The sequence below is a fragment of the Centroberyx gerrardi genome, chromosome 12, assembly GCF_048128805.1.
Source record: "Centroberyx gerrardi isolate f3 chromosome 12, fCenGer3.hap1.cur.20231027, whole genome shotgun sequence".
In the NCBI taxonomy this organism is placed as follows: domain Eukaryota; kingdom Metazoa; phylum Chordata; class Actinopteri; order Beryciformes; family Berycidae; genus Centroberyx; species Centroberyx gerrardi.
This window is the reverse complement of record NC_136008.1, coordinates 24,973,039-25,074,527: the sequence shown is the minus strand read 5'-3', so window position 1 is coordinate 25,074,527 and position 101,489 is coordinate 24,973,039. Positions and strand designations below refer to the sequence as shown.

The following is a 101,489-nucleotide window of genomic DNA, read 5'->3' as shown; positions in this document are numbered from 1 at the left end:
ATGTTGCATAGTAGTGAAGTAAAAATGACAAAACAATAACTAGCTAACAGTAACACAGTAACAGCCTGTGGGTTTTGGTCTCCTTTGTGCAGCCAATTTAGAAAATTGCTGTATGCCTGTCTGCACTAAATATACACAAAACTCTCCAAAAACAGCCTGGGAAATTAACCTATACATTTAGGCTACATCATATACAACAAGCTTTAGTGAGCTTTTTAGTGAGTATTTTAGTGGTTTAAGACAAGTGAATTTCAATGCCCATGCATTTGTTTCTCAAAACTAACAGCAAAGTATGTGACAGAGGACAAGACAAAGGCATTATTGTTGACAGCAGAAGTTATGACGGCTTCAATAGGAAAAGATACAAAATATGAATTCACACTTTGGCATTAATGGGGAGTCTGCCTTCCCCTTCTTTCCGGTTGTCTTTCCCCTCCATTAGTATATCTGTAGATGGCAAAATGTTGATATTTACCCTACCTGGTTGAAAACACAAAGAGGCAGAGTTGTTCTTTAACCTCACTTTTTAGACTCTCTGGTCCCACCTGTAGCCTGCAGTTTAGGTTAAAGTACATCGTTTTGGTAATTCAATATTTATGGGACATTTCATGTCTGTGATATCTTGCATATATTTTTATTAAAGCTTTCTTAATTTTTTTTTTCTCTAATTAGCCAAAAACTAAAAATAAAATGAGCTTATTTATAAATTATTTTCATAATTTAAACACAAGTAAATCATGACCGACAGGTATTCATTACCAATACATGTGAAATATATATGTCAAACAAATCAATCAAGTTACACATTCAAAAACTTCCTCTCTTTGTCCCAAAAGCATTTACATAGGCTTTTTGTAATAAAGTAGTGTCTGAGTCAAGAGTGGATTTATTGAAGGTCAACAGTGTTCATTCAATATCATTATGAAATGACATTTTAACCAATTATTTGTGTAATACATTAAATTTATTTTTGAAAAATGAAATGTGGTGTTTGATTCTAGGCCCCTATGTGGAGTCCAGGCCCAAAACAGCAAAAAAAAATATCACCAATGATCCCCTAATATAGTTGACAAATGAATCAGTTAGCATTTCTGTTTTCAAATAAATATCTGAAATCAAATTGCTTGTAATAGCTCGAGCTTGGCAAGTATAGTAGTAAATATATTACATTTCAGGGATGCTTTGGAAGTATATATATATTGTGACAAATATTTTTTCCACTCCTTTAAAAATGCAAAATGTCCTGCAATAGAATTTGGACCAACTGAGGTGAGTGAAAGAAAGCCATTAGATCGGCCAAAGAATACACTACCAAAACAAAGCAATTTGTGTGAAAAATCAAATTTGCTTGGGTACAGTGAGATCCAATCACAGTGTATTTGAGCCTGTACCACAGACTGCATGCCGAGCACACAGTGAGGCTGACCACAGTCAGCTGTGTGGTGGACTGGCTGTCTAGATCCCATGCAAAGAGGCAGCACCTGTTCAGTCACAGCGACAGGTACACACACACACACACACACACACACACACACAACAAAAGCTCCACACATATGCACTTCAGTCAGAAACAGGCATATGCTACCCTTCTCCACACCCGGCCCGCCTTCACAACTCACACTCAAACACACTCTCACACACACACACACACACACTGCTGCCTGCGGGCATGAAGTCAATCTAGCGCCTGTCTGGCTTTGGTTCTCACAGCTCTCTGACCTTAAAATGGTAAAGCTGCCAGCTTCCTCTGTGGAGCAGCACATCTTTTTCATCTACCAAACAAAGGCCAGGAAGACGACAAACAGTGACTCGTTACAACAAGCAAAACAGCAAACACAGACCACAGTCTATCACCTGTATGCACTGCACATGATGTGTTTTGTATCCTACACTCTCGTGCATACCCCTAACTCAGACAGACACACACACACACACACACACACACACACACACCTCCCAGCCCAACCAAACACCTCCCAGACGGCGCGCTCTTCTGTTTCCATCCCTCGCTGGGTATCTGGGGGAGACTTTAATATCGTCAGATCTCTCCAAACTGCAGCACTCGCCAATTTTCCAAAACAGGGCCAAGTGCAGCCTAAATCACAAGTGAAAGCACCACTGTTGAAACTGATCTGTACAAAGTCATATTTTAATATGTTTTGAATACAAACATGAGCTTTGCTTGATGCGTTCTATCTTGCAAGTGATACATCCACTGCAAAGAGAAGTGTCCACTGGCTGAAATATTTGAAACCATATTCGCATATATTTGTGCTCAGGTTTAATTTAAAGGGGCATTAAGTAATTTATGAATTTTATCGACCTCTGGCACTGCTTACACAGCCTGAATAAAAGTTAAATTTTCATGATAGAATGAGTAAGTTAGCAAATTAGAGCAGAGATCCAACAGAAACATTCAGTGAAGACCTATTACGTTGTAAAATAATACTGCTTTGTCATTTGCTTTTTTGGCTTGCAAACTAAATGTGTTGCAACTAGAGGTGCAACGATTCATTGATTCAAATCAATGTGCCGGGCTTAAGCTGCATCTATTTAAACAGCTTGAATCAGGCAAGAGTTGGGAGGGAATCACAGCGAAATGTATGCAGCCGTCTCTATTGGAAAAGCCCAATATAGCAGCCATATATTTTTTTATTTTAGCACCTAACAATGTCATTTACTGCTTGTGTGTTTCTCTCCCTCCCTGTCCACATGCTTGCTGGTGTTGTCAGCCTAGTGAAGGCCCTCTCCCTTCTGTGCTCCTCTGACTATTGGTTTGTTAAGAACGTTGACCGATGGAGAGCAAATGTACAACACACCAAACGTGTGAGCCCACTTTTAGCTTATAATAAAGATGGAAAACTTGATAAAAGATGGAAAACTTGATAAAAGTGTGGCAATATGCAAAATCTTCCGAGCAGCCGTGACATATACAGGTAGCATACAGGTAGACGCCATGGACTCGCTGTGGGAGCACAAGCTACAAAAAAGGTATCTAAATGTTCTTCCATGCTCCACTGTCCAACAGCTCTGTAGTCAAAATCGATTACTGGAGCCATCACATATTGTTCCATTGTTCCAAAATAGAGTAAAGGCCGGAAAGTGAGTTTTGAAAGCCAGAAATCTCATCATCTGGTGAAGTAATCGTTGAGTCATTGGTATTGATCAACAAACCCCTGCAAATATATTATGGTCATTATGTGATATGGGACAGTAAAAATCTTACTTCATGCACCTTTAAAACTGCCTAGTGACTCTTACGGATGCTCATTTATTACAAAAGCAGGTTAGCATGCTGGCTGATATGGCAGGGGCACGGGCTCCCAGCACCGATCCAATATTACCCAAGCAGCAGGGCCCCATGAACCTGGCAGAAGGGAGGTTAGCAAAGTTAAACCCTCTTACGGCACGCCTCAGTGCCCAGGGCCAACCACCAGCCAGTCCAACTGTCCACCGACGGGCACCAAACAAGGCCCCTGTCAGAGAATGTTAAAGGGTCATTGACACTGACACCTCCTGCTCCTGCCTGTCTCCAGAAAACCAATTATTGATGTACGACCTGTGTGTGTTATCTATGTAAACAGGTTAATCTTTGTGTGTGAAAAGACCTTCATTCATGAGTGCAGAAGAGGAAAAAAATAGAGGAAAAGCTGCTGCAACAAGGAAGGAAAAGTGTTTAATTGCAAACAAGCACAAGGAGAGACTTTGTCTAATATCACAGAAGTGTAACAGTTAAACTGAAGCTGATGCCGGCAGTGATTTTGAGGAGCAAGACGTCAAAGCTGCTCCCATCCTCTCCTCGCTCTCGTCTGCTCTACCGTCTCAGTCCCCCTCTCCTCCTCTCCTCCGTATTCCGTGACTTCCAAGACGTGGCTCGGCCAGCAGATGGGGCGTGGAGATGAGATTTTAGAGAGTGTTTAAGCCGGAGCCGCGGGGAGCCTCTTCAGGGTCGATGGAGAGCAGATAATCCAACGGCTCGGGTGAGGGGATTACAAACCTAGCGGCAGACCTCTGCTGTTGAGCCCCGCTGTGGGCCGCCGTCCATAGGTCGCCCCCCGCGAAGGTTGGCACGGGCAATTATACTGTCAATGTCAACTAAGTGTATTTTGATATGAGGAGGAGCGCGCAGCTTGGTGGCTCCGGCCCTTCGTTCTCGCTGGTTTGTGGTTTATATGGAACGGGACAGCAAGTATTTCAGCTGAGAGTGTGATGGTGATAGAGTCTGCTAGACTCTTGATTGATGCTCGGCAAAAGGAAAACACACTTATGGTATAATTTTAGGGCAGGTCAAGGCTAGAAGCATGACCCCTCTGCCTTATTGCCACACATTTTTACTGTATTATTGATCTCTCTGCCCTATTGTTCTCTAGCTCAGCTCTTTAATTAGACCTCATATGTGTCACAAAGATATTGACATTTCATTTAAGTTTACCCCAGGTTATCTGATAGCATTAGTATGTACCAAAACTACAGTATTTCACATCCTTTACACATCACTAGACACCAAGTGTAGGCAATTTATGGTGAAAATCAAACACACCAAATTTCTCAACAACATCGAGAAATAACCCAAATCACATCTTCTCTCATTCTTCACAGAATAAATACGATACGGTGATATTAAAACGGTGCCGGAAAGCCTTTTTTTTTTTCGCTTTATCTTGGCTCCGGCCGTGTTGGCGCCACCCGAGCGATGTCAGGATGCATTTCCTCTCAAGCAAGTGAAGGGGTCTGCCACTGTGCCGCAATCTGCACCCGCTTCTCAGGCAGGCTAAACCCTTTGACACCACCGTTTTTAATTAAAATTACATTACGAGTAATCAGCCGGAAGAGTTGGGGATGGAGGTCAGAGGGATCGGGGGGAGGGGGCGGGAGGACGGGTGGGGAGTAGGGGGGAGACTTTGATTGGGAACCAGTGATGTCTGCTGCCGGGCCGGTGAAGATGTGGCTGGTGTCATGACCGGCTCTCTCTTTATTCTATGGGGGCTCTCTAACACTTAGAAAGCGAAATAGAGTAATAATAGAGTAACACCATTCAATGGCAAATTTCTCTCAATCTCTAGTCTGGCTATTCCAGTGCTGCACATAACTCCTTACAGCATCTCACACACAAAGATCATGATGGAAAAAATAGTTTCATCCACTAACATAGGGAAAAAAGTGAATTTAGGATCAAATTTGAATATGGGATAAAATTTTGTTCAGCTCTGTTCTGTTATAAGACCACTCTTGAGGTGAAACTGCACACTTCATCATACTCTTTGAAGACCTACATGACTCCTTGTATCAATCAAAAACCACAGTGGTTGGAAAAAAAAAGCTGTAGGTGGCTAAATTGCATTGGCTGTTTGACAAGGACATTAACATTTGTTCCCTCCAATTACTGCCTCGTCCCTCTGTCCTGCTCTCTCACGCTCAGCCAGGACAGAGAAAATACATTTTTAAAAATAAAGTTGTTGAAAGGGGTTTTGGAGAGGAGACGAGTCTGGCATCGGTAAAGGGGGGGGGAGACCAAATGTTAATACGCCTTCCCTCTTGCCAGAAACAGGAGAGGGTTGAAGAGAGAAGGGTACAAAGGCCCCATTCGTTCTCATTTGAGGGGCTCTCGCCAAAGATAATTATGAGCTTTATGAAAGTACACGGGGAAAAAGTGGAAGGAACCCACCGAAAGAATGGATAGACAGGGAGAGAAAATTACTTCTCCCCTCTGCCTTTGCTTTATGCCCCCTCTAACAAGAGATGAGACGGCGGCGGATGGATGGGGCCTTCTTCAGGAGGCATCCCGGGGCTTTTTGCACGAGGCAAAGCGGGAACGAGGGAGACCATTCAGACCCTTCCTGTGCTTCCTCCATTCATTAAGGCGGCGAACCTTTGACCGGTCTACAATGACCGGAGTTTTCCCTCATTACGCGGTCCACCGTGATAAAAAAAAAAAAGACGAAGAGGAGGATGAGGAGGAGCACCGAAATGAAGACGACGCCATTTGAATAGGAGTTTGGTATAGAATCCACAAGCACTAAACAACACCAAAGGGAACATCTTGTCTTTTGATCAAGTTTTTTCTCCATCTCTCTCTCTCTCTCCCCCCCCCTTCTCTTGCCTTCTCCCTTTTCTAGTATATGATCCTCTTTGGGCTTCTGTACCTTCATTGCCTGCACCGCACCGAGTGTCTGAATGCAGTTAATTATCTAAAAGGAAAAGTTTGTACCTGTTGAAAAGCTATCCTTGGTTGCTTGGCTTGTTAATGCCAACAAAGAGCAGCCATAGTGGATGGTCAGAGGACACCACATGCTGCGGAGAGCCTTTCAGAGACGTCCCTAATAAGAATGCAGCGGTGAGAGCTCCTCTGAATGCACACAGGAGGACAGGAAGATAGGTAGAGAGGAGAAAAGAAAAGAGAGAAAAAAAAAAAACATCTTTTACCTCTCCATCTATAATTACTCCAAATGAAGAATAGGCTGGAGAAATGGCCGGGGAGACTTTCCATTATGACGGGGGAAAAAACCCATCAAGTAGAGAAGGCAAAGCACAAGATCGATAGTTTTTTAATGGATAAAAGGAGAAGTTTTTCTAACCTCTCAGAAGTAACGACGTATGCGCATCAGTGCGTGTGTGTGTGTGTGTGTGTGTGTGTGTGTGCTCAGGTAAATTCACATTTGTGACTTCTGTATGTACAAATGTACTGTATGCACTCTAAAGTGCGCACCATTATGCCTTGACTCTATTAGTCCTACAGTCATGCTACAGGTATATAGCCTCAAAATTTCTACTTTTTGCATGCTTGCTTGCTTTTTACTTGCTTGCACTGTTGTCACAGCCCCAAGAAAAAGCATTTTGAAAACACTGCCACTCTAATGCTGGACACTATAGATGCACAGTTGCTTGCATTCTTCTTTCCAACCCTCTTCCGTGTTTCTCTTCAGTGTATCTAATTAATTGAATCTCAGAGGTGGGTGGCCTGCCTGCTCCTTTTCTTCTCTTGTCAGCGTCAGAGAGAGATGTTGCAGGTTGAGCAGGCTGACAGCGGTCTGTGTGTGACTCGATGACCTGGGCGGATGTGTCGTCTGGTGCTTTAACAGCCTGTAAACGTTTTCACATGTTCACGGGGTGAGAAGAGTGTGTGCGGCGAGGCTTTGGGAGAGGTCAAACTTGGCCTGCAGTGCTCTCTTGTCATCAGGCCCTTCTCACCTTGCAATAATAGGCTACACAGTACATACACACACCCGCACAGATATGTTAAACCTTCAACATACAGACACACACACACACGCACTCTCCCCTCCAGTCACCTAATTTGCTCAGCTTCCACGGCACCAGCAGAATGTGAATGGGGCTATTTTCGGTGTTTTATTTGCCGAAGATCCTCTCTGAAAAGGTGAATAGCGCTGGAGGTTTGTGACCAATTGACAGTGCTTTTATAGGATCAGTAGGTGTGTGTATGTCTATAATGAATTACACTAAAAAAGGTGAAAAACACACCTCAAAGGATGATGCAAATCAGCATATTACTTAACAGCGTCCTATCGACAGGCAGCATGTTTATTCAATATAGTCTTGTTGATTCACTGCTCTGTGCATTCGTAAGTGCGTGTGTGTGTGTGTGTGTGGTGTGTGTGTGTGTGTGCAACGGGGGCGGGGGTACGGAAGAACACAAGCCTCACGCAGGGGATAGGTGCTAAAATATACAGCGAGAAAAACTCAGTGAGAATGTGACAGCAGAGCAGTAGAGAGGCAGGAGGTTGGTTTGGAAGAGTTGTGTGTGTTAGACAATACCAATCTCTCTTTACTTTGGGTAGAAGTACATTTTCATCAGGATACAAATGTATGGTTTGAAACAAAGAATATGTTTTGAGATGATGACATTGATTTGGGTCTGCAAGCAGTTTAGAGGGCATATAGATATATTTCTTATTTTATCTTTTTGCATTTTTACCAGAATCCAGAATCACAAGGCTGACAATGTGAAGTAAAATATGAAAAATAAATGTTCCTGTCCATACTTACACTGTATGGATTTTAAATCACAAACATCACCAACTTTTTGAAACACTTTTTTTGCCTACTTCTCCATATTCTAATGCCAGCCTCTCCCTAGTCACAGCACTCCTCAAGTACATACACACACACACACACACACACACACAGCACAGGGAGCAAGGAGGCAGCCTCTCAATTATCAAGCTCTCCTCACTGCTCTCAACACCTCATGTTTCTCTGTTAATGACTGGATTAAAGCTCTGATTAAGATGCATTTAACCCACAAACACCAGTCCCCATTCAAATACTATTGAAAAGCCAATTAAAGCAAGCAGGGGCTTCAATTAGGACTGACAAAGGCCAGAGTATGTTAGGGGTGTGGGGGTGAGGGGAATGAAGGGGAGAAGGAGGAGGGGAGAGTTTGTCACTTTAGCTTCTGCCAAAAGCAGAGATTTGAGGCAGAACATAAAAGTAGCCGGCATATCATCTGATGGTGTAGGCGATACTTTGCTAGAATGGAGAGGGGCCATACATTTCTTTCATCTTGGGTGAAAAGTGTCAAATGGGACCAAATCTACGTGGCTGACATAGGAATAAAAGTGCAATATAAAAATGGTACTATTAATAAAAGTACAGTGTAAAAAAAAACCTTACAAAAAAGTCACATGTGAAAACTCATATGTGAATTCAAAGCACATGTGCTTTCTTGGTTTTCACATGTGAGCAAATTTTCTTACGTTGTAGCGTGACAATTTTACTGTTACTATTTCTTTTGTTCACGTGAACTTTTTCACATTTTCACCTGCCATTATATAACCGATATGCCAATATTTGTTTCACATGTGAAAATTTCATTTCACACGCAAAGAGACAGTTCACAGGTGAAAATGTCAATGGGAAATTTCACATGTTCACATAGGAAAACCAGCATGTGTCCAAAAAGCACATGTGCTTTGAATTCACATGTGGGTTTTTTGTAAGGGATATAATGCTCTTAGTCATAATTATTGGGAAAAAATCTGGAAATCTTGTCTTTACACATCTTTTTTGCTTTTACAGTGTTTGAGTGTTTGATGTTGCAGTAAGCGTTGTATTTTAAGTGAATGATAACTTCCAGTGCTTCATTTGTAACCAACCACTCTGCCTCTTGTGAAACTTTCAAAAATCCCCCTTTTGGCCTTAACGCTGAGAAAATCCAACAGAGCAAAAGTGAATCAAGGTAAATGCAAAGGATCAAATCGGAATTTCAGCACTGTTAAAGCTGTTTACCTGCTTAGTATTGATCTTTTGTCATGGTAAACAAGGGATTCTAACTCAAAGAGGCTCAGATTGCTGTCTTCCTAGCCGCCGCCGATTCAGAGGGGCATTTCTACTCCCAAACTTCTAAACAAAGCCGATTAATTAACTCTCTGGCTTATACCTCTGAACCATAAAGAGCTTACAAATTACCTTGGGGGAAGTGATTACAGCCATGGAAAACAATAAATCAATCAATGAATCTAATGAAGCCTGTGTGCCGTCGCTGGCGTTTCGCTCTTACTCTCAGTCATCTGTGGAATAACAATGGGAAGGAAGGGGATCATAGTTAAATTGTTAATCATAATGTGATACCACAGTCAGCAGATTCCCCATATGAGAAAAACATGCTCAGGGTCCTGCCTGCCTGCCTGCCTGGAGAGGGGATATAATGCAGAAAATATTCCTTCCAGCCCACTGGATAAAGGAACATTTTACTAAACAATACAGAGAAGGTTTTTGCTCCTTTGCTATTGCTGTGTTATTTGAAATCATAGACATATTGGATGTGTATGTCTGATGCTGTGCTTTGTGCAAGGGAAGGCTTGTCCACCACATACTAAAGGCAGAGTGTGCTGACAGAGCTATTGGATATTTGGAGTTTCATGATTAAAATGAAGTCACATTCTTAATCTCTCATCAAGTATTCTCTTACTGGATGCAATAGAAAAGATGACAAGGATTCGATAAGGTTCTGGCAGGAATTAATCCCGGATCTACAATATCTATATACAATATACATATATAATGTCTGTATACAATAATAAGAGAGATGACATTCTGCCTCATCTTGACTCCCTATCCCTGAAGGCCAAGGATCATGTCAGAAATCTTGGTGTAATTTTTAACAGTGATCTTTGTTTTAAGAACCATATCAGTAACGTGTGCAAAACGGCCTTTTATCATTTACATAATATTTCTAAGGTCCGTGACATGCTTTCCACTGCTGACTGTGAAAAACTTGTGTATGCTTTTGTGAAACCAGGCTAGACTACTGTAATTCCCTCCTATCTGGATTACCCAAGAACTCAATTACTACTCTTCAAAGAGTTCAGAATGCCGCTGCCAGAATAATAGCACGCACTAGACTGAGAGACCACATTACACCCGTTCTTAAATCTCTTCATTGGCTACCTGCATCTTCCAAAATTGATTTTAAGATCATCTTATTAGTTTTTAAATGTCTTCATGGTCTCGCCCCACCCTACCTTAGCGATATGATAGTGAGATATGTACCATGTAGATCACTTAGATCATCCAATAGCAGTATGCTGACCATCCCTAAAATTAGGCTTAAGAGTGGTGAGTCAGCATTTAGCTACCTTGGACCTAAACTGTGGAACTCCCTCCCAGATAAGTTAAGAGCCACTGATACACTCAGCACTTTCAAGAAGCATCTTAAAACACATCTTTTTACCATTGCTTTTAATTAGGTGGTGGTAAATTGGTTTACATGCATTTAGCGTTTTTTTCTTTTACTTCTGTGTATTTAAATTTTATCCTTTGTTGTCCTTTTTACTATTGTTTTTATTGTTTTACTCCTTTTATTTCTTTGTTTTTATGCCTTTTTATTCTGTGAAGCACTTTGTAAACTGTCTTGTTAAAAGGTGCTATACAAATAAAGTTATTATTATTATTATTATTATTGTTATTATTATTATTATTATATAATGTGATCCTTGATTGATCCCCATAGGGAAGTTCTCTTTTTGCTCCTTCCTCCACAGGGAGGTCAAAGGTCAGGGTCAGATACAGAGCAGCACAACTGGAGCTGGTAGGGGTTCAGAGTCTTGGTCAAGGACACTTCAGCAGGGAGGATGTTTGCCAACATGGGGTTTGAACCTGGGTTGCCTGGTTGAAAGGTGGAAGAAGTTGTAGTTCCATAGATGGGAGCATTAGAAGCAGTGTATGACACTCTCCATTCTATCCTGTTTTTATCATTATACTTAGGCACCTGTTAAAAGGTTCTTAAGGGGATGTGCATATCACTTGTCTCTTGTTGCATGGTCTTCAACACTACACCATCTCTGAGGATCCATTTGATCCCAATAAGCCCATAGCTCACAACTGTTGACCTGAGACCGAAGTGTGACTGTTGCTGGGGGGCGGCTGACATTGGCAGATTGGCGGGCAGGAACTCTTAACAGTACAGATTGGGTGATAACGAGGAAGTGCTCTGAGCGGGCCTCGATTGGCATTGGCTGGAGACTTCTATAACTTGATTTTGGGAGTCATCATGGGTCTTGGCTGCAGAACGCATTTGAGAAGATGAGCCTCCTGTGTGAAGTTGTGATCGGGGGGGGGGAAACTGTCAAGGGCAAAGTCACAGACACTTGATCATCACTGGCATGGCATAGGAGCTCTTACAGGCAGAAAAAAATCATTCTGAGATGTCTTTTACCTTCTTTTTACAGCACATTTGTAAGATTGCAGTGTACATATCCAGGTTAAGGCTGGACTCTAAACCACATGATCAACTGAAGCTGTCTTTCAACTTGTGTTGAGTGTCAACATTTGATTCTCATTTTATTTGTGGACATTCTGCTGTTTGTCTGCAACAATTACGCTGCCATAATGTTGCTTTGTTGGCTACATCTCAACTGAAAAAAGATCCTTAATCTTAATGGGACTAATTGGTAAATAAAGGTTAAATAAATAGGACTTAATCAGCCCCCTGTATTTGCACAGCGATATCCAGACAGATAGCGTCTTCCCGTATAAAGTCATGCAAACAGGATCTCATTAGCGAATGCAAATGAGAAAACACCAAATCTTCGCGGAGAGGCAGAAGTGTATCTCCGTGGGATAGCTGGAACATGACAGCTCACCAACCGCCCCCACGCTGGGCACCAAATGTGATGGTCCGCTCCTGCTGCTACTCTTAACAGGACATAGGACCCAACCATAAATGTAAGTGCAGGGGGGCAGCAGGGGAAGTGGGTCACCAGAGGCCTGCACCTTCTGCCGTTTGCAGCCGCCGCGATAAAAACTGTCTCACTGGTGCCTTTGCCTGTCTGTGGAATAAGAATGCCTGTACCATTGCAGAATCAGTTTGAAGGCCTACAACTACTAATAATGGGCGTTCCAATAACACAAGTATTGCTGTTTCCTATGTTTGTTTTGTCTTAAAAATGAATTCCACAGTCAGTTACTACATTCTTAACTGTTACCAAAGTTTCTATTGTTTAACTAACAAGATACTTGACCAGTCGAGACTACATGGGCACTATGAAACTTTGTTATGGTGTGGTAGAAAAATCATCTTGTACAAATTAAGCCTGTTCTTTAAGGAACATTAATAAAAGGATGTAAGAGTTGCATTGTGAAAATTTTACTTTAACTATAAACTTTCACATTTTAGCTGTGATTTTTCACAAAACTCCCCTAATCCTCTTTGCATGTAATGACATCACATGAAGGGAGAACTAATTTCTGGGTTTTTCAACTAACTTAACATTTCCGCATGATGTGAAGAAGGGATGAAGGCAGCTGATCAACTAATTAACCAGAAAGCTGAGATTGCATTCAAATAAAGCGACAATCAATTAGTTCTATATGTCTTTGGTGCAGATCATCTGAGAGGGCGTGTTCCCAGGAAGGGAGGAAGACGAGGACCAATCAGATCCGTCCACCGCGGTGACATCACAAGCCGTGGCGGGCAGAGTTCCTGGCACGCTTTCGGAGCCAATAGACCTTCTGCTGCCGGCGGGGCGGCAGTGGCCTAGGGCAGCGAGGCGATGGCCAGGTCACCAGCTTTCTCCTCCTGCCTGGCACGGCGCGGCAGGAGGGGCGGCAGGCAGGATGGCAGCGTGTCAGGAACAGCCCTTTAGACGTGTCAAAAAGCAGGCACAGCTAGGGGAAGCTGCTCATCGAGCGTGACGGAGAGAGGAGCGAGACTGGCTGTCCAGCAATACACAGCAAACAGCACTATAGGGGCGTAGTATGGAGGTGAAACAGATACATTGGTTATCTGGTGAGGGGATAAACTGATAGAAGATAGAAATATTAGTCAGTTCAGTTGAGGCTGAGAGGAAGGTGAATGAATTAGGATGAATTTGGAGTTTGGGTGTGTGTGTGTGTGTGCGTGTCTGAAAATGATTTCAGAAAGGAGAAAAACAATTTTTGATTTATGACTGCACTTAAGGGGAAGTGTTTCATGAGTGCAATGCTGTGCAAGCCCCTACCACCGTGGAAAAAAAATAAAAGTGTCAAAACTCCACTTTCTCACTTCTGACTCACTGGTTTTGCTGTCACATCACGAGACTCTGTGTGTGTGTGTGTGTGTGTGTGTGTGTGTGTGTGCATAGTTGCGTAGTTTGAGAGAAAGAAAGAGAAAGCTAGAGAGAGAGAGAAAGAGAGAGTGAGAGCTTCGGATTTCAAATTGATGTTTGAGGATGCACTTCATCAGAGTGGAATGTGAATTTAGAGGCCGTTCACAATGTAGCTGAATATTCATGTGATATTCTAGCCCGCCATATCAATATAAAACAACCCAACTGTAAGAATAGCAGCAGAAGAAACCCCTTTCATGTGGCTGACAAAGGGGAACAGGCACACATCTAAGCTTGCACTTTTCAGCAGGTTTTTAGTTGCAAGCCAATTGAGAAGCGCTGCAGTCTTATAGACACACCAGGATCTATCAAGTCTATTCACGACCTCCTGAAGTAATCAAACAACTTCATCAACTGATCAATGCAATCAGCAGAAGCGTATTACCCTTAGACTGCTTACTGCTCCAACAGTTTACCCAAATAGTTTATTTGCCTAACAGGGTCAATTATTTGATGTGCGGTGTGTTTATTTGAGAGGTGGCGACCTGCGACTCTCTGCTGCCGTGTCTCTTTCACATGCAAACGCTTCCCCAGTAAGCAGCGACAGCTCTGCATCGTTTGGCCTTTACACCGGAGCAGGAGATAGGACGCCTTGAGTGGGTCTTTGCCGTTCAAAGGCGTCCCATTAGCACGCTAATGCGGGACAGTTTAAAGTCTGGATCTGGTTTCCTTTGAACTGAAGGAGGGGAAGGTATCAAGAGGAGAAACAGTCAAAAGATTTGAGGGATTTCTGTAAGAGTCCCCGGCCGTGAAATAGACACCATGGTATTCTCAAAATGATCTGTGAGTTCTTATACTCTGGTAGCTAACCTTAGTGTGTATTGGGAAAATGGGGCACTCATCATACACTCATCATACAATATTGTGCCTTCTAATGTGTGAACCACACAAGGCAGTCAAGAGATAGTGTGTGTGTGTGTGTGTGTGGAAGTTCCAGGGTTAACTTGTCAAGCTTCTCATACAAAGATGCAAAAGGCTGTGCAGAGTATTCACACCTTTTTTTCTGCATAGTGTGTACTCACCCATCAGCCTAATTACCAATGTAATATAAAGGCGGGCAGGATCACAGAACATCAGTGTTTCCCTCAGGCAGGGTGAAAAGGTCATTGAAATATTTAGACCATGTTACACTAGACTCTTAATGGAAACCAATATTAATACAATTCTTTTTGGTGCTTTGGCTGCTCCCCTAGGCAAGGTGTCCCACCCTCACTATTCATTGGTGTACTCGCCTTTTCTCTGGGCATTTGTACATACTATACTAACCTATAAGGCTCATTACCATTAATATATACTGTATGTGATTGGGTAAATGATACTGATCTACCATATATCCCTCTACCCACCATCTTGGTCATCACTACACCAGCCCCGAAACCCATCAAAGACCACAACATGGCAAATTGTGTAAAACAGGCTAGTTCCATTCAGTGTAATGTTCATTATAACAACATTGACATGACAACTGAGGAACCTATCTCTCTGTGTGTCAGCCCCCAAATCTCCATTTTAATTTATAATACTGCTGTTGGAGATATTTTGCTTGATTTTGTGCGTTTTTTAAACGGCTAATCAGACAAAAAGCAATAAAATAACATCTTAACAAGCTTTAAGGCCTACTTCAAATCAACAGGCCACCTTTCAGAGATCCAAACTCATTCATTATACATCTTTATTTCTCTACTTTCTGTTGTAATGGAATAGTTTCAATTTACAGAGCGCATATTCTACTAAGCCTATATACAGGAAAGAAAAATGAAAAAGAACTGGTAATCCAATAATACATTTGACATTTTATACAAATGCCACAGCAAAACTATAAATCCCTATAGGAGGCCCCATAGGAATGTAATAGGGATATTCTAGTGGATGAATCAGATGGAAACATGTCAAGATCAGCTGAACTGGGAGGTACTACACCTCGGTGGCTGTGATGCCGGGTTGGGTTAGCCAAGGATCCCCTGCCCCCCCCCCCCCACCAAGCCCACCCCTCCCTCCCCTCCCCTGGAGACCAGAGGAGAATCTGATAATAGGCTGCTATCTGTGCGTCATGGCCACAAGAAGAGGCACTGGTGAAACCGGGACTCTACTCACTCCGCCTCCACATGCGCTCAGGCTTTATTATAGTCTCTCCTCAGCCACTATAAGACAACATGATGCCAATTACTTGCACGGGCTTTGGCTCGCAGGTTCTGTCGTTTTCTCGCGCGTTGACGCTGTTTTAAATCCGTTTTCATTTATTTTAAAGAAAGTGTCTGTAGCTTCATATTTGCAAACGGGAGCATCGCTTGGTAAGTTTATTTATTTTACTAATTCTATTGCAGAAAATATTGTTTCATTTAACAGTAACCCCGTGTAATAAATGTGAAATTATATAACAGAATTTGCCCTTATTTAAAAAAAAAAAAAAATTAACTGACTGAATTTAGCCTATGGAATTATTTTTAAGAGATAAAGCAAATTGACATCATTCTGTTTGTCTACATCCAAGCACTTTGGCTTTTTTCTGCGACGGGCGTTTACATTTGTTTGTTGTCGCCTCTCGCATCGGACTGTCTGATCTGAGAAACATCACAGGTTTCTTCAAACGGAAAAATAATTGGCCGTTTTCCTTTTTCACATCGGGCATCCCGGTGGGACGCAGAAGCGCATCAAAATTGAAATGAATGCAAATTCATTAACTCTGAATAATTCTATAGGATTAATAGCAACCCGGGTCTATAGGCTACAGAGGAAGTAAGGACACGTGCAGTAGCCTAATATTTAAAAAACAAATAAGTGCACAATAGGCTAAATGTGCTGTTAAATTAGTAACGTTTTGCTGTGTTTGAAAACATAGCCTACCAGGTCAGACTATTTTCAAAAATATTTTTTAAGCACAACAAAAATAATATTTTATCTGTTTTCATCGAAATTCGATTAACACCAGATTGTTTCGAAATGTGTCACCAGTTTACAAGGGCCGGGGGCGAGCTTTCACTTTGGTTTTCATCGTAATAACAGACAAATCTGTGCTTTGCTTCAAATTTGTCATATGATTTACAAGAAATAGGCATATATGCCTGTGTTACTGCGAGGCTATATTTCCCATTCAATATCAGCCTAAAAATCACCAATTTTATCTAACAAATAAGTAGGCCTATTGTTTTTGTTGTTGAGCAAGGGTAACTACCAATGACTATCCACAATATTCAGGTTTGTTCTGTTAAATTACTTAAGTTGTTCTTGTTAAGTTACGATACCAATGTATTTTTCATGTCTATCAAAGATACTGAATTAAAAATAAACACCAAAGTAAAATCTACTGCCACTTGTCAGTGAATTTGAATTAAAAAAAATATAGCATGGTGCATTATGTTTTGTGGAAAATATAGAGGAATAGTAGACTAGTTCTTCTAAATATGACAACATAAAGAACCCAATTGGTAAAAAGAGAAATGTAGAAGAACATCTATGACTCATGTTTTTAATTTGCTACTATGTATACCTATATGCCGTTTTGGTATGAGTGTGCCACGCAAAAAGCTCAAGAAAAAAAATCTGTTGATAAAAGAAAACGATGACTCAAATTAAACGTGTATCATAGATTTCACAGCCACACCCTAAAGACGCCCTCGAAGATCTAAATGAAGATCACTTTAGACTAACAACTTATTCATTTATGCGCAAGTTGCCAACTTGGCACATGATTTAGGCCTTTTAAATGTCGGGTAGCTATATGAAAAATGACTGCAGGCCTGTAGGCTTAATAATAAGGACCTGTTTCTGTCTGGCCTACAGATTTATAGGATGCAGGCAGAAGAAGTCTCAATCAGAAGAAACCTGGCCTAAAAAGACTTTCCACTGAGTCCTGAGGTGGGGAAATAGTCCCGACTGGGATCAAAGAAAGCAACCGCCGCTTGTGACAAGAAGACAGATTAGAGGGCCATGCTCGGCGGCGAGGGAGAGAGCAGCACCTTCCCTTCACCGAAAAACGCAGCGGAGGAGAGGCGCAAGTCTCCGGCTGTGGAGGCGGACGATCCGACCGGTGGCAGCCGATACGCAGAGCACGGGATGGGTACAGACCGGTACTACATCGCATCCGCGGTGACTAAACAAAGCCCAGAAGCGGCGAGCCCCTGCTCTTTTATCCCCTACAGCCCCACCGGAACGGTTTACACCCCGTCCGGCGCCGGCAGGTACCCCGCTTCTCTGCACTTGGGCTCCGTGTTGCCACCCGCGGGGTTCTCCTCCTCCGCCGCCGGCCGCAGTCACTTCGGCCCGGCTTACCAGCTCGGCCAGAGCCCCGGCTGCATCTATCCGTCCTACGCCGGCTCGGGGTCCGCTATCGGCGCCATGCCTTTGCCCGCCGCCGGCCCGGGGATGAGGGCCCAGGTGTACCTGTGCAACCGGCCGCTGTGGCTCAAGTTCCACCGGCACCAGACCGAGATGATCATCACCAAGCAGGGCAGGTGAGGTCATGGGACGAGAGGGACTTCTGGGAAAGAGGGTGGGTGGGGGACTGATGGGGAAACGTGGTCAAGGGAAAGTGAATCAGGCTACCACATGCCCTCCCTCCCTTCCTTTAGTAACTGCCGTCTAGATATGAGCAAGGCACTTGCTAATAATAATAACAACCACTCTAATTCATTACAAGTCTCAAATCAGTCTTGACTTCATTTTTCTTATGACAGTTATTTCCAGTGTGTTGAGACGATTCCATTTGACGGTTCCACTTGTTTCCAGTGCAGAATCACTTCAGGATTTGCTCTAGAAATAGGCGTCAATACAGACAGAATTAGGCAGATAAGACAAGACATTTAGTGAAGAAAATTCTTCAAACAAGTTGATTTTGCATTGGAAAAAAGTGAAACTGGCTCACTCAGATTGGCTGTTTTCTTCACTTGGTTTAGAAAGATTTTAAAACACAAAAACACAATAAAAAAAAAACAACACAATATAAATTATTAGGTTATATTATATAGGTTATTTTTGCAGTGTGGCATCGTATGTCCAAGTCAATGTTTCTGCCTATTGCCATATTTGAAAACAGTCCCCCCTCTCTTTCTTCCTCACACACATAAGATGTATATTACTTTATATTATCTTTTTGTCTGCAGGCGGATGTTCCCGTTCCTCAGCTTTAACATGGCTGGTCTCAGCCTGACGGCGCATTACAACGTGTTTGTGGAAGTGGTGCTGGCGGATCCAAACCACTGGAGGTTTCAAGGTGGCAAGTGGGTCACCTGCGGGAAGGCGGACAACAACATGCAAGGTACGGACACACTGATTCCTCATGCCCACCAAGGCATTCAGTTTGCACAACTCCATCCCTATTTCTAATGAAGATTCATGTTTCCCTGCCTTCCAAGACAATGTCTCTTATTTTTTGTGTGTTGTCCGGTTCACATCCCTAATAGGTTCAAAGCACGTCATTTACGATGCTTGTTGAATTACACGGCAACATGTCCATCTTAACAAGGCATTTAGTTTGAGCTTTAAAATCAAATCAAATGTTTTCTGAATGCAAGTGGGAAACAATTAAATAAATTAATTAAACATGAAACTGCTTTGGGAAAAAGTAAAATTAGGCCTATTTCACCTCACTGGCAGATTTTCTATTTTTTAAGATTCGATACAAGTTTACATTAATTAAGATGGATATTTCTACAGTGCATTGCTGCATTCTAAACCCTTTTCACTTCAGCCGAAAGATCAGTGCTTATACTGAATATACAGGCTAATGGAGCTGCATTTGATTTAGGTGAAACATTTCTTTTCTAGGGAACAAAGTGTACATCCATCCAGAGTCTCCAAACACCGGGGCCCACTGGATGAGACAGGAAATCTCCTTCGGCAAACTGAAACTCACCAACAACAAAGGGACCAGTAACAATACTTCACAGGTAAAAAAAAATGAAATGTAAATTTTAAATACGTTAAAATGTTCTAAATAATTTATATCTCCATTGGACTGTTTTCAAAATCAATTATTTCAAACAAATTTGTAGATTTTCGTTTATCTATCAGCCTGTTTAATTTTTATAGTATCCAATAGTTAAGATTCAAGCACCCCCTCAAATGTTTTGGTCAAATCTCTACGCAGTTGAGTGTAATTCTATTCTTTTGGCATTCAGGTTTTGAAGAAAATACATTTTCAGGCAAAATTATGAAAATAGTTGACATTTTTGAACTGTCAAACTCTCAACAAATCTTATGCAACAGAATGCCTTAAATAATTAGATAATTAGATTTCAATAAATCATATACTAACTTCAAGGTCGTTAAGGCAGAATAATCGTTTTTCCACTTGCAGAGAAACGGCTTTTACGCACAAATTAGCATGGAAAATTAGAAAATCAATCAGTGCTTCATTTTCGTTCAAATTAACTAATGAAGTTATTTTTTTTATATATATATATATGTATATGTGTAGATGATTGTCCTACAGTCACTGCATAAGTACCAGCCCAGGCTGCACATCGTGGAGGTGACTGAGGACGGGGTGGAGGACATGAGCAGTGACGCCAAGACTCAGACCTTCACCTTTCCAGAGACTCAGTTTATAGCTGTCACTGCCTACCAGAACACTGATGTAAGCTTGCGTTCCCCTGCACTCCTTTACTATGCCTTATAGCTCTGTATATAAGCTGCAATATACTATCCATATGTTTCATAAGTGTGTATTCTGCAATAATGATAGGGGTTAAATCCTATGTGTGTCCTACGTGTAGTTAAGAAACTTACTCATGCATTTAAATTTCATAGAAGCTCTATTCACACTATTAAATGGATATGAATAACCATGCTTCCCTTTTTGTAATGTTTATCAGCTATAATTTGCTGATAAACTCCTTATTATAGCCTATGGTAATAATGATATTTCAATAGTTTTTGAACAGCATGCTCCTCTTTTGCTCTTGTTCTCTCTAACCCTGTGGTAAATCTTTACATATTATTACATATTATTTTTTTCTTTCATTTTGTTTTCTTCAAGATTACACAGCTGAAGATTGATCATAACCCCTTTGCCAAAGGATTCAGGGACAACTACGATTCGTGAGTACCTTGCTTCTTCATGCTTTATCATGCATTGCTCATCACTAAAACAGTGACTATAAATATCACATTTTCAAAACACATATTTACATCAAATGCCATGTTTCAGCTGCAACATAAATTTCACTCTAGTATTTTTATTCTAGTATCTACTGCCTTAACTTTTATTTCATATGTGTGTGCTATCTTTTTGTAGAGACTTTCTTAGTCTATGTCACCTGTTTTTCAGCTATACAATGCCTTTGCTCTATGCAGGGGCGGACTTAGTGATTTGGGGGCCCTAGGCAAAGGCAAGCATGGGGCCCCCTGAATCCCATCCCATTCCCTTTTTAATCCATTCTTTCTACCAATTACCTAGAAGTCGAGGCTGAGCAAAGTATGCATGCAAGGGCACTTTTTGTTTGTTTTTCCTCCCTACATAGGTAGCTTTGCCTAATGGTAATATCACATTCCTTTGTGCGTGTGTTTTCCAGGATGTACACCACCCCAGAGAATGACCGCCTCACTCCGTCCCCGACCGACTCTCCCCGCTCCCACCAGATCGTCCCGGGCGCCCGCTACGCCATGCAGCCCCTCTTCCAGGACCAGTTCGTCAACAACCTCCCCCAGAGCCGCTTCTACAACAGCGAGAGGGCCGTGCCGCAGACCAACAGCCTCCTCTCGCCGCAGACGGAAGACGCGGCCGCAGCCTCGCAGAGGTGGTTCGTTGCCTCCATGCAGCAAGGCGGAAGCGGAGGCGGCGCCGCCAACAAGCTAGACCTGACGCCGTACGAGGGGGAGTACTCCAGCACCCTGATCCCTTACGGCATCAAATCCTTGTCCATGCAGACGTCCCACGCTCTCAGCTACTACCCGGACTCTCCTTTCGGCACCATGTCGGCGGGGTGGGGGTCCAGAGCGGCGTACCAGAGGAAGGTCACTCCCGGCCTGCCTTGGTCGCCCAGGCCCAGTCCCACCACCGGGTTCCCAGAGGACTCGGACAAGGACAAGCCGCAGCTGGAGGAGGAGATCGGCGGCGGCGGAGGCCTCGTCTCGGCCTGGACAGAGGTGCAGCCGCAGGCCCTCGCCCTCGACAAGGCCGAGTCGTATTCGGCAGCCTGCAAGCGGAGGCGTTTGTCTCTGAGCGGGCCGAGCGCGGAGAACTCACCCGTTGACATCAAGTGCGAGGACTTGGCCTCCACCGCCGCCAACGGTAGCTCCTACAGCAAGGAAAGCTCCTCGTCCAAAGGCATGGCGGGGTACTATTCCTTCTACACAAACCCTTGACTGTGCTGTCTCTTGAAAGATTTGGCCTCAGTTTGTCTTTGTTAGAGTTTGGGAGAGTTTTCTCCCCCGTATCCCCAAGCCACCACCAACAAGAAACAGATTCATGCTGTCATTTTGTTTACCATAAAGAACTGTGCTCACCCAGAATTTGCATTGGTTGTGGTCAGTGTTCTTTTTTCTTTTGTGATGATACTGAAAATATTTAAGGTCATTGTCAAGGAAACAAGAAATAATTAAATGAAAAGTCATAAGGTATGTGAGTGGGACACAATATGTAGGCATCACCCTCCTGTCATTTATCCTTAGTCCATCTCTGTCAAGTCTCCAGGACATTCAGTTCCTGATAAACAGCCCGTCAATGTGACTGTATTTAACATTTTGGAAAGTGCCAAAGCATTTGTTTGAGTTGCTCAATTTATTTAACAGTGTTATGTACTGTATGTTTCATCGTTATGCACATTACTGTATCTGCCTTTACACTGAAGTATTGCGTTTACAGATTAACTTGTAATTTAGTGAAGGCTTGTTGATATGACATTTGCGCACTCTTTAATGTGAGGTTAATATGCTGTATATAGCTGCGTTGCAATGTTGAGAAATTTGATAATAAAAGGCCTATGTGTTCTACAGGGTGTCTGAGTGGTTATTTTAATTCAAGACATTTTTGTCCTCCTGTAAATAGATACAGCTTCATACACTGTATATATAATGAGCATATGGTTAGTGTGTAGCCTATATTTAACATGGCCATTTGTTTGGAATATAATGGTTTATGCATTGATCATGCCTATAATTACTCACAATTAACACTCAGTGCTTTACACTCAGTTTACTCCACCTTTTTTTTTTTGCAGAATAGAGTATATCCACCTTGTTAGGCTGACTTAAATCTTTATGATGTACAGTAAATTCATAGTAAACATCCTAGGAAATAGTATCAAAGTGATGCAAGGTATATGAAGACATTGGGAGGGATAAAAGACTAAATGAATTATCTTGTGAAAACATGATTGATTACTGTTTATATTCATGGTTGTTTGCCTCTTGATGATCACTGTCTGCCTGTCATAGTTATCAACTCATAAAGAATGTACTGTAGCTAAGGCAGTTTGTTTTTGTGGACTCTGTCGCACTCTAGTGGTCAGCTATTGCACCTACATCTATTACAAACTACACAGTACCGTGTGCAATTTGTGATGAGCTTGTTTAAAGGAATAATTTAATACTTTCATGTTCTGCTCCCCCATTGGTGTGCATCTGTCATGACAGTAAGTTAAATCTGCATTTCATCCCCTGGTTCGACATTAACATGACCGATAACAGTGGAGAGTGTGAACGTTTTATATTTATTTTATATGTATGTAGGCTCTATATGGGTGCAGAATAGGCTATGTATCATATTATTTCACGTTCTCTGTTGTGCTTATGCGCGAAAATAAGTTCATTTAGTGTAGTACTATAGTAAAACAAAACAAAAAAAGTTTAAAAAGTAAAAGTAGTAGGCCTACCCCTTTGATACTAATTAACACTTGCGTATTTTAATTCCCAACGTAGAGTAAAATGTTACAATTCTGTCAGGACATCTTTATACTGGAGTAAAAGATTTGGATACTTTAGCTACTAAAGAAGAGCCTCCCAAATCCATCGGCTCAAGAGGATTGATACAAGAAGACATACAAAACAACAGAACTCCATATAACATGCACTTTATCAATCCAATACATTACAAGGTTGCCATGTTTGGCGCAACCTATATAGTAATCTTTGTCAAATCCAGCGTCATTGGAGTTAGTACTTGTTTTCACAGCATGGTTAATCATCCAACGTCTTTCATCAGCGGACACACGCAAAATGTCATTAATTACTCTGTGAAGAGGGATGTGCCATCCTTCTGTTTGGACGCCTGCATGGGGGATATTACTGAAACCTGGCAACCCGGACAGCAGCCAGTAGCGAGACAACGGAGAGTTGACAGGAACAACATCACAGCTCTGAACACACATTATTTATGGGGAAGCATTGCCTCGCTTAACGAGAAAACCCTCCTTATTGTGTCAGCGACAGGCAGCTTGTTTACAAGAGCAGGTCAGCAACAGCGAAATGTACGATCTGTGTGAGTTGAAACAATTTGTTATTCATTGTTTTTTTTGTTAGATCAACTGTGCTAGCTAAGTTGGCTAGCGCCGTTAGCTTGCTAGCTGACTCGCTAGCGTATGTGCTGACGTTAGCCAACGCAGATGTTAGCGTCATGATGGCTTTTTTTTTAATGGTTTTTGATAAACATTTAGCTAGCTAGCCACATTGCCTATTATGGTTGCCACCACTTTCTGTCAACAAACTGAATGGTTCATAGCTGTCTAGTTGGCTAGCGAACGTGTCATTAGCCAGAAATGCAACAATGCGTTAGCACGGATTGTTTCTCATCAACACAACAGAGTAGCGTCGGTTTAAGCTAGCGAGAATGGTAAACACCACAACACGGGGAAAGGCCTGGAAATGACACACTCATATAGCCTAACAAGCTACAGAAGTTTACTGACAAGACGGCAAGCTACCCAGACTGACTGCTGTGTCTTCGTCTACTTTACTGTTAGTTTGTCAGATGTTGTAAGTTGACGTTGTCATGGATGAGTGCCGTTTAAGTATTAGTTATATATTTACAAGGTAAGCTTATTTAAAGTTTGGATATGCAACATCTGTGCACTGTTAATATGTGGTAGGTATTATGTGCAACTGTGTACAAGATCAGGTGTTTACTTGTCTCTCTCCCTCTCTCTGTGTCGTTTGTTGTGTTGTTTGAAGGTGTCTGTCTGACAAGTCACAATGTTGATACACATTCATTACATGGGACTTCTGCCATCTTGCTCCGTTTGCGTGTTAGTTAGCCTAGATGAGTCGTAATGTATTTGTCTGGTGTATGTAACTTGAATATATGGGACAGAAAATGAATATACTAAATATTTTGTTGATTTGATTGAGTTACAGACAGTAACGTGACATGTGTATGTTGACTTTTCACATGTAAGTTGACTTTTCACCAGTCTATCATGGAGTGTGTATGAAGTGTGATGAGGAGTTGAGGTTTCAAAATGATACATAATTTATTGAGTAATGAATGTCTGGATTTTTTCATTTTTCTTGACTAAACAGGACCCTTTTCTATCCATCCACAAACTACAATTAAACATTAGAAAAGTACCATACCAGGTTTCTGGCTTTATTCTCATGAATTAGCATATATTTGCTGAAGAAGACAGTGCCAAATGTTTTGTTGTGTAGCTCACCAAAAAAATGCCATAAGAGCATCCCAGTGCCCAAACAATCATGACATATGGTGCTGGTGGAAGCGATATGCTGACTCTCTGCATGCTGTTCTTCTGTTGAGGATCTCATGCTTCACAATGACTCCTGGTCTCAGTGGGATGGGCAGGATTGGCAGGGAGAGGCGGAAGCCCCTGGTGATGCCAGAGGAAGTCTTGTCCTTCTCTCTGCATGAGCTTCGTTGGCACTATGTTGAGTCACTCCAAAAAAAAAAAGACAAAAACAAGGAGGTGATGTACAGCGCAGTGGTGACGCTGACACAGGGGCTTGTTGCAGAGCAGCTTGTCCAACCTAGGAGATGCAGTTCTTGTTCTTGTGGTTTCAGAGGGAGTGGAATTGATTTAGACTCCAGTAGGGAGGGCCGGCTTTCTCGAAGAAGCGGTAAGAATATGGTTGGCTTATTAAGAGGATCAGCTAGAGGTCTTCAAGGTCAGACATTTTTATTTGCCGCAAGCTTAGCGACCGCGTTGATTAATTATTTTTTTTCTCACGGACAAAAACCTTGTTGGACTCAGACGCAGCCACGAAGGAATCTAACGCCTGTTTTTCCTCTTTTCCTCAGGACATTCAGCATGCTGGCCTTTTGCACTCGGACAGGTTGAAGACGACTTGAGAGGCTGCTGCGTTAGTCAGAGCTCGAACCCAGGGCAGGGGAAGAGATGGGGAATACGGCGACCAAGTTCCGCAAGGCTCTCATCAACGGGGACGAGGTGCTGGCCTGCCAGTTGTACGAGAGCAACCCGCAGTTCAAGGAGGCTCTGGACCCCAACGCTACGTACGGAGAGCCCTACCAGCACAACACTCCACTGCACTATGCTGCCCGGCACGCCATGACGCGCCTACTCAGGTCAGGACACGGCCTAGACATTATCGAACAAGCAAACAGACATAATGCAGAGTCACATACTTTTGTGGACGGGCAGCTGTCTGTCCAGTTCTTTTTGTTTCCATATTTACATTCCTCATGTGGCACACTTTCAGATGTCAAATGGCCTTTGATCTCATCTCTCTGTCACTGCTCAGTTGGTCCAGTCCAGTACTGTATTGCTGCATCGTCAGAGAAAATGTTTTCACGCTTTGTCTCTATAGGTCTTTGTCTCTGTCCCATCTGTCTCTCCACATAACCATCTGTTAGCAGCACACAGGAATGCAACATGCTGGGATGGAATAGGATGGGGCTCCGAGAGCTTCCCACCCCACAAACTAACAACCTTGCATGTGTTCTTGTTTACTCATCTCAGACCCTATCCTCCTTTTCTCTAATGGGTAGCTTGCATTTGCTCCATTTTACATTCCCAATTGAATGAAACAAATTGCTAGAAGGGATGCAAGGTCAGGGGCAGCAGGTGTGTGTAAAATTAAGTGAAAGCAAAGTATAAGACTGGATAGAAGTACCTATAATTCTGAGGATCTATGTCAGTTTCCATTTAAAGGTCTGAACACCTGAGAGGGACAAACTCCCTCTGTTAGGTTGACACCAGTGTTTTACTTTTTCAATTTTTTCCTTGTGGATTGTAGGCAGATGGGAAGCATTAGAAAAATTACTTTGTTGACTTAAAAACTAAAAAAGTAGTAATAGTAAAGTAAAAATTGTTGGTTTAGCCTAAACATTAGCCACAAAAATAACTTTTTCCCAGAGTGAAACTTTGAGAACCACTTGTGTACATCCATTCCTTATTTAACCACTCCCTCTGTCCCTGTTACTTGTCTGTCTTCCTCTCAGGTCTTTTCTCTTAAGCAAAGACGGGAACCCTAACAAGCGTAACGTGCACAACGAGACCTCCCTGCACCTCCTCTGCATGGGGCCCCAGATCCTGACCTCGGAGGGGGCTCTGCACCCCCGGATCTCGCGGCCCTATGAGGACGAGCAGCGGCGGGCGGAGTGCCTCCAGATCGTCCTGACGTGGACGGGAGCAAAGCTGGACCAGGGGGAGTACGAGAGCGCCGATGTCAACGCCACAGACAACAAGAAGAACACTTCTCTGCACTATGCTGCCGCCTCAGGCATGAAGACCTGCGTGGAGGTGAGGGGTTTTGGAGAAATGCCACAAGCCTGTTAGCCCGTGGATATCTTTCAGTTCAGGCTTAAGGAAAAATATCTACTCTAGTATAAATTTGGAGGTGGATGAGAGGCTACTGAGGTGGCAGCCAAATAGCTCCACGGGGACAGGGAGCAATTTGAGGAAAGAAGAAGGGGACGTACCCCTTGTTAACATGAATTATTAAATGCCTGTCCTTTTTATTAATTATAAATTTTAGTATAAAATGATGTGTGGCTTTGTGTTAGACCCAGTGGCGACCCAGGGTAAGGGAGAATAATATCTTTGCCTGACAACCCTCATATTATGCTTGATGAAATCGCTCCCTGGTGAGCAGTTTTGGGGAAGATGCCGTGCAGCACAATACATCTTTATTAATCCGTGTGGGGCAGGCTACTTTACATACAGCATTCACAGACAGTGTTATAAAGATATAAGTGTGAATGCACGTCTGTCTCTGTATCTGCCTTTCTGAAGAGCCTGAATTTGTAGGGTGAAGCCCTTTGACATGGGTATATAATAACAGCTGATATTACATTATGTGTGTAATAACAGATACTTGTATTACACTCATAACAGATACTTGTATTACACTCATAATGGTAGGTGAGACGGGGGAAGTACAATGTCAGTAACAATTCACGGATGTGTTCCACATTTATATTTTGACATATAATCGTCCTTCAACTACGACTGCACAATTAATCATAGTTAATAGTATATCGCGATTTTATGTTTCTTTACTTTGGTTTTAAACCAGATGATGACAAACAAGTACAGATTCTCTGCAAAGTTCGCCTTAGGTTTGAAGCTGCACACCAAAGTAATCAATTAGTTCTTATTTTTATTTGAATCTTGAAACCGAATAATTGTCATTAATTATCGTGATCACACTATTTAGCAAAGCAATCAGGATTATAACTTTTTCCCATAATCGCGCAGCCGTGCCTTCAACAAATTTCAATGACTCTGTGCCTGTGGTCTTCCATGTACACCAAGGTGTTTCAAACTGTTTAGCCGCATGTTGAAGTCAGCTGAGCTCTAGTGCATTTCCCTGGCTGTAGTGCGTACTACCCCTTTAACCACAGCCAAATATGTTCTCCCCCTGTCCCCGCTTGTGTAGTTCCTGGTGCAGAGAGAAGCGGACCTGTTTGCGGAGAACGAAAACCGCGAGACTCCATGTGACTGTGCAGAGAAGCAGCACCACAAGGAGCTGGCCCTCAGCCTGGAGTCGCAGATGGTCTTCTCCCTGGCGCCCGAGGCAGAGGGCATAGAGGCGGAGTACGCCGCCCTTGACCGACGAGAGGTACAAAATACCAGAACCAGAGGCAGTGGGTATAGAGGCAGAGTATGTCAGCCTCAACTGGTGTGAAGTACAACATACTAATACCAAACCCAACATACAATCACTACTGTACTGCTCTGTATATAATCAGTTGCAAATGAGAAAAGTAGTCACTCACCTTGGGAACCAACTGACAAAGCCTTTCACTCTTGTCATGTGAAGACCCAACAGAAGGAGGTCCAGGACCCAGTTTGGATTTCAAACCATAGTTTAAGAACCCTTGCTCTACTGTATCAGAAGGCCCTCTCCCTGGCATTTGAGGCAGAATGCATAGAGGCAGACTCGACTGATGAGATTTATTGTATATCCGTAACATGCCGTACATGACCACACTATAACGTACTATAGCGGCCAGGATTCGGGACCCAAGCATGGATTGCAGTTAAATAAAAAAACAGATCCCCTAATTATTCTGAAATACTTTCCCTGCAGTGTCAGGCAGGATTAGTAAAATACTGTGTTTGTATGTTGGTGTCTAAATCGTAGGTACATTTTACTTGGTTAATATACCCACTGATGTACTAAATCAGTTTTGGCTTGTGAGAAAAATGACTGAGTCTTTGGGGGAAAAAGGTTTGGAAAAACATATACTCTTAATATACTGTACTTTATCAAATGTTCTTATCCTCTGAGATGTACAGCATTACCCAAGCCACCATAATATTCCATATCATTACAGTGCATGACTAATATTATCCTTTTGAGTAAGCTGTCTGTGAGTACAGAGATATGGGCATATCATACCATCATAACATCTTACTTATTACTACTTACATACTTTATTGCGCTCTCAGAAGTTCACAGCTTTTAGCAGAGAACACAAGCTTTGTGCACTGAAGTTGGTCTTTTTTGCTGCTGCTCTTTTTTGTTGCAAGACAGTTTAATATCGATACTGATAAAGACTATAATCAAAAACTGTAGAGCTGTTCTTCTGCCTCAATTCATTTGTTGACAAGTCGTCAACAAAAAATACTTTTTATAATTTTAGTTCACAATCCCAACACAAATGCTATTGACGGCATGATATCCACAGCCTTCTTGTAACATTTTGTATGAGTAAGAGGTGAAACGTTTTCTGTGTCATGTGTCATTCATCTGCAGTCCTGTAGCTTCTTGGAAGCAGCCATGAGGACTGGTCATCTATTTGTAATCCAATGTTTCACTTGTTGCTGGAAATGAGCTAACCAGCCACTTCATACTGCAGCTGTGCCGGTTAGAAATACACACACACAGACACACTGTCAGTGTTTGTGTCCGCCACAAGGCATGTGACTTCTGCCATCATCAGTCTGCTATCTCACTGGGTCTGTGTGTACACCAAAACTAGGTGAGTCATGTGTCGGCAATCAGCTATCTTTGTTTTGTTTTTTAATACCTCTTTTCTCTCCCTCCCCCTCCGTCCCATCTTTCTTTCTACTCCCACTCTCATTCCGTCCTCTGATCTCCCTCTGATCCCGCCCTCCCTTCCTCATTATTTGTGTTCCTCGCTTATTCCTCCCCCCTCTTTCCTCCCTTTGCTCCGTCCTCTCTTTCTCCTTCTCCTTCTCCGCCTCTCCTCTCATCCCCACCACCACCGCCGCCACCCCGGTCCACTCCTCCCCTCTCTCTTCACCTCCAGTTATATGAGGGCCTGAGGCCACAGGAGCTTCGCAGGCTGAAGGATATGCTGATAGTGGAGACGGCCGACATGCTGCAGGCCCCGCTCTTCACTGCAGAGGCGCTGCTACGGGCCCACGGTACCGTTAAGAGACACACACACACAATAAATAAGGGTGTCTGCAGGTCCTTAAAAAGTATAAAAATGTTGAATCATCTAAATTCAAGACTAAACTTAAATGTTGCGTTTGAGTCTTAAATGTCTCAAAATGTCTTAAAGGTCTCAGAAATGTTTTTTTTTCTCTGTGCACTACTTGTCCGGAGAGAAATCACCCTGGTTAAGTGGAGCTGTTAACTCTCGAAGCAAATTTCTGGGGTGAAATTGGTCTTAAATTTGATTTGTACTGGCATTAAAAGGGCCTTAAAAAGGTTGCAAAAAAGAAGCAGAAAATAGTGATATCAAACATTAGCCCACTTGTTAGCTTCTGTTTGATGCCTTGAGCTCTGCCCACCAGAAAGAAGTAAGAGTGTGCTGCTGAAAATGATGTCAGTAAGTCTTAACGCTTCAAAGCAATGACACATCTGATACTTTCATCACATGGTCTTAATGCCTGCAGGAATAGAATAGGCAAGACTGGAGTGACACAGGGAGGCGTAGAGTGCAAGTGTGTATGTTAAAGTCACATTTTTGTGTCTATTGGTGTGAGGCAATGGTGGCAATGAACCAAAAGCTGAGTTACACCGCTGTTGGGCTTTAACGTGAACTTGCCATTAGTGCAACACATGCACATGCACATTCACAAACAAACACATACCTGATGACATACAATTAAGCTGATTATGAAAGCCATGCGATTCAGTCCAGTTTATTTCTAGTCATCAAATGAATGCGTCACACCTAATAGCATGTGTATCCAAGAGGCATGTGTTACCATTAGGCTAAATCAGTCAAAGCCTTTTCACCTTCGGGCTGAGGGATTTCATATTGCCACATTCTTCATGCCCTCACCACATTCTTCATGCCCTCAGACATCAATCACTTGACCTGAATTACCCCACTGATGCTCCTGTAACTTAGGCTCGGTTCGGTTCAGAAATGTGTCACAGTTTCCATTTGATTTGCAGCCTTAGGCCACCAGTTCTCAACCTAGCTTCTACTTAACTTAGCTAAGATTATGTGTGTGGAGAACTTCAAAAATCCTAAAACGTTTTGATTTGATTTGCAGCCTTTGAAAACCAATTCCCCACTTAGTTTAACTTGGCTTCAGATTATGCGTGTAGAGGGCTTCAGAAATGTGTCACGGTTTGGGTTTGATTTGCAGTCTTTAAATACCCCATTCTCTAATTCGGTGGGCTGAGCGGCTGGCTGGTATGCTGTGTGCTACATATGAGGCAGACGTCTGGGAGCTGAGAGGGGAGAGGGTGACCCCAGAATGCTGCTATATTTATTCACCTCTATTAAGGGTATGCAGCCTGTCTGTCTAATAGCAATGGGACATTTCAGGATTTCTTTTTTAAATCTCCAGGAAGTAGGCTTTTTGGACTTGAATATTTCCATATGTTTTCATTGTCCTTATCATATTTCCTCTTGCCTGCCTGCCTGCCTGCCTGCCTGCCTGAGTTTCTGTCTCACTCTGCCTCACAGTTTGTACTACCAAAGCTAATTTTGGATATTGAAGTCCAAATGTGAAGCCTTTTAATTTCAGAGTCCTTTTGATGGCCAAAAGCATGAAGATAGGGTCATACTCATTGATGAGTTTTAATTGAAGGGGAATGAGGGAAATTGTTGCAATATTCGTTATCTAAACGAGGTCGTTTAGAGTCTGAGGCATTTGATTGGTGGCAAAACGTGTCTCTAGGCTGATAATGGCCTAATTGCAGCGCTGACCGGGTCATGTTGCTTATTCTAGGACAGGAGTTTTCGGGTGGAAAAATGTGGACTCGGGCGCAGTCCACAACTCATTCAACATTTACACTGACTTGCTCTTAAACCTATTCTGGGGCTAATGTAAGATCGAGCAGCTATTCAAAAACAGAAAAGTAGATGGCAGCAGGTTTACAGTATTTTGTAGGCTTTTTGAAAGGCTTAGGTGGAGGGAGATTTGTGTGGGGTTAGGTGGATTGAGCAGTGCACATACCAACACTTAGGACATGATGGACTAGTAAAAGACTTCTTTGTGATTTGAATACTTAACATTTTCGCTTGGGTGAGAAGAATTTAATAGTCCGAGAAAAAGCTTTGTTTTATCAGACTGGATGGGAATTCTGTCATAGGTTGTCCGTGACATTTGTCCTTGCTTTCAAGGCCCGTATTCATGAAGTATAAAATATTATCATTAAATACATTTTTATGATCTTGTGGTCTACCCAGTAATTCCACATCAGCACTCTTATTGGAAATTGGGTCTGGTCTGTGAACATGTTTGTCTGTCATATGGTGAAAAAGTCTGGAGTGGGGCACAGAGTCGGGATGTGAGGAATTCTTTTGTGTTACTTTTAATGGCCGAAGGTTTCACATTTTATATGTCCCCAGGCAAAAACATTTCACAACCATTGGCCAATAGTTGGGTCATTTTTCCCAGTGCTCTTCATGCCTTTCTGTGTATCATCCTCCTGATAATGTGTCTCTCTGTGTGGCCTACATTGTATATGCAATCCTAAAGCTCAAGGACTTTCAAACATACACAAATCAGCCTCATATATATTCCTGAGTAGTTGCAGATCAGTGATAGGCTCTCTGAATGGTATTCACGAAGCTTGTATCTGTAAAAGCATAATACAAAAAAAAAAAAAATATATATATATATATATATATATACTTCTCCTACAATGATAACCTCCCTCTTTTCCCTTTTCCAGCTTGCTTCTTTGTCTTTCCTAATTTTTTAGGCTGCCATCCAAAATCTTTCTGTATATCTCATCCTCCTGTGCTGATAACCAAACTGTTACGTGTCTCTCTTGTTTTTTGGTTCAATTATTTGTTCCCTTTTCTGGGTCAGACTGGGACAGGGAGAAGCTCCTAGAGGCCTGGATGACCAATGCGGAGGAATGCTGTCAGCGCTCGGGGGTCCAGATGCCCAACCCGCCCCCCAGCGGCTACAACGCCTGGGACACCCTGCCCTCGCCCCGGACGCCCCGCACCACCCGCTCCTCCATCACCTCCCCAGACCAAATCAGCCTCACCCCTGCTGACGAGGACTCTACTCTGGTGAGACACACTCAGTGTCTTCAGGTCCACATGTCCCAATATTTTCCAAATTAATAGAATATGAACTTTTTTGTCCACCGCCACAGTGGTGGATGACATAAATTTACCCGTCATGCTCACTATTTTAGTGCCAAAGTGGTTAGTTGAGACAGACAACACATGCTACAGACTGGGCAGCTGCAGCCAAAATTTTTCATCATATGACTGGTGGCTATTGTTAATCTCCCATCCTGATTTAATATAGTAATGGTGTAGTTATAGTAATACATACTTAATTATATAATACTGAATTATAGTGGTTATGAATTATTAAGTGTGTGTATATAATGCAGCATAATATTAGTACAGCAGTATTCAAAAGTGAGTTACCCACCATCTACCCGGCAAAACAACTTGAATAACTATTTTTTTCCCCATTGTTTTTTGGTAATGTGGTTGACATCTGACATTGGCCCATATGGAAGAAAATTGTTTATGACCGTGGGACCATGTCAAACTTTTGAAATTACATTGTAAAATGCCCAAAATGCATTGTTATCAATAGGGAAAATTAGCCAATCTGAAAAGTTCACTGTTTAGAGCCATGATCTCTTTGTGTGACTGGTGATTTGAGAGTGTCTCAGAGAGTGTTTCAGCATGTGAACTCTACTGTTGATAAACAATGACTCAGACTGACAGACTTGATTTATCAGTTACTTTATGGGAGATTATAGGTTGAGTTTGTCTGACAGTAGCCTTTATTGTGGGTCTGGAAAAGCCGAGCCTTGAACCTCAGTGGCAATCGACCAGCTCTACTCGAGGGCCCATTTAAAGGTTACAGTTGATTATATCACAATCGGCTCTTTCACAAATCAATACTTACATTGTTGAAGTACACTGGCTCCTCTGTGTCTTTTGTTATGTTCAGTCCCTTGCTATAACAAGGCCTGTGTGTGTGTGTGCGTGCCTGTCTGTATCTGTTTGTGTCTCCAGTGTCTGTGGGTGTGAGAAAATAGATCCAATGCCAAAATAGCGTTCAGAGTGAGCCACATGGTCAGGAGAGATCATCGTCTTGGCGTGGGCTTGCATTTGTTTTGGTGGTTTTTAGTAAACCGAGGACCTCCATTGTGCCTTGGTAGGCACACTGACAACAATAACTTATTATGGGCCAAGCTTTCCTAGTTCAGTCATACTCTATTGGGCATTAAAAACAAGTTGCCCATAACAACATTTAGAGCAGATATTGCCCACGTTAGGCCATCTCTTTAAGATTTTGAACTTTGAGCGAAAACATGTTAGACGCTTTCTCAAAGGTTGTGTGCAAGTCATCAAGGCCATTTCATACAAAGGATGCTGTAAAAAAACAAGCCAAACAGTGGTGCTTTAATGCAGGCATTAATCCAAAGCCTTCTGAAAATGCAACAGACTCAGAAAGGTGTCTTTTTATGGCAGGCTGTATTCTGTGACTGTAACTACACTGACTAGAAACAGACTGTGTGGGCAGTGGCCTTAAAAAAACAATGCATCTTGCTGACTAATATTCTCTCCTGTGTCTCGCAGTGTGGAATCTGCATGTCTTCCATCTCGGTCTTTGAGGAACCTGTTGACATGTCCTGTGGCCACGAATTCTGCCGAGCATGCTGGGAAGGGTACGTTATATTTTCACATCACCTTCTAAGCAAAATTTTGTCCCTGCTGATCGCCATAACCTCCCTGACTGTGAGCCAGTCAAATCAAAGCAAAACATTAGCTCTGGCTCTACACAAAGCTGAATGTTTCACACAGTACCTGATTTTGTTCACAAAATGGTATTGAACAGGTAGGATGACATATTTCTATAAAACTTGTATATCAATTATTTGGGCTGGTAAAACTTATTTATAGGCTTCCTCTAAAGCTATTTAATGAGAACCTGAGAAAAATTGGCAACAGCATTTTCCAACAGCATGTTTCCATCATTTCTTTCCCCCTTATACCCCACTGTTATTTAGTTCCTTTTGCCAATCCTCATCCTCGTTTAAGGGAATATTTCTGATCACCATTGCATCAACAGGTCCAGATCACTGAATTTTCAGACCCTGATCTTCTTCAACACCTCTCTGCTGTCAGTTTTTCTATGTCTTGCTCAGTGCCGTCTCCACTGTACGTCTGCTTCCTCAGGTTTCTGAATCTGAAGATCCAGGAGGGTGAAGCCCACAACATCTTCTGCCCGGCCTTCGACTGCTTCCAGCTGGTGCCTGTGGAAGTCATCGAGAGCGTGGTCTCCAGGGAGATGGACAGGCGCTACCTCCAGTTTGACATCAAGGTAGAGAGACGAATGAACCGAGAACCGACAAATATTCTTTAAACAGGGAGCCTGCTACACAGAAAAGTCAAAACTACTATATAGCACCTTTGTCATCCAGAGAGATAAACAGTACGATCCCTGCAGTTCCACTTCAAGGCAGAGTAGAGAATCTGCTGAATGCAGATGCTGCAGGACTGACATGGAAGGAAGGATGCTGACATAGGAGAGTGGAAGGATAATATTCTTGGGCTTGAAGGGTAAGCTTTATGGTAGAATAGAACTGGAATAAATTGAATTTAATTTAGTGTTTAATTGAATAAAGTTACATTTTCTTTTCTTTTCTACTGACAAATTGCCACATCCCAGTACAACTTCAAAATAGAGTGACACTCACCTTATCTTTGTTTAAACGTAAATGGCCCTGGTAATTTTTCCCTTAAGGCCCTGACACACCAGGCCGACGGTCGGCCGTCGGGCAATGTCGGGCCGTCGGTAAGCGTCGGTGTCCCTAGTTTTTGCGGTGTGTCCCGCACCGTTAGGCTTAAAGACTATAAAAAATCTCTGAGTGACAGATCTCAAAGAAATGACCAGACTCTTTGTTTTGGTTGCCATAGAAACATTAACCTTTTCTGACTGACACAGGCACTGTCATCATGTTGGATGTCTTTTTTTTTTAAATTTATTTATGGGTCAAGAGGGAATTACGGACAAAATAGGGCAGCAGTTAGGGGCTGTTGTAGTTGGCTGACTAACGGTCTGGATATAAAAAGGAAAACACAGTGTTGGGAGTTTATTGTAAGAGAGGTCGACATGATTAAATCAGCCTAGCCTTGTGATCTTTTCAGATGTTACAGTCACATGCGTCTGCATCTGTTTAACTTTTAAGCAAGAAATTGTTTCTGCATTAGGTTCAAAAGAAAAGAACAAAAGACATACACTTTTTTTTTTCCAGTGGATGATTTTATTTAATATATATGAAGGAAAAAAAGGTCTTGGGCTCACCTTTTTTTTTATAATTGATTCTGATTTAGAACAGCGCCAGTCAACCAAACCAAATGAGCAGTCCATATCGAGCCAATTTTTCAAGTAGCTCATTTAACGCAGCCCAAAATATGTCAATATCCAATTTGTTTCAGGAGCTTTGTAGTAAGAAGAATAAGTTGAGGAAACAGAAAGTTAAGTTGATTTATAAGGCTGAAGCTTGAACTTTAAATCTCTTATTATTCATTCAGCAAATGTTTGTAGAGAATGACTCAATATGCTATGAGGAGATAAAATTCACACAGAATATGGGTGAGGAATAGGAATTTTGGAAGGAACTTCAGACAAATAAGTGTAATACAATCAGTCTCACTTTTTTACCAATACACTTTTGATGTTGCAATCCTTTGTGCCATAATCCAAGATGAGCATTCATCCAGAAGCCCAATTCAGATGTCAAAAGAATGATGTACTAACCCACAAATGGCGACTATAGAGGACAGAGGACATCAGGCTATTCTGTCATAAATCTACGGGAGCATCAGACAGGCAGCCTCATTCACCAGCCACCTAATCTAAATGTTATGGGGTTGAGTGTGTGAGTGTGAGTATGTCACTGGGTTTATCAAGTGGGCACCTCCTTTCACAGATGTTTTGTTGAATTAGGCCCCTGTCACCTCCACAAGGCTCAACAGTGATTTGTGGTGTCCCACAAGTTTATCATTTCATTTGTTCAGCAATCTTTTGGTACAAGGTGCTGTTGTAGTCATAGTAGTCATATCATCCATATATGCCCTGATGGGTGGGAGATGCAGCCCTCCCTGCAGTCTTTCCCCTCCTACCACACATTTTGATGCCCTAATAATTACCTCCACTGCCATAGTGAAAGCTGGAGAGGAAATTGTGCACCCTGCCATGATGCCTATCTCCAGATGCTGCCAAAAAACTGAACTCGTGAACTGAACTTGTGAAGCACATCCGAATATCTCGAAAATGCACCCTGACCACATTTTAATAATTGTTGGAACTCTGAAAAAATCGAAAGCCTTGGAGCCAAAAGCATTAGCGAGGTCCAGAAATACTACATGGAGATCTCTTTTCTCCTGCTTGGCTGATTGGATTTGCTGCCAAATCATGCTTGTCTGCTCTAAACAGTCAGAAAAGCCAGATATTCCAGCGTTTTGCACTGTTGTGTCAATTAACCTATTGCTTTCTAAGTATCTTGACAGCCTCTGTGCCAGTACACTAAAGAAATTTTCCTTTCCACAGTACGAAGGCAGATATAGCTGAAATTGACTGATATTTGCCGAATTGTTCTTTTTGGGAATGAAAATCCCTCCTGCTGTACGCCATGATCTAGAAATAAACTGTTAACATTGGGGAGTGGGATAAACTGTTAACACTGGGGGGGGGGGGGGGGTTTAACATCCATCTGGTGGTCTTTTGCTCCAATTGGCCCTATCTCCCTATACCTTTCCTTATCTGTATGCACGTTTTTTTTAAGTGGTCTACTAGTTCCTGCTTTGTTACTGTCAGGCTGCCACCCTTCTCTTTACTAAATGGAGCCTTATCTACAATTCAACAATAGATAGTTGAATTTTTCCTAGATGATGAGTAATGTGTAGGGCTGTGCAAAAAAATCGATACAGCTGAATATTTCAATATTTTTTTCCACGATACTGTATCGATTTTCCAGCCCCTCGTATCGATACATTAAAAAAAAAGTATTCATGTTTTAACCGGATTTAAAATGTCCTTAAATTTCCCTCAAATCCCTTTGAATTAAATAGTTTTGACTCAATTTGTCCGCTGAGTTATCAATATAATGTGATGTACATATTAGACTACCCAGGTGCAGGGCAGGAATTAACGTATACCACGGTCAAACGGCCAGTGCCGTGGATGCCCCGGAGTGTGGCCGTAATGCCCCTTCTAAAATTAACTATCCACACGGCCAGTTTGGCATGCCCTGTTTTGAACTGGCTGTTGTGCCCAGGTTGTGCCCTTAAAATAAAGTTGCGGATTTCCTCATTTAAAACTACATGGCAGCAAATAAACAAACTCACGTTTCCCAGTCTCCGTCGTCATGCTGGACATCAACAGTAGCACGAGATTACTCCCACTCCCGAAAATATATGTGTAACGTTAACGTAAACATTAACAGCTAATTATTAATTAAACTGGGAGGGAGAGAGAGAAGCCATCGCTAACTGCTAAGCTATCGCTAACTGCTAAACTAAGTAATTAGCAGATCTGAAAAGCGTGTAAACAACTGTGGGATTAGCGAGAAAGTCGCTAAAAGGAGAGAGCTATGAGTGCTTGAGCAGAACTAGTGTAAGTTTAAATGTACAGCGGGTAATTAGCCGCTGTAATGAAGAATATAGCAAAATTAACCAGGTTGAGAGCAGCAAAAACGCTATCAGTCTGCATATGAGGCGTTTAGGGAACATCGGTAAAGTGTAGCGTCTGCCGATAGTCTGCATGAGGCGTTTAGGGGACATCTGTAATTTGTAGCTACAGAAAATAACCTGGGTTACACTTACGTTATCGTGTGTTACTGGACATGTAACTCACTTTGCAGTCTGAGCCATCTTACATATGTGCTGTATCACACTGCAGCACTTAATTTTTCTATTAGGATATTTATTTTGTTGAGGAAAAAGGACTGAAAAAAGGATTTTAATAACCATTGGTTTTGGCCTTGGTGCCCTACATTTTGGCCGCGATGTCCCAATAAATTTGTATTTATCAAAGACCAAAGTGGCCTTGCCCTAAAAATGACTTAATTCCAGGCCTGCAGGTGGTACACAGCAAGTTGTATTTTCAGCTCTATTTTTAAATTTTCAGTAAATTATGTAGAGTATTGCAATGTATCGCAATATGTATCGTATCGCAATGTATCGTGATACAATCGTATCGTGATACAATCGTATCGTGACCCATGTATCGTGATACGTATCGTATCGTGAGGTCCTTGCCAATACCCAGCCTTAGTAATGTGTGTCTGAAACATACACACACATAATCTGTGCACTGGGGGGTGAATTCGGGATCCTCAAGGTTAAAAAGGGTTGGAAACTGATTTATATATCTTCCTGTGCTTCTTCTGTCGGCAGGCGTTTGTGGAGAACAATTCGGCCATCCGCTGGTGCCCCCGGGCGGGATGCGAGAGGGCGGTGCGACTGAACACCCAGGGCCCTGGGGCCTCCACCTCTGACCCCCTCAGCTTTCCCCTCCTCAGGGCCCCTGCTGTGGACTGTGGCAAGGGCCACCTCTTCTGCTGGTCAGTAATCAGTACAATACTATCGTTTTTTGTTTGTTTGTTTAGGGGGGGGTCTGATCTTTGACATGTACAACTACCAACTGCCATTTAGTCTTAGCATTAGCTGTAAGTCCAAGTTAAACTCTTGCTATTTGTGTAGAGGAAAGCTCATAAAAGCAGGATGAAATGGAAGGTATTTTCTTCTGATCTGTCAAGGCCCCTGTAGAGCGCTGACTTTGTTCAGATTGTGTCTCTAATCTGTGACATGCAGTACCACAGGCTAGCGACTTCATCTTCGACTTGATATTTACAGGGTGAATCTGTAAAGGACAGCAGCAAGTTCAATTCATTTTTTTTAGCTTACCTCAGTACTTTATAATGTGGGTGTAGCTTTTTGAGGAGTTAGAGTACCTTGGTACCTTCATCGGAGAAACAGTTTCTCTGTCACAGTACTTCACATCATAATTTCTGTTGTCAAATTGTTTAAAAAAACACATTCTCAAATGTACAATTGCCTAAAAATGTCACATAAATGTAAATAATTATAGAACCTTGGTCAAAGAGCTTGACTAATTCAGCGCACACCAGAAGGATTTAGATCGACTTTTTTTATGAATAGACTGCATAGTGGTTGTGGATTAAGGAACGAATGATGCGTTTCACACGTCGTGGCTTCATCAGGTTCTTCCTCATGCTTCCTGCATTGGCTGGCACCCAAGGGAGTTGCACTGCTGCGCACAGGGAGCTTTCAACTTTTGAATTATAGAACCTTATTTATTTATACACTGTTTTTTTCAAACATTTTCTAGAAAGTTTATTGATTCGGTATTGCTAATCAGAATTTTTGCATTGCAACAGCATTAATATATAGGTAGGGATATAGGTTACTGACAGACCAAGAATCATGAAATTCTAGACTTGTTTTGATCAATGGCCAGTATGGGATGTATGCTATGATGCCTTAGGTTTGCACCTGACCTTTGACATGGACATAAAGAACAATGATGGATGAATGGTCAAAGTATTGTCGGCTGTTTATGGCACGAGACATTTGTTGTGTCTCGAGATCAGCATCAGACGCTCTCAGAAGTGTGTGTGTCTGTCTGTTTCTCTGTGTGTGAGTACAGGTATGTACACATTCATATGCACATACGCTTGTGTGCGTATGCCGTGTCTGCACACTCGAATGCCGGTGTGTTTGCTTGTGTGTTTGTATGTGATCCGATCATGTGCATCCATGCATTTCTGTGTACACACATTTGTACGCGCTCATTCTCTCTCTCTCTCTCTCTCTCTGTGTTAGCTTGGCAGCACGCTCAGAGGCAGAGAGGGCCCAGATGCCCTGTGGTCCTCCACCTTCTGTCCTCTCTATTCACGCTCGCAGAGCCCCGCAGAACGCCTCCCCCAGTCCCCCCCCACCTCCATAGCGTGACCTCCACCCCACCCCATCTAATACAACACACCTCGCTGCACCTCACCTCCCTATATGGTTCCTGAAAGAGGCCGTTAGGTTCGCTTGTCAGGTTCGCTCAGGAGTTCACTTGACATGACGTCTGGTAATGTAACTGGATGTAACACAGACCCAAATTTTATAGTTCCCCTGACAGCCGGGAGTAGGCGGAGAGGGGGAGGCATTTGGTTGAAAGGCAGATATGACCAATTGATGGCGGTTGACGGTTCTGACAGCGTCTCTGACAGCACTTCATGTGTAGTCGGGAGACAGACCGGGGAGCTTTGAATAGTTCATGTGGAGCAAACAAAACATGTCTGTGGGTCTTGGTGGGTGTCTGTCTCATCTGTCTGTCTGTCTGTCTGTCTGTCTGTCTGTCTGCCCACCTATTTGCCTATCTACCTGTCTGTCGATACGTGGCCCCGTCTGTCTCAGCTGGCTCTGTCTTTTCAGCTGTCTGTCTGTATCACCTTTACGGGCGCCTGTCTGTTTACCTGTCTGTGTGTGTGTTCCAGGGAGTGTCAAGGAGAAGCCCATGAGCCCTGTGACTGTGAGACCTGGAAGATGTGGCTACAGAAAGTCACTGAGATGAGACCTGAGGAGTGTGAGTATTGACGTGGCTTGTCTAGCTGTAGGTTAAGGTTTGTTTCAGTTTTTTACAGCTGAACTCATGGGAAAACAGTACAGCATTCAGTACTGAGTTTTTCGCTGTACTTAACATAACTCATTCCCTTTGCCAGTCATAGAATTAGACAGTCATGCAGTCAGATTAAGCTATCTGGAGGCATCGTGTTCACCATCCAATCCCCCTTTCTTGTCTGGATTTTTTGGGCTGCGTATAAAGTGATTGATTTGAGGCTAAATTGCCTGGCACTCTCCCACAGTCAGCCGGTAATTACAAACAGTTTAGCGCTGAGCCAATTAAAATCCAGCATGTTGATAATAAATTATTAATTTAAATGAACAACCCACACATTGATATTACGCAATGTTTAGAAGCAGTAATTGGACTGCGGGCAATCTAATGGATGATTGAAGATGGCCCCCAAGTCTCTCCAAAGTGCCACGTTGATATGACAGACAGAGATAAAAGCAATTATTTTGTTTTGGAACCATCCTCCCCTTCGATTTCCCCAGATTCTGTTTTATCTTGGCATTTCAAACGGCACATCAGAGGTGCTTTGATAATAGCCAATTATTCTGTTTGTGTGTCTGTGTGTGTGTGTGTGTTTGTGTGTGTTGGGTGTGGGTGCATGAGCATCTTGGGAGGTGTTAGCAAAATATATAAGCAATACACATTAGTCAGGCAGGACAATTTCCCACTCAATGCAGTGGTCTGTTTAAGAGCTGTGGTAATAGCCATTCTCATTCCGCCTCATTATGCCTTTATTTGTTCTGTTTGCCTCCCCCTCCTCCCTGTGAAGTGGCTGGTGTGAGCGAGGCTTACGAGGACGCGGCCAACTGCTTGTGGTTGCTCACCAACTCCAAATCCTGCGCCAACTGCAAGTCCCCGATACAGAAAAATGAGGGCTGCAACCACATGCAGTGTGCTAAGGTAAGGCAGGCAGGGAGGTTTCACACACCTCCTGTTGTAATGCAGTCTGATCTGAATCATTTCATCTGAGAGGCTGAGAGTCAGTAACAAGTAGATTTTTTTTCTGATTGGAAAACCCCTTTGTTTAATAAGCAATTGGGGTTCACATTTGTTCCTGTTTAGGGGATTGGACACCACCCACCACTGTTTACGTTCAGATTATTTACTCATAAAGTAGCCATAAACATCAAGATTTTAGTGGAAAATGATTGATGTGGCAAAATGATAGACCTCGCTGTAAGGCTGGTCACTTAGCTCAGTAGACCATTAATGCGTAGACAGCCAAAACCAAACACATTTCAAGCCTTGGCCTTGGCCAGTGTTTGTTCACAATGTGTCCAAGGCTCTGTACTGGGACTTTGATGAGTTAAAGGTGCCAAATCATATCATTCAATCTCCAAGCAATTATGGCTCACTGGTAATGACATTGTGGCTTTATTTAAGTTACATTTTTTTGACATTAAAATAACAATGATTAGGATTTATCATACCTTATCAGTCTAGGTCGTGTGACCCTTTGTGTACATGCGTAAATCCCCCGTATTTCTGAAAATAGGTTTTCAGTGATGTTTGGGGCTTTTGGGGCGTATACCATTTGCTGTGGGTGCAGCCAGCTGTGAGCTTGGTTGTGGCTATCAAGCCAGGGAGGTCATAGCAACAACAACAATGGCAGTCAGAAACGAAAGAACATCGAGGCTAAACGTGCGGCAGACAAAGCCTGTTAAAAAAACATGGGTGATTATTGGCGGGTTTTTTTTTTTATATTGCTGATTCCTTGTGTTCGGTGTCTCCTTCCTCAGCACCTGTGGTGGCTTTATGGATGCCAGTTAGCTCAGCCTCAGGCTACATGCCGTTTCAAGGTAGACAGCTCATCAAGATGAGTGACAAGTATTGGGGTGGAAACTTGACCAACTGAGGGAGAGAAGTGTGGGACTAAATGAATACTTCCTGTCTCAAGACAAAAAGTTGCATATTGTAGTTTTAATTGGACTTGAGGTGAGTGGCACCATAAAGGCAAAGCACCAACTTAAAACCAGCACAGAGACAAAAAAATACATACATTTATTTTGAAATAACTTCATAGCACAACAAAATGTGCAAAAAGTCAAGGGATGTGAATAGTTTTGCAAGGCGCTGTACATGTGTGAATCGAATGTAACTGTTTTCTGTTCCGAATCTCTAAACCAAAGTGAGCAATGACAGCATTTCTAATTTAATTCAGACATAACTGCAGCATCGAGCCTCATGGAATAACATTCTCCTCTAGACTTGAACATATCAAGTAAGAAGCTATCTTGTTATGGTCAAGGTAACAGGGGCAACGTTTTTGTAATGTGGTTTTGAAGCTGAAACCGTGTCTAATCACATTACAGCTGCTGTCTTTTTCTCTTCTTTTAGCAGCATGTGTACATTATATGAGAAGCAATGTTTTCTCATGCTAATTTGTCAATATATTAATTCATATTCTTAACATCCTAACCCACCTACAGGGTTAACTACTATTCTAAAGCTTGCTTCTTTTTCGTGAGCTTAACAAGTGGCTTATGATATTGTCATGTCAGCAAACCAACAATCCATGAATTGATTGGGCAGCCAGTAAGTTAGTCCAGTTAGTGACTGGCCCCTGTCTTATTGACTGAGATGGATGAGAAGGAGAGAGAGAGACAGAGACAGGGAGAGGGTGATAGAGACAGGAAGAAAGACATCAATAGCGAGACAGACATTGAGTCATGTTGCCTGACTGCGTCTCTGTCACCAGCTCTGTCGCTGGAGGGCAGGCCAGGCTTGTAGTACAGCGTTGTGTGTGTCATACGGCCGGGCTACTTTTGTTTCCATGACAGCCCCGCCGCTGTCCCCGTCCTGGGTAAGGAGGCTGGCCAGAGACAGAGATTAGTTTGAGAGGAATAGAGGAGCTTTCACAAACTGAAAGGCCGTGCAGGGCGCAGCCTCTTGACCTGTTATTACCTGGCAAGAAATGGCTTTACCCCTGTTGCTTGGAAACGCGGGACTCACTGTTGCCAAGGGACATTTCTTTGTCTTTTCGCTGCCATTTCCCTCCCTCCGGTGCGGTTTCACACTTCCTTCTCTTTAGTCTCTCCATTTCACACACACTCCGTCTTTTGCTGTCTCTCCCGCCTTTCATCGCTCCCCTCCCTACCCCACTCCCTTTCATTTTGTATTGATTTTCTCAAGTGTCATGTAAGCATAGTGTTTCCAGGACAGCGGAGGTCTCAGCCTGTAGGGTTTTGTGTTTGTGTGCTTTGGCTACCTTGTCACCCACAGAGAAGTGTTTGCGGCGCGGGGAGAGAAATCACTCACGCCCGAATAGGCTGCGGATTGGAGTGGCTGTAGTGTTTTGTTGTTCTACAATGCCCAATGGGAGTCGCCGATCTAACACGCAGTCTGAGTGCCTTCTAGTGGCAGCAGGCTACGACGAAGACACCGCTGGCTGAGTTCAGACAACTGGCCGTGTCCTCTGTTAAACCCTGTTGTTTGTAAGGGAAGGAAATGGATGGGAAGAGGTTTGAGACAGAGATAAGTAGGTTTCGAGTTCTGGGTTCCGGTTGAAGGGACTCTTAAAGATATCCTTCTCTCTTAATTTTAATCACCCTCTCTCACTTCCCTCGAGTATAACGTCACAAGCATTTAGAGCCTCTATCCAGATTTCTTGAGAGCAGTAAATGGGGGTATATGCACCGATTTCTCAACGGTAGGACTTGATGATAATCTTTTTGCAACTTTCATATCCCAGTGTAAGTGAAATTACAGTTCCATTTCACATCTCCTTGCCAACAGTGTGAATGTGCACCGTCCCATTTAAAGCTGTTCAGCTGCCAACCACTGTGAGTCTTTTCAATATGATGGAGGTAAAAAATACGTCCTCAGTCCAGTGAAGTACAGACAGACCAAGACCACAGATGCAGCAATTCTGAGTCTGGTATCTGCTTTGGGGTCTATGAGAGATCTTGTTATCATTCTGTTAAGTTCTCATGCTATTTTTTGTTTTTAGGACGTCATAAAATGTAAACGCATTGGGCTTTGGTGAGCCAGTAGGTTAATAGGCTGAGTTATCCCTGTTTGAAATTTGCAGTTTTTCCGATGAGACAGCTGAGCCATGATAACGTAATCAAAACGTAACATTTCTGTCCTCTCTCTGCAGTGCAAGTATGACTTCTGCTGGATCTGTCTGGAGGAGTGGAAGAAGCACAGTTCATCGACAGGAGGCTACTACCGCTGCACCCGCTACGAAGTCATCCAACAGGTGGAGGAGCAATCCAAGGAGATGACTGTGGAGGTACGCACACACACACACACAGACACACACCCCCTCTTATTCTCACCTCTCATGCTCAAACACAGAAACATACGGAACTGTGTGCTACCAAGATATACAACTGATATAAGAGCAGGAGTATGATAGACACAAACACACATAGACAGACGCATACATATGCAAGCATATAAGTACTGTTTTTGTGCGTGTGTGTGTACACTCTCACAGGAAAGTGCTTGAGCCCAGAGAGCCTAAAGTAAGAGGGGAACACACATACACACACACACTGACAAACAAGCTAGAGTCTAGACTCTTGACCACGGAGCTGTCCACACTCAATTCCGCCCACCTCCATCAAGGGTGAATGGAAGTTCAGCCGCGGTGTTCACCAGCATGCCTCTGGATCAGAAGTACTGATTTCACCTGTGGCAATATTCACTTTTCTTTTGACTGCTCTCACCCAAAGTACCCACGCTTTCCTCTGCGAGGGAGGACAACATGCTCAGCGGTTTATTGACTATGACTGGTGTCTCGTCTCCGTTTCGCAGGCGGAGAAGAAGCACAAGAGCTTTCAGGAACTCGACCGTTTTATGCACTACTACACACGCTTCAAGAACCACGAGCACAGCTATCAGGTAAGCAGGGCTGGCATCGCCTTCCGATGATGTCCGCTTTGCATAGTCTGCCAACAGCAGTGTGGAGGCAGCAGATATACCCCCTGGGAACCCCTCATAAAGTATACATCAATGGTAATTGACCTCATAGGTGGGTATGCTGTGTTATGTCCAAAGTGAGTATGCCTGTGTATACTGTAGCCTTCACTACACTACTGTCTACAACACTACTTGGGATTAGATGTTAAGCACTCATTCTGTACTTGTCACCAGCGAAGTAATTTGATAAACTATGTATGTTCAAATATCTAAACAAATTGTCTTGAAGTTTGTATTTATAATGCTAAGTAGGGTTGGGTTCTGTTAGCCGGTTAGTTGGTAAACTACCAGAATTCGTTAAGCTCAGAGTCTAATGGATCTCTTATCAAATCTGTTTTTCCTTCCTCTGTCTTCTACAACTGCCATCTGCAACAGATGACGTAATAGAAGGTTATTTATAACTTTGTTGTGTTACTTAACATTGCTGAAATCTATTTTGTTACTGCATTGAGTGCAATAAAAACAATACCTATTTTTTTAAATAAGAAATTGTCCCCCCCCCCCCCACCCCACCCCAAAAAAAAAAAAAAAAAAAAAAAAAAAAAAGAATTACCTAAAAAGATAAGATGAGGGATTCAAAAGATTCGGATTCGATAAGCAGATTCAGAATCAATAAAATGCTTTAGAACCCCAACCCTACTTATAAGCCGATGGTTTATTGGTATCACTCCTCTTTCATTTCTCAAATTTTCCTCAACTCACAACACTGGACAAAATTCTGTCACTTCAAGACTTTGGCTAACTTTGGGTGGTGAGGATTTTTTTTCCCCCCATGTCTGAGTTTTGCTGAAGGTGTGACTGCAAGACACAGCTAAGACAGCACAGCCCTGCTTTCCATTTTCGTTATTGATCTCGTCTCATGTACTGACAGTCACTCCCTTGTTTGGCGGGGCATTCTTTTCCAGACCCTTTTTCTACTCAGCAGTGAAACTAAACGGCTTCTGTGTTCCTCACAATAGCTGGAGCAGCGCCTGTTGAAAACAGCCAAAGAGAAGATGGAGCAGCTCAGCCGGGCCCTGAGTGGAAGTGAGTCCCCGGTCTACTGTAACGGTGCCAGTCTTTATTACACAGTTGGACACATCTCCATCTAGTTCTCTGATATGAGCCGTGGGAAGCAGGCGAGAGGGAGAAATAAAGCACACAGAGGTGTCTTAATAATGTATTCTTCACACTGGGTATAGTTATTATTCAACAGGCACTTACAATTAGGCTGCACTTGGTTGATGTGGTTTTTGTTGTGTGTGGAGGAAGCTGCTTTGTCTAGAACTCTTTAAACCCCTTTGTACATATAATTATAACCTTTTTAGCATAGCCAAGCTTGGCTCTAATATTTAACACGCATTTTTTTTTTAATTTCAATTGATTCTGAGGATTCCAGTGGCATCAAATATATCATGCTTTCTGAGAGAAAGAATAGGATGTACAATACATTTAACACCATAAACCGGTTCTTTGATATGCTAAGTTGTTGCACTATTTTGCTACTGCTTGCTCATCCCTTTGTGCTGATCTGCTTAGATGTGTCGGCGATTGAGGATGGAAGTGGGATTTATTCTACTAATGTGTTGCTTTTGGTTAAATGCCCCCCACCCCAAGCTCCGCCTTTACCCCCCGTCTCCTTTTCTTTCCCAGGGGAAGGCGGCCCGCCCGACACTACATTCATTGAAGACGCGGTCCTGGAGCTGCTAAAGACTCGCCGCATCCTCAAGTGCTCTTATCCTTACGGGTTCTTCCTGGAGCCCAAAAGCACAAAGAAAGAGATCTACGAGCTTATGCAGGTTCCAGTCCTACTTACTGAGACCAAGATACATGTTCACAGCAGGCAATCATGTGTGGACCATTAGAGACATGGGACCAAAGCTTCCCACCTCATGATGTTCCCATCCTACCCCAGTTATACCTGCAAATATGTCGGCTTTTATTGAAATATTTAGCGGTATGTAATTATGCCAGCCGATGTAGACACAGCGTGCACTCTACTGCTGTCTTATATGTTGTGGTGATGCTTCTGGATATTTTTAGGGCCATGTGTAAAATGGGCATGGCTCCCACAGGCTTTGAAAACACTTCAAAGTTGGTGAATTTGAGACTGTTTTTGAAAACGGATATACAGCCTTGAAAGTGGTTGAATTTACAGCAGAGTAAGGAAAGTCAATTAAATGTCCTTGAACTTGCCGTTGGAGTAAGTTTGGGGATTATTCTCAGGGCTGAATAAAGTATTTATGCATTAAAAATCACTCCTTCACTTCACGGGTTTATCAATAAGTCAGTTGTCCAGCCAACCGATCAGTGCTCTCTGCCCTCAGACGGACCTGGAGATGGTGACCGAGGACCTGGCGCAGAAAGTCAACCGGCCGTACCTGCGGACCCCGCGCCATAAGATCATCCGTGCGGCGTGCCTGGTGCAGCAGAAGAGACAGGAGTTCCTGGCCTCGGTAGCCAGGGGAGTGGCCCCCAACGACTCCCCCGATGCCCCCAGGCGCAGGTAACACACACACACACACACACAGTTCACTGAATGCCTAAACCCAACCCTTACTCTAAGCTTAACACACTGGAAAAAAGTACCAACTGAATGAGAAACAGTACTATGATAGTTTCTCCACAGCTGGTACTCGGTAGTTACAGTATTATGCTCCATATGACTGGAGATAATCATATGGTCTCTATTGACAAGTCCACTGTTTTGCTGCTACCATGCAAGGGATTATTATGATGATGATGATGATTATTATCATTATTGTAGCACTTTCCACAAACAAGGCTGCTGAATGTTTCTGTATTGATTACACCACAGCTTAAAACATAAAACAACTAAAGTCATTGTTATATTCACAGTAACTTTTCTTTCTCTTTCTCCTTCTCTCCCTCCCTAACTTTCAGTTTCGCTGGCGGAACATGGGACTGGGAATATTTAGGCTTTGCGTCCCCTGAGGTAAGATTTTGTTATTTGGAATCATAAATTTCCGCTGAACAGATAACCATATACAGTATTTTTTTTCTTAGACAGTGTGAAAAATAAACTTCTCAGTCCCATTTTTACCATGGGACTGCTGCAGTATACAATGACATATGGCGATGCATATAGCTAAAACTTTTGAATCATTATGAGATAGAGACAATTCGCCAGATAATGGCCAAATGACCGCCATGTTGTTCAACACATCCGACCATGCCAGATGGTTCATTGTCCCCCTGTGCACGCAGTTGGAATAATTAAGAGCGCACTACTTGGTCGAAGACTTAAGCAGGTCGCTCCCCGTCGCTCAGCATTACTAACAGGAGTTTGTAGTTAACACTAACACTCATAAAACTGAAGACCACATAATGGTTTGGTAATTGACCTGCCTCCTCCTGCAGCACGACACTATGCGTGCACACTACATCACCACAGCTGTGGTGCATGAAGCCATAATATTTGATCTTGTCGCCGTCGGGTCAAAACCTCGCAACTCCAATTTTGGTGATTTTCATGTTTTAACTTGAATTGAAAGATGACGCGGTCCTCTCTGGATTCAGTCCTACGACCCTCTGGTCTATGAAACCCTTTCTTAACCCACTGGATAAGCTGAAAAATGCATGGCCGTCAAGCTGAAAAAAGTTTACATTTTGAAGATGCAAAGCTTTCTTCCGACAACAGTGATTTAATACTTTCTAGTCTAGTTTAGTGTCTAGACTTTTGGAACGTTCGAAAAGAGAACAGCAAAGAGACAGCCCCGTTGCCCATTAATCTCTTACTGTTGCATCCTTACAAGCTACTGCTATACTCACATAACACAAATGCGCTAACGTTACATTAGCCTGAGCACGTCTTCCCGTTTAACAACAAAACGTAGACTCCTGCCGTCTCACTGGGCTGCTCATACTGCCAGAGGAATACAGTTTAGGTAATCGTCACATTCTTTCACAAGTTTTTTCTGTTCACTGTAACAAGGGAGGAGTGTCTTGCCCTGCTGGTCTTGTCGCTGCTGGTTGGCTGAACATTTGCTGCCTTATTGCTGTCTGGCCAGTGAGGCTACGGCTGCTACGATGCTAATGAGCCTCACTAATCACCCGTTGCACTCGGTGATTCCAACCACAACTGATCAGTACAGGGATTTTTCGGACGGGGCATTTGTGTGCTGACGGTGACCAGCTGCCTCTGCTGGACAAATGTTCTTACTGTCCCAACCTGCCACAGGTGTTTCTGCGTTCATTTAGCTGTTTCTAAGGAGGACTTCTATCGGTGCCTCATTGGCGGCACTTTTGCCGATAATGGTGTATCTATTATCTACATCAGCAGATAATATCGGCTGATCGTTATATCTGTCGGGCCTTAATATGTATCTATGTACAGTGCCTTGGAAAAGTATTCATACTGCACATTTTATTGTGCTATGAAGTTATTTCAGAATGCATATATACAGGATTTCTATGCTGAGTTCTATGCAAAGCATTTTATCTTGTCAAAGTGAAAATTAATTTGTAGAAATTGATGTGAAAGTATAAAATTCAAAGATCAGAGAAATCTATTTTGCATTAGTATTCAACCCCTTTGCTTCGTTTGGGCTAAGTTGCCACACTAGCAAACATTTGCCCAGCGTTGTCATCATTTGTTACTTAGATGCCATATTTAAATTGTATTTAGTGGTTGTGAAGAATGTTTTCCTTTTGAACTTCTGATTAAATTTGTCGTTCTTGCTAACAAAGCTGAGACAAAGTCCCCGGTAGCAAAAAAAGACACATTTTTAATAAAAGTTTGAAAGCAAAAGTTCAGGATCGCTAAATACATTCTAAATGTGACAGCTGAGTAACAGATGATAAAAAAATGTTGCAAGTGTAGCAATTTATGCCAAACAAAGCAAAAGGGGTAGAATACTTATGCAAACTCAATTTCTCTGTTATTTTAATTTTATACATTCGCATTCAATTTTGCTTTCTCTTTAGAACAGAGTGCTTTGCATAGAACTCAGACAAACAATTCCCCAAATAACTGCATTTTGAAATAACTTGATAGCACAACAAAATGTGCAAAAAGTCAAGGGGTCTGAACAGTTTTTCAAGGCACTGTATGCTGTGCTGTGCTATACTGTTGTTGAGCCCTTTTGAAATGAGACAATCTTCAGGAAAGTGTAGAAGGCTAATAAAAAATAAAAAAAAATAAAAAATGGAAATTACATCTTGTTCGCATTTCAGAAGAACAGATTTAATTAAGCCAGGCACACACTACAAAGATGTGGCTCATCTTCAAAAGAACAAAATATCAATATAAATTCAGGTGAGGTGCCCCCCACTTTCTTTTCCACCTACAGGATTTAAATAACAAAGACGCCTGCCAATTTCATTATTGTCAGCAACTGAATTTGTATCTATGTGGAAGTCCATGGTGAATGTTACCAGCAGATGCTGAACACTAAACCATTCTAAAAAATAGGATTTTATTTTTGCTCCCTAATTAAGAGCCTCTGTCTGTCAGCTGCAGTAGTTAATGGGAACACTATACTAATAATCAAAGCCTGATGACTCTGGCTCAGAGGCACAGCTACAGATGGTCCTCTCCATGGTTCCCACAATGCCTGCAGATCACTTCATAGTGGGCTATATTTAGAGCCGCGGAAACATGAAAGACACAGTTTGGGTGACAGGCTTTTGATGATAGGAGTGTGACTAAGTGACTTTTGCAAATGGGTGAGATGGCTGAGTGGAGAACACTGTCGATAATTTGGTATCGACGGGCATGTGTGTGGCTTGTACATTGCGAATTCAATAGGTGTATCCTTTTCATGCTGGTCTACACACAGACCATACAGCAGCCTGGTGTTTGACTGTAGCACATCATCTTGATGCTGTCACTGCACTGCATCACCTTGCGCATTTGCTGAATCACCAGCTGAAATTTCCAAACAGCCCATTTGCAGTCAATCTCACTCCTACTGCATTGATAATAAATACTACTGTAATATTAACTATAACCTGGTATGGTTAAAGTTGGACCAAAATGAGATTATTCTTGTCTAGAACAATGAAGTGTTACTGGTGTGCATGCGCATACACACATACACTGTTATGATTTCAGTTTGACACTAAAAATAACTCAGTGTGTACTTTCTTAGTGTCAGCATTAATTAGTTTTTGTTGTGTATCTTTTATGCCTTCATTACTGTTTAATATGCAGGCTGCATTGCATCATTCATAGCTTGGATCTCAACTCCTCTATACGTATCATGCATCAGAGCTGTCAGCATTGTTAGAATAATATGAAGACCATCACCTATAGATATCCTGTATATTTCAACACATATGCATGCACACAAACACACTGCGGTACAATTTTGATTGACATTTTTGGAATTAATTTCTGTATTTTCATTCAGACACACTGTGTTAGAACACCCTCTGTTAAAACAAATATTAATTGATTCTACATCAGTTAAACTCCCCAGAGTGAAAGTGTGCCAGAAATATGAAATGGGAGGGAGGTTGTTCATCATAATAATGAAAGTTGTGGCTGCATTGACTCACTACTTCTGATGCAAAAAGCATAGCATAGACTGGCTTTTAGGCTCACAGAGTAGGAATAGCCATTATTATGCACCTATTATTTTGCGTAAACCTGGACAGAATATGTATTTTTAAATTATTCTGAATATTTGAAAAACTTTCCAAGTGAGTTAATTTGATTTACTTTTCCTTTTAATAACGGCACTTTCACTTTTGATCAATTATTATGGTTTCTGTTGAGATCAGTCCAGCATACCCACCAAGTCTTTTCTGACATCTGAACCCGAATCCTCATGTTGCCCAATTTCAGTGTAGGCTGGAGCCTAATGATCGAAGGCTTGGTCTGGTGATGAAAGGTGTTGAACTCGTCTCTAGGCGCTGATGTTCTGCTGCAACTGATGACTCACACCACATTTGAAGCAACCTGCTTCACAACCCGAAGCAGAGCTATCCGTTTACAAATTCATCTATCAAATTTGTATCATATATATACAACTCTGATCTGAACCAGGAAAAATATGTCTGACTGTAGCCCTAGGTCGGCATCAACTGTCAACTTGACTTGAATCTCAACAGAAAGCAATGTGAGTAAGAGTAAGGGACATCATGATTGGCTGATTGCATGATAAGAGCATCTGTTGGAATGAAAACAATATAAAGAGTTGTGAACCTGATATTATTGGTATTTTTGGTGATGTGTTTTTAATTTGGTGATGTGTTGTTAAAGGAGTATGCAGAGTTCCAGTACAGACGGAGACACAGGCAGAGGAGGCGAGGCGACATGTCTAGTCTCCGTAGCAACACTCCCGACCCTGATGACCCCAGCGAGAGCACTTTAGGTATTTGATGACACCACTGTCCATCAGTGGTGTCTCACTTCGTTTCTCGGTGGCGAGGAGGACTTTGTATTCCAACGTTCATTTGTTTGGTCATTTGTCCGTTCGTTTGCCACGACATCTCACCAGGGTTCAATTTGTCATGAACTTAATGATGCAAATATTTGTTTAAGAATGTTTTTTAATTGACTGTGATGATAAGAAATGCTGCACCATGATAATATTCTAAATATTTTCCTTTGATGAAAATGTATTAAACGCTGGCCCAGGATCAAATCCTGCCAGTGCTTTCTCACCTTTGTTTTACAAAAAGGAAACTTAGACAGAAACTTGTTTATATTATCCAATTACAGAAATGTATTAGCATACAGAGTGCAGCGCCCATTTGTCGGTTTTGAGAACGTTCCAAAAATATTAGACAGCTGCGAATGTGTGCAGCTCCCAGATCAACAGATGAATTGGGAAATGTCTAAATACTGCAAATTGTTATCTACACTCATTTGTCTAATCTAAGAGCTCCTGCAGCAGATGTATAGTGTAACTATAACTAATATCATATGCCGTTTTCATCAGTGATTACTTGGCTGAATTGAATCAATGTGACATGATTAAAATCTGACTAAACTTAAACTATAACTAAATTTAAAAATGAATACTATCTCAGACACTGCTGGTCAGATTTTGATGACAGTTGGGAGAATGATGACAGTATTTTATAGGCTGTTGTGTATGTATATCAAGGGAAATTTACCCAGATTTTAGGCTACTAACCCACTTCTCTACAACATTTTATTCAACCGACCTGTGTTGTAGGGAATGGGAAAGCTATGTCAACTATACTTTAACTAGGAGAATCTTTATATACAAAATTTGAATACTGTAATCCACTCAACATTCCTCTGTTTTTGAAGACACTAATTTGTCCAGAATAATTTGGGAACCAATTTCTGACCTTCCATTAACCCGACTTTGGTTATTGAGCCAAACTTTAGGGGAAAAAAACTGTTCATGTATGAGCAACAGACCAGCGTCAAGTTATTTATTGAAGTCCTGTTCATTACTTTACTTGTTTGCTTTTGGCTGTGGATTGGAAGACGGATCGAGTTTGCAGTTTTCAAGCAAGCTAATAGGTTTTTTTGTGCCAAGAAGGATTAGTCGATGGCAGAAAAATAACTGAATCAATTTCAGATGGTGATATTGAGTTAGTGTATTTTCTGGGCAAATGCTGAATGGCACATTGAAAATGCCCTGTGTCAGGTCGCTATTACTTGATCATTTTGCAGCGTTCACTAAAAGGATGATGATTTTCCTAAACGTGGCAATCGGCTGAATTGCTATCCAAGTGCTGCTGTAAAGTTTCCATTTAATACGACAATGGAGTTTTCACTGTGGGCTTTTTTTTTTCTCTTTTTCTTTGACAAAGATGGACAGGATGGACACAGACAAGGTCCTCTGATGGTGAGTGGCCTCTTGTTAACCTCATGTCTCCTACCCAAGGCTTCCAGCATGTGTTTCTTTACATCATCGGAAAACTTTTCAGAAACGTCAAACAAAAGCACCTCAGAAATCAATTATAATTCAGTTCTAAAAGTCCTTACAACACTAAGTGGCTCGTCAAGGCTGTGGTGGGAAAAATGTTTTCATAACCACTGCTTTTTTTTATTTTATTTCTTTTTACAGATCTATAAAACAATGTCCTTTGAATAGTGGGCCACAGGTGCATAGCCGCCTACTGCTATTTGGGCACCGTGCCAAACAAAAAAAAAGATACAAAGTTTAATTCATTGTTCCAAATACAGTGGAAATGAGGTTACAGCAAACTACAGAGATAATCAGCTTTTATGAGCAACTTCTGTTAAGTAGTTTGTCATGGCTGTGCCTATATAATGCAACGGCTGCATTTCCTTTCGTAACGGGATTCCTCTGAATATGGGTATTAGGTATGTGGGCATGGGTACTTTCTTTCAGTGCCATTTCCCTGGGCATCCTGCCTTACAAAAAATGGTTGAAAAAGTAACGACACTATAGTTGTCAAATCGGTGCAATTTGTAGCACAAACTATGATAATCAAGTAAAAGGGTCTTGCCTTTGCTGTCAGTCTTCCAGATGTTTTGATTGTTTTCTCAAGAGGTCAACCTGGTTAGATAAATGCTAAACAGTTTTTTCTGTTCTGTTCCAGGCTCTTGGTTCTTTGGATGACGACGACCCTAACATTCTCCTGGCCATCCAGCTGTCACTCCAGGACTCTGCGATGGCAGGGGGCGGGACCAGCCACGAGTTCCTCGCCAACGAAGCGTCGCTCGGCGCCATCGGCACCTCCCTGCCCTCTAGGCTTGAGCAGAGCGCTCCGAGTGTGGAGGTCCTCCCCAGAGCTTCGCTGAGCAGCTCGGAACTGCTGGAGCTGGGAGATAACCTGGCGAGGCTCGGCAACATCAACATCACCAGCCAGTACTCCGTCACCTCTCAGCACTGCGAGACTCACCACCGGAGCTACGGCGGCTCCGTGCCGATACCGGTGGCCCCGGGCGGCAGCAACTCGTCGACGGGCCTCTTCTCCTCCTCCAGCGACACGATAGACTCGACCACGTGCGGCAGCCACGACCCGTCCTCGTCCTCCGCGGCGGCGGCCAACGCTAACCTGCTGGGCAACATCATGGCTTGGTTCCACGACATGAACCCTCAAGGCATCACGCTGGTGCCCTCCACCTCCACCGACACGGACACGGACCTAGACGCGCTCCACCCGGCCGGAGGAGGGTGCCCGCAGGACGACGAGAAGACGGGGGTCTTCGTCCTCCCCGAAAACACGAAGCCTCAGGAAGGGCTGGCGGATGTGGGTTTCTGCCCTCAGAGACCCGGCGACCTCGAGGAGAAGGAGTCCGCCGTCACCGAGAGGCCGACCCAGTTAGATCTGGTAGGGCTGGACGCCATGACGCTGCCCTACATGGCCGCCCTCGACACGAGCGGCGACCACGTCGAGCGGGGAGGCGCCAAGGTCTGCCACGTCGACACTCCGCGGTGCAACTCGGTGTCCGACCAGCTGCCCAGCAGCAGCTCCTCCGAGTGGGAGGAGCAAGTGCACTTGGTGTGATCTGATTGGTTGAGACAGGAAGGAACTTTTTTTTTTTTTTTTTGGAAGGCCAAAAACCACTCTGGATTGCAAAGTAGAAGTGAGGAATATGGATAGTCTCTACCTATTCCTCGAGTAGGACTCGGACGGAATGTATACAGGAATGAAGAATGTGTCACAGGTTGGTAGCTGGTTGGAAAGGATGGGAAGAAGGAAGAAGACGCTCAGCTTTAGCGCAGACAGTTAGCCTATATTGTTGCAATCAGATTTACCCCCCCCCCACCCACCCCCAGCGACTGATGGCTAGGCGATTTCATTCCTGGAAAGAAAGCACTAACTGAAAGAGAGATTAGATTTGATTAGAATTTGAAAGAATATATTTCCTAAAATGGATTGTGTGCAGATATAAATAAGAACAAGTTGCTTTTTTCTGAAATCTGTTATAGAGGAGATAAAAATTTAGAGGATTTAGCCTAGAACATATGCAGGCATATATACTTTTTTTTTTTCCACTGGAGTAAAAGCCTACTGTATGTGTTTGGATTGGAGGAAGGTTTTTCAACTGTACATAGTGAGCAGAGTGATATTTTGTTCCAATGTACGGTTTGTAGAGTCGGTCTGAGAAACACTTCTCGCTCCTGTCCATATCTGCCTACTTTATAGGTGCCAAACACTGACTAGCAAAAGCACAGTTTGCTATCACCAAGTGGATTCTTCAAAGCAAATTGTGCCTGCTTGCTACAATCTCATCGACCCAGCTAAAATTCAATGTGAAGGTCTCAGTAAGAGAGCCATATGTTATTTGAGATTTCAGCTGAGTGATATTTTCAAATCACACTAATCTAAAAGCTGTAGTGTGTTGTGTAAATCTGTAGTTATGGTGCAAAGAACATAGGGGTTGTGTGAAACATTCACACTCGAAGTAATGTAGAATTAATTTTTCAAATGAAAGTAGGCTAGCTAGTGAAAAACATTTCAAAATGGACTTGACAATGGTTATTCATCTCAAGGCCTCAATCCTGAGACACTTTCATGGAGAAATGTCTTGAAAAACAACAAATGCTGACACATGCTGCCGTCCCAATGGGGCTGCAGAATATCATTCAGTTCACACCATTGTGATAGCATACTCTGAATTCCATTGTAGCCTGTCTTGAATTAATGTTTTAGTACTGTAGCTGAATGTGGAGCATCTCCAAGCGGTAAGACAGACTAAATAGACAGTGAGTTGTTGTTTATATAATGCAGGAAAGGCCAGTAGACGAGATAATCAGGCGATCACATTCAGTCCTGTGAATTAATTAATCAAGCCCAAGTCACTGTAATTTGTCACTGGGTTCTTGAAACTGTAATTTAGGCTAAGCCTTCGTAAAGCTCTGCAAATCTCCGGGGCTGCAGTGTAACACATGGAAAAAAATGAATGTGTATTGCATCTCAAAAACATGGGGAGTCCATGTGTTTTGAAACGGTTCTCTACGCAATTCATTACAGTGCCTTTATGTCAATCACCGTTATTTCATTTTTTGACACGTTTTTTTTTGCTTATTACACAGTATTTACTAACGGTGTATACAAAATAAACACCTGTTACCTTAAAATGATTTCTCTCACACAAAGTTAACAATCGTGTGCAAACAAAACCTTTTTAATTATTTTTTTTTTTTCATCTAAATATTTGTAGCCTCCCTTTTATGGTCCTATTATGACATTGTTTGAAGGGTTTTGTTTTGGTTTTTTTTGCTTATTTGTTTTTTGGTTGTAGTAATGTGTTAATGGATAACCCTGATTTCATACTTGGAAATCTCATTTCCAAATATAAAAAAAAACAAAGTTTTATTTATCTCTCATTTTTGTGCAGTAGGGCTTCTTGACTTTGCTCCTTTGATACAATACAATTGGTTTGTCTGTGGTTTAGAAACTAAAAACATTGTATTGACTGGGATGAGCTGACTTATTGTATGTGTTCCATGTATCTTAGCTGAAGACACTAAAATGGAAGACACTCGCAATATAAAGTAGGTATTTATTTGAAATCAAAAATAAGGTCCATTAAAGACAATGAATAACCAATTTGAGTTCAAATGTATTGATTGTCTACAAAGTATGTGGAGTATAAGTAAGGTTGGTATTTTATAATTAAGTCTCAATTATTGCATTTTTTCCAGACTAATGTCTGACTGTTCTGAAGTAAGTTACCTTTATATTCTAGCCGACTCATAGAGCCACATGAAATCTAAATGTATTGATTGCTTTGAAATGTGTCTTGAAGTTGTGAAACTGTGAGTGCCATATGGTTAGTGGAGCTAACTTTGTTGGACATGAATAATGTACATGGGTTAAGCAGAGGAGTTAACATATTTTGTCCTTTTTCTGTAACAGTATGCTGTGCATGAAATGGGTACAAATCTAAATGGAATTTGTATTTTCCTTTGTATTTCACTTCCAATGTCAAGGTGATTTATTTTAAAATGGCAAACATATTTTGTAACGCATTGAGATTTTCTATTGTAAAGCAACTAATCCTTGAAATGCTATTTGCACTTTCATAGTCTATACTTGATACATTCCCTCTTTATATGAAAGAAAAAATGTTTGATGTGTGATGCCAATAAACTATGTGTTGAGTTTTACTTGCTCTTCAAGTTTTTTATTGGTTATTTAGTTACATACACATTATGTACAAATTACATATTTCAGTAGGGAATATAAAAAAAAAATACACAGAGAACAGCATACAGTAGAGGTGTTCCACAAAGTAGCATCGAGTTACTGAGTCATTTTACCACAGAAAAGTGATAAATATTTCTCGTTTATCCAATTTTCATTCAAAGTTACCTGGAAAACGGTCGTGGAACACCCACCTGAATTTTATGGAAGTGCTTAGGCTCAAAAGTTCTTTGTGTCACTGGAGTAATGTGCTTCCTGGTATCTGGTTTCCCAAAAGCATTGTAAGACTTCACTTAAACCACAGGACAAATGACAAAACTGGATCTTGTGATCATATCATCTATAGTTCAGAGAGGCTGGTCACACGCCCCTCTAGCTGTGACGCGGATCAGATCTGTGTCCAAACAGAGCAAGGCTGAATTGGCTGACGCACACACTGGATGTTGCCTGCTGCCTCCTTCATAAAAACACAATCTACTTTGATTTCATTTTCAATTTGATTGTAAGACTAAATTAGTAGCTGGGTACTATTCGAGTGAATTGGACTATTCACACACTTCCTATTTCCCAATTACAAGTTGCTCATTAAAGTTTCAGTTCTCTGCTCTGGAAGAGTGGAAATAATAAAAGCTAAATGAAAGATCAAAGGCCTCATTGACAGAAACAATAAAATGTGATGGCTGAGCGAATGTGAAATGTGTCGTGATTTCTGGGTAGTAATCCATGTCATTGTATAATAGAAACAAAAAGCTGCCAGCTCTATACCAACTCAGGTGGTCAAGTCGCCTATATGTAATGATAAAAAGCATACACTACACACAAAGTACTGCATTGCCAAATAGAACCTTGATAAATGACAGTTAGGCCTACTTAAGGACAAAGTGTGTATGTGCTGGACAGATGAATGTCAGATGAATAATGCAGACATCATGATACGTCGCTGCCTAGTCACATAGGTGACAGCAGACATCTAATCTAATGGAGGGGGGTGAGTCTCTCCCTCTCAGATCCATTCCATCTGCTTCTGCATACATATGCAGCAATTACATACAGGAAATTTGATCAAAAATGTGATGAAAAAGAGATTTTTTTTTCTATTTGGACAGATCTTGGTCATGTGTCAGATGTCCTGAATAACATAATGAGGGCGTGCCACTATCTTTTCATAAGTTGGTGTCATAGGGGACGGCAGACAAACCAGACAAAGAGTTGGGGTCTCTGAGAAGGAGGGGTGTGACTCTCTCCATTCAAATATGAAATCTAGACGCATACTAAAAAAAACTTGATGCAATGGCGACGGCGTTCCACCCCCGCGCAGACACGGCTGTAGCCTTTGGGAAAGCGGCGTGTCATCGCGACGGCGGCTCGGTGTCAGCGGCAGAGGCCGATGAGCTGCAGCAGGAGGAGGAACAGCGTGACGATGTCCAGGTACAGGTTGAGGGCGGCGAACACGTACTCCTCGGGAGAGATGGCGTACTTCCTGTGTTTCCCGCCCAGGATGAGCTGGGTATCGAACACCAAGTACTGGAGGGAGACAGAGAAAGAGAGACGGGTGGAGAGACAGAACGGAAAGATGCAGTTCAGTTCAGGTATAGAAATATAAAAGTAGGCACACAGGAATACAGTACAGTTAAAAAAAAACGACCTTAATAAAGATGCTTCTTTATATTATATGCATCATTCTAACAACACTGATGTCTGAAGGGTATTCTGAAAGGCAATGTGTGTGTGTGTGTGTGTGTGTGTGTGTAAAGAGTCAGTTGTGAGAATCAGCTTCAAAAACATGCCCAGTCCTTTTCCTGGTCTTTTAAAGAGGACCGCACAGATAAACAGGCCCAATAAATAAATTGTGACGTCCAAATTCGGCAGCTGAAAACAAGCCGCGGCTCGCCGCCGACAGCCCGTTCGGCTCCGTGCGCGGCGGCGGTTCGTTCCACCGGCTGACGGGACGGGTCACAACATTTGCCGTTAATGCCAAAGGCACGCAGAGAGGTGGCTGTGAAAATGTAGGCCACTGCTGCTAAGCGGTGCATAATTGAAATTAAAGGGCACGGGGACATTGGAGTTTCTCTCTCTTTTTACACTAACCGCTGTGACAGACGCGGGAGGCGGCCGGCTCGGCCCCGGATCAAATCTCATACTGCACGGACCCACTTGACATTAAGCCTCGCTTTGTGATGATTTCTGTCATTGGAAAAGGTCTGTTTCCATTTCGACCTGTGTCGGAGGAAAGCGTTCCCCTTGCACAATTTAGAGTGTACTTACAATGGAGAACACCAAGGTTCCCAGGCAGGCGTATACAATGTAAAGATACTGTGGAAAGAAGCAGAGGTACAAAATCAGCTGTGGGAAATACAGAAGTTCCATAGAGAAGTGACTTTTTCCTAATATCATAACTATGACTAGTGGAGTACAACATGATGTATGACTGCTGCAGCCACAGTAATCTCCTACTTCAGTAGCGTGGTGGAAGCTGAGAAGGCCGGCATACTGTGATCCCACCACCTATTATAGTTATGAAATAAATGTAATGGCAAAGGCTGCTGTAGGCGGCTGTGCACTATATGCTTAGAGAAAGCATTGTTTACATTCTGTTCAAGTTCAAGTTCACCAGGTGTAAAGATAGCATTTTGAAATCAATGAAGTGCGTATTTCTGTGGATTCCCTTGCTTAAGGGGAAAACACTCACAGCCATGTCAAGAAACAACAACAACAACAGCAGGCTACATTTAAGTGCATTAGTCGGAGGTCAGTGCAACTCTGGAGAGCTTTTAAAGTGCATGGTGTCGTCTTTGCAGTCTGCTCAGGGTACAGGTCAGCGTCTATACATCCTGGGGGATAAAAACTCTGGTCTGGCCTTCACTTTCCACACCACTGCAATTAATGTCAGAACATTCTCACTGTTGGTAAAAAAAAATTAATAAAATAAATGTGTCCTTGATTTACCTGGGAGCGCATGATCCCACAGAGCAACGCGAAGGATATGAGGGTCCAGCCAAACGCCCACATGCACCCATTTGCCGCGGTGAAGTCCCACTGGCGCGCACGGGGCAGGGGGAGAAGAGAGGGATTGAATGTGACGAGCCTCTCAAACAGAAAATGCAGACAGAGTATCTCTCATTTGCGCTCATCATGGCCATAAAAGCGAGGGCGCTCAAGGTCCTCTGCATTGCAGCTGTGCTGTGTGGCGCTGCGGACGGCTACATCACGGGCATATTGCAGTTCAACACGCATCTAAAAGACTGAAAAAACCCTGCTAATTCAAGGCGTATGAGCCTGGATAATTAATCAATATAGCTGTAAGGGCGGGGGGGTTCCCTTGCCTTTTTGCACTTTTCAGATTGAAACACAGAGATAGAGTTTCTAAGTTTCTAGATGGGGGCATCGCGAACACTGATGACCTGAGGAGCCATACAACCAGTCTAATGGGCAGTCTAATTTACAGTATTTCCACTATATGTAGGCTGGCAAATGTCTATAGCATGCCAAACTATCAATAAAGTGATTCTCAAAACGCCTCCTCACTTTCAGCAGCCTAGTGCAAATTCTTAAAGGCTAAAACTCTTATGACTCTGACTCTTATTGATAAAACAGTGCAACTTGGAATGAACTGTGTAAATTTGAGTTACTGAATATCAACACTAGCTTCTTTTACATAAACAAGTAACATCATTTAGAAATACTAATACTGATTGAGTGCTTTCTAATCTTGCATGAAAGCATATTTTTTTCTTAATTTCTGGAAAATGGAAATGGAAACCATCTTGCTAAACAAAGAAGCTATTTTGGTTGGGTCGCATGTGATATTTCAAAGTTGTTCAATTATTAGTAATTTTTAGATTGGATTACATATTAATCTCAGTGAGAGGTCAAAAATGTTCTGCCTTGAAAGGGTGTGTACATGCCACTGTACAAAACTGACTGAAAAAAAAAATTAGTTTTTAAAAGCAGATTTTCAAAACTGTCTCCCCAGGGGAGCATCGTGCCCCTGGCATTTCTGGGGAAGTGGCTTTTAAAGATTATTTTATGGCATTTCTGCTTTATTAAACAGTTTGCAGTGAAAAGAGACAGAAAAATGGGAGAGAGGGGATGTAACAGGCAAAAGGTTCCAGAAGCCAATTTTGAACCCAAGACCCCTTACATGGTAGCAAGGGTGGAAGTAACCAGTTACATTTACTCATGCTACTGTAATTGAGTAGCTTTTTTATGTACTTATACTAATTAATTTGACTTTTACTTGAGTACATTTTTACTGAAGTATTGTACTTAGCTACATTTTAAATCCATCCATTACAGAGGACAGATTTTGTGACTGTCCCTAAGCATCAGAAACTGGCCAGTTGTAATTTGGCCACTTGTGGAGCCATTCAAAGTGAACGGTCAGTCAGCAGTCTGGCTTTACTTTGTGCACTTTACTTTGTAATTTCCAAATTTCCCAATTAAAAGAATCGAGTTTGAACTCTCATCCTCTCGCCCTTTTAGAATTGCATGGAAATGATCCCATCTAACAACTTTTCTAAAGTACACTTTAATTGAGCTACTTTTTACATTTACGTAAGTAGATTTTTACTTCTACTTAAGTAAAATAACAGCAAAGTAACAGTTCTTCTACTTGAGTAGGACATTCTAGTACTCGGGGCCCAGAAGTTTTCCCCTGCCCCTTTCAGAGTGTGAATGGGTAAGATAGGACAGATAGAGAGCCATGACAAAACTTACTTCTGATTGCAAAAAGAGCAGAGAAGAGTATCTGACTGGGTAGCCAACAGATCTCAGCATTTAAGTACTTAGTTTTGTATGCATAGCAAAAACAGGTCTGCATTTTAAACATTTACTGCTGACTGCATAACAAACAGCTCACTTTATAAAAATCTGCCTTTGACTGCGTACGAAACACAACTGGGTATATGAAAATGTAACACTGACTGCATAGCCGACCCCTCGCCGTTTATGAAATTTGACTATTGGCTGCACTGCAAACTGAGCTCAGAGTGTGTGACAGACAGATCTTACTTTTGACTGCATAGCAAACAGACTGAGAGCAAAGGACACCAACGCCGTTGCCCCCACAGCCCAGAGAACAGCTTCAGCATCAAAGTACCTGCAGACAGAAAAAAATCAAACAGATATGCAACGGGAATGGAAGCCTATGGCATCATGTCTAACCAATCAGCAAGCAGAGCGGGAACACCAACTGTACTGTGCTGTTCCAGCCAGAAAGAAAAACATCATTTTCTTATGAGAAATGTGATATTTTTCCATTTAATAGTCTGTATTATGTGTCTCGACTGGCACAATCACACAGACCATACTTAGATGTGCATTGCATTATAGATAGCCTGTGTTCATTTTATAACACTAAAAGCTTCAGTTATGGCAATATCCTATAAATATGATAATTTGAATGAATTATTGATAGTGAGGCTTCAAGCTCCCAAACCCCAATGATGCCATCTCTATCAGTGACAAGCAGCTGAGAAAGGAAAGTGTCTTTCTGATGGAAAAGGTGGCTTATGTTTACAGGGGCACAAAAATCTGTTTACACTGCTGCATAAAAGTGTTTTTTCAAACAATTTGTGACCAATTTATATTCTGCCAAAACATGGAAAATCTGATTCCATAATTTGTTAACCAGCGATGATAATATCAGGTTTAACAGCTTCATTTCTGGATGATCGACAAACCGTCAGATCTGGATCACATAGGGCTATTAAGGTTTTCTTTTTTCTTTTTTTTTGTTCCTGTGTAAATCAGTCAGCATCGGGTGGAGATTCATCCAAGGACACTCACACTGCCACAGATCCAAGCATCAGGCCCTCTGCAACAGTCTGAGAGAATACCAAACAAACAGAGAGTAAATACATGAAGAAAAAAAAACAGTGAATGCGGTGAAATAGAGCAGGTGTGGAGGGGGTTTAATTTGATGCCTGGCTGGCGCTGGCTCTACTCACAAACAAGCCCAGGGCAATGAAATTGAGGGGGACTTGACGACGGAGGTTGTCACAGCAGGACAGGGCCACGATGAGCACTATCACCACCACCCTATTTCACAGAGAATATAGAGTGCATCGTAAATAGCAAATAAACAGGGTATAAACAGAGAAAAGCACTGCGTTCAAAATGTGAATTCGCCCAGTGCATTATTTATGCACACTGTAGCTAGCTGTTTCTGGGATTGAAAATCAGAATAGGGTGGCAGTTTTAGATTTACTTCTGTCGATTTCACGGGGCGACATTTTCATTTGGATAACTCATCAATGGAAGATTTGTAGGTGGTCAAACTGGGGGGAAAAACAACAGGAACATGTGCGGCGTCTAAACTATCAAACCGAATGTTTTCCGTTTTGACGTGATCGCTTACATCATGCTGTAGGAGAACCAGTAGTTGGACCACGTCCATTCCTTGAGAGTGTCCCTTTAATTCAATAAGAGAAGAGGGGAGAGGGAGATTGCTTTATAGCAGCGCAATTTGTTTGATAGAAACCAGCAGAATTAATTTATTAAATATTAACAGAGGACAGTACATTGTGCACATGGGAGCTGAATACAATTTATGAAAAGGAATTACTGAAGCAGTGTTCTTGCACATCCATTATACAAAACATATGAAGCTTTCATACTGCTGCAAGCAAATATATAAAGTGGCAAAAATGCTCTTAAGTCATATACTATCCTGAAGGGGGGGGGGGGGGGCTGGATGAAGACCTGACAGGACTTCATCTCTTTTGGAAGGAATTCCCTTGTGTAACGGTGACTCACCAGTAGAGAAAAGCGCAGATGATCCCAACGGTCACCAGGAGCTGAATCATCAAGGTCAAGTAGACCTTCCTTATGAAACCTGCTCAGACAGAAAAAAAAACTGATAAACAAAGCAGACAGACCAGATAGATAGATAATAGATAGAAAGACAGACAGGAGGCAGAGAGGCAGAAAGGAAGGCAGGCAGGCAAGCAGAGAAGGAGGCTGGCAAATAGACAAAAAAAATCAGTCAGGCTGATATACGGAGAGACACAGCAGAGGAGGCGGACAAGCAGGTAGGGCTGTTCATGCCACACAATATTTCAAAATGTTTCTGTATTCATTGAACCCACATTTCATCGTCTCGTTTTAAATGATTTGTGTTGTGTGGGAGGTGAAGAGCTGAGCAGGATACAGCGGAGAGCGGGGGAACCATTTCCAATTCCAAATCAATTTTAAGAAAACATTGCAAAGCAAATGAGAGAGTAAATATTGCTCATTCTGGTTCGGCTCTGACCGCACAAACCGAAAACACACAGACTCTCTTATTTCCCCCCTCTGTCTATTCCTCCCTCCTTCACCTCTCCTTATGGCGGCGTCGCCGAAGCGGTTGTCATCCGGAAAGCCTTGAGAGTAGTCGGGCGGCGCTTCGCCAAACTGCTGGTCGCCTCCAGCTGCCTGGCCCTCGGGGTGGACCATGTTATCATAGGGCCCAGGAGGAGAGACGACCGCAATGTTCCCCTTTCCAACCTGGTGAATCCCAACCGAGACACCAGAGACACCAAAGCCGGGTTCAAACAACCTTCAATCCAATTACTTCTAGACGCTGGAGTTTCGCCAACATCCCAAAACTGAAAAACCTTGAACCATATAAGGGAACTGCAGTTTCTGTTTACTTTTTTGATTTGAATGAATGGAAGGGAATCAGAGGAATTCAAACTTATTTATACAGTTGTAATCAAATGTAGAAGTAATGCATGTGGAGGTTCTACATGATTTTACGCTGATAGTCTGTGCTTTTGGTTCATACCACACTAATCTTTTGATATCAAATCTATCATGTGATTAAATTGTGAACAGCAAAAAAGCCTGGCTCGCTGCCCCAGTCCTTACACTTTGGACTGTGGGTGGATAGTTAAATGTTGTTTTTCTCCCTCGTCAGGCTTACTAAGACGTTAGACTGGTAGTAGTACTACTAACCTGATAGCTCGTCCCTGGGTAAGGACTCTGACCATAGTCCTGGGGGTTATAAGGCGGTGGATTACCTCCATAGTCACTGTTATCTCTGCCATTAGTTTGCTCCATTCTACCCCAACGTTACCTGAAATTTTCAACGACCCAGAAAAAAATGGTCAGTTAAGGTCATGGTCATGGCACACAGTCATTCATAACATCCATAGCTGTGGCCTTAAGCTTCCATTCACCACAGCTGTGTCATTGAGATAGGTTGTGCTTGATTGATCTCAAAGGAAATTCAGTTGTCATCAAAGAGGACAGATACTCAATAAACCAAGGAAAAGAGATTAGAGTAACAAATCCCCTTTACCATTCCTGGTTTGGCATTAATCATTCTCACTGCAACGCAATTAATATCATTAGTTATTCACACAATGAGCAACTCTGACACACAACTCCAGTAATAATATCAACAGCAACAACCCATGACTACACTAAAAGTAAGAAATCATCTGTTACCAAGCCCTCATAAGTTTCACAGTAGTATCAACATTGTCATGAAAAGTGTGACTGAAATGTGTTTATGCAATAGAGCAAGCAAAGGTATTTCACTTCCGTATGGATAATACGGTTGAACCAATAATAACCTATGAACTCATGGCAGTGCCAACTCTTCTGCCACCTAAATTAACACATTCGCTCTTCTCCCTTTCTCCAGCTTCTCCCCACCAAACACCGCAAACCGAAACCTGTGATGGACAGACCAGGGCGAAAATCTAGTACAGTTGAGCACAGTTTCAAATATTTGACTACATGACATGGCTGAACTTGGGTTTCCAAGCGGATAGCCAAGATAGATAGCCTGAGCGGTTGGAACATCACCAGAGATATGATGAGTTGAGCACGTCAAAAGTACTCCTGTGTTTCAAGTCGTCAAAATGTGATCAATTGTTATTTTACTTAGGTCTGTTTCGCATAAATCAATTAATAACAGCACTAATCCATTATAATGTCCCCTACCTCTGGTGTGACGCCCAGGAATCTGCTCGGCTGCTCTTCCTGTAGTGTTGGTTCCCCTCCAGGGCAAAGTCTACCTGCTATCAGTCGGTTCCCACAGAGACAGGACTTTTGCTCCAGGGAGAAAGGATGTATCCCTCATTAGGCTCAATGGGATATTCAGATGAAGTTCTTAAAATGTCATTAAACGAACCAGGCTGGCACTCTGTCAGAGCAAATCCTGTCTTTATCTTTTCTTTTGCCAATACCGATCCACAGGCCTTTGGAATATGTTAAGACGAGAGCTTTCATGCACCGCAACAAAGACTTCTTTTACATTTTTTAATTTCCTGTGATGATACATCATTAGTCTGTTGTATGTGATAAGAATGTAACGTTTCATCCGGTAGCTGGGAGTGGAACTGAAGGCAAGTACAGTACAATGACACCGTTTGAAATCCGGTGGGTCATGTGACCTCCCTGGTTCACCTTGGTTACACATTGATAGGAACCTGCCCATGTAAATCAGCCGGGGACGGGTGACTGATATCCCATCCATCCAACCTACAACAAGGGATTATGAATAATGCGTCACAGTAGGGAAGAAAAGCAAAAGACATACTGTATGCTGAAAATACATGAAATAATGTAGGCTAATACAGTCTTACTGGGAGCACGTCCCTCTGTGGAGAATTGCCATTGAAAGGAATATAGCGAAAGGCTTCATCCATGAATGAGAACCCAGCTGAGGCTGAATGCATATTAATAGAAAAACACAGCTCAAGTCATTTGTCATTTCCAGCTCTTAGCCTTGATTACACTTGATTGTATTAAACATACAGTATGTTGAAGCTGATTATGCCCAGATACATAACAACTACACACTAGACACCTATTGAGTCCTCTAGATGGCATTCCAACATCTTTTCAAGTCGTGGATAAACATGCAAAGAGACCCGCAGACCTCTTGCCTTATGTAAAAACAACCAGTAGCCCTCCATGGATTTCCATTCAAAAGATAAAGCTTATGGAACTGCTACTTTGTCACTGGAGCGCAGTATAAATACAGGATATACAGCAAATGTAAATGATTTCTGAATAATTTGATCAGTAATTAAAGTTGAGGTATCATGGGGGGCATTGATGCCAAAATAAATAAATTCCCTGCATCAGTGGGGATCACTGCAAAGAGAATTTCAACTAGGTGTTAGTTCTGACCCAATCATCTGACACCAGCACAAGTATTCATACAGCAAACAAACACTGGGGGGCACTAGTCTCCTGTGCTTCTCCTACTAATTGCTGTGATTTGGCTGTGAACCCCCCCACCATCACCACCCACCACCACAGTATTCTCCAGAGTGCCCCCGTGACTGACTGCCTCTTCGTTTTAACTACTGGATCAAACCCTATTGTATTCATTTTTTCACCTATGTGACGTGTGATCTTTCCATTTCCGTCAAAGCCTGGGAAAAAAAACACACAAAATCTGTTTTTTTTTTTTCTGTTTAGACAGCAATAAAGACCAATTTAAAAAAACACACACACAAAAAAAAAAACTTGCCACATAGGAGCATGAACATCAGATTTTGAACCGTAAGAGTAAATGAAGCCAGAGTCTGGGATCGAGGAGACAGACAGCTCTTTCACTACAAATACAGATTCGCACTCTGTTCTCCGCTGATTGGTGTGTCAGTCAACACGGGCTAGATTTGAACTGCCTGCTCAAATCCGATGAGCTTTTTCTCACCTATTCATGAGATCTGAATCAGATTTGAATAGGTGGCAACACAAACAAAGTCACATTTGAGCAGGCAGTTGAAATCCAGCCTGTGTTGACACACCAATCAGTGTGGAGCCCAGTGTGAAGCCGTATTTAACACAGATCTGATTGTTTCGGTGCTGTCCAAACAGGATCAACACATGAAGCCCGAGCCACATGGAGCCGAATGTTTGCAAAGAAGAGATCTGTGTCAAGATCATGATACAGAGGCAGCGTTCTGAGGATAGACAGACAGACAGACAGACAGACAGACAGACAGACAGACATTTCCCTGTCTCACTGCCTACATAGTCTGTTCACTCTCTACACACAGACTGACCACAGACAGATGCAGACAGACTCTGACAGCGCTGTTTTGTCAGAATGGTGTGATGCTGTTTGGGGCTTTTGGGATTGAGGCACAGAGGAGGGAGTGTTGCGGTGTCACCGAAGGACAGATGCAGCCATCATACGAGTCCCACTTTTTACGGCGAGCGGTGACTTACTGCTGCCCCCGACTGCTCTGCCCACCAAAAGATTTATTCGTAAAATTGAAACGGCGGTCTCTTTGGTCTCAGAAAGCACCGGGAACGGTCTTGGAGTTGTGTGTTACAAGATGCCTTTTCAGGTCTAATTTACATGTCAGAAAGCACTAATGTAGAATTTATGCGGGATATATTGATGGGGGACTTCTGCAAATGCTGGTACTACACAGTGGGATTGTCTGGCATGGGTTAAATAATGAGACAGGCTGCACTGTGTTTCATCTTATAATTTTTTCATTTCATTTTTTTTTTTTCATTTTCATTTATATTCATTTATATTCATATTCCTTTTAATATCAATTAATCCAGCTGTGTTGGGTATTTTACAATGTGTCAAGTAAAAAATATGAGTTCATTTAAATTAACAATCTTGACACTAGGTTGAGTGCCAAATGAGTTCCACTGGTTTTCGTGATGACTTGCATTATCTTGTTTAGCAAATGAATGCAACACAAAAGGCACAGCTGCAGTCAAACTCACTCAATGGACATAATTAAGTGAACAAACGACTATTATCTATAGCTGATTTAATATATTATTGCTGTTGCAGAGAACATGAGACTGCAGAGGAATTTATCCTTATTAGAGTCAGAATTTACATTAGCCCCTGTCTACAGCGAGCGCTCCATTATTGAATTATAAATAATCTCCGAGAAGCTTCTGTCTAACTATATTCAATCAGAAGCTTCATTGATTGAGTATCATCAAGCACTTTACGGAGCTCTTACCTAGTGATTTTTCCAGCTATATTTACTGACACGGACCAGGACAAAAGACATTTCAATATTCATCAGCGGTTGTGTTGCAATGTTTGTCTTTATAAATAATCATATTAATGGAATATTAAGAAGCCTATTCTGTGAAATTAATTCAACTTGGATCTGTGAGAAACTGTTGTTTGTAAGCTTCTAGGAATAGGTTTTTCATAAAGCAGGTTTAAAGTATGAAGGCCCATAAATGACTTGTCTATAATCTTTCCTTTATAAGCAATTACAATGAGACAACTTCAGCTTGAGGAAGAAATCTGTTAATTATTTATGATGAGCAGCCGTGGTTGGCTTGTATGCAGTGGATAAAAATCATGCTTGTATCCAGTTCATGTAAATTCAGTGTGGAACATAACTAGGACATTGCAATCAGGAGAGAACCCATGTACATAGAAGCTAAACTGTCTTCTACAGTGTGTAGATACTGGTGGCTTTTGCCAATGTATTTTCCTTATTTTTACCTCTACTTCATCTCTGTAATTTAACACTAATTTTTACTTGAACTTTGCTTGAAATAAAGCTGCCTTTATTTTGCTTTAACCATAACAACAAATTCAATAAAAACGAGTGTATACATAACAACATCAGTGCGCTAATGAAAAGCAATATTGCATTATTTACCCATACACTCCTTCGTGCCAAGTTTGTAACCAGCACTCTGCTTGGTCTCACTTGTTTCAACAATACTCTGAAAGTCATTAAGTCACTGTAATATATTTGCTGTTACAACGCTCATTTTCCAAATAAAATAGTTTAATAGCACACTAAAGCCAACTGGCCAAGAGACAAAGCTGTGTGACGGTTTCTAAGGCATCTCAGACATGAATCTAGTCACTAAATACCCTCAAATTATTTCAACTTGATCTGTGACTTGGTTAGATCTGTGAGTGCTTTGAATTGTTCTTCCAAATAATGAAACAGTTATATTGTCAAAAGTAGGGATTGTAAGTTAAAATCGCCTCAGCCTGTTAACTTGAGACGATGGGCTCTTCCCATCTCTTCCTCTCTGATCTGGACATCCCAGATGGATCTGAACACACTTTTGACTGCTCAGTTTTGTAAGGACGTCAGGATGCTGAGTTGGGGATGCTGGGGCTGACGCAGAGTGGAGGGAGTGTCGTGATGGCACTAAAGGAGCGAGGGAAAGTTCCTCCAAAGCCGCGGCAGTGTCTGACAGGCTGGGTGCACCCTGCCAGCTCAGATACAGGCTGGAGCACGATGAAATCCCTTGGGGTCCAGAGCGAGCGTCATCGCGGAAAGTCTCCACCTCCTTCCTTTTGTAGTCCTGGTGCAGACATACCTTACCATGCTGAGGTTTTACATGCAGAGTGCGTTACCAGGTTTACACTGTTTGGGCCAAGGCCAAAAAATACAGGTAAGGATGATGGGATGAACACCTAGCTGGCTTTGATATTATCGTTTTACCTGCTATGTGACACAGATCCAATATTTTCACTATTGTTTCAACATGGATATTTCTTTCTGTTTGGACAATGAAAAGATCAGATCCATATGACGTATGTATTTGCAAATTTGAGTTGCCTGTGTGCCATCAAAGGAATTCAGAAGGCTTTCCTGTGGAAGTGTTTCTGCTGAAGTTTATCACTATATGGAAAGCAGATATGACATTTCCATGTATGTACAAATAGAAAAATCCATCACACTGCTCTCTTTCACCACATGGAAGACAGATACGATCTATTTATGTCTGTATGAAGAGGAGTCCATTGAGCAAATAGGCTACGTTCACACTATAAACTGGAATCTGATATTCGGAATGCAGAAACAATCTTCCTCTGACTGTATAAACAGACAAATCCATCAAAAATGAATTTACTTTCTAATGGAATGCACGGCTAAGTTTAATGGATGAATGAGATTGTAATGAATGAGACCGTGATGGTCTCCAATCCAATTCGGCAGATGATGAAGGTGACAGACGCCCAGATACGATGAGGTCAAAGACAACAGTGTAAAAGTAAATGAAGCCATAGTAGCAGTGAAGAGCGCAATGACTGACTGAAGTCTGAGAAACACATCTGCGAGGAGGCCACGCATGCTGTTTTCTGTCAGATGCTCCCTGTCACAAAAAATGGGGAGAGAAGATTTGAGTTTGGATCTTTTCTTCCCTGACAGAATGTATTCAAACAGAGAAAATGGATTTCGCATAAGCCATGACAACCAAGGAACAATAACTGACAGTGGCATTTCAGTGGCGTTACGGCTGTGACAAGAGGAACCACTGCTGCCGCCATCCACCGGTCACATGTCAGCCTGTTCTTATCTCGGCTTTATGACACGGCTCGCTTGGTTATTAATCTGAAATGTGGACGTTACATCATTTCTTTGACTGGGAGAACATGATTAGCGTAGCGCTACGGTTGGCGTGAAAACCTCGCAACTCGGATTATTTATATTTACTCATTTATTTATTTATGACTGGTGTTAAAATTTTATAGTGTGTGTTATGTGCACAGAAAGATCCCGGAATCCAGGGCTTGTCACTCAGAAAACTAATACACTACTTGTAACTCCTTCTCATTCCTAAAGTAATATGACTTTATTCAGGGAATTTGTAACACTAGTTGTATTTTTTTGCTGCACCTCCAGAACTGTTCTAGAGCAGTGGGTTTCAAACTGGAGGTTGGGACCCCCCAGGGGGTCACAAGATAATTTTGGTGGGTTGCGAGATGGGATAGGAAAAAAACATATTTCAACTATACAGATTTATTATCATGTGTAATTTGTCAAATTTTTCTCTCATTTTTGCTTTTGTCTTGTGAAATACTGAGTAGTTTTCAGTCTCTAGGCCTCCTCTGATAATCAAATCAAATCAAACCTGAAAAGGGAAAATCATTCTTTGGCTGTTCATCACTCTGCATATGCAGCCCGTGATTGGAGGGGGGGCCCGAGTAGCCATCACTTCATTTTAAGGCTTCACAAACCAAAAAGTTTGAGAACCGCTGTTCTAGAGGAGCCTCGGGGTCTTTCTATGCATCTCCCGGACTTTTCTACATGTTCTGTCAATCAGCTACGGCCAGCATGCTGTTCTCTGCAGCGGTTGGCTGGGGAGGCAGCATCAAGCTAGGGGAGACAGGCAGGATAAACAAACTGCTGAAGAAGGACACCCTTGAGGCAGTAACAGAGGGGAGGATGAGGACTAAACTGAACTCCATCTTAGACAACACCTCCCACCCTCTCTACGGTGAGCTGATGCGGCAACGGGGCGACTTCGGCCTTTAGGCGCTGTTTTGTACCGATCCCCATCACACTGTACGATGCTTCCTGCCCAAATGGCCCCAGTCTCAGCCAGCTGGGACGGTGCTGAAGCAGTTCTCTATGCTCGGGATGATTCTATATGGCAGCTTTCTGATCTGTACATATTTCTGCCCATTCTCTGAATAGGAGTTGGCATGAATTATGCATTTTCTGTATGTATGCTACCTCCAGTGATAGTGAAGCATTGTGTAGCAGAAAGCTCTTGTGTGAATTCTGACGCTGTTTGACTTCAAAACGACTTCCAACTGACATTAAATTGGGACTATTAAATAGTCTCTATGTGACGTTCAATACACATCTTAAGACTTCTAATTTCAGAAGGGACTGCAGGCCTACCACTGACACACATTAACATCAATAGAAGACCATTTGAATATTCCTCAGCGGACAAACGTGCTCAGTGAAGTGCTTAAAGGGGAATGCCTCCCATTTTAAAACTTCACATATGGTAGTCCTGTGCCCCGGGACAGTTCAGTCAAGACTTGTGAACACGCACCGCTGTTCCCTAAAGCTAGGAACTGAAGAACGAACACATAAATTTGTGATGTCTCTGGGATGTAAAATCTGGCATTGCTCCATAAACAATGAATGGGGCGGTGACTTCGTTGACCCATAGGGTTTGTGTGTGAGTTCTTGCACCCAGAGGAGGTATAAATTCTGCTTCATACCTGTTAGCAATGCTAGAATATAAACTTCATTTTGGTATGACAACTCAACTTAGTGTCTTACTGCTCCATAAGGTCAGCGCCCCAATCATTGTCAATAGAGCAGCTCCTGGTTTTACATCCCAGTGACTAAACAAACCCAAAGTTTCTCTCTGTTTCCTAGCTTTAGGAGAGAGTGGAGCAAGTTCACAGACACTGACTGAACCCTCCTGGGGCTCAGAAATAACATATGTGAATTCTCAAAATGGGCGGCATTCCCCAGCATCATGTGCGACACACTTTCTCCTTCCCTTCGGTTTTTATGCTCGCGTCAGATCCTCTTCCTTCAGAGCACGCATGATAAGAAATTCAAAATGTCAGGTTCCCATGATTTATCACACAGTTCTAAGCTGTGGGCTTGTATATTATCTCCAAACATTTCCTTGAAAAGAATAAATGTCAGATATGAATTCATGGCTCATAACTGCAGTTTTTCCTGCATCTCTCTCTCTCAAAACGTTGCAATATAAGTATTGTGATTAGTGCTTAGAGGCACCATCTTTTTTTTTTAAGTGTCTCTTCCTGTGCCAGGTACTTTACGCAGGTGGAATCTAAATTGCATATTATCTGATATTCAGACAGCAAGCCATTTGTCGTAGTCTTTTATAAGACAGACCTCAAAACAAAAGAGAATCGATCAGTGCTTTAGTATATTAGGTTCACCACGGGCGGTTCCATTTGATAAAAACTTTCAAAATGAAAATGCAAAGGATTGTTTAATTGAACTTGCCTTGGTGATGTTACATATTGCTTTTTGTTTTGTAAATCCAAAAACGCCCACTGTAGAATACCTTCCCCGAGTACAAATTATGTTTTTGTTTTTGTCTATATAATTTGCCCATTTGGTATAAACCGCCATTGTACCCATTGCTTTAAATCTCACATAATAACAAGCATAAGCTCCCTGAAATATTTTATGCAAAACGAAAATTGATATTTTCCAAGTGCTTCTTGGTGTACCATTTAAATTGGCTTTTAATGTTCGTTGTGTATAAAGCTGACGAGACCTGTTTTCGTTTTGTGTTTGTTATTGTGTTGAGCAAATATAAGACCAAGAGAGAAAGCGAGACCGAGAGAGTGGAAGAAAGAGCGAGTGAGAGAGAGAGAGAGAGAAAAAGAAAAAAACAAAGAAAGAAATAGAGACTAGAAATGCTGTTCAGTTGTTCGGGGCCCCTGAATAAAATATTACATGTGCTGTTTCAATTACGGCGCCCAATTACTCACTCACAAGCTGGAGTGATCAAAAGCAGGCTCCTCTGTTCTGTACTGCAGTTTCTTTTTGCCTGGATTCTCCTAAGGGGATTTTTGGGGGAGCGTAGGAGTTTTATGACTGCTGTGATTGAGGCTGTAAGAGCTGATGAAATTACAATAATGCATTGTGTGGTTTAAAACCACAGTCATGCCCTCCGCGAGGCTCATCCTCCATGAGAGGAGCATGCATTAAGAGTTTCCATTTGATGCCTTCAGGATTTGGCTTGCGGGAGCGGTGATTTTCCGCAGCGGAGAATGCCATATGTGACAGATGTGATGGGCTGGTCAAAAGCGTCTTATTCAAACGGCATAAAAAAGAATGTGGAATGAGTTGTCTCTCACTACACGTCAGACTGAATCTATTTCCATAAGGAGAGCGCCGCTTGATTTAGACATTTTCCCCAATAATTGCAGAGGACAGGAGGCTATTACGTCGGACACCCCCTTAGCAATTACATCTGAGTCGTCAGAGCTTTAGAGCGCATAATGGGGTAGTTTACTATATATCGAGGTCTGGCTCAAGGCTGGCGTTTGTAATTCTCTACCCTGGCAAACACTGTTCTGCAGCTCCAGGACAGTGCGGATAAGGTGCTATGAGCATTTGCCATACCTGTAAGAAGAAGAGGTTGCATGTATTTTTTCCAGTGTGCTTCCATTGTGTTTCAAAGAATAGCCTATAATGTTATATAAGCTATTTTTTTTAAATACACTGTAAGTATGTGTTACCATCAGATCATAAAGTAGCCTACATTTAGCATAGGGGCTGGCATCCTCATTTGTGTAGTGATATTATATACCCCTAAATTATGCTAGGAGATCATAAAATTTGCCTACCCAGATGGCCCTATAAACACGGTCAGAAGCACTTATAAGTATATCATGTATAAGTAAATGTAAGTTTATAATGTAGACTGATATATATATAGTTCCCTTTCCACTACATATGCTGTCCCTGTACCTTGTGTGTCAATATGTAATTGGAAATCCTCTAAGTTGTTAATATGTCTTTGAAAAACCCTGTACACAATCCTGTACAGTTATTGTACTTGACAATTAAAGATTTAGATTAGAGATTCTGTTTCTGATTCTGACTTGAGCATAGCAAGTGGGCGAGTGCTTATGTTGAGTGGCAGTGGTTGATGTATACAACTCCTTAAATTGGCATTTGTACAGATGGGGCGTGTGTGTGTGTAAGGGGGTCAAGTGGGGGGGGGGGGGGGGTTAATCTAGATCAAATTCAAAGGATCTGCACACGGTAATGAACCTTTATGCAGCATTCCCAAACACTGACAGAGGTGACAGGGAAAAGTAGCACGCAGAATGAGAAAGGGAAACAGGCTGACAAGTTGACAGCTCACGTCGGTGAGCTGATTGACCAGGCTAGAAATGATTCAAAGACGTTGGGAAGTTCTGTTGTACGCCAATGAGCCAAGATAGTTTTGGGAAACCAAGCCATACTACTTGCTTAGAGAGAAACCTAGCAATACAGAGCAATGCACCGAGCAGTGAACAGTCTTACCTCCCTGTAGCCTGATTGGTCAGTCACAGGTGCTGGGCAACAGATAAAACATGGGGTTGTGTCCCATTTGGGGCCGACATAGAGTAATAGGGCTGTTCTTAGTTTTCCCAGGTCACCATGTCATGTTAAAGTATGGGCCATACTTATGATTGATGATGATAACTGCCTGATAATTAATCATTTTGTAAGAATCTCATTGGACCCCCTGTGCTTAGGATCAGGGACAGTAATGCTGCCCCCCCACAGCCCCCTCAGCTGCCCTGATGATAGATAGTGTTGATAGTGCTCACTGACCTTAGTTTAACATCCTTCAATTCTTATCAACCAGGGACTTCCTAGATAAGCTATTTCCCAACGGCTTTTTAACTGGGGGTTAAAAAAAAAAACATTTCGCTAAAATGGCTATGGAGGAATTTATTTTATTCATCCATTTTAAGATTAAAAGGAGTATATTAAACTATGTGACTCTTCAAGGTCCAGCACTCTTGCAAACTGTTGCATAGAATACTAATTTCTAGGCTATTTTCCAAAACATAACCCTCACACGAATCTCACTGTGAACAGTGAAAATTGCTGCTACTCAGCGCACAAAACATAAGAAGCACCCGCTATTTCCAAGAAATAAAGCGACCAGATCAAAAAGGTAAAAGTGAGATTCCTCATTTTAATTCTATGTCAATCAAAAAGTGCAGATGAAGATGAAACATTCTAAAATACTCTTTCAGCTTTGAGACAATGAATGCACAAGATCAAAGCTCGAACTGCATTTGAGTGTGTCAATAACTGATATTCCGTTGGGGTTTTCCACACTCAACAGTTTCCCATCTGCATCAAGAATGGTCCACTACCCTAAGGACATCCGGCTAAACGACGGTTGAAAATAGTTCATTAGTGACCAAGACCTAGGCAGCCTGAGTGAGAGAGGGGCTACAGTCGATCAGCTGACAGTCCACCACAACATTACTGCCAAAAGATCCATAAAGGCACGCACAACTCATTATGCTTTGACACGACTGAGGTAAGAAAACCAACGACTTCACCGACTTTTACTCTTCTCAGCTAAAAACAACAAACTGTGGGTTGGGTGAGATAAGGAGTGAAAACATTGGCTATTGGATATTCAGTTCTTGTTATTTTAAGTCGATGAGAGGACTAGTGTATGTACTAAACCACGAGTACATCCATCTGTCATGCAATGTGTCGACATTGCAGGGTGGTGATGATATGAAGGTTTTCATGGCACACATTCAGCCCCCTGATGTAAGCGGAGGGATGTTTGAGTGCCACAGGATATCTGAACATCACTGCCAGTCAGGTGCATCCCTTCATTGTACCAGTGTATGCACCTGCAAATGGATTTGTCCAGCAGGCTCAGGGCCACGCCGCGAGACTACAGCTGCCCAGGAACAGTTCCATTGAGCAGGACAGTGAAATCAACTTACTGCACTGACCTGCTCAGCCACCACATCTCAATTACATTGAGCATTTGTGGGATGACATGGTTCAAACGGTGTGGAGGAGAGGAGCAGCCACCAGCCAGTTTGACACAGTTGTGTGAAGCACTCAAATAAATATAAGTTCCTCGTGGAAACCCCTTCGACACCTAGTAGAATCTCACTTTTCTTTTTAAATCCATACATAGCAAACACTCAGCCTATCACCAGCACACATTACATCATCACCCTTTGGGTAAAATCTGCTTGATAAGACCTCGAAGTCACTTCAATGGAAAATCCTTCTGGCAAATATTTCTAATCCATACACAAATCCTAGGATTAGGCTTTAAAGTATATGCTTAACCTGAGTCTTAAATTGAACTGGTTACAGCCATTCCACTGCCTGTTATTTGATTTCTATGGGGCACGCTCATGCTTTCTCTATTGAGCATTCTGTCATCTCTGTCACACTCCCTAGCTGATCATTTCTTCCCTTTTGATTGCTGCCATTTGCTTTCTTTCATTCCGTTACATAATGTCCATTACAATCTGTCACCTCCTTATGTTGCCAAGTCTGTAGCAAACACCCATCTATTTCAGCAGTCTATCACACAGGGAGGTTTGACGACTCATGCATTTTTCCCCTTTCTGTAATTTCTAATCCTCCATCAATATTCAATGTCACAGTAACTCTACATGGTACCAAGATTTTGTTTGAAGTTTCTCTGTGCAATTCTCGTTTGTTTGATCTCTGCTTTATGTCTGTTATAGATCTACTGTATTCAAGTTTCAAAGACTTTCAAAGCCTAAATGAAGATCATTTCAATTCAGATCTACCCTCGTGTATATTAGATGCTCCTGATCTCCTAAATTATGCAGTTTCCCAAGTATTCTATTGCGTATGCACATATAGATACCCACTAGAGTGTTGCATGATGAATGTACGTGCTTCGTGCGAAAACAGGCTCTCAAAACACCTCGATGTGAAGATCATCGGTGTCAAAAATAATCTTATGACATTTCACATTGGCAGAGCATTTTCATTTTTTACTGCATTTGCTGTACCTCTAAAGGAGATCATGAATAGTTGAACACTGAAAACTGGCCATTCTGAAGACCTGTAGGAAAAATTATGCTCGTAATACATCTACGTGTAAAAGAAAAGTGGATTCAGATGTTATTATTTCATTCTGTGCCCCAGCTCGTACTTTTCAAGAATAAGAGCAATTTTAGCTATTTGCAATTATTGATACTGAGAGAGAGAGAGAGAGAAAAGATTCAAATTACAGCGGCGACAGAGGCGGCTCAGGGCAGCAAAGGTTGCAGATTGGCTGCTTTTCAGCGTCTATGGAGGTGTGCATGGTGAAAAGTGACAATGTTCTACCATTTCACTGCCATCAAATAGTGTTTTTAAAAGGAATACACCCATTTCTTGGATGTTAACATCATCACAAAAACACACCACAGTGTACTAAACTCTGAACATGGAGAACACTAGCAATCTTCTTGTTTATCAAAAACCTCATTGGTCACAATGTATTACTTGACAGTGTCACTCGGACAAAGATAGTATTAGTGCTAAGCGACTTTTGGCTAAAGGAGGCCCTGACATCTCTATTAATAAAAGAGAATAGCAACATGAAAGTTCATTAGAGTTTATATTTTATATATAAATTAAGGATTTATACATTGCCCATAAAGAAAAAAATACAAAACATTTGTTTGATCTTACATGACATTTACATGTGAAAATTTACACAACATATTCAATAACTTACAAATGCTTTATTTGCATAAAAATATATCTCTTTACAAAAGTTTTGTAATATGTACATATACATATACACAGGTTTTTGAATGAGATGACCATTGTGTGGTACAAGTAAAAGCATTCTAATCTACTCCAAAGTCTGATGTGAGAGTGACTTGCCAGATACTGTTTTTTTTACCAGATGCATTTTTTTTCTCATCCATAAGAAATGTGAACTCGCAAAATATATTACATATTGATAACACAAGACATCTTGCCAAAGAGAATGCCATCAAGTATCAAAACTGTATAAATGTACAAAATGTAACAGCAATGACAGGAATAAACATAGTGGTACAAAGTACTATAGCAGCAATTGCTATACTGGATCACTTTTTGCCGACATGCACAAGTATGAAACTATGAGCTGCTTTTCAAACACGTCTCTTCTTAGATAAATCATGAGGGCTGATATCACTCAGCCAACTCATCGCAAACTGTGTAGATAAATTACACTGATGTACAGTATTACTAATGCAATAAACGTTATGTCTTCCTTAAAAACATATGCCTATACAGTATTCAAGGCACTGCAATGATATATAAATGTGATGACAGTGTTGAATTCATTACTCATTTTAAGACATACTTGGACCCAGATGATAGTAAGATATTGATGGCGGCTCATTTTTAAGTGTGCAAATTTTGTATGTATACTGTACAGGTGTGTTGGTAGAAGCTGAAGGTTCAATAAGACATTAAAACAACCATTTGTATCAGTTGGTGTCCATAAAATAGGCCAAGGCCCCGTATTTATCAAGTGTCTCAGAGTAGGAGTGTTGATCGAGAATTTACTGACTAAGGCACGGTTTCCCAAAAGAGTTTTAGAACGACGACCGCTGGTCAGTTTACTAAAATTGAACATGGGGGATGATTGGGAGGTTAGCACTTGTTCTCTCTCGGTATATATCTCTAAATAAGGCAGAATTTGCATTAAACAAAAATGACACCACGACCTTTCATCCCACCTCGAACTGTCCCCTTGACTTTGACCGTCTTTGCCCACCGACATCCAAGCATTAAGAGACTTCTGGGAAACCTGGCCGACCGCAGGCGCTGGGGCCCGTAGGTTTTCTCAACCTCGTCATTCAATGTGGTCTGAAAGGATTAAGGTAGGAATTCCTACTTTGAGATGCTTGACATATACAGGCTCAGGGCTGGGGTTAATTCACTCCAAAATTCGGTCAATTCGGGAAGCGGACGTTCGTTACAGTTTCACAGCTGAGGGAAAAAAACACAACTTTTTTTTTTTTTTTTTTACCTAAAAATGAATCAGTCACGACTCAAATTCTTCTGAACTAATCCAATAACGGAAACATACTGAAATGTATGCCTTTACTAGACTCACAGACTAGTCGGCAAAACTGTCAAATTCAAGACGAGAATATTTCAGTTCCCAATAGAACTGCAAAGAAAATCATTGCACATACCTTGATAATAAACCCCTAACGTTGGCTGTAACTCTCATAAAGAAACTGTACTGTACTGTAGTCGGAGAACCTGCACTGTAACAATAAAAGCCCTATAGCGTTCCCCATGGCACTCAAAAAAACTGTACTACGCTTTGATAATTAAATCCCTGGCTATATATTTTGTCAGTGGGAGGTAACATCCAATTAGGAGGTATAATTGACTAAAGAACTTTGAACAAAGTACAGCACTGGCGCTATTTTGTCACACACCACTGCTCAGAAAATAGACCTACAGATTCTCAACTCACAGTTGAGAGGCTCAGCACCTCCATAAGAGAAAATACTTTAAGATCAAGATAATATGAATGTGAGACTAAGACCAAAACAAATGGGTCTGGACCAGGGCTGTACTACTGGAAAGAAAAAGTTTAAACTTTTGGTTTGGCATTGTGAAATAAACCCCTCTATTTATACTACAGAGTATAAAATACTCTATTTATCTATATGCCAGAGGCTCTTTTACTCATAAAGCCAACACTCACAGAGTGTAAAGAAAGAACACTTCTCTTCACCGAACTGCGGGAAGATGTGGAAAGGTGTGGGACCTCTCCTTCCTCTCTTTCTTTTATCTCTCGCCTTCTGTGCATGATTAAATGCAACTGCCGTAACCGTTGCTGAAAAGTGTGCTTTATGTTTCTGAGCGGTTCTCTCGGTGTGTGTTGCATGTCATCAGAAACAGGGAAAATATAAATATATGTCTCTATATATATATTCATGTTAAGCAAACAAGGACAATTCTCTTTCTTCTCTCTCTCGCTCTCTGTTTCTCTCTCTCTCTCTCTCTCCCTTTCTCTCATACTGGAGCTGACATCAAACCATGGTGCAGACGGTGTTGAGATTGGGGTCAAAGCGGACGACTTTCCCCTCAGCAGCTTTTGTGTTTGTGTTGTACATGGGATTCTCGAAAGTGGCTTGGCCATTGTTGTTCTCGTGGACAGAACATCCTGTGTACTGCGCTTTATCTGTTTTCCTAGAAAAGAAGGAGGTTGCATATTAGTTGAGAGACAGTATCCCAATTACCCCCATCCCCCCCCCCCACTTTCCAATCCATGTTTCCATTATCTTGGTGTGGACAGCTGCAGTAGGTAAATGAGGGTGAATTGTAATTATTGTTGAAAAGAGCAGTCAGAATAGCCCTGCGCCAGTTCACTGGTAATTAACATGAGTGCGTGTCGGGGGTTCTGCGTGCATGTACTGTTCTTTGTGATAATACATTCAACTTAAGACTCAAAGCCAATATCCATCCATCCATCCATATGCATGCATACATACATACATGCATAATGTACATACAGTACATATTATATCCAAGTTGCTCTCATTTAAAATGCTCAACGTATGATGCAATACCGTGCATTTCGGCCAGTAATATGTTGACTGAGATTGCATCATGCTATGAAGCCTCACACAGAAACCTATCCTGTAAGGAACCTATCTACAGTAAGCGGGCTGCTGAACTGGGCCACAGTGTACTATCCAGCCCACCTTCATGTGCATTTTATTTGGCTGCGACTGTACAAACAAACATCTACATGAATCTGGGTTTCGAAAACTTTTTCCGACGCCGGACCTAAATAACAAACTCCTAGTCTCAACCTGGGACCCAGGCTCGTGAAAACATATTACCTCCTTTTTCACGTGGGGAGCCATCAGATATAGACTAGCGACTATACTTGGGTCCCAAGCCAACATGGGAGACACCGGGATACAAATGAATCCCACGTACCGCTGCTTGTAGAGATAGAAGCCGAGGCCTGCGAAGATGAGGGCAAAGAAAGGCACGAGGATAGCGACGGCAACAGAGCTGCTGTTGGTGGAGCCGTTGGTTTCTGGGTCAGTGAGTGTCACATTCTCTCTCACGCTCATACCTGGGAAGAGTGGAGCCATTATATTTAAACAGCTTCAGCAGTGGGGGAAAGAGTACTAGAATTCCCTACTCAAGTACAAGTAGTGTACTTTGCTGATATTTTACTAAAGTAGAGTACAATTACGGTGTAAAAATCTACTTAAGTAAAAAGTAAAAAGTAGCTCATTTAAGATGTACTCAGAGTAAAAGTTACTGAGTTACTTTTTAGAAAAGAAAACATTATTAGATGCTGATGGAGAGCCACAAAATGTATATTCTGTAATAGATGTGATTTAAAATGTAGTGAAGTACAATACTTTAGTAAAAATGTACTTAAGTAATATTACTGACTTTAATACTCAAAGAAGTACAAGTACACAAAACAATTACAGTAATGTCAGTAAATGTAATTAGTTACTTCCACCCTTGAGCTTCAGTACATTCATCCTGAACATATTCAGCATATTCAGATCCAGAACACAGCACAGAATGCAATAAACACGGTGGAGAAACAACATATAATAGAAGCGTACGTATCATCTGGTGGTGTTGATGGTAATGATGACTGATGATGACGAGGAGGAGGAGGAAGAGGATCATGATGATGACGAGCGGCAGACGCAGTGGCAAGTGGGTGAAGACAGCGACCATGAATGACAAAAACGATAAATGATCACGGTGATAACGATCACCATGGCTGCGATAATCTCGCTGAAGACAATCATGAGATGATAACAATAACAATGCTGAGCAGGAGGAAATGAAGGACGATAACATGGAAGGGACAATCTGCTTTGTGCCGTATGGTTGTGGCGACATGTGGTTGACAACTGGTGTCAGGGGCAACTGACTGTATATTGTAGGCTGTATATTGTAACTTTATTGTTTTTTTAAAAGCAGGGTTCTTAAACCTTCACAAATTGCATAAATTCAGTGTTGCCCTAGGACCCTAGACTTGTTCAAACATACTACGGCTCCTGTCACAGCAGGACTCACCAGGAGGAAACCCAAGACCCCTTCTGGGTCCCAACCTGTAGTTTAACAAACATTGTTTTAAATAATAATTGTGTTCTCGTAAAATGTCCCATGTCTATTCTCTTTGTGATGAAATGGAGGAGGGTAATGTATCCCAAAGTGACACTGAGGGTCTGAAGAGAAAATCTGTACGTGGCACAGATCTTTTCATGGCTGTCTAAACAGGGAGAAATCACATGGAATCGGATGATGTTCAGACAGCCACAAAAACAAACGGATTTACCATAAAGAGAGAATTAAAAATCAGGCTTTCTTTTCTTGTGCAAATCTTATAATGGAAGCAGAGGCGCAGTGACAAATGCCAATGGGACTTTGTATTGTTTTTTGGGGAAAGACACATACCAAGTCTCTGTAGTCCAAACTGTCCATAGTCTTTACCCTGTATAAAGCCTTGGAACACATAGCTGCCGCCCTCCGGCTCAGCTGAAACCTAGCAGAGAGAAAAAAACAACAGATTTAGCTCGAGAAACAGAACATTGTGTTTCAACTAAATGAATAAACTTTGATTTTCCTGAGGACCTGAGAGGAGCGTCACATCTCCTCTACCACATCAGAAAGTATATATATTTAATAAGACAGTCAACACATTCTCTTATGCTACATTCAAAAATAACATCTTTGTTCTTTGAACCAGCGGCTGTACGGTACGCTATCAATAGCTCGGTGGGAGCGCGGTTGCCTGTCACACTTTGTTATTAAGTGGACCTTGAAGTTTATTTTAGTGGAGACACTTCAATTCGACACCAACAAAAATTGTCTACAGTCGTTGCAGGTCCCTTAGATGTCAGTTATGTGTCTGTGCCTATTCAGCAAATTGTCAAAGCGGGATGCTGAGACGGTTCATAGACAGAGAACCTAGTGCAACTGATATACAGCCACTGTAAACATATGTAAACAAAGTAGAAAATAACCAAGAAAGTACTATTTTATTTATTGTCACACTGTCTCCTCATTTATTATGATTTTTGTCTTTCTTGGCACGGTAAGAAGAATGACAAAAAACTGTAATGATGAGGAAAATGTTGGCTTGATTCAGTCCCAGGCAGGCTTAGTTACTGGCATCCAAGTAGCTACAGCCCAATAATCTACTTGTCGGTCAGACTGAGTACAAAAAAAATAAAACGTGCTTGACAAAGACAGTCACAGGCCCTGGGTATTTTCAAAAGATCACTGGCCGGTCCCTCCAAATTCCTGTGCATACTCACAAATCCGTCCATTGCCCAGGTCTCGTCAGTAATCCTGTTGAAGGAGCTGTGGGCCAGCGCTCTCATCTGGTACAGCAGGAGCATTAAGCGTGCCTCCTGGCGCTTGTACACTCCTACAGGGAGGAGGAGGACAGGAGACGAGAGGAGAAAAAATGGAAATAGAGAGATGAGACAAGAGGTATGAGAGAAAGAGAAAAGAAAAGACAAGGTGGCCAAATAGTGGCAGAGAGAAATGAAGAGAGGAAGATATAGCGAAGAGAAGAGAAGAAAAGAGAAGAGAAGAGAAGAGAAGATGGACGCGGCGAGAAAGCAGATGAGGAAAAAAAGCAGAGCGAGGAGGGAAAGAGATGAGAGACTCTTCAGTGAGCAGTCAGCCAGTCAGTCAGCGCAGACTAATACATCCGTCTTTAGAGCCAATAGTTAATTTCCACTCTCATGCATGAGATCATTTAGTGATTGACTGATTGACGTGAGGCACCCACAAAATAAATGAAAGTGACACGCCGAGGTAGTGAGAGGAGGAGAGAGGAGGCGAGGGGGGAGGAAGTGGAAGACAGATGATTTATAGATGACTCACCAGAGAGCAGAAACTCCATGCTACTGTCGGTTAAAGTTACATTGACTTTTCCCGTCGTGGCATTAAAGCTTGTGATTGTCAAAGTCATGGGCTGCTTCTGGCCCTTGTAATCGTAAGAACCCTTCCAGACAAAATCAGGGGCAAATACGTCGTCAGGAACTATGTGAAAGGAAAACAGCAAGAGAAAATCCATTAAATAATGCCATAAAACAGAGGAAAAATAGATAATTACAGCATATATAATTACTATTTCTCCTATTTGTTAGCCAGATGTCAACACAAACCATTTTAAAGTGCATTAATCACTTATAAATCAACTCAAAAATCACATACTTAATGCAAACCAAATGGTTGCGCCCACACTGCAATAGCTGGTAATTAGCGAGGCGGTTGTGTCAACATATCAAACAGCTGATAACAATCTTTTAATTCTACTGGAGTAATATGATGGTGTTTATATGCTGTGAAAATGTGAGCAATTGATAATTAAGTACATTCTGATAGCAAACTCTGGACACACTCTGTGAACTCTACAGAACTTGAACGATGTGGTTAAATAACTTTTTTAATAGTTACAGATTTTGATAAATCTTTTTATGCATCACAGCTGTCTCGTTGCCGTGAATGGTATATATTACCAATGTAATTCATTTAATCAGCTCTACTCTAGTTTGGTGTTTTAAAAGAACTTGTGGCAACCCTTCCTATTACAGTCACCCTAAGTACTAGGTATACACCAGGGTAAATAGATGGTAAGTTACCAAGTATTGACAGCTATAACTATGTGGGTAAATACTTAGAAGCAGCTGAATTACTTAAAATGATTGGTATTACTCATCAGTTCAAGTAACTACAGTCGTTACAGGTTTAGGATGCTAACAACCCAAGTGTAATAGTGCAATTCCTAGGGAAATTCCATAGAAACACCTTCTCTATTACCCATTGATTCCAGGAATTATCTTGTAGGTACTGAAAGTACACAGTTAAATTTGGGATACTGCAAATATAAACCTTCAGTACCTACAAGATTGTTCCTTCAGTAGCCTAATTTCCTTGGAATTATGTGATTATATTCAAGGTATTTACCTACTTAGTTCCAGTTGTAATTATTTAGTAATTTACTATTCGTACCATGCATTTACCAGGAAAACACAGTACTTCTGTGACTGCAAAAGCAAGGGTTACTGAAAGCACAGTACTACTAGTTTTCTGCCATGTACTGTACGACATGCCAATTTTGAGGTACAGTACTAGGACCAAGAGGCTATAAAGACAGGAAGACACATAATTTGTATGATTTGGATAGAGATACATGCAGATTTAGCCACTGTAGAAGACAATGTCTCACTGTAAATGTGCTGCACTACTATAGAGCTGTAGCTGCACCACTGAGCAGAGTGCAAGGGATGGTATCCAGCTGTCTGTGAGACAGGAGTTTTGCGCTAATACAGTACATACTGATTATTTTGTTCCAGGCAGGAATTTCCCACAGCAGACGCTAGTGCTACAGCAGGATAGGGGCAGGACTGATGACTGCTGTGATGGCTACCAGTGTCGCTGTTTATGCTAGTCGATACTTACCATTTATTTTAGGGCTCGGCGTCCCTGGTATTGGCTTGACAGTTTTCTCATGTGATTTGGAACCGACTGCAGGAGAACATTAATATGCATGTCACAAAAATGCATCGATAAAAAGCAAGGCTTAACACCCTGAGGATGTTATAAAAAAATAAACACTGCTCAACTGTTACATGCTGCCTGCATATAACTTTTCCTCGGCTTGCTGTTTCATAACCCTCTGGTGGCTCAATTCTAACCGCACGCATCTTCGGATCAGCACAGTTGCAAAAACTCTCAAAGCATGCAGACAAATAGATGATAGTATAGTAATACAGAGGGTATGGAAAATATAGCAACCACACAATATTTGATCATATTTATTTAGTGCTTAATTTGACATCCCTAGTGTTGAGCAGTCAGTAGGTAATATGAGTACTGTCGCCTAGAAGAGATTTCTATATATTCAGTTTGTTGTTTTCTTGTGTATTTCACAGCTCTATTTAAAGATATGTGACATCATCTTATTATGAACTGTCTTTACAGTATCTAATGTGAACAAGAAACAGATGTAAACTTTCACAACTGGCAAAATAACACACACACACACACCCCAAGCCCCTCTTTCCACCCTGATATACACATATCCCTCCATATGCCTAGATTGCACCTCTGCAGATGTGACTATACACACACACACACACACACACACACACACATGCACGCACATACTTGTGAAACCCTCTCCTCCCCGCCCCTTCCCTCCACCCATACACACACACACAAACACTCCCCGTGAACCCTTTTAGCTCATCCTCTTCTCCCGCTCTCCCGCCCCCCCGCAGACCTCGGCCGACCACCTACCTCTGCAGACGGGCACCTTGCCGGTCCAGCTGCCGTCAGAGCGGCAGACGCGGTGCTCCGAACCCCCGGAGAGGAAATAGCCGTGCTGACAGGAGTACACCAGGGTGTAGCCGTAGGAGGGCAGGTCCAGACCCACCACGTCGGCGTTGGCCGGGCTCCGCGGCTGCTTGCAGGAGTGGGCTGGAGGGGAGGCAGAGGGCAGGCAACATTAGGACGTAAACACGTACAAATGGAGGCAGACATGCATAGACGGGGAGATAATTAGGCAGTCACTGGGGAGAGAGACAGAGACAGAGACAGAGAGAGAGAGAGAGGGTGGGGGGGTGGAAGGAGGGTCAGAGGGAAGCAGGCGATGAGGGAAGGGCACACTTGCACTTGTTACAATCTAAATGAGTCCAGGGAGCTATTTAGGGAGCATGTTGACACTTTAATATGCCGCGTTTCTTTTCCGTAATGAATCTTGAACACGTTTTGGAATGAATCTACCTGCAAAACGAAGGGGGCTCAAAATAAAATCAAAACATCATCTAAGTGGATTGGTAGAAGTCTCGGGGCTAGTTTAACCTGGAGAGTGTGGGTTCATGGGAAAGGGACAAAGACTTTGAAATGTAAGTGTAGGATGTAGACCGTGATTCAGTTTCAACTTCCTTCAATCAAATATTACATAACAATGCTGTCTAGATATGTATGTGTTACCTATCTACATTAGCTTATTCTAACTGGAAACACAAGGAGCTAGTGATACCTGATTTCAATGGCTCAACTTCTTTTCTAAATCGATAGCTCTGAAGAGCGCAGCTTATATAAACTTCAGCTGAATTAGAAACCAGGGACAAAAGCTGTTACGGCTGCGTTGCCAAAACACCAGCCTCTTATTGACAATATTAAGTATTTTCATTTTCTCTTGAGTGGGATGAGTGTGCTTAGCCTAATTTTTCACATCAACAAACTCTCTGCAAAACAAAAAATATGCAAATCAATCAGCTTAAAGAGGGCCTCGAAAGGCCCCCGCACCCCGGAACACTGAGAGGTTGAACATTCAGGCTCTGAGGCATCGGCGGCAACATGAGAATAAACGAAATAATTTTGCAGCTTGTGACTGAATGAATAAGTTGCCAGCTGTCAAATGGGAGACAGCTGCTAGTGAGTCACGGCACCAAATCGGCCCTTCATGGCGTCTTAATGACATTAGTGGCGATAGGGCGTGGAAGGAAACAGCCAGGATGAAAGACACTTTCTGGGCTTCATCAAAGAGGAGGAGACTGTGGAGAGAAAGAGGGACAACATCCTGGGGGGTGGCTGATTGTCAGCGGTGTGTGTGTGTGTGTGTGTGTGTGTGTGTGTGTGTGTGTGTGTGAGACTGGCTGACTGTAAATCTTTATTCCCTCCTGCAGATATTCCTCCTGTTGGTGTTTGGGGTTGTGTACTGTACGTGAGTGTGCATGAATGCGAAAGTGTGTGTATGCATGTGTTTAGACATGAATGCGTAACTGCTCTCTAAAATAAGACTTAGTAAACTGAAGCAGGTACGCTGAATCCCTGAGTTCTGGTGACACAGACAAAAGTCACAGGTTGAAATCTAGCAGCTGCACAATAATCGCATTTAATTATCCTCTATACATTATGTAGAAAAAGAGAAATGCTACAAAATAACCTAAACAAAGCTGCACACTCAGCAACACAGTGGCTATGTATGCATGCAGAGTGATTGATGAACAAAGCAAATGAACGACGCTTGTCGACTGCGTGCGCTGCCTAGAGCTTTTTAAATGAGTTGATAAATTATTCATGAGGATTGCTCATGTGCTATCTGTTTTACATTGGAAGACACAAGAGATGCATTATTAGTTAATGTATACATCGAGTCTGGAGAAGAGGGAAAAAAAGAGAAAAAAAACAAAAAAAAAAAAAAAAAAAACAGCCTCTCTTCTCGCTATCTGAGCACAAGTCTAAGCAACCCATTTAAAACGACAAACTGTCAGCACATGTCCAGAGTGGTTGTAAAGTTGTAGACCATGAATACTGAAGACACTTACAACGCTATGAATTGTTGTATCAAAGGCATGTCATATCCCTCATCAAATTCTGTTTACAGTGCCATGTTTATTTACACTTCAAGCAGCGTGCCAAGCTTTACTCCTGAGATTACACGAGGCCTCAAAAGAGACTTGTGCGTTTTCTCTTACACAACGGCGCGCAATGCTCATTCTGAGTTCAACGTTGATGTCTCCGATAGAGATAGAGTGCATCAGTTAAGGACGCAGACAGACAGATAGAGACAGATAGAGGCAGACGCGCAGAGACAGCTCAGGTGATGGATTTCTGTGCGAGCCAAGAAGGTTAGCCGGATACAGACACCAATACCAGACCACGGTCAAGTGGGCAAAGTTAACTGACAAACTGTTACAGACAGTGCGTTTCTTCGCCTGCGAGGATTCTCTGTTTCCTTTAGGCAGACAGGCGGCATCGCTCGCATTCCTAGCTGTCCTGCGTGACTAATTCTTCATATTTAGTGGTCGCTTAGTCAGTGGCGCATGCTGGTTTTGACATTCAAAAGAACACAAGCAAACAGAAATTCGAAACACCTACGTGCGGAGTGTCTGCTAAGTAGGGTATGAATCTGTGCCTTGTCCTACCTTGGCATGCTTATCTAAAAAAATAGAGGGTATTTTTATAAAAGCAATCTACCAAGAATCCAGTAGACGAGTATGAATCTGTACCCTTTCCAATTTTTAGATGGCAGCCGCTCTGCAATTAAGCTAAAATGTTAACCCGATAGAATGGTAACCTGATTAGTATCTAACGATCTTTAACTCTGACTTATATCCATTGTGTCCATTAGATCCATTGTATCTATAATCCCCCTCCAAGTTCTTTCGGCTTTAGCCAGAAGTGAAAGATTGGTGGGCTTCACACTTTTGAATCCATTTAAGTGGCTTCGCTGTAGCAGAAGAGCATTTAATCATACAGAAAGGTATTTTAGAGGATTTATGTCCCTATTTTGACCCAGGTCTGACACAGGCTCTCAGAACTATACAAAAGCACTTATACTCATATACATATACATAACCATACTCATTTACCCACTCACACACACATGCACACACGCCCAGTCTCTCATGCACACACATACACAAGCACAACACAAAGACAGTATGCCCATATGAAAAGATTCACAGAGACACCACTATCCATCTATACACCCACCCACACACACACACACACACGCACTGCAGTGCAGTAGAAAGATCAGGCAGGCTGTGAAGGCTAGGTATTACGATGTTTCTGCTTCCTCAGCACAAATCTCTCTGGGAAATTCCGCTGGGTATTACATCTTGGGCTGGTTATGAAATCAAGATTACAAAATATCATTTAAATTCCCTTACCATCATACAGCTGGAGTGTTTGTGGAGTGCAAGGTAAGAATGAAGAAGAAAAGAAAAAATCACAGATTCGGCACTCTGTCAAATGGCTGGACACATCGAAATATCTAATTCAAATGACAAGATTTTGAATATAAAGTCAAGAGCGTCTTGATTATTTCTTGTTTTCAGTACACCGCAAGTGAATGGAATTATTTCCACAATAAAACAGAGGTGAAAGAGAGTCCCTGGAGATATTGGAATACACCGCAATCCAGAAAACCGGGCGGCGAGGCAAACCAAGTAGCCTGAACTGTGCGGCCCTGGTTTGGTGTTGGTCGACAGTTCAGACAGTTCAGACAGAATGACAGTAATCATGGTCAACACCTCACTCTGACAATGACTGGAAATGGCAGGTTGATTGAGGCGTGAGCTGCAATCTACTGGGAGGCCAAAGGTTATGGAAGAGATGAGCGAGTGAGAGAAGTAATAGGGGAGTGAAGCAGAGACAGAGAGAGAGAGAGAGAGAGAGACAGAGAGAGAGAGAGAGAGAGAGACAGACAGACAGAGAGAGGGAGAGAGGGAGAGAGAGAGAGAGAGAGAGCGAGAGAGACAGACAGAGAGAGGGAGACAGAGAGAGAGAGAGAGGGAGAGACAGACAGAGAGAGGGAGAGAGGGAGAGAGAGCGAGAGAGAGAGAGAGAGAGAGAGGGGGGAATGGAGGGAGAGAAAGGAGAGTGTCTGAGTAGCCAAGAAAGTGGATAAACAAGTGATGAGACGCCAGGAGGGGTAGAGAAAGACAGAGAGAGGCAGGGAGAGAGATATAAAGATAGAGAGAGAAGGAGAAAGAGGCAGTGATGGAGAGCGAGGAACAACCACTCACGGATACAGGTGGGCTGGCTGCCGGTCCAGGTGAGTTCTGGCAAACAGAGCCTGGTGGTGGAGCCTTGCAGTAGGTGTCCCTGTTGACACTGGAAGTCCACTCTGCTGCCCACCTGTTCACAAAAAGATACCACACACACAGCAGAGGGGGTCAATACACTGATGCGAATGTCAATAGGCCTCCGGCATCAAGTCTGAAGAGTTTGGAAGAAATACTGCATACTAAAGGTTTTTTTAATGATTATTTGTAGTGTGTGGAGGCGGATGGAGGCCATTCCTAGAGGCGATGGCCTATGTTCCAAAGTGATACGCAGGTATCGGGAAGTGAGTAAGTAGAGTTCGCTGAGAATGATTTAGAGCTAAAAAAAATCATGAAAAAAGAAGAAAAAGACAGTTCTCTTATATGACCATTTTCAGCCACCATCCAAATTCCACTGTTTAAGGACAACAAGTACATAGGATTTTGTCATCCACTAGTGTCAAATCAGTGGTGAAGTTGTTTACCAATGCATTACGCCTACACCATTACAATCAGTGGTCCAAATAATATGCTTTTGCTTTCATTTGGGACAAATTGGGGACTTTCATATCAGATATTCTACTGAATGTTTTGAAGAAAATGTTTGCACTTAACGGGTAAGTGACACTTTAAATGCAACAGGGAGGAGAGAAAATGAAATCTACCCACTGAAAGCAACTCAAGGGAGCTATGGAGTATGCACCAATGGTTATAATAACAATTTATATGACTATGATGCATTCCAACATGACTCGTTTTACACACACAGTATACATAATGCAGTAGATATATTACTGACATATCCATGTTTTTAGACACACATCCTGTAAATGGCAGATGACAGATGTAGATAGATAGATAGATATAATTTTATTGTCACATATTGTGTTTATGTGTCACTCCTCAACAAACAAGTCAAACAAAGCAACAAACACAATAACCCAAAAAAAAAGAAAGTTGAGGACCACTCATCAAGAGTTACGAGACATAGGCTAAAAACAATACACATAAAAAAAGATACTAGAATATATATATATATACATATGTATATACATACATACACACAAATATACACACACATAAGTACATACATTCGTACAGATATATTGATACACATATACATACATACACACACACACACACACACAAGAAAAAAAAATAAAGGTCATATTACACACACACAAACACAAAGGATATAAAACAATCTTAATACTGCATTATAAAATTTAGACACTCATGAATGAATGTCTTCTGTTGAGAATGAGGTGGCAAGCTTTGGCACATTCATGGATACAATATTTACCAGCTAAAACTACACACAATTTATTTAAATCATCGTACTCATTAAAATTTGCAACATGGTTTGAAAGTTGAAAAAATAATTCAGAACGAATGTCTGTATAGAGTTCACAGTGTAAGAGTACATGGGCTTCTGATTCAATAGAACCATTATTACATAGGGTACAGAACCGTCTATCGGCTGGGTGTTTGTGTACCTACCAGTTTCTATAGCTAAAGGTGCAACTCCACATCTGAATTTAGCAAAGGCGCTTCTGTGCTGCCTTGATAAGATACTTTGTACATATGGCTCTGTATCAAAAGCACTTTTAAACAGGCAATAAGTGCGCAGTTTCTTACCCTCAGGTTTATTTATTAACTGAAACCATTTCTGTTCATCACTCTCTGACACTGCAATGTCAAAATTCTTTAAGTCATTTCTTGAATAGACTCTATCTGTGCGGGCAAGGTGGGACAAATGCAAGGAGCTAAAAAAAGTTCTCACTGTGTACATATCATTTTTTACATTAGTCAATTGGGAAGCCCACAGAAACACATGTTTACAGAGTTGACTATCAGGCATGCTACAAAGCCTCTGCCAATTCTTAAAGATACATGACCACTGGCGTTGCCAGAGTTTTCCAACCCATATCACCCTGTATGGCAGCAGTTGGGGTGTATTTACCAACTCCTAAATAAAATCTGCATGCTTGGTTAAAGACAGCATTAACACAAGAGTAGCTTCTATAACCCAAAACAGCAGCAGCATATGTCAGAATGGGTAAAACCAGAGATTCAAACAGTTTAGTAAAACATGTAAAAGGAAGGCCACCCATAGATTTACATTTGGCTACGATAGCACCCAGAGCTCTATTTGCATGCATTGCCAGATGCTTAACAGTTTTGTCAAAGTTTAAAAACTCTGTTAGGATCAGCCCCAAATATGTATACTCCTTAACGACTTCTAGTGGTGAAGGGCCACATGAAAATCCGAACAAAGTTAAGGGGGCTGATAGGTTCCTAAAATGCACCACCTTTGTTTTGTCAACATTTATGTTCAGTTTCCAATCCTGACACCAGCTATGGACAAGGTCTAACATCTCCTGTAATTCTTCTTCAGTCTCAGAAATTAAGACGATGTCATCTGCATATAAGAGGATGGATATTTTTTCCATATCTATACAGACACCCTTACCTAAGGCTCTGATTGACATAGAAAGATCATTTATGTACATAGAAAACAGAATGGGGGATAAAATACAGCCTTGTTTTACTGGGACTGGGAACCAGTCTGTATGTAATGTATCATGATGTATGTAAGAATGCTTCAGATAGAGAGAGAAAGAGAGAGAGAGAGAGAGAGAGAGAGAGAGAAGAAGATGAAGAAGAAGAAGGAAGTAGAGAGAAAGCCAGCTGGTTGTCTCCTGTGCATCAGCTGGGATGAAATATACGCTGTTCACTGCTCCATCCTTGCATCCACATAACATCATCCAAAGGAATACACAATGATTCCACATGGAGCACGCTTTGGGAACTATCCATTTGAAAGGGGACTAAGTACAGGGCACACTGTAGAGCTGCTGGCTTTGAAATGGTGCCTCTGGTTCACACTCATCTAGCACTGCCTCTCAGTCAGATACGGTAGCCATTCTGCTTCAAAGTTTGATGTGGAGCTTGGAAGTTTTGGAGCTGAATAGGGTATAGCATAGTACAGCATAGCATTGCATAGCATAGCATAGCATAGCATAGCATAGCATAGCATAGAATTACATGGCATAGTATAGTGGGGTATAGTATAGTTTAGTATAGTATAATATAGTATACCATAATATAGTTCTTTACTATAGTATAGTATAGTATAGTAAAGTATAGTTCTATAGTATGGTATAGTACTGCAGTGTAGTATAGTACAGTATAGTATAGTTCTATAGTATGGTACAGTATAGTGTGGTTCTGCTAGTATAGTATAGTATAGTATAGTATAGTATAGTTCTATGGTATGGTATAGTACTGCAGTGTAGTATAGTACAGTACAGTACAATACAGTATAGTAGTATAGTATAGTATAGTATAGTGTAGTGTAGTATAGAATTACATGGCATAGTATAGCGGGGTACAGTATAGTATAGTATAGTATAATATAGTATACCATAATATAGTTCTTTACAATAGTATAGTATAGTATAGTATAGTTCTATAGTATGGTATGGTATAGTACTGCAGTATAGTATAGTACAGTATAGTATAGTTCTATAGTATGGTACAGTATAGTATGGTTCAATTAGTATAGTATAGTTCTATGGTATGGTATGGTATGGTATGGTACAGTACTGCAGTATAGTACAGTACAGTACAGTATAGTATAGTATAGTATAGTATAGTATAGTTCTATAGTATGGTATGGTATAGTATTGCAGTATAGTACAGTATAGTTCTATAGTATAGTATGGTATGGTATAGTATAATATAGTTCTATAGTATGGTATGGTATAATATTGCAGTATAGTATAGTATAGTATAGTATAGTTCTATATAGTATAGTATAGTATAGTATAGTTCTATAGTATGGTATAGTATCTCCCATATTTCAGAGGCTTTCATGTGCATGTGCCAAATAAAAGAGTGATACAAGATAATTAAATACATGGAAAATACCGCAGAGTAAATACTGGTGTATCTTTGTAATGATTTAGGCTGATGACAAGCTTTAAAAACCACTAAGATGTGGCTGAAAAGAGACAGCTGGCTTTTAGATTAATTATTTAGCCACTGGACTGCCTGAAAAGGAGATAATTCTCTACCTCATTTTGCTTTCATTCGGCTTTCCCAATTCTTTCACTGAGTGGGGTTTTTACCTATTCATTCCATGAGATGCAAAATATTCTATAAACTATACACCAGAGAACCAAACCCAAGTGGGCTCAAAATGATCTCATCCTACCTCCATCCATACCTATCAGTTTGCAGGATGTGCTGCTCTCCAATGGGCCAAAGGTAAATTCAAACAGTTCAACCCAGAAGCACCCAAAACTTTTTCCTTTTTCAATACAATAATACCCACACTGCAATGAGACCTGCCTATATCCAATTTTACGATTTGCCTTTGAAACTTGTATATTGCTGTATTAGGTATGTTATTTTAACTAGCATGGGCTAGTTAGCAGTAGGAAGTTCAAATACTCTGATGGCTTTGATGGCTCAGATTTATGAACTGAAAGTGGGAAAAAACGCTCATGTCAACCTCCCAGTGATAATTACAAGTTATATATGTGGGATTTATATATGTGGGCTTTTTTGCGGGCTCTGATATCTCCCACTTGGTGTCATGAATTGCGGAAGTGTGTCAACACAAGCAATAAACATAGAAGGGAAGTTACCGATGTTGGCAGTCCAAGGTAATGAAAATCCAAATTATCAGTAACATTCACACTAATACAATCAAGCGTATGTACGAAAAGCAAGCAGTTTAAAAATGATTTTGGATAAGCAATGAGTTAAACACATGAACGCTTCCTTCCGCTTCTTCTGATATGACACAAAAGCGGCAGAAGACTGGCAGCCGGCAGAGTAAACAAGGAAACGTGTGAGAAACACTAAAAAAGGATCAAATGGACTATTATAACTGAAATTTCATGTGATAATTGTTCAATCACAGCTATTTGAAGACTGCAGTGTGAGTGTTATTGCTTTGAAAGAGTGTGTTTTCATCCCCTTTTGGGTTCAGCTGTTTCCCCTATGCTCTGTTGGATTGCATTGGACAAAGATCTAAATTTCACAAAGAAACAAAAAATGGCCTTTTACATCCATTTATATTTACTGCTGTGGATGTTTGCACACCTGAGATGGAAAAGATCAAAAGCCCAACAAAAGATAGGTCATTTATGGGCTGTGTTAAAGTGCTGCTGTCATAGTGTGGGAGGCAGAAGTGAGATTTAGGTGTCAGCATCAGCTCATAGCTGAAAGATCGATGACAAGCTTTCATTACATGTTGACATCATTCGACAAAAAAATTGCAACTCACTTTATAATGTAGTAACCAACATAAAATGTAATACCTAATTAAGTTATCTGCCAAAAGGTTATTGTGTTATGTGCCCAGCATTTTTACTACATTATGAGCTTTCATTACTTTTTTTTATTATTATTTTTATTATGCAGTTATTACTGTATACACAAACGAGTTGCTACATACCATAAAGGGCTCTGTGTGTGTGTGTGTGTGTGTGTGTGTATATACGCATTCATGTGAGTGTTTGTGTGTAATGGGATGGGGGATACTGTGCTTGAAAATGCTGAACCAGCTAAAACTACAGTATGTAAATCCTGGCATAGCATAGCATAGCAGAGCATAACATAACATAACATCATATGATAGCACTGTAGAGTAGAGCAGGGTAGAATGGAGTATAAAAGAACAGTGCAACAGAGTTGAATAGAGAGAGTAGAACTACTGATATTTTGGAGTGTGTTGTAGTGAAGTGAATTGAATCTAAGTGAAGTGGATTCGATTCGTGTAGTGCTTTTCAAACTATGGACCATAGTTGGTCAGGGTGGTTGCAAAAAATGAAAAAACAAAACAAAACAAAACAAAAAGTCTCGGCTAGAACTTTTTATCTAATTCAAGCAGGATCTATATATTATAGCTTAAACTGTAAACAAATTAGAGGAGTACTATAGAACAGAGTAGAGCTGAGAGTAGCCTATACTAGGAGTCTAATCTGTCCAGTCCAGTCTGAAAAACATGCTGAGGAACCAATTCATCTGAGAGATATGTGACCACATGAACCAATTTAAAACATATGAATCATATAATGGGAGTTCATTTTACCTTGAAGCCTGTGGTGTAATTCATGAAGCCGTGCTCAGGTGTCCCTGGATTTTCACAGGTGGTTCTGGTGGGCTCTGGGACAGGAAATCATGTTGAGCAGAGGGATTGGAAGGAAATAAAAATTAGAATATGACAGAGGGGCAATCATTGATAATGACTGAGCAATTTCCCCCTGGTGTACCATGTACCAGAGGACAATTACTAAAGTAGCCTTGTGACATGAGCAGAATTGCCTTGCCATCTCTAATTTTCAATAATTCCTACTTGGGTCTAGCTTTCTTGGAAACTTGAAGCATTTTAAATACTGTTCAATCATCAGTGGAACAGAACTCAAGCTGAGACACATCAAGTAAGCTGGAAATCTGAGGCATCGCAGAGGCCTTACAGTATATACTGTAGAGTGAATCCCCAAGCCCTGATGCAACAACATAAATAATGTATAATAATGTATTTTGTTCTTGTCATCCAGTTTTACGTCAGAACCAGATGGCAACAAATTTATTCTTGTTCAGCCTCAACTGTGTTTTGTTTTTCCATGTCAGCCACAACAGAATCAAAAGAGAAACATCATATGG

The 101,489-nt window shown here is 41.8% G+C and overlaps 4 protein-coding genes across 4 annotated transcripts in view; 2 read left to right on the top strand and 2 right to left on the bottom strand.

The window, feature by feature from the left end:
* Positions 1-15,765: 15,765 nt before the first annotated feature.
* Positions 15,766-22,495, top strand: LOC139931851 (eomesodermin). Its single transcript, XM_071925471.2, has 7 exons — positions 15,766-15,895; positions 17,385-18,055; positions 18,704-18,858; positions 19,368-19,489; positions 20,020-20,178; positions 20,581-20,642; positions 21,116-22,495. The coding sequence occupies exons 2-7, from the start codon at positions 17,532-17,534 to the stop codon at positions 21,906-21,908; spliced, it is 1,815 nt and encodes a 604-aa protein (XP_071781572.2). The 5' UTR covers positions 15,766-15,895; positions 17,385-17,531; the 3' UTR covers positions 21,909-22,495.
* Positions 22,496-23,894: 1,399 nt separating this feature from the next.
* ankib1b (ankyrin repeat and IBR domain containing 1b) lies at positions 23,895-59,947 on the top strand. The gene is made up of 20 exons (XM_071925481.2): positions 23,895-24,021; positions 25,792-26,076; positions 26,953-27,253; positions 28,392-28,574; positions 30,232-30,349; positions 33,209-33,417; positions 34,957-35,045; positions 35,557-35,701; positions 39,781-39,947; positions 41,892-41,980; positions 42,801-42,931; positions 46,131-46,265; positions 46,793-46,879; positions 47,917-47,983; positions 48,590-48,735; positions 49,264-49,442; positions 49,841-49,892; positions 54,165-54,276; positions 55,697-55,731; positions 56,453-59,947. The coding sequence occupies exons 2-20, from the start codon at positions 25,889-25,891 to the stop codon at positions 57,362-57,364; spliced, it is 3,345 nt and encodes a 1,114-aa protein (XP_071781582.1). The 5' UTR covers positions 23,895-24,021; positions 25,792-25,888; the 3' UTR covers positions 57,365-59,947.
* Positions 59,948-61,381: 1,434 nt separating this feature from the next.
* On the bottom strand, positions 61,382-68,050 carry LOC139931871 (protein lifeguard 1). The gene is made up of 10 exons (XM_071925499.2): positions 67,946-68,050; positions 67,327-67,495; positions 66,767-66,845; positions 66,369-66,422; positions 65,959-66,049; positions 65,798-65,835; positions 65,021-65,108; positions 62,957-63,046; positions 62,276-62,323; positions 61,382-61,534 (listed from the first exon to the last, which is right to left on the bottom strand). The coding sequence occupies exons 1-10, from the start codon at positions 68,048-68,050 to the stop codon at positions 61,382-61,384; spliced, it is 915 nt and encodes a 304-aa protein (XP_071781600.2).
* Positions 68,051-84,272: 16,222 nt separating this feature from the next.
* LOC139931856 (CUB and sushi domain-containing protein 3-like) overlaps positions 84,273-101,489 on the bottom strand; it is a 214,744-nt gene continuing 197,527 nt past the window's right edge. The window contains exons 63-71 of the mRNA XM_071925480.2: positions 100,915-100,988; positions 94,791-94,902; positions 90,547-90,726; positions 89,707-89,772; positions 88,126-88,284; positions 87,549-87,661; positions 86,686-86,773; positions 85,189-85,330; positions 84,273-84,432 (exon numbers count right to left, since the gene is read on the bottom strand). Coding sequence (XP_071781581.2) covers positions 84,273-84,432; positions 85,189-85,330; positions 86,686-86,773; positions 87,549-87,661; positions 88,126-88,284; positions 89,707-89,772; positions 90,547-90,726; positions 94,791-94,902; positions 100,915-100,988 — 1,094 coding nt within the window. The remainder of the gene's footprint in view (positions 84,433-85,188; positions 85,331-86,685; positions 86,774-87,548; positions 87,662-88,125; positions 88,285-89,706; positions 89,773-90,546; positions 90,727-94,790; positions 94,903-100,914; positions 100,989-101,489) is intronic.

Bases quoted from the DNA above. Each gene is read 5' to 3' on its own strand.
- LOC139931851 (XM_071925471.2), top strand. From the start codon at position 17,532: ATGCTCGGCGGCGAGGGAGAGAGCAGCACCTTCCCTTCACCGAAAAAC. The intron at 18,859-19,367 runs GTACGGACACAC...TTTCTTTTCTAG, and splicing joins GGCGGACAACAACATGCAAG to GGAACAAAGTGTACATCCAT. The intron at 20,179-20,580 runs GTAAGCTTGCGT...GTTTTCTTCAAG, and splicing joins CTGCCTACCAGAACACTGAT to ATTACACAGCTGAAGATTGA.
- ankib1b (XM_071925481.2), top strand. From the start codon at position 25,889: ATGGGGAATACGGCGACCAAGTTCCGCAAGGCTCTCATCAACGGGGAC. The intron at 42,932-46,130 runs GTAAGGCAGGCA...CTCTCTCTGCAG, and splicing joins ACCACATGCAGTGTGCTAAG to TGCAAGTATGACTTCTGCTG. The intron at 49,893-54,164 runs GTAAGATTTTGT...GTGTTGTTAAAG, and splicing joins TAGGCTTTGCGTCCCCTGAG to GAGTATGCAGAGTTCCAGTA.
- LOC139931871 (XM_071925499.2), bottom strand. From the start codon at position 68,050: ATGGAGCAAACTAATGGCAGAGATAACAGTGACTATGGAGGTAATCCA. The intron at 67,496-67,945 runs GTTAGTAGTACT...GGGATTCACCAG, and splicing joins ACCCAGGGACGAGCTATCAG to GTTGGAAAGGGGAACATTGC. The intron at 66,423-66,766 runs GTGAGTCACCGT...ATTGAATTAAAG, and splicing joins ATCTGCGCTTTTCTCTACTG to GGACACTCTCAAGGAATGGA.